We start from the raw sequence: 121,845 nt of genomic DNA, 5'->3' as shown, positions 1-121,845 counted from the left end.
TCTCAGGCCAGGGCTGCCCCGATTGCCTCAGGAGGGAGGGTCAGCCCTCCACCTCATATTCATCCTGAATTGAGTAACTAACTGGCGGGCTCAGGATCAGCCAATATCCAGAGGCCAAGGTACATTCAGTCCCATGGAAGAAAATATCCAGGACGGCAGATGGTAGGAGAGAAACTGAGCTGAGCTGTTCATTGCCTGAGATTGAGCCACAGCCACCAGGACCACTCGGGACCCTGGCACCTTAGCAAGAGTTGAGGCGAACATATTTCTGGAATGCAAGGGTGCCTGTCCTTTAGCTTACCCAAGGCATAGGGTTTGAATACAGAAGGGTAAATCACCCAATAAAGTTGCTTCCTACCCATGAAAGTGACTCTTTCTTACCCACCAAAGCCCCCAAAAGGTCCGCTGAGGAGGAGAAGCACACCGTGCCGTGTAAGCTGCTTCTTACAGGCTTCAAAGTGCCTTCAGACTGTTTTAGTCTCTTTTAAGCAATCTGGCCACCGGTTGGGGTGGCCTGACTGGATGACAAGTGAAGGGGAAGGCTCTGCCTTAGGCCTGGCTGCCACCGCACTGCCACAAACCTGAACTTCACTGTCTGCTCCAAGCTTGTCCTGGGGCCTTGGAGGCGGGCCACGGGCTGCTGAGAAGCAGCCTTCTGCCTCCACCTATCCCAGAGCTGTGCTGATGATTTCAAACCTATCTGTTCTCTCAGTGAATAAACAAGACACACGTCTCTGGTAAGGCAGCCTGGTGATGAGGCAGTCTTTGAGTTTCATGTCTCTAGACTTGCACAAATGTTGAGAAAAACAAGTTTATTTGCATGGTGGTTCAGGGTACCCAGAGAAAGCAGGGGAGTCGGGAGGGAGCAAAGGAAAGAGAAGGCAAGGATTACCCGGGCAAGAATGTGGACTGAGTACTGACAAGGCATCATTGTTCACTTAACACCAGGCCACGGGGTCTGAGGGTGTCACACAACAGTGCCCAGTGCGCTCCGAGGGAAGGCACACCGTGGTCCCCATCCCTTCCCCGAATTCACCACGGCGTCTTAGGCAGTTACCTTCACCGAGCCTCAGTTCTCTCATCTGTGAGAAAGGAAAAGAACTAGTTCATTGACTCAAAGCCAGCTTGCCCTGTTAGACCCAACCGGTCTGTCTGGGATTCAGCTCGCCCAAGAACCACCAAGAGCCGAGAGTCGTTGCAACACGCATGAGGTTTTTATTGAAAGCCGGTGCACCGGGGTCCCAAAAACCTCACACAGGAGGCAGTTTTTGGACCCCGAAAAGCAAAAGCTCATGCTATTTATAGGTTGATTCACTTACAGGGCGTAGGTTTTACAATGATTGGGCAAACAGGGCGATCTTTAAACTTACTGGTTCAGTCCTTTTGCCCCAGTTAGGCTTGTTTGTTCAACATTTTTGCAGTTTAACGGTTAGGACAAGCCGCCCATTTCTCAGAACGGTTCTTGCCTAAGGGCATATCGGCTTCATGCACCTGGAAAGTACCCGGATCTACAAGTTCCTTATCTGAACAGGAGAGAGTGGGGTCAGAAGTTGTTCTTGCAAGGACCATGGAGTAATGGAAAATCCCCAAAGGGCTTTTTGGGCCCCACATCCCCCCCTTTTTCTTTTTGTAACTAATTTCAATCATGGAATTTCAGTTTCTTTTTCTTGTAATTTCTGATATTGTTGTCTTAGCATCAGAATCTGTACTGTGCTGATGCGTTTCCTAATAAAAGCTATTAATCGATTTAAAATGCATGGTCCAAAGGTTAAAAGCAACAACAAAATAATGAGGGGTCCTAACAAGCTGGAAACCAAAGTAGTAAGCCAGGGAGATTTATCAAACCATGACTGGAACCACACTTTTTGATTCTCTCTTTCCTGTTGTCTTTTGTCCAGGCGTTCCCTGAGTTTGTTCATAGTTTTGGTAATAGCCCCAGAATGATCAATATAAAAACAGCATTCTTCTTTTAGTGCAGCACATAGTCCGCCCTCCTTAAGGAACAGCAGATCTAATCCCCTCCTGTTTTGTATTACTACTTCTGAAAGCGAGGTGAGAGATTCTTTTAACTGAGTTATGGAACTTTTTAATGCCCGGAGGTCAACATCTACAGCTTGTCTTAAGGCATCATAATAGTGGGGTTGTTGAATGAGGGCTGTTGTACCCGTTCCTACCCCGGCTGCCATTCCTAGTCCTAGGAGTACAGCCAGAGTGAGTGTTATAGGTTCTCTCTTAGACCTTCCTCTGCCCTTGTATTCATCTAGAAAGGATGAATCTGAATGATAAATAAGTCTGGGGACCAGCTGAACTAATACACAAAAATCAGTTGAAGCTTTAAGAACCTCTAAAGAAATGCAGGGGGTCAATCCTGTGTTACATGCCCACCATCCATCCGGAGGAGGGAGGAGATATCCTGAGCCCCGTGGGAGGCTTAAATTGGCACAAAGATGTCGGTGGGACGAGGGGGGCGTTCCTACACATGTACCGTTTCCTAATACTGAGGCCAGAGTCAATTTACTATTTCCTTCTTGTTTCCATCGACATTGATCTGAAGTGTTAACATTACTATAATTAGAACTGTATCCTATAGCATCATAATAAGGGGGAGGAGCAGCATAGCAAAGCCAACATGATTTAGTACCCTCCGGATTTGTGGCATTTAGAACCTCAAAAGCCGCCTGGATCAATGAGAGCATTCAGTCCCGGGGGGTCTTGGGTTTGATTGTCATTTCTTTTGGCTCAAAAGTTTGGTTTCTTATCTCTGGTAACGCTGTGGGAGGGGCCAAAGGTAGCAAAGAGTGCCCTATCTCAGGGTTGGGGCCTATAGGAACTGGAGTAGGGGTTTCAATTTTTAGTTTGATGGTCATTAGTAATCCATCATCATATCCTTCTTTATAAAACCTAATTCCCCATGAATGGCCATTTATCCAGTTTTTATCCTTTTTCCCTGGTTCACTAAAAGAGATCTTAAGGGGATGGCACCATTTAATACATTCAGGCCTATAAGTTAAGGGGTTGGTTGGGTGTGTATAATTGGCTGTCACCTTAATAAAGTCCCAGCCAGAGGTGGGCTTCCAATAGGTGTCTCCTGTGGTTTCACATCCCCAGCTTTTACAATAAAAATGTTCTTTCCCCCCACATTGATAATTTAGGGACCTATGGCGATGAAATCCCGGGCATACATAAAAGGTGGGGTTGCTAAGTTTCTGTCGCGTACCCGAGTTTTGGCAGCCGTATTGGCCGGCCCGACCGGGTATGGATGGGGCATTTTGACGATCATGGGAGTGTGCTGTGTCCCAATTGGGAGCTCCTATGGCTAATTTACAGACATCGGGGAAAAGGTCTGGCCACCAGGTCCAAGGAGCAGTAGTATGGCTAACAGACCATATTACATCTCCAGTTTGGGAAATTACCTGCCAGGTTAAACGCTGGGGCAGGTGAGGACTAAAATTACTCACAGTCAGTAGGGGTAACAAAGTTAAAGTTATAAGTCTGATGATCGCAGAAGCTTGAGCTTGAGCGGGTTGCTGGTCTTTTGGGCTCGCCATTCCGATGATGAAGATGCTGGTGCGGCCTTTACGTGTGAAGCGTGGATCCACGCAGCGATGCCGTCTACCTTTATAGCCGTGGGGGTGGTGAGCAGGACGATGTATGGTCCTTCCCACCGAGGCTCTAGTGTCTGGGTTCGGTGCCGACGGACGTACACGGAATCTCCGACTTGGAAGGGATGAGACTCCGCTGGTGTTCCTGGTCGGTAAGCCTCTGCCAGCTGGGACCACACCTCCTTTTGGACCAACTGGAGTCCCAACAGCCTAGCATATAAGTCAGTGTTATTCTGGCAGTCAGGACTTATTTTTTCCCTTAGCGTAAGAAGAGGAGGTGGGGCCCCGTATAGTATTTCAAATGGAGTAAGATGATAGCAGGAGGGGGTATTTCTAGCCCGGAACAGGGCTAAGGGAAGGAGCACCGTCCAATCTGTACTGCCAGTCTCTATGGACAATTTAGTTAGGGTTTCTTTTAGAGTTCTATTCATTTTTTCTACCTGTCCTGAACTCTGGGGTCTATAGGCACAATGTAATTTCCAATCAGTCCCCAGGTATTTGGCCACACCCTGACTTACCGGGGCGACGAAGGCGGGACCATTATCTGATCCTATTACCTTTGGTGCCCCGAACCGGGGGAAAATTTCTTCTAAGATCTTTTTGGCCACCACAGTAGCTGTCTCCTTTTTCGTCGGGAAAGCTTCTACCCATCCTGAGAAGGTATCTATAAAAACTAGAAGATACCTGTTACCGTACCTTCCAGGGCGTATTTCAGTGAAGTCGACCTCCCAATAGGTTCCTGGGCGGTCTCCTCTGAGTCTTTTTCCGACCTCAAGTTTTCCTTTATGGGAGTTTACCTGTTGGCATGGAATGCACTCCCGTGCAATCTGTTCAGCTAATTTGGTTAGTCCAGGGGTATCATAACCTGTCTTGTGTAGTAGGGACACCATCTTTTTGGTTCCCAAGTGCGTCCATCTGTGAATCTGTTGTAGCATGGATTTTGCTTGTTGAGGAGATAATATTCCTTTGGTTATGGCTGGGTAATTGTTCCCCTATCATTTGGTTTCCCAGGACTCTCATCTGATAGTTCTAGTATGATTTCCCGTAGAGCCACCTCTCGTGCTACCCTATCTGCCATGTTGTTGTCTCTTGTCACCGGGGTATTGTCCTTCTGGTGTCCGGGGCAATGAATGATGCTGACTTTAGTGGGGAGCATGAGGGCAGCTAGCAGTGCCACTATTTCTTCTTTGTTTTTAATTTCTTTGCCCGCCGAGGTGAGCAACCCTCTTTGTTGGTAAATGGCCCCATGGACATGGGCGGTAGCAAATGCGTACCTACTGTCCGTATAGATGTTTACCTTTTTGTTTTCTGCTAGTTCCAATGCTCTAGTCATGGCGATTAGTTCAGCCCGTTGGGCCAATGTCCCTTGCGGTAATGCGGCTGCCCAGATGACCTCTTTCCCGTCTACCACGGCTGCTCCCGCCCGACGCTTACCTTTCTCTAGGAAACTGCTTCCGTCAGTAAACCAGGTAACGTCGGCGTTGGGCAGGGGCTGATCCATCAAGTCTGGTCTGCTACCGTGTGCTGCAGCCAGTACTTCCTGACAATCATGGATGACGGTAGTGCTTTCCAGGTCAGGGTCGGGTAACAAGGTGGCCGGGTTGAGTCCTGTGGCTGATGTAAACTTAATACGATCTGAGTTTAACAGCAGGGCTTGGTAATGAGTCATTCTGGCATTTGTTAGCCATCTGTCGGGTGGCTGGCGAATCACACTTTCTAATGCATGGGGGGCTGTTATCGTTAGGTTCTGCCCCAAAGTCAGTTTGTCAGCATCTTTGACCAAAGCGGCCACCGCGGCGATTATTTTTAAGCAGGCGGGCCATCCTGCTGCCACAGGATCCAATTTCTTTGATAGGTACGCAACTGGGCGGTTCCAGGGGCCCAGTTTCTGAGTTAATACTCCCTTTGCAATACCTTTATTCTCGGCCACGTACAGATGAAAAGGCTTAGTGATATCTGGTAGCCCCAAAGCTGGGGCTGATAGCAGGGCTCGTTTAATTTGGTCAAAAGCCCGTTGTTTTTTATCCCCCCAAGCAAAAGGGATGCCAGTTTTGGTCAGAGGATATAGAGGGGCTGCTAATTCAGCAAACCCCTACAAAATCCGGCCGTCCCCAAAAATTCTCTAACTTGTTTGGGACTCTTGGGGGCCGGTATCCGGGCAACGGTGTCTTTCCTGCTTTCCGAAAGCCATCTCTGTCCTCCTTTTAACAAGTACCCCAGGTAACTAACCTGTCGTTGGCATATTTGTGCTTTCTTTGCAGAAGCCCGATATCCCAATGTTCCCAGTTCTGTTAACAGTCTCTCAGTTCCCTTGATGCAGTCCTCTTGGGTTTCAGTAGCTAAAAGAATATCATCAACATATTGAAGTAGAGTTACCTGGGGATTGGATTCTCTATAAGATGCCAAACCCTGGTGGAGAGCCTCGTCAAAAATGGTGGGGGAGTTCTTGAATCCTTGTGGCAGGCGAGTCCAAGTCAGCTGGCCTGACATCCCCGAGGCTGGATCCTTCCACTCGAAAGCAAAGTAGGGCTGACTGAGAGAGGAGAGTCTCAGGCAAAAAAAAGCATCTTTAAGATCCAAAACAGTGTACCAAGTGTGCTGAGGTGGAAGAGTACTTAAAAGATTATAGGGGTTGGGTACCGTGGGGTGGAGGTCCATTACCCGCTTATTTACCTCTCGTAGGTCTTGTACCGGTCGGTAATTATTAGTTCCTGGCTTTTTAACTGGCAAAAGAGGGGTATTCCATGCAGATTGGCACCTTACCAGGATCCCTAATTCCAGCAACCTTTGTATTTGAGGACGGATGCCATCTCGGGCTTCTTTACTCATGGGGTATTGGCGGACCGTCACTGGGGTGGCGGTTGTTTTAAGTTCTACCACCACGGGGGGCCGATATTTTGCCATTCCCATACCGGCAGTTTCTGCCCAAGCCTGTGGAAACCTAGTCATCCAATCCTGCATGTCAGCTTGTGGAGGCGAGGGTGTTTCATATATCCTGTGTTCATCTTCCAGTTTCATGGTCAAAATTTGGAGTAATCTCCCTTGGTTGTCAGTTATGGTGGGCCCTTCTGGTTGAAAGTGGATTTGGGCCCCCACCTTAGAGAGTAAGTCTCTACCTAGCAAAGGGTATGGGCACTCAGGTATGACCAAGAATGAGTGGGTTACTCGTCCCACCCCAAGATCTACTGTCCTTCGGGTGGTCCATGAGTACTGCTTATTTCCAGTGGCCCCCTGGACCCATGACCTTTTAGTTGAAAGGGGGCCCTTTGAATGGAGGAGGACTGAGTGCTGGGCTCCGGTGTCCACCAAAAACTGGACGGGTTCCCCCTCCACTTTAAGAGTTACCCTGGGCTCGGGGAGAGGGTCCGAGCCCTGACTTCCCTAATCTTCCTCTTCCAATGTTAAGATTTTATCTCTGGTTGGCCTTCTTCCGTTCCTTTTTTTAGGGCATTCTCTTGCCCAATGACCTTTTTCCTTACAGTAGGCACATTGGTCCTTGTCTCATGGCCGCCTTCTATCCGTTGTTCGCCCTTCCTGTCTATTTCTGTCTCTAATGTTTCCTCCTCTGACTACAGTGGCCAGTATCTTACTCAAATGTCTTTCTTGTCTCTTATCTCGTCTTATCTCACGAGCCTCTTGTTCCTTCTGTTTTCTTTCTTCCCTTTCTTTTTCCGTCTCCCTCTTATTATATACCTTATCTGCCTCTTTTACTAAGTCCTGAAGGGAGAAACCTTGTAGGCCATCCAGCCTCTGTAGTTTTTTTCTAATATCAGGGGCCGCCTGGTCAATAAAGGCCATTGCTATGGTGGCCTTATGTTCCTCAGAGGTTGAATCATAAGGAGTGAATCGTCTAAAAGCCTCCATTAAGCGTTCTAGGAACACGGTTGGCGATTCCTGGGGCCCCTGAATTACTTCTCTTACCTTAGCCAAATTCGTGGGGCGCCTGGCCGCTCCATGGAGACCCGCCACCAGAGCCTGGCGATACATTTTCAGGTGCTCCTTACCTTCCGGGGTATTAAAGTCCCAATTCGGCCTGACGAGTGGAAAACCGGCATCAATCTCGTTAGGCAACTGGGTAGGTTGTCCATTGGCGCCTAACACATTCTTTCTAGCTTCCAGGAGAACTCATTGCCTCTCCTCAGTTGTGAGGAGAGTCTGGAGGAGCTGTTGACAATCATCCCAGGTGGGTTGGTGGGAGAAGACAAGAGACTCTATTAAAGCAGTAAGAGCCTGTGGATTTTCAGAGAAAGTAGGGTTATGCATCTTCCAGTTATAAAGATCTGCAGAGGAAAAGGGCCAATATTGAAGGGGCCTATTCCTGTGGTTATCGGGGGGGCCATATTCTCTAAGGGATAAAGCAGTGGAATCCGGGGAAACAGCCCTCCGGCTTCTGGTGCCCGCCGAGGGACCCCCCCTTCCGCCATAACAGGTGGCCCTACTGGTGCGGAGGGTTGTGAAGCTGGGGGTCCTAGGGGCGGCATGGGATTTAGGGCCGGAGGATAAGGAGGTGGGGGATCTAGAAGAAGCAAATCAGACTGCAGGTCAGGATATATCGCCTTTGGCGGGTCCGGGGCAGCAGATGACTTTTCCGTGTCTGGGGTTTTCTTCAGGGCCAATATCTCCGATTGTGCTGGAGCGCATGCAGACGTGCCTGTTGAGGAAACAAAGGGCCGGACCCACGGAGGCGGGGAGAGAACTAGATCTTCCCAGACCAGGATATATGGTATCTGGTCTGGGTGTCCGTGGGGTCCTGTGTTAAAGACCGTAGACTTGACTAGCCCAACCTTATCTAACAAAAAAGATCCCTCGGGTGGCCACCCTGTCTGAAATGTAGGCCACTCAGAGGTACACAGCGTTTGCCATTTTCCTTTCCTTACTTCTACCGAAAGGTTGTGGGCCCTAGCCCTAACTTCGGTCCAGTGGCTTAGGGTAAGAGAAAGAGGAGTCATCATAGTTTGTCCCATTGTCGTCCGTCAAAAGAAAGATAATAGTACAGAAAAACAATAAAATTTCAAAAGACACACATTGATATTGCCGCCGCGAACTTAAAACTGAAACCAACTCAAATTCAGATGGCAGCTTATATAACCTGCCAGAACCAGATGAAGGGGAGACAAAATTTGTTTCTCCTTCCAGATGGACCACCAGGGCGTCCCCTGGGGCCCGTGGACACCAGCTATCGGCACGTCTGCCTAGCCAGGAGTCCAATACAGATTTCACAGCAAGCCGGTTCACACGGCTTTTTCCTAATGGCGGCTAGCAACAAACAAACGACAAACAAACAGACAATTAGGCTCAAGCCTACCTGATACCTCCGACTCCCGATATTCTTGTGGCACGGGGCGAGTGTGGATCCCGGACGAGCCCCCAAATGTTAGACCCAACCGGTCTGTCTGGGATTCAGCTCGCCCAAGAACCACCAAGAGCCGAGAGTCGTTGCAACACGCAAGAGGTTTTTATTGAAAGCCGGTGCACCGGCGTCCCACAAACCTCACACAGGAGGCAGTTTTCGGACCCCGAAAAGCAAAAGCTCATGCTATTTATAGGTTGATTCACTTACAGGGCGTAGGTTTTACAATGATTGGGCAAACAGGGCGATCTTTAAACTTATTGGTTCAGTCCTTTTGCCCCAGTTAGGCTTGTTTGTTCAACATTTTTGCGGTTTAACGGTTAGGACAAGCCGCCCATTTCTCAGAACGGTTCTTGCCTAAGGGCATATCGGCTTCATGCACCTGGAAAGTACCCGGATCTACAAGTTCCTTATCTGAACAGGAGGGAGTGGCGTCAGAAGTTGTTTTTGCAAGGACCATGGAGTAATGGAAAATCCTCAAAGGGCTTTTTGGGCCCCACAACCCCAGCTAAGTCGCTGGGCTTACAGATTCTTAGCCCCTGCCCCAGGTGGGGTCCGAGAACTGGAATTTTACCCGTGCCGCACTCCCCCACCCCACTCCATGCTTTGGGAGTATATCTGCTCTCTTTCAGCAATTCTGTGACTTAACCTCTTCTCAACTAGGTTTTAAACTGTCCTGCTCTTGTTCTTATCATAGTGTTGGAAGGCCCCGTAGAACATGCAAGGCAAAGCTCTAGAAAAGCCTTCTGAACAAAAGTACTTTAATGGCTCCCAGAAGAAAGATGGAATAAAAATTGAGAGTGAAGGGGAAGAAAAAAAGGAGGAAATGTATTTAGCCCTTAGTTCTAGAATGAAAGTCATCCCATGCAGTCCACATAAGTATGTAACAATTTTAAAAGATAAACTCACTTTTTTCCTTTGATCCAGATCCTGGTAGGCGAGAAACAAATTCAAACATCATAACCAGATCCTGGAGATCCCCAAGTCTGAACAGGATCAGATTCCCTCATCCTCTTCCACCTGTTTTGTCACTCTGGTTTACATCCATGGAGACCAACTCAAGCCTCAGGAAACCACAGAAAGACAAATGCAAATCTCAGGGGGAAAAAAAAAATATATATATATATATTAGCATAATACCGAATAGTAAAGACCCAAATTAAAATCCAAAAACTGTTACACTGTTTACCTCCCCCTTCCTCCCTTTGAATTATGCCCTGGAAAACTCCTCTTCAGCTGCCAAAGTCCTGGACAGCTGGCAGCAGAGGGAGTGAAAAGAAGTGTTTTCAAGGGACTGGGCTGGAGAACCCTCTTCACAGTTGAATCTTGCCTGCCCAGTTTCATGATTCAACGTGAAGTAAATTCTCAGATCATAGCCACCTCTTTCCAGATGAGAAGGTCAAGATGCGTTCCAAGGGCCGATGGAGATTATTCTGAATTACTTGATCCCCTTAACACCCCCCACCACCCCACATACACAACGCTGTGTTCTTTTTGTTTCTGGCCAGTCACTCCTCTGATGTCAAAAATAACATTACCTTCTCTGTTAGTTCCCAGAACCACAGGAAACCCCAGCTGCCTGAGGCCTAGCGAGGCCACACCAGTAGGTGTGGCCTTTTTTTTTTTTTTTTTTAATTTCATTATGAAGGTGAAGGACCTGCCAGGGTGGGTCATTAACACTAGTGCCAGTAACCTGGGAGAAAAATAAGAGGAAGAAAATAAAAGTGACTTCTTGAAAGTCACAGAGACAGCTGAAATTACAATAAAGGAAGTTGTTTAAATTCCCATCTCTTACATAATTCATCCAAAACCACTGTCTATAAACTTCAAATATTGTTTCTTTATTTTAGGGTTACTTGATACATACAACTTTAAAACACACAAAGGATAAAATAAGTATTATAAACAAAGCTTTATAGAGCTCGGGGCGGACCCAAGACTCCTAAATCCTAGATGTGCACATTGGCTTCAGATCACTCCACCCTCCTGCTCTTTATAAAATTCCCCAGGGGCTGACCTTTTTTTCAAGTATTCAAGGGGAAGGTCAAGGATGCTTGACTTGGGTTTTCTGGATATCCAGAAGGCCTCTCAGCTTCAGTTACAACTGAGAAGATAATACCTGTGTCAGATGCCCTCCCTCGCCTCTCCTCTCTACCTCACCACATCTTTTATCTCTTTTTCCCCACCCAGACCCCTTTCTGCACCTCAGAAGTTCACCAGGGACTTCCCTGGTGGTGCAGTGGTTAAGAATCCGCCAGCCACTGCAGGGGATACAGGTTCCATCCCTGGTCCGGGAAGATCCCACATGCCTCAGACCAACTAAGCCTGTGCGCCACAATTACCGAGCCTGCGCTCTAGAGCCCACGAGCCACAACTACTGAAGCCCCCGCGCCTAGAGCCCGTGCTCCGCAACAAGAGAAGCCACCGCCATGAGAAGCCTGCACACGGCAACGAAGAGTAGCCCCCGCTCGCTGCAACTGGAGAAAGCCTGTGTGCAGCAATGAAGACCCAACGCAGCCAAAAATTAATGAATTAATTAAGTGTTTTAAAAAGTTCACCAGATGGCAGCTGGGGAGCTCCTCCGTCCAAGCCGCTCCCACGCAGCACGGCCTCTGCTCCTCCAGGGCCTCCTCAGCTCACTCACCAGCTCTACAGTCTTCCGAGCTGCCTCGCCTTCCTCCCTCCTGCCCCCCATAGCTCCTGCCACTACACAGGTAGGTCCCTTCTCAAGTCTCCAGGCCTCAACTTTGCTGGACCCCACCACCTTCTCTGCTCCCCATTCTCCTTGGCCCTGCTCAAGACCCTTTTCTTCCTAAAACTCTCTCACCCTTGGCCTTGGGGGCTCCAATCCTACTAATTTCTTTTCTTTCCCCCACCCCACCAGCCACGCCAGGCCCACTTGCAAGATCTTAGTTCCCTGACCAGGGATCGAACCCGTGCCCCCTGCAGTGGAAGTGCGGAGTCTTAATCACTGGACCACCAGGGAAGTCCCAGATCCTAGTGATTTCTGACCACACTTCTCCTCTCTCGCCTGGTGGCTTCTGATTGAGGATGGCCCGTCTTTGATGCAGGCATTAATGTAGCTGTTTCTAAGTCTGTCAGAACGGCCAGGGCAACTGCTGGAGGATCCTTATTTCATCCCTGGCGTTTTCCCCCACCCCCATCCTCACTCTCACCTCATCTGTCTCTCACACTCCATTTCTCACCTTCACCCTGTCCCTTACCCTCACCCCAGTGCTCTGGCCCTGTGCTGACCAAATGTTTTATGTGCCCTGCAGTGCTCAGTTTGCACTCTTCTGCAAATTGTTTTGCATCCCTTTTTTCAGAGAGGCCATTATTTTCAACCAGTACTATTAACTCACAAATCGCTGTATCCCCCGCCTCACCTTGACTGCAGACTCACGTTCCCTGAGACGCTCCATCACCCTAAGCTTAGTGTGTAACACTGACATCATTTTTATTTATTCAGGACATTTATTTCACTTTTGAAAGGCATGAAGAAACTTCTTAAATATAATACGAAATAAGACAGTTCTCCATAGAAAAGAACCAGAAGTGATGGGTAGAAGTTACCCAAAACTCCTCAGCAGTGGAGTAAAACAGCTGGCACAGGAGTGAGCTGCTGGTCACTGGAGTCTCGGGCAGTGGTTACAGGGGGATCTGTGGGGGGGTGGAGTGGGGATTTGGACCCTGGGTGGTAAGTTGGAGCAGGTGACCTGGGAATCGCCCTAACTCTCAGGATTCTGTGATCCTCTGACAAAGGGATACAGAACCACAACAGAGCTCATCTAAAGGGAACAGGGAAATTCAAGGCTCTTGAACTCAATTCAAGTGGACCCTTGTCTGGGTTTGAGGTTGCAAAAAAATCGGAAGTAATTCTGGCTACTTAGGTAGAGAAGGAATCTACTGAAAGTGCCGTCAGGCAACTCACAGTTGTCAGGAAGACTGAAGGTCCATGGGAAATGGCCAGGAACCGAGGAAGGGCAGGCAGCATAGGAAAGCACTCCAGCACCAGCAGCACCCCCAGGAATGAGGCACTGGATGACGCAGACACCAGGACGGAGCCTAAACAGTTCCTGCTGGTTCATGTCTCTTGCTCCAGATTTAGAATCTGATAATGCCTGAGTTTATGTCACAAGCCCATGCCATACCTGACAAGGCCTTTAAATCATCTGGAGTGGGAAGCAGAACCTCACCTCCCACTGAAATTCATAGAATGTCAGATTTCCCCAAATGGGAAAGGAGTTCGGTGGCTGAGTAGCCAAAAACTGAGATACCCTCCACAGGCATGACCCCCCAACCCTCTTATTCCTATCAATGGACCACCACCTCTCTGGATACACAGTGTTAAAATTTAAATCATTGATTCCCCCTCTGCAAACCACGCTCGCTCCAGATTTAATCAGCCCCAAGGATTCTGATTAGCTCTCTTCAGAGTCTGTAACACTCATCCCTTCTTTCAACCCCACTGCCACCAATTCATTCAGACCCCCATCACCTTCTCACCACATTCATAAAACCAGTCCCTCCTGCAACTGCTATTTGTAGGGTGAAGCATTTGTGCCTCCTAGGACCTTCTCCCTGTCTCAACACCCAGGAGATGAGCAGGAGAAACAAGATTTACGTAAATAACTATGGTGAATCTGCATGCAACCAGCAAACATATACCAAGCAATACGCTATCAGCGTCACTCCCAATTGGGGTAATCAGGCAAGACTTCAGAAAGGCACAGCAATGGAGCCAGCCTTTGAAGGAGGGATTGGACTTAACATCTATGGATAAAAATAGAAGATCCCAGGCAGATGGAGCAGGATAGCAAAGGCAGAGACAAGAGTGCAGGGCTTGTCTGGGGGTTGCTGAGTCTGACTAGAAAGGAGGGCAGCAGGTCTCCCATTGTAGTGTACACTGTTAGATGTGCAGATCCCCGAGCTCCACTCCTGAGTCTGTAGGTGTGGGGTTGGGTTTAACAAGCATTCCAGATAACTTTAAGGCAACTGTTTCCCAGACCACACTTTAAGAAACACTGGTTGGAGAGTTTGGGTAGAGAACCTGAAGGAGATTCAGCTGGAAGGTAAGTTGGAATCAAATCAATGTCAGCACTGGAAACTTTATTCTGCTAGTGAATTGATTTTTTTCTTAGCAGGTAAGTAAGATCATAACTGTACTTTGAATCTGTTCGCAAAGGATCATGGGACACAAAGACCAGTAAGATGGCTTTTATAATGAATTAAATGAGAAAAAGAGGGTCTCAACTAGAATGGTGGCAGTCAGAATAAAAAGGCAAGTGAAGGCTGGGAGACAAATTCCAAAGAATCTTCAGAGTTCAGTGACTGTGACAGATGTTGGTGAATCCGGAAATGATAGAAGTTCTCAAGCTTATTCAAGGTGCCCAACTTGGGTAGTTGAAAAATGGTGGTAGCAACCACAGAAATAGAAAAATTCAGAGTAGCAATTCATTTGGGAAGGACTTGATGAACTTGTCCTATAGACACGCTGAGTTCCAAGTACCAGTGACACATGTGAGAATAAGCAACAGACAGTTGGGAAATGGAGGTCTTGTGTGGAGCAGTCTGGGCTAGAGATGTAGACAGAAATTCAGCATATAGTAGTAGGTGGCAAAGAGATACTCGACCAAGAAGAGAGCTGGGCCAGGAATACAGCCCCAGAAAAAGCACACGTGTTTAGGGAGCAGAATGAAGTGGGGTTAAAAAAAGAGAGATGGAGAAGAAACAATCAGAGAAATGGGTGAAACCAAGTGATACAAAGCCCCAGGGGGAAAAAAAATTACCAAGGAGGACGATGGTCAGTATGGTCAATCACTGAGAAGGATCATGGAAGTAAGGACTAAGAAAGAGATAGAGGTTCTCTTAAGAACAAGGAAATCATTAGTAACCTTCTTCAGAGAAGTTAATGGGAGTAGAACTCAAAATACTCGAGAAGAAGCCAGATTACAGAGAGGTGAGCGAGTAGGTGAAAGCCTTCAGGATAGAGCAGCAGTTCTCAAACTTTCAGTCTCAGGACACTTTTGTACTCTTAAAAATTATTAAAGGGACTTCCCTGGTGGTGCAGTTGTTCAGAATCCGCCTGCAAATGCAGGGGACACGGGTTCGAGCCCTGTTCCAGGAAGATCCCACATGCCGCGGAGCAGCTAGGCCCGTGTGCCACAACTTCTGAGGCTGTGCTCTAGAGCCCGTGAGCCACAACTACTGAGCCCACGTGCCACAACTACTGAAGCCTGCGCGCCTAGAGTCCGTGCTCTGCAACAAGAGAAGCCCGCAATGAGAAGCCCACGCACCGTAACGAAGAGTAGCCCCCGCTCGCTGCAACCAGAGAAAGCCCACACGCAGCAACGGAGACCCAACGCAACCAAAAATAAATAAATAAATTTATTTTTTAAAAAAATTATTGAAAACCCCCAAAAGTGTTTGTTTATGTGGGGGATATATATATATGTGTGTGTGTGTGTGTGTATATATATATATATGGTAATCACATATCTATGAAATTAAAATTTTAATATTAATTCTCTTTTAAATAACAACAGACCCATTAACATATTTTTATTTAAAAATAACTATATTTTCCAAAAGAAAAAATATGGTGAGAAGAGTGACACTGCTTTATAGTTTTGCAAATCTCTTCAATGTCTATCACAATAGAAGACAGTTGGATTCTCATATCTGCTTCTGCATTCAGCCCATTGTGCTATGTTGTTTTGGCTGAAGTACATGAAGAAAATCCAGTCTCACACAGAAATAAGGTTGGAAAAGGGACTGCAACTGGAGAACCACTGATATAGAGGCCTCTCCTGAGTTCTACTGTGGAAGGTAGGAAAACAAGAGTAGCATGTATGGAGGAGAAAGACAATTTCAATTTTTAGGATAAGGAGAGGTCTCTGTGATGACTGGTGATGACTGGTAAAAAGAGAAGGCTCCTGGGGAAGGTGGAAACCAGTGAATGAGAGGATAAAGAAATGACACAAACCTAACTCTTATTGAGCTCTTGTGTGCCAGGTGCTTTCACACATTAATGAAGGTCACTCAAACCTTAAAACAATTCTCTGAGTTAGTCATTGTTTTGTTTTTTTCTAATGAAATTGAGGCTGCAGAAAGATAAGCAGCTTTTCCAAGGCTATACAGAATGACCTTTTAAAATGTAAATTAGATCCTGTCACTCTCCTTTGATGGCCTATCGTTGCACTTCCAGTAACAGATGAGGAAACCTGAGGCACAAAGAGGATAATTAACTTGTCTAAAGTCACACAGTTAACAAGGGGCAGATTTAAACCCAGGCACAGCCTCCAGAGCCTGCACTCCTAATCCAGAAATCCAAACGCCTTACCTTGGCTTGCAAAATCCTAAATACCCTGGCTGTTGCTTTCCTCTCCGACTTCTTGTCACACTACTCTTCCCAGTCTTACTGGCCTTTCCGCTTTTCCAAATTGTCAAGCTCATTTGCACCAGGTCCTTTGCACAAACTGTTCCCTCTAACTGCAGTGCTCTTCTCCTAGCGTTCACAAGCTTGGCTTCGTGTAATTCATCTCAACTCAGATGTCAAATGTCACCTTCTCAGGACACCCCTGACCGTCCAATAAAGAGTCACCCAGTCACTATAACATCGACCCGTTTTAATTCTCTGAAGAAATTTTATCATAATTTTCTTTTTCTCATAGGCGACTCCCCCGCCTCCCCCCGCCCCAGTAGATTTAAGGGTCGGGTCATCAGATCACGGAGCTTGTCTCCTTGGTCACCCCTACGACCAGAGCCTGGGAAAGTGTCCGACACACGGTGAAGGTTCAATGAATACAGCTGGCCTTCCGTATCCGCGAATGCGGAACCCTCCTATACGACGCCACTTCATAGAAGGGACTTGAGCATCCCTGGTTTCGGTATTCACGGGGGTTCGGGAACTAACTGCGCCACGGAGGAGGGGCGACCGGATTCGCTGAACGGAAGAATGACTCCAAAATAGGAGAGAATCCAATGACGTAGGCCGCGGCTGCAGGAGCGCGAGTCACGCGCCCGCGAGGCCTTCTGGGGATTGTAGTTCCGGGCCCGCCGCGGGGTCGCGGGCCCTGCGCGCAGCCGCGCTCTCGATGCTCCGGGAGGGCAGAGCGGCCACTCGGTTGCCATGGCTTCTCAGTTCGGCCGCGGGAGAGGAGCAGCCAGGCTATGCGCTCGTTAGTTTCGGCGGCGACGCGCGGCGGGACAGCGGAAGGAACGCGCGCGGTGGGTCCGGGAGCCAGGGGCGGAACGCTAGGGAACCAGGAGCCGCGGAGGCGGCGGGAGCGGGGCCAGCGTTTTCCTCCCGGTTGCTGAGCGTAGCTCCTCACCCAAGCCCACTCCCACGCTCTGTGAGTAAAGGGTGATCACCATCCCCCTTTTAGGGATTGGCTAACAGGCTTGAAGAAGCCAAGTGGCTTGCTCGAGGTCGCCCTCCTAGGAAGTGGCCGAGCCCGTCCTGGAGACCAGACCTGCCTCTTTGCAGTCACTGTGCTGCCCCAAACCCTTGCTTGGACACGTACTCCTGGTGAAGCCTGGGTGGGGTCGTTAGAGTCGGCCGGCCCAGCTCCTAGCCTCTCGTCAGTGGTATGGGTAGCTTGCCACACTTAATGCCACCCTGCACAGCCCTTTCGGTACCCTGAGTGAGGTCTTAAGGAAAGAAAAGAAAGTTCCACCAACTTGCACTCAGGGTCTGAAAATGGAGGATAGATAAGACAAAGTTACATTAATACAGCATCAGGACATAATCGAAAGCAAAGGAAAATACATTCAGTGTGGTGAGAGCTTGTTAGCCTCATTTAGCCTATGGTTTAATAGACGTGGAAACAGGTTCAGAGACATTAAGTAACTGTCTTACGTTTACAGAGTGTGAGTGGAGTGGGGAGTCGAACCTCCACTTCTCTACCTTCAAAACGTATGTGCTGTATATGCTACCATTTCTTGTTTTCAATCAGTTATCTAAATTTCTGATTACATGGTGGCAGCATCCTGTAGACCAGTCGTTCTCAGTGCGCCCCGGGCCAGTAACATCAGCATCAACTGAGAATATTTTAGAAGTGCCCATTCTTGGGCCCCACCTCAGACCGACTGAGTCAGAAACTGAAAGGTGGGCCCAGCAATCTGTGTTTTTAACACGTTCTCCAGGTGATTCTGATGCAGGCGATTGTTTGAGAACTGGTGGTTCACCTAGGGGTCACGTTAAAATGCAGATTCTCTGCAAAGTAGGTCTGGGGAAAGCCTGGAGAGTCTGTATTTCTAACAAGTGCCTGGGTAGCAAGGGTGTAAACTACACTTGAGAGCAGTGGTTCTCAAACTCGGATGCACATTAGAATTACCTGGGGAGCCTTTAAAAAATAGGATACCTGGGACCCACCCCTGACCAAATGAATCAGAACCTCTGGGGTGTGGCAGCCAGGTAAAAACTCAGCGGATGATTCTAACATACGGTGAGGGTTCAGAACCACTGGTGTGGGGTTTAGAGTCAGGCAGAGATGAGTTTGAATCCCAGCACCTCCACTTATCACCTGTGTGACCTTGGGCAAGTGACTTAACCTCTCCCGGCCATATTTTCCCCATTTATAAAGTGAGTATAAGTGATCCTTGGCTTGCAAGGCGTTGTGAGGATTCTATGAGGTGCTCCATAGACACAGAAATTGGGGAGGTGGGCAGACTTGGGAATGTCTGGGCTGGGGATTTTGTGCTAAAACCTGGTGGAGGTGAGTTAGCACCTGCACCCGCTAGCCTGCCACAGCTCCCCTCTGTGTGCCCCTCCCAGAGCGAGCAGCCGCAGTGTGGAACAATGGCAGTGAGCCACTCAGTGAAGGAGCGGACCATCTCCGAGAACAGCCTGATCATCTTGCTGCAGGGCCTCCAGGGCCAGGTCACCACCGTGGACCTGCGGGATGAGAGCATGGCGCGCGGACGCATAGACAACGTTGATGCTTTCATGAACATCCGCCTGGCCCAGGTCACCTACACGGACCGTTGGGGGCATCAGGTCGAGCTGGATGACCTCTTTGTGACAGGCCGGAATGTCCGTTACGTCCACATCCCCGATGATGTGAACATCACCGCGACCATTGAGCAGCAGCTGCAGGTCATCCATCGGGTGCGCAACTTTGGCGGCAAGGGGAAAGGCCGGCGGGAATTTCCCTCCAAGAACTATAAGTGAGCCTGTCCCCTCAGCCAGCCCTGGTCCCCACTCAGGTTCCTCCAGAGTTCTACTGAGCCAAAGCCTGCTCTCCCTCCCCGCCCAGAACCTGGGAAGGGAGGAGGGCCAGTCCAGAAGCTGGTGTCTGGCAGACATCACCTGTCACAGCTGCCTTTCACAGGGTCCCACTCCCAGACTCACCCTGGGACCCAGAATTCTAGTTATCTGTCTGTGGCCTTGGGGTAGATGACAGTCCCCCCTTTGGATATTATTTATCTGAATCTCTGATTTACTGGTTTAGGGAATGTGTCAAATAGTTTTCAGCCCTCTCCCAGTGAGGATTATTAAATGTGCTCGTCCTGAGCATCCCCACTTCTCTTGTAATTGTGGTTTTTTCCTCACAAAACTAAATGGGATGCAAACAAGTCTCTGCCTCTTGCTTTTCCCTCTGCGCTGGGCTCCCTGTTGGTCCTGTGTCGTAGGGTGCTGGGTCGCAAGCACGACTGCACATTGGAATCACCTATCTCACCCTCACCTATTTGGATTTACTTGGTATGAGGTGTGGCCTGGGCAGTGGGATTTTTTTTAACTTTCCCAGGTGATACAGATATGCAGCAAAGCTTGAGAATGTAGGAGAGGCCTTCAGTCTGGTCGGGGGAAAGTGGCTCCTCTGTTCTGATTCCCTGTTGAAGAGGTTGTTAGTCTCACTGGTCTTTCCTGAGGTGGAGAGGCTGGAGTAATCCTGGGCCCTCCCCTCAAGTGTGGGAGCTCATCCCACAGCCAGAAATCAGGCTCCGATTCTGAGAGTCATTGGGTCTTCAGGGAAGAAGGCGTTCTCGGGGTTAGAACCCCAGCCTTTGTTGTAGCTGCCTTGCAGCCATACCAGCCCTGCCACCATCTCGGTAAAAGCGGCTCTGTCATCTGGAACCAGAGAGTTTGTCTTCATCAAACAAACGTCCACAGCAGCTGCCATGTGCCAGGCCTTCTGCTGAGCACACATTGTCCAATAAGCTTTGGTCCCTTCTGGAGAGGGGCTTAGAAGCTAGCAGAGGAGGTAATCATTTCCTGAGGGAGATTGGAGAGGAGTGTTCATTTGGGCGCTGGCAGCCCACGGTCACTGCATTCACATTCTAGCCCAGTCTGTCCAAGTGTTGTCCCTGGACCACCTCATTAGAACCAACTGAGATGTGTCTAGAAGAGCCGCCTTCCTGGCTCCCCAGATTTGAAACAGAACCTGGAACCCGAGAATCTGCATTATCCCACCCACCCACCATGAATCTTCTGCCTATTGTATTTACTTCATTTCCCAGAGGCCCCAGAAGGCACTTAGACTCTGCCCTTTGCCTTCCGGAGAGAACACTGGGTCCTAGCAGGGAGAAAACCACTTCTCTGAGTTTCCAGGCCCCTTTGACAGCTAGAGTTAAGGGGAGCAGCACAAGAAGAAGACTGCTGGTAAGAGAAACCAGAGGGCAGGCACAGAAAGGGGTTCCTCACTGTGGAAACGTCCATGTTCTCAAAGCCAGTGGGGAGAGAGGCACCCCTTCCGGTAAATGATGACCCGGAGGGAAGTCCACACACAGCCTCCCTTGCAGACATTTCCCACGTGTCTGCAGATGCCCCCAAACGAAGAGGTCTCATGCTGGGAGTTTGGCCTAAGGATGGAGGAGAGGTCTAGGTCTGAGGCTTTTAAATGGTGTGCTTTCACATCGGGAGCAGAGTAAGGAAGAGGCCCCAGGCCAGGGAGCAAAGTGGTAGGGCTAGCATGGGTTGCTGGGAAGAGGGGCTCTGGACATGTTCCACAAGCGTTGTGCACAGATGCCAGTGGGTCTGTATGGTTCTCAGGCAAGGCACTGGGAGGACAGGTGGGAGGGAGGGAGGGAACCAGGGTCCACTGAGACATACTCATGCCGAGTCCCTGGGGTAGAGCACAGCTAAGTGTTCAAGCCCCAAGGTTATGGGTCTTGGCATCTGGTCCTGGATTGCTGGGAAAGGCTGGCAGGGGCCCAGGTGTAGGGGTGGAGGGAGCTCAGTGCCCGCCAAGCTCTGGCAAGCCACGGGTCATTCATTCCACAAGTAATTTGAGTCACAGTGCTAGCTACTGAGGGAACATCAAGAGAGACAGAGGTCCTGCTCTCAGGGAGCTGATGTTCTGGAGGGGGAGACTAGCAAAAGTAAACATATAGGCATCATGAAGGAAATAAACAGGGCCCTTTGAGAGAAAATAGGTGGTTTTATTTCAGAAAGTATGGACTGAAGAAGTTAAACTGAGAAGGGGGGGTGGGATGAATTGGGAGATTGGGATTGACATATATACACTACTATGCATAAAATAGATAACTAATGAGAACCTACTGTGTAGCACAGGGAACTCTGCTCAGTGCTCTGTGGTGACCTAAATAGGAAGGAAATCCAAAAAAGAGGGGATATACGTATACATATAGCTGATTGACTTTGATATACAGCAGAAACTAACATAACATTGTAAAGCAACTATACTCTAATAAAAATTAATAAAAAGAGAAAGAAAGAAAGAAAAAGAAAGAAAAGAAAGAAAGAAAGAAAAAAAAAAAAACTGAGACGGAGCATACCATTTAAACAGCCAAGGGAAGGCAGAGGGAATCGCCAGTGCAAAGGTCCTGAGGTGAGAAAGCTTGGGGGTTGGGAGCAATAACAGAATACCCTTGTGACTGTTGACAGAGGGGAGGGAGGCAGGAGAAATGGGAAGGGGGTGAGGCAAATGATACAGGGCCTTGTGGTTAAGGAGTATAGGTGGTTCCAATTTCAGGTGTGTTAAGAAATATAAATTGGGCTTCCCTGGTGGCGCAGTGCTTGAGAGTCCGCCTGCCGATGCAGGGGACACGGGTTCGTGCCCCGGTCCGGGAGGATCCCACATGCCGCGCAGCGGCTGGGCCCGTGAGCCATGGCTGCTGAGCCTGCGCGTCCGGAGCCTGTGCTCCGCCACGGGAGAGGCCACAACAGTGAGAGGTCCGCGTACCGCGAAAAAAAAAAAAAAAAAAGAAATATAAATTGAATTTTCTCTAACTCAACTGAATTCATATTGGCTTCACTCAGCCAGAGTGACAGAAACTTAATTGCAGTCAATTCAGAGTTCCCCATCACTTTCCTCAGAATTGGTTGAATTCTAGGGCACTTCCTTTGAAGATGCCAAAGCTTGGGCAGGGTAGTCTGATCTGATGGCGTCTGGTCCAGTCACACTAGCATCCCCTGAGATGTCCTAGTTTTGTACTGGTTTTCTGTCTTCAGCCTGCTCAGGTTGCTGCTGAGTTGCTCCTTCCTGACCCATCCCACTCTCAGTATTCAGATTCTTACTCTACTTTTTCCAGGCCACTCAGGCCCAGGAAATTCCTAGGGTCTTGGGTTAGTTAGGCCCCGCCATTTGCCCCAGTGCAGCACACAGCTGTTTCTTCAGAGGGTTTTACTACTTCTTGGTGCTCCACCAAGAAAAGGAGCACAACTCTTCCTGCTTCCCGGGCCCTGATGCCCTCTAGCTCAGAGGCTGAGGAGAAGCTTCTCTATTCTCAGGGACCACCCCCTAAAGTCTCAGTCTCCCAGATCCCCCTTGTTACAGTTTTCTAAATTTGGATCTGCACAGATAATTCTTTCCGTTCCTCCCTGAAGGCAAGCCTCTTGGAATTCAGAAGCAAAAAATGAACTCTGCATTCTGTCGTATCATTTGTTTCCTGGCGTAATGTATGCAGAGTATCCTAACTACCTGCACAAGGGAAGGGTGGAGGGATACCAAGGAAAAGATGAAAAACATATTTCAAAATGTCATCATCCCATCGGAGTTTGGGTTTTATGCTCATTGCTGCAGCCTTTGTTCAAGCCCGCACATACACCGATATGGGGATCCCAGTTGCTGACTGAGCCCCCCGGAATTCTGAGTGCTCAGGTGGGATGGCATGCCCCCTCCTCTCCCTCCCCTCCAGGCCTTGGAGAGAAGAGTACAGGACGCTCTCTCATTTGGGAGGAGACTCCTGGGAGGAGACTCCCAGGGCTCTGAAGAAGGCTGGGTGGCCTATGGCTTGAAGTTCAGATCTCCTTGGGGGCCACACGAGTGATGTGACATCTCCAGCTCTCAGCTGGATGGGACTTGCAGGAGAGCAGCCGGTTCAGTGAGTTCCAGTCTGGCATCCCCAACTGAAGGGTCCCTGAGGGCAGCAGGAGTCCCTTGAGTTCTTATCAGTGTTCCAGAGGGACCCAGAGAAAACAGCACATAGTATGTGAAGGTTACCCAAGCTAGCTTGGTCTCCGCTTCGGGCTGGAGTTATACCAACTGCGTGGTGGTCACACTGGCTTGCTCCTCCTGACCACGAGCTCTTATGGCTGTAATGCGAGGCTGTAATGAATAAAAAGGAAGAAATGACTTGATGCAGGTGGTACGGGAGACAAAATCTTATCAGATACGAGGCTCATGTGGGTGGAAAATACTAAAAGAAGCTTTCAAGGTGAGAAGGTTGGGAATCACTGATCCAATCCAACTCTGTCATTTTACAGTTGAGGAAACTGAGGTCCACTTTCCTCAGGGGGAAGGTGGAGGCATCTGCCAGGTCCTGTGATTAAGGTAATGGCAGAATGCCAAGATGGTCATCACAGATAGCTACTGCTTGTTGAATCTCACTGTGTGCCAGGCCCTGTGCCAGGGGCTCTACGTGCTCCAGGAGGGCAGAACCGTGGTCTGTTTGGTCCCACCGGATCTCTAGCATCCAGCTCAGTGCTCTGCACATAGCAGGAACTCCATAAATCTTTGTGGAATGAATGAATCATCTCATTTCATCATTACAACAACCCTGGAGGTTTATATTAGTAGCCCCATTTTGCAGATAAACAAACAGGCCCAGAGAGGCGAGGTGACTTGCTCGAGGTCGAAGAGCCAGTGAAGAGGAGGGTGGGGATTTGAACTCAGGTCTGTATGCCTGAAACTCCATGATCTTTACTACCGCACTACAGTATTCTGCCTCCCAGCCCTCCCGATGCTGGCAACCGGGTAAGATAAGCGGTGCCTCTGCTCACAGCGGTGGTACCCAGCCTCCAGGTGTGGGCCTGGCACTCGGAACTTGCCATACGTTGGGTCTACGGGCTTGGCCACAAAGAGGAGTCAGAAGTCAGCCAGTAGGAAGGGTTCGCTGGGTTCCAGGAGCCTGAGGAAGCTCCCCAGGGTTGAAGGTCTCCTCCTCTCCTTCTGTAATAGGCAGATCTGCTGGTACATCCTCAAGCAACCATCTCATGCTGTTGTGGCAGGTGTCACTTTGTTATGGCAGCGCCGTCTGCCAGCATGCCCAGAGTTGGAGAGCCAGCAGGAGAGTATGTCACCGTGTGTGTGTGTGTGTGTGCACGCATGTGCACACACACACGTGTGTGATGCAGCGGTCTCCTCCTGTTGGTGTCCTGGTGACCGTTTTTCATTTCCTCTGGCTGGCACCTTTCCTTTCTATTCATTACCTCTCCTACTCCTCTCTTTCTCTTCCTCCTCCTCCTCTTTGTTAAAATTCTGTATTTTGAATTGGCTGAGAGCCTCCTGAGGGTGGGGATGGTGGTGTCAGCTCTAAGTGATTCATCTAGCTGATAATTAGAGCTCTGGAAAACCCAACACTCATTCCTGTCAGTCAGGGCTTCCGGAATCCCTAGGCTTTTCACTTTGTCAGAGAGAGGAGCTTGGGGGGCTGGGCCCCGCTTCTTTGTGCCTGACTTTCTGTCCCCCGCTGCACTGAAGCTCGGTGACCGAGAGAAGTATGAGCACTCTTATTCGCCGGGTCCCGTGAAAAGCCCTTTCCACACTCACTGGATCCTCACAGTGATCCCACAAAGTGTTATCCCTATGTTGACAGATGGGGATAACTTGCACATAGTCACTCAGCTTGTAAGGGACACAGCAAGTACTCAAATCCAGCCTTTTTGGAATCTGCCAGACTTGGTTCAAATCACAGCCCTGCCATTATTAGCTGTATGTGTCTTTGGACAGTATACTTCCCCTCTCAGAGCTCTAGCTGCTTCATCTGTGAACAGACTCCTTAACGTTGATGTCTCTAAAGTGCCTAACACGGTGTGTAACATAATACTGGGGCTGTTTCGATTACTACTGTTATTCAGTCCCTTCAGCTCAGTGTGCACTAGACGTTCAGAGACAAAGAGATGGACACAGGAGGAAGCAGCAAGACTCACGCCAACTCTCACGTCCTGGCACTGCCTGTGCGGAGAGGACAAATGCGTGCATACACGTAAGTGCCTGGCCACACACCCTAGGAAATCCAGCAGTGTGCACACAGGCTTGGACACATGTACCCACATGGATACAGAATGACACAGCTGGAAAGACACCCGGGGGTTAGACAGTCATATGCAGCAAGCACCCTGGCTCACACCTGGGAGACAAAGGAGTGGGTCCATGGTGGCTGGTGCTGCCACCACGGAGCCCTTCTAGCTGCTTCTGCATGCCAGCGGAGGGAAGCCAGGCTCTCAGAGGGCCCCAGTGAGTCACCAGCCTGATGCAATCCCTTTAAAGGGCTCATCTGCTGGTGCAAGAAGCTGATTCATGGAGGGCGTGGTTGCTGGAGGAGGAGGAGAAAGGGACCGAAACTGCAGCAGGAGGGGCTGAGGTTAGGTGGCTGGCTGGAATCGCTAACAGGAACTCTTCACTGTTAACCTCCCTGGTCGAGACTCTAGGGATCTTCAGACTGAAGCGTGGTTTCTACAAAAGCGAGGGACCCAGAGGGAAATGAATTGTGAGGGCTATGACAGGAATTCCTATCATTGATTGAGCCTCACGGCAGCGCTCGCCGCACAAAACTCCAGAAAGAGAGAAATGGGGGTCAAGGAAGAGCCACTTTTCTGAGAAATATACTACAACTGGCCGACCTTTCAACTGCTGCAGACGTCTCCAGACCCGGGAGGGCGAGGGTAGGGCACGCGAGGCTCAGTGGAGTAGGGGCGGGGGCGGTGCCTCCGGCCCCACCTCACCGCAGACATAGCTAAGCAGTAAGTACCGCCCCTTAAGTTCTCTGTGTCCAATAGTTTCCCAGATATCGGCTCGGACCCTACCCTGAACCAATCCTCAATCGGATTCTGGCCTCTTGCCTGAAGGCTTCCGCCCATTGTCAAGATGGCTCCCAATCCCTGCGCCGTGGGCTGTAGATACGAGCAAGGGGCGGGGATGCAGCTCGTCCGGGAGGAGGGGGCGGTGCGTCACTTCCGTTGTCAGGTGGCGGCGCCGCAGCCATGGAGGGAGGCGGCGGCAGCGGCGGCGGAGGTTCGGGCGGCTGCACCGGGAGGCGACGGTGAGCGGCTCCCACGCCCCTGGACCGGCCCCGGCCCCCCGGGACGGAGCGCTGAGCAGCCCCGGCTCCGGGCTACGGACTATGGGCGAGCAGCGCTGAGCACCGGGGGAAGGTGAGGGCAGGGGTCCGGGAGCGGGGAACCGGGCCGGGGGTGCGGGTTGGTGGGGCGGGCCTCAGCGGCTGTAGCGCGGGGACCGGGGTGACAGCCTGAGGCCGTCCGGCTGCGACAGAAATGGCAACAGCGACTGTGCCGTTCTCCGCTGTGGTCTGCCCTTCTCGGGCGGCGGGGGCGGGGGCTCCTGCGCGCCGGGTACCCGGTGGCTGCGGGAGTCTCGGTCCCGCCGCAGCCCTGGGAGGTGGCACTGCCAGCCTTGCCAGGAGTCACTCGGCCAAGTCAGTGAAGGCGCCAGATTTGAACCAGCCAGGTTTTTCCCAAGAGACACCCTCTGCCTCTCCACGCTGCCCTCCTGATCCCGAGAGTGACATGAAAGTTGAAACGAGTCCCCAGATAGGACCAGCCCGGGCTTCCTCCAGGAGCCCTCACCCGTTGGCACGGGCACCATCGCTGCTGGGGAATTTTCGAATCCCGGGAGGTGTTCAGGTGCGGGTCAGAGCTCTCTGCTTGCCGGTGCTACGTTTGGCCGGCCTTTTCCAAGGAGAGAGCCTGCTGCTATGGTCACCGTTTCACCTGCTGTGCCCTCTCAGGCACGCCCATTCCCACGCCGCTTGGCACCACCTTCCAGCCAGTAGATGGGGGCATCGGGATTCCCGACGCCGAGTACTCAGCCACCCCCGCTTCCTAGGTTTGATCCCCGTTTGTTGGCGGAAGGAAGAGATGACAGCCGCCTTCGCTGTCAAGATAGACTTTGCTCTGTATTCAGTCACTGGAGGAAACCGGTTGGCTTTGCTTGGTTTTGAGAGCAGTGAAGAAGAGGGTAGTCACTCTGGGCTGGGCGCCTTCCCTCTTGGCTTAGCTTTGCATGAGATAAGGCTTAAGAGCAGGATATGTAATCGTCAGGCCCAAAGAACCCCTGTTTGTAAACAGTGCTTGTGAGCTGGGCCAGTGCTTGGTGGCCCTGTTGTGCCAGTTGTTTGTCCCTTAGATCTAGACAGTGTGGAGATAGCCCTCGTTCGTTCATTCATTCATTCATTCATTCCCCACGTGACAGCAGCAATGTCCTTGCCTGGAGAGGCAAGTACCCTATATTATAGAGATTAAGAGTGGGCTTTGGAGCCAGAATTCCTGAGTTCAAATTCTAGCTCTGCAGCTTTGTAACCTTGGGCACACTGTTTAACCTCTCTGTGCCTCAGTGTTCTCAGCTATAAAACAGGGCTGATAACATAGAGTTGTGAAGATTTAAAAAGTTAACACATGTAAAACACATAGAACCATGTCTGCCACGTAATAAGAGTTCAATAAATGTTAGCTATTCTTATTCTTATTTCAAGGAACTCACAGTCTGGTTAAGGGAGACTGACCTGTAAATGAATAGTTGAAACGTAGTCTTGAAAAACTAGTAACAGCAAGAACAGAGGGCTGTGGGAGCCCAGGGAAGGAAGCTTCTAGCTCAGCCTGAGTTGGGCGGGGTGGGGGGAGGTTTTGGGGAGGCTTGGAAGAAGTGATGATGCTGGAGCTGCATCTAGAAGGATAGGAAGGCTCAGCCAGGTGAGAACAAAGGAGCAAGGTACTCCACTTAGACATGTCAACTCACAGTTTTTCCAGAAACCTCAGACTGTTCACTGTGGTGGTATGAAAGGCAACCTGGTGCCAGGTAAAGCAGTACAGGTTGACAGGGGAATGCCACATTAACAATTTGGGACTTTGTACCAAGGGCAGTGGGGAGCAAGTGAAGAGGTTTTAAGCAGAGGAGTGTCGTGATTAGACTTGTGTTTTAGAATGCTCTCTCTGGAGCCTAGCAGGAGGGATGGGAGAGCTCGAGAGGAGAGATTAAAGCACTGGAGACCTCTTCAGAGGCTACTGCAGGCCTCTGAGAGAAGAGAGGTGGCGCGGGGTGGGGGATCCTTGCCGAGACAGCACTGCATGCAACTGGTGGCAGGTGACAAGCTCCCTGCATTGCCCTGGGCAGCTCTGCCTGCCCCAGAAGTGCCTGGCACATGTGCCCCTCTCTTCCTGAGATTGCAGGTCACTCGAGCCGCTGGGCTGGTGAGGCTGTCCTCTCTGGTCAGTTGTAAGGTCAGGTGCTCCCTGGGGCTTTTAATTTGGCCTTTCGGGAAGGCAGCAGATTGTGGTGGCTAAGAGCCTATTTGTCTCTGCTGTCAGACAGAATCTCAGTTCAGATCCCAGCCCTGCCAGGCAGTAGAGGTTACTTATTCTTCGGTTGCCAGCTTCCTCATCTGAGGGCAGTTGTGAGGATTCAGTAAGATGTTGCAGGTTGGGCATTTAGCACACACTGAGTAAGAAGTGCTTGGTAAATGTTAGCAGCTGTTGCAGGCTGCAGGAAAGGACTTCTAAGAATTAGTTGAAGCGGTTAATGGCAACTAAAACTGTGTCCCATTGAGCTGTCAGAAATGTCCTGAGGGATCACGAGACCACAGAATTTTATTGTATTCTCTCCAAAAAAGAAATCTGTGGGGAATTCACCAAGTCTGTATGGGAGCCATGCAGATGATTCAGCTCAGCTCTTTAAAAGAACCATTTTTTAAAATAGAAGTAGGACTGCTGAGGAAAAAAAAAAAAATCATGTTTTAAAGTATACTAGGAGAAAAAGTATTTTGAGTTTGTTCCATGTGTGTCCCTGTTAGTGACCCTAGTCTGTTATTTGAATTAGTACCATCAGGAAGCACACATTGATGTGTGTGGTGACTTAAAATCCGGAACCCCTGTTCCGCACACATGAGCTCCCAAGCGTGGCTGAGGATGTGCTGGGTGCCAGGTGCAGAATGAGAATGGCGAGGCACGCCCTGCCCTGGCGGAGCTTATGGTCTAACAGGGACCAGGCAGGCTTCTAACCAACTGACATTTGCATAGAGTTTGGTGAATGTCTCATAGGAGTCTGTGCAGCATGTGGTGGGAGTGAGATGAAGGAGTAATTCTCCTGGGGGATGGGGAGGTGACTGGGGAGAACTTTGGAGAGCCCTTAGAACCTGAGCTGGATCTTAATGAAAATTGAATCTTGAAGGATGAATAGAGCTTTCTGAGGGTTCATGAAGCACTCCAGGCAGGGGAGCAGCAAGGCACAGGCATGGATGCAGGCTGGTGTGTGTACACACTGTAGGAGCCACAAGAGGTTCTGGCACAGGGCGTGAAGGGACCTGGCTTTAGGACATGCTGGAGAGGTAAGCATCAGTGCTAAGATGCTTGAACTTCTTATTCTGTTGGTGATGGGATGCTTTGGTTTAAGGGAGGAAACACCGTTAGACCTGCATCTTGCCAGGAGCCCTCTGGCTGGCGGTGGGGGATGGACTGGGGATAGAACAAGTCTGGAGTCTCTGTAGGAGGCTTTTGCAGTAATCACAGTAAGGGCTGGTGGGGGCCTGGATCAGGGTAGAGGCAGTTGGGATGCAGAGGAAGGGCATAGATCAGAGCTGTTTTGGGGGAAGTCAACTGGACTCCGGGAGTGTTTGGCAGTGATGATTGAGGGAGGAACAGTGATGGCGGGTGACCTCGAGCTTCGCGATTTGGCTGACAGAGTGAATGATAGCGCAGATGTAGAGACGGCAGGAGATAATGGCCAGTGAAATCCGCCAGCTCCATTCAGTAAGCCCTCTCACGGGAGAGGGTCAGTTGCAAAGTCTGTGGCACTCTGTCCAGCTTCGGGCCAGGCTTCTCTCTGGTTTTGCCTGCGTCAGCGCCTGGGAAAAGGGCAGCTTCCCTTCCTTCATCTTCCCCCTGCCCAGATTTGCCCAGGAAGGTGAACTTCTTCAGTATTTCAGAAACTCAAGTGGCTGAGTCTGCAAAACTTCTGTGACTTCCGCAGCCCTCAGATGGCCCTAAAGGGCAGCCCTTCAGTCAGGTGCCATCCACACTGATTAAGCAAGTGATGGGTCCTGGACAGCAGCATGCCCTCAGGGGAGAGATGGCCATTCCCAGTGCTCCTGGGGAGATCTTATCTAGAAAGAGACCTTGAGGTTGGATTTACTCCAGAGGCTGGGTCAGCCAACTCAGTCCCTCTTCTCCGGAAGGAGAGATGTCTGCCCCAGGCCACCTGGGACTGACTCAGAACCATCAGGGAAGTGAGAGGGAGCTGCCTTTGTGCCCTTATCCCCCTGAGCTCTACGGGAGTACAGAGCTAGGCCTGAATCAGACTGGGCTGCAGAGAGGGATGTGCTGGTAGATGGGGCTTCAAACAGGCCCCTTGGAATTGGGGAGATTTTTGCAGGATTTGTCCCTGCATTTGTCGTGTATAGAAGGTAGGAGAGAAAGTGGCCTGAGACAAGGGCATTTCTTCCTCCTCCACCTGCTCAGGTGAGACTGTGGCCTTGAAGGTGGCCCTGGGCCCATAGCAGCCCTGCGTCTCCTCTCGGGATCTGTAATCAAGATCCGAGAAGGGAAAGGATGGTGTTGCTTGCTTTGATTTACTTACTGTCTTAGAGATGTTTCCGCTTTGCCTCATGCACGTCTGGGTCATTTTTGGCAATATTGTGTCATTGTGTAATTTATTCAGCACACTCTCTGCTGATGGACTTAGGTTATTTTCGGCCTTTGCTCTCCAAACGAAGCTGAAGTGACTATCTGCATGTGTGTGGTTTTTCCCACCTTAGGTATCTGCAGGATAAATTCCAAGAGGAGGTGCTGCTTCAAAGAGTATCCTTCATGTTCATTATTTATTTATTTTTTTTTTTTCATGTTCATTATTTTTAAAGTAATTTCTTGGCCCCCTTTTAAGGAACTGGAGAGGCCTGATTTTCCCTCAGCAAGCAAAGATACACTTTTGGGTTGACATCCCTCTTCCCAAGAGTTACTGAGAACCCCAGTGGCGGTCACCCTTTTCTGGCTCTTGGCAGTCTGTCTTGGTGTGAGTTGGGGTTCCCTAGAGCTTACACAGTCCAGCAGTCTACAGGTCTGATGGTTTCAAAGAAACTCTAGTTGTTGGAAAGCACCAGAGAAACTGAGAAGGGCTCTTGTCATTTAGGATGAAGCTGTCCCCTCTACATCTGTTTACAGACCATCACCTACTTGGCAAAAGAGACCAAGGATCTTGTGGCTTTAGGGAGTCCGTGACCCAAGGGTCCAGACGGAAGAGAAAGTAGCCTGGACATGGCAGAGGGAACCGGCAAGAGCAGGACTGGTGTGCCTGGCGCCTGTCTTTGGGTTTAGGGCAGAGCTGGTTTGAGGTGTGATCAGGGGATAGCAGGTGCCTCTAGGGAGAGGCTTGGTTAAGCCTCTTGGGAGACCTTGGGACTGGCATAGCCCAAAACCCTGTGGGACTTTTGGAGCCCCACTGCTGGCATTGCCACCTTTGGAAGAGCAGGAATCCTGCCCCTTTTTGTAGTAGACATGGAGCCCCTGGCATTACCACGTTTGTGTGACTTCCATGGCTGTGTTCTCCTCCAACTCCGCTCCCAAGGTGGTCCCTCCTGAAGGAACAGGAAGGAAACCAGCCACAAAAGAAGGATCCCCACCACCTCCCAGGTCCTTTGCTAAGTACTCTGCAATATATATTGAGGCCTTCTCACAATCTAAGGAAGGAGGGCTTGACTGTGTTTTACAAAGAGCCGTCAGACACTGAGGGGTTAAGGAACCCTCAGCCAGCAAGGGCAGAGCTGGATTTCCAGCCCACACTCGCGTGACCCTAGAGCCCATGCCATCCCATTCCCCCATCCTGGCCAGGCTCTGGCCCCAGGAAGCCCAGGCCACATGGAATAAAGCTGTAGAGCTGGAAGGGACCTTGACAAAGCTGAAGCAGTCCCTTCTTTTTTCCTAGAAGAATGGAAACTGCCACTGCCTGGAGACAAGTCCTTCCCCTCCTGCCCTGTGAGTAGTAGGTAAGGAGACCTTCAGCCATGTCACCCAGCACTTAAGGCTCAGATCAGACCTGGCTTCAGAAGCCAGTTCTGCCACTTGCTAGCTGAGTGACCTTGAAGAAATCACTTCCTATCTCCAAACCCAGTTTCCTCCAAAGTAGTAATGAGGGTTAAACACAAGGTGTTATTGTCTGTGGCAGGTTCGGCCTGGTGCCTGGCCCGCAGTCAGGACCCAGGGGCTGGCTCCGGTGAGGCCTAGGTGAGCTCTTTGCTGGTGGCCCTGAGTGTCCCGGAAGAGGTGTTATGAACCAGCTTCCAGGTCTCCAGTTTGAACGGTGTGATGGTCTTCCCAGCCTTTATAGAAACCGGGTGGTGAACAGGAAGTTCCTTACAGGCAAGTTTACAAGTTACCTGAGAGAGTTTCAGTGTACCTGGAGTGGTGGTTTGTCCCTTCTGTCCCCCACTCTCCTGATGCAGCCTTGCATCAACATGCAGGCCCACACGTTCGGGGCATTCGCATGCCATACTCCCTCAAGTGTGCCTTCCCTAAGACCGGCCTCCCCTGATTCCATTACCACTCTTAATAATTCTAATGGGCTCAGAAACTTTTTTAGATTTTTCAAAATTATTATAGTAGCCTACAATGAAACAGGTAAACAATATAGAAGAATATAAAATAAAACTCTCCATCTCCTTCGGGCCCCTAGTTCTATTACCTGGAGGTATCCACTGTTAAGTTTCTTCTAGAAATTTCCTATGCATATTCAAGGGTGTGTATAATCATCTTTTTTTTTTTTTACCCAAATGGGATCATCTTATACAAATAGTACTGCAGTTTGCTTTTGCTTTTTCATAAATTTATTTATTTATTTTTGGCTGCGTTGGGTCTTCATTGCTGCGCGCAGGCTTTCTCTAGTTGCAGCGAGCGGGGGCCACTCTTCATTGCAGTGCATGGGCTTCTCATTGTGGTGGCTTCTCTTGTGGAGCACGGGCTCTAGGAGCACGGGCTTTAGTCGTTGTAGCACGTGGGCCCAGTGGTGGTCTTGGCTCGCGGGCTCTAGAGCACAGGCTCAGTAGTTGTGGTGCACGGGCTCAGTTGCTCTGCGGCTTGTGGGATCTTCCCAGACCAGGGCTCGAACCCGTGTCCCCACATTGGCAGCCGGTTTCTTAACGACTGCGCCACCAGGGAAGTCCCCTGCAGTTTGCTTTTTTTAATGTAACGTATCCTAGACATCTTCATCTACCAGCAGGTGTGGGCCTAGTCTTAAAGGCTGCGTAGTATTCCCCTGTCTGGACGTACCATGATGGAGTGAACCAGTCCTTTCTTGGCGGACATTTAGATTGTTTCCTGTCGGGGGGAGATGTGTGTGCGTTTTGATATTTGTGGTTTTGTCTTTGTGTTTTTTCCTGCTACCCAGGGCTCTCCAGGGACCCTTGTTGAGCACATTCATCTTGGTGAACTTGTGTGAGTGAACCTGGAGGATAAATCCCCAGAATTGGATGTGCTGGGCCCGGGGCAAAGGCATTTTCTTCTGCTTTGCTGGCTGTGGTTTCCCCTTGTCTTCTGCACACCTGTGGGGCCTGGGCAGGGGATTCTGAAGCGGTCAAGGCCCCAGGCCCTGCCCCCAGGAGCTCACCCTCTGGAGAGACACAGGCAAGCATGCTCTCACCCACCCCTGAGCAGAGTATGTGTCAGGGGTGGCTCGTGGCTGGCCTCAGCAGCTCGGAGCAGGTGAGGCCCTCGTGTGGGTCCACTTGTCAGTGGGCCACTCTGGTGGCAAAGCCTGCTGTCTGCCTCTGTAATCTTGCCCACCAAGCAGCCACAGCCCGCAGCGTTCAGTAAAAGTGCAGAAAGTGAATTGTACTGTTCACTCGCAAGGCTGTGAAATTTAACTGAATTTCATTTTTGATAGAGGCAGTTAAAGAAAGGCAGTTTGCTGGCCCCAATCCAAATTACCTTTCTCACGGGATGATTGTAGTGACTTCGGCTGTTAAAAACCATATAAAGAAGGAGAATCACATGAACCTGGCCCTGGCCCAGGCTTTCCCCTCTGTCGCTCTGGAAATCTGAGGCGGAAGGAAGGAAACGTAACATTTCCCTAGTGCCTCCCACACGCCGGCTCCCCGCAGTCCTCAGGGAACCCTGGGCAGGTACAACACTGTCCCTCTCCTCTGGGTGAGGACCCCGTGGAGCAGAGAGACACATGTGTAGGACACAAAGGTGCTCTCAGACTCAGCCAGCCCTTCTTTAGTCACTTGCTGCTTTCTCCTTGCCTGACTTGGGCCATCTTGGGTGTCAAGAACCTGAATTCGGGACTTCCCTGGTGGTCCAGTGGCTAACGCTCCATGCTCCCAATGCAGGGGGCCCAGCTTCGATCCCTGGTCAGGGAACTAGATCCCACAAGCCACAACTAAAGTTCTCGCATACCACAACTTAAAAAAAAAAAAAAAAAGATACTGAGTGCCGCAACTAAGACCCGGTGCGGCCAAATAAATAAGTAAATGTTAAAAACAAAAAGAACCTGAATTCCACGAGGCACCTGTGGCGGGCCTTGTTCCCACTGAGCAAAGCAATAGCAGAGCAATAACTGATGGTTTGAGCTGAGGAGGGGTCCCCTTTGTTGCAGGGCAGGCTGGCATGACAGGGGAGGGCTGTCAGTGACTCAGTCTCCCATCACTGCACATGGCAGGAGGCCCCCCCCCCCACAGAGCTGAGGGACCACCGGGAAGGTCTCCCAGCCAGGGTATTGGCCGCTTCCCCTGGCTACTTCTCTAAATAGGAGATACCAGGGCCGCACGGCCTGAGAAAGAGCTATTAAGTCTGTCCCTTCCTCTTCCAACACCCACACACAGTGACGGATTATTTGTTGTCACATCAGCTGCTTCCGGAGGCCCTTGGGAGGGGCGAGCTAGTGGCAGGGCTGGCGATGCTGCCCTGGATTCTCTCTGCTGGCTCTCAGAAAAGCTGCTGCTGAAGCCCTTTACCCCGTCCCAGGGACTGGTTTCTTACTCTGTTTATCTTTTCCCCAGAGGGGCCTCCAGGTCCACCTCTGTGTGCACAGCCCTGGAGCCTCTTCTCCCAGGATCACTCCGGGATACATCCTCCCAGCCCGGGGTCTTCAGGCCCACTCCCCTCCCCGTCTCTCCCCTCAGCCTTCATGGAGGCCATGAAGGAGCCCAGTGGGGCTTGCTCAGGGCAGGGGGTGAAGAGGGACGTCACTGATTGTGTAATCTCCTTGTGTGTGAATCTTGCCTTCTGGAGGAGACTAGAGTTGGACCTCCGAGCTCTAGATGGGTCTGGTGCGGATGTGCTGAGGGGACAGGCTGGCCACTGGGCCCTCAGTCTGGCCGCCCCTCCCACTTCCCACTGGGTTGAGTCACTTCCTCTCTGGCGCTGCAGGTACTCTCCCACACACCCGGCACAGCAGCCTTCCGGGGGTGAGGTTCATCCCGGGCAAGAGAGGAGCTCCGGTTAGTAGCAGCCAGTTCACCTGTCACCCCCAAGGCAAGCGTTTAGAGAAGGATGTGATGGTATGTATTCCTGACAGATTGGAGCTATACATATCCTGCATTTTAAAATGAACAAAATCATCACTCTGTTTTGGAACAGTGGAGATGACAGCACATGCATGAATCTTTGTCATCAGGGAGTCCTGGCTAAAGCTGAGGGTTTACTAATCCACCTCCCCATCCCCCCAGCATCTATCCTGAGCACGGAAGCATATGGCTTCCAGTGGGTTCCTAGGGAGATTGCTTGCGGCCTTCAGGCTCCCAGGGAGAGGGTCCATGCCTGCTTCAGGGATGGCTGTCATTCAAACTCAAAGGAAAAGCCCTTAAACAGAGCCGCCTTCTAACCAGCCAGCAGGAGTAGAAGAGAACAGGCCACAGGCAGCCTCCTCTGGCCCAGTCAGCTGGGCCGGGGCCTCTAGGCTTTGGTTTGTCAGCAAACCAAAAGAGGGGGGAAATCTTTACTTTATAAAGTTGTGAGAATTAAAGAAAATCTAGGAAACACTAAGAATGAACGGTTCCTGGCAAGCAGTAGGTGTCCATCAAATGCTAGTTTAAAAGGTATGCACCTGGAGAGACTTGTCACCAGGGAGGTTACCTCAGCAAGGAGTGGGGAACGCTCACCTTTCATCTAGCAGAGACCTTGAGACACCCCTCTTTTACAGATGATGAAACTGAGGCCCACAGAGAGTAAATGACTCTCACAGAGGGTAGGTGACCAGTTCTGGGTCGTAAAGCTAGTGAGTGATGGAAGCTGACGTTTGAACCCAGGCCTACCTGACCCCAGAATCCATCTTGCGCTCCCAACTGGCATTTGGGTAGCTGGTCCATGGTTGGAAACACCTGGTTCCATGGGCTGCGAATTTCTCTTGGTTCCCTGGGTTGACTTTGTGGATGAAGAGCAAGCCTGTAGGGAAGCTGAGCCACTAGTAGCAGCACATACATGAGAGTATTGAGGTGCAGTGAGGGTGGCTCCCCGAGTGCTTGGGTCAGGGAGGGGTGGGGTACACTGCCATGTGGTCTGGTGGGAGGGGGTCTCAACGCAGCCTCTGCGGCACCACAGATCGTCTTGGCTGCATCGTGTGTTGAGATTTCACACCCCCAGTCCCGTTGTTTCTTTCCAGGTGTAGTCAGCTAAATGCATAGCTGGGCCAGAAGGTCTGAGGGAAACGAGTGGCAGGAATTTTTCTGACCAGCAGAAGGACCTTCACACTACAAACCTAGAGTGGCCCAGAGGACCTGTCCCTGGTGTGAGGGGCAGGCCAGGCTGTCACTCCCACACTCCCACACTTTGCTGCAGGAAAGCAGATTTTTTTGCTGGACTCAGCAGAAAGGGGGCTGGTCTGTCCCTTCGCCAGTGAGGGAGGGGTTGGTCCGAGGCTGTAGGCATGCTGCGAATGGGTTTCATTCCTCGGGGAGGTTGCCCTCCAGCAGCCAACACTGTCTAAGCACAACCCCTGGCTATCAGCCCAGAACCGCCCCGCCCCGGGCATCCAGGCATTTCTGACCTGGGACTTTTCCTGGACAGACTATTCCCAGCACCACTGCAGCCCAGTTACCTACAGCTGTGACCCCCTGTCTCTCTGGTCTTGGAGTCTGGCTCCTGTCACAGGCTGGTGGACCATCCGTACTTTCTTCTGGGTCCCGATCCAGCGCCTGGCTTCTCGTTGGGTCCTCTGTGTCCCCTGCCCCAATGTGGGCTTTAGTGCCTTCTGGGTGCAGAACAGACGGTTCTACACTCTCTGTTTTCTCATTCAGCAGTTTGCCAGGCACTGGGTGGGTGCAGGGAAGCAGAGATGAACTGGGGTTGCTCAGCCTGGAGAGTGGTGGGGACAGGGGAGTCAGACAATGGCTACGGCACGGTAGGAGTGGACAGAATGTGCTCTGGGAGCCAGAGGAGAAAAGGACCTGCTGCAGAAGGTGACACCAGTGAGGACTGAGGGAGAAGGACCAGCCAACCAGGGAGAGGAGGTCAGGGCAAGCGTGTTTATGGCACACTCAGGGAACTGTGAGTCATTTGGTGTGGCTGGATTTATGGGGCATATAAGGGTAGTGAAGCTGGATAGGTAGCCTGGGTCTGGCCAGGCTCACTGAGGAGTTTGGGTTTCTTCTTAAAGACCACAGGAAGCAGTGGAGGACCCCCACAGCAGAGACAGATGGAGATACTGCAGGCCCAGGTCCCCGAGCAGAGGAGAGAGTAGCCTGCTGGCATGTTTGTCCAGCCCCAGTTCCACAGGCAGCTGAGGTGGGGGTCTTCTGATGCAGTTGCTCCTGCATCCTTCCTGACCAGCCTGGTGAAGAGCAGTGCCCCACCATCTTGCAGCGCGTGCAGAGAGAAACCCTGTGAAGAAGATGCGCTATAGAAAGACGCCACCAGGTGGCAGACCTGGAGATTGCACAGAGACCTCGTTTCTTTTCCCCCCCCCATTCCTTTAGCCCAGTGTTCGGCCTGGAGAAAGGGGGGCGTTCAAAACTGAGCTCCTGTTCGCGCCAGGCTGGCTCCGCCCAACAAGTATGAGATTCCAGATTTTGCCACTGTGAGCTGTGTACCCATGAGAAATCCCTATGAACCTGTAAATCCGGACAACAGATTCCTCCAGGGTCTTGGGAGCGGTTCCAGCAGGTTGCACTTTCTCTTCTGTCTCCAGGCACCTGAGAGTAAGTTGCAAACATCATGACCCTTCACCTCTAAGCACTTCAGCATCTGTCACCTAAGAACAAGGACATTCTTCTGTATAACCACAGTGCAGTTTTCAAATTCAGGAAATTTAACATCATGTTATCTAATATACAGTCCATATTCAGATTCTGCCAATTATCCAGGCGTGTTCTGTATAACGTCTTCCTCCCAGGATCACCCATTTCATTTACTCGTCCCGTCTTCAATCTCCGTTAAGTGAGACTAGTTCTTCAGCCTTTCTTTAACTATCTGACGTTGATGTTTTTGAAGCATACAGGCCTGTTCTGTTGAATGTCCCTCAATTTTAGTTTGTCTCATGATCAGATTGAGGTTATGCGTTTTTGGCAAAAAACAAATAACTGAGGTTGCATCATATCAGGAGTAACATGATGTCAGTTTGTTCTGTTATTAGTGATATAACTTTGATTATTTGGTTAAGGTTGCAGCTTGTTGTTTTTTTAATTGAGGTATATTTACACATGGTGAATTTCACAGGTCCTTTAACAGTTCAGTCATTTTGACAAATGCACATACCCAGAGTTGTATCCTTTGATAGTAGAAGTTTTACAGCCCGGTATGTGTGCTCTGTCCCCCTCCCACAGTCCTCTGCAAGAGATCCTGGACTAGAGGCACTAGGTCTTAGTTGCAGACTCCTCGCTGCCCCCCAACTTGATCACGATGAAGGACCCTTTTGGTCTGGCCCCATCATCCTGGACCGTCCCTTACTGCGCCTTGAGTTGACAGTTGCCAGCTGGTGCTCCAGCCTCTGCTCCCGCATACACCAGGGAACAGAACAAGAGGATGAGATGCTGTGTGCCTCTGCCTGAAAGAACAGGCCCTCCCCTTGACCCGCAAAACAATTGTACTCTACCCTCCACTACAGATTATACCTGGCACTGCCCAGCACCCCGCTTCCTCCTCCGCAGCTCAGCCCACCCCCAGGCCTCCTGTCCTCCCCGCACCCAGTTGAGCATGTTACTCAGGCTGGCCATCAGGCCACCCACCCCCGCCCCCACCCCGCCTGTAGTCTCAGGCCAGCAGACAGATGGCAGGTTCAAGGTCTCTTAAGCCTTTAGTCTGGTTACCGCCCTTCTTCCGCCCCCCACCCCGAGTCAGTGCCTAGCTATCCCTTTCTCCTTGGGCAGGAAGAAAAATTCAAAGCTGCTGTGTTTAGGCTCATAAAAGCACAATTTATCAAATGCTTATGGTATGCCAGTAGGTACTCTTGCTAACTCTTTTGCATGGGTTATCTCACTTAATCCTTAGACCAACCTTGTAAGGTGGATGCTGCACTCTGGGTTGTGTAGGTACAGCATAAGTATCTCATCTGAGATCTCATCATTGTTAAGTAATGGTATGGTGCTGGGCTTGCAACCAGGTCTGGCTTACTCCAGAGCCCTTGCTCTGACTCCAAGCTTCCCAGCCAGTATGGGTTATGCAGGTCAAGATGGTGATCCCTTTAGCCCAAGAATGACTGGGCTAAGCAGAGGACAGCTGCTGTCCCCAGGCCTTTCACCCCCAAGTGCTGTACAGATGTTTCTGTCTGTACTGTGGCATGGGAAAGACCGAGATGCATTGCTCTGACCACATTGTCCTGCTGCGTGAGTGTCCTGTGGACAGAGACCGCTTTCTACCTCCCTCTTGGGGCCTGGTGCGGGTCTGGCCACACAGACCCTTAACTCCTGTGTGGCAGATAGGACTGAGGCCAGGGATGGATGGGAGCATCTGTGCTCATTTCCGTGTGCCAGATGGGCTGGACAGAGGGGCGAGGTCCCTGCCTTCGGTAGACATTACCAGAGATAAAGTCCAGAAGACAGAGGCCTACACAGCTCAGGACCTTTTTTACTTGTTTTGTTTACACAGAGCCAGGAAACATGGGGATGGGGACAGGGACAGCTTGAATCCTGACACCATCGGCTCAGCCTGACCCTGCAGTGTAGACAAGTCCTTAGGCTCCTAGCAGGCATTAGAAGCTGCTGACAAATCGTGGCTACCAGCTGTGGTGTCATCACACACATACACAGAAGTAGCGCACCGGGCCAGGGTCTGCTGCTTGCTCCTTGCGGGGACCGCCCTTGCACTCTGCCTGCACTTGTTCGGTTTGCAAGGTCACCCATCTCTCCAGGAACCCCCAGGTTGCAGCAAGAAGCCTACAGCGAGAATGAGTGCAGAACTCTCTGCGCGTGTGTGCAGACCCCATGCTGCCCCTCGTGTTTGGGGGCTGGGGGCTCACGCTGGCTCTGCGCTTGTGAGTGTCCGCCGCCTGGGCCCGCGCGTCTCCTCCTGTGTGGAGGCCTGTGGGCATGCTTCTGGGTGCGAGTAGTGGGCCCCTCCTTGCCTTGACCAGGCTTCAGACTGAGCCTTCAGTCAGGCTACAGCCAGGCTTTCAGACTGAGCCGGGGACGCCTCAGTACCCTCTCTCTTTGCAGCCCACCTCCTTTGGGGGTTGGTGGTATGTCTACCATATTGAACCATGCCCTGCTATAGGGTGCCCTGCCTGGCTCTGCCCTGCCCAACTGTCCTGTACCCTGTCACACTACAGCACTGGACGGGGCACGATGGGCCGTAGAACCTTATGTGGTGCTGATGGCCCCGCCTTCGTTTCCCTCTGGGAGAGCTGGGCTCACATCGCCCAGCCGCTTTGGGCAGGATGACCTTAACAGCAAACTGACAGGGTAGGGCCGGCATCCTCTCCTCTGGGCATGCTGTGATGGTGGACACAGAGCAGAGGCCCACAACTTGCTCCCCAGGTTGGGCCCAGCAAAGGGAATCTCCTGCTTGCAGGGTGGAGGAGCGCAGCCTGCGGGCGGGCATGCCTCCCTCCTGGCCTCACCCCTCACACCCATTGTTGCCTCACTGAGCCTCTTGTTGAATCCAGGTTCTAAAGAAACTGGCGTTGACTTGGGAGGACAGCACGTGGACTAGTAGCCAGATTTAAAGTTCCAGAGACTTCTAAACCAGGCTTGCTGAGTTCCTGGCAAGCTGAGCTGTAGGCCCAGGAGGCACCAGGCAGATGGCTCCCCCTTAGCCAGGCTGGGCCAGGGCCCTTCACCCCAGCCTGAGGACCAGCATCTCTGGAGGGGCCTGGCCCCAAGCCCTTCTGAAACCAGGGTAGCCAGAGCTTCCGCATCACAGATCTCACTGGGAAGCCAGGATCCCTCAGAGCAGCCTCCCCGTGGGAGCATCTGGGGGCCATTTGAAGGTGTGTCTCTGGAGAGGGACACATCAGGATGATTTGGGGGGACAGGAGGGGCTTGTCTTTGCTCACCCCACCCGCGAGCCCGCAGCAGCTTCCAGTTGCCCAGAACTGCCTCCTCACACTGCTTGCATCGCCTTCACCAGCTCTGGCGGCGTGAAGGGATGTTCAGGAAGGGAAACAGCCTTGCTGCCACTTCGCCTGCCAGCATCTTTTCCCTCTCCCTGCCCATCTGCTCTCATCCTTCTGTCTGCCTACATTTTGGAGCAACTCCCATGCCATTTGCTTGAGTTGAATCCTTAGTGGGGTGGGTGGGGTCAGGCTGAGCCCCCTCACTGTCTGTGCTGCAGCTGCTCCCGGCAAACTGCTGTCTAGACCATGCCTGTGCGTGGGCACCTAGGCAGCGTCTACACAGGTACGGTGACACCACGTGGTGCTGTCCTAGGAACCGGGAAGAGAGAGGAGTCTTAGCGCTCCAGGGAAGGCAGAGAACAGCACCAGAATGGTAATGAAATCAACTCATCTACCAGGGCAGGGCAGCCGCAGCACAGGGCTGCTGACCCAATAGGAACCATCAGCAACTGGAGGGAAGGTGTCCAGCCATTCATAGAGTATCTGCTGGGCCAGGCACTGGGGGTAATGGTTTTATGTAATTTTTTTCCTTTTTTTCTAGTTCTGAGGGATTTTAAGTCTACTAGTGGGGAAAGGACACTAAGCATATAAGCACACAAATAAATACATAATCACAAAATATGGAAAGTGCTGTGAATGAAAATTACAGGGCACCGAGCGGGACTGTGACGCGTTGGTGTGGGAATGTCAAGAAGGCTTCTCTGAGGAAGTGACATTCACATTGAGAAGGATGCGTAGAAGTTAGCCAGGCAAAGAGTGGAAACACTGTTCTAGACACAATACTGCTGAGCTTTTTAGGATTTTTCTAGAAACAGTTGTGTTCTTCCCTGCTTTTGTGTGAATGACTGAATCTACTTCCAGCATGAGCCTCTTCGGCAGAAGTCACAGCTGAGCCTAACCATGGCTTCTGCTCTGTCTGGGGACTGTCAGGGCCTACTGAGTTACCTGATCCTAGTTAACTCTCAGGATGAAATCATGGGTCTGCTCCTCGGTGGCACAGCTCTGAAGACAAATTAGGGCTTGATGGGAGTCAAACCTGGTAGATTGGACTAGAAGGGCATCAGGCCATCTCTCCTACTTTCCAGTTCACTGCATGGAGTCAGTCTCCTGGGGTTTAGAATAAGGGCCAGAATGGCAGCATATGAAGTTACAAGCTAACTAGTGAATACGCACCTGTTATCAGAGTAGGGGCACCTTCTAGGCATAAGAGCAAAAACAAACTAAAGGAAAAGAAGATTATTTGACTACATAGACATTTAGTCTTTTTTAATTAAAAAAAAGTTAAAAGATTAAGAAAAGCTACATCCTATGTCAGTTATAGCCTTAATATATAAAGAGCTCCTAAAAAATCACTAAGACTAATACACACAAAGCAGTAAAAAAAATAGAAAAAGAATGTGAACTGGAAATTCATAAAAGTAATACATATACCTAGTAAGCATGTAAAACAAGTCCAACTTCATGAATAATTAAGGAATTATGAAATTAAACAATGATATACTTTTTATTACTCATCAAATCAGCAGCTTTTAAAAATACTCATTCCTGGTGCAGGTTCTGGGACTTACTCTCCCACACTGCTGATGGCATCAATATATAAATTGGCACAGCCTTCCTGAGAGCAACCTGGCAGTGTATGTCACACACCTTTAAAAATGTGTGCCCCATTTGACCCTGTAGTTCCATTTCTTGGAGTTTATCCTGAGGGAGAGAGGCAAGTGTGCCAAGATGTGTGTGCATGACTGCTAATAAAAAATACAAAAAGTGGGAAGAATCTCGATGTCCATGAATAAGGGTGTGGTCTGATAAATCATGCTAGATTCTTACCAAGGAGACTAGCTATTTCAAGTGACGCTACAAAAGAATATTGTCGTGCAAGGACGTTAATAATGTTTTTTGTTTTCTTTTGTTTTTTTACGGCTTTATTGAGATATGTTTCACATACCATAAAATTCACCCTCATAATATATTTTAGGTGGGAGAAAAGGAGGCTTGGAAATGGTATCATAGCGTGGTCTGAATTTTTGTAACAACGAGAACTAAGCATACACACACATACACACACACACAAACAGACACACAGGAAAGTCTGCTTGAATATTAAGATTATGGGTACCTTATTTGCTTACTTTTGCATGTCTGTATTTTCTAATGTTTCTGCAGGAAATGCCAATTACTTTTATAAAAAGAAAAAATTATAGAAGCTTAGGGTTCAGTGTTCCCAAGCCCCCTGTGCAAGGGTAAAGTCTACACTCCTAACATGGCCATCAGGTCCCCTAGATCTGGCGTTTGCTCCCCTCTGTGGGTCACCTATCACCACTCCCTGTACACTCCAGCGACACAGACTACTTGGAGTTAGTTGCTTACGTGCCGTTCCTTACTACGTACGTTTGCTCACCCAGGCCTCTCTGCCTGGAATGACCTTGCCTGTTGCCTGGCCCACTCCAGGCAACCTCCTCAGGGAAGTTTTCCCTGAGCCCCTGCACCCACTGTGGGCCAGAGGCCTTGGGATTGAGCAGCTGGCCTTCCCCGGGCATCCCTATGACCCTCTGCCCTCCGTGTGTGGAGCTCCTCTGTGTACGTGTCTTTCCTCGCCCCACCTCCAGCACACTGCCTTCCCGAGGTGTGAACTGTGGAGAGCTGAAAGGAGCAGCTCCTTTTTGTTTTGTTTAAATCCAGGTCTAGAGGTTAACGTCTTCTAGAATCTGGCTCCTGTGTCCCCTTTCCTTTTAGGGGAAAGGGGTATTTGGGGAGAAGGCCTCACTTTGGGAACAGTCGCTCCAGGGCCAGCTGTCTGTCTCAGGGGACCCCAGTTGGCACCTGCACAAAACTGTGTCCTTCTGTCTGCATTTGACTGGTCCCTTTGAGGTGGGCCAGCTGCCCACCTCTGTAGCCAGTGCATCCAGCTTGAGCCCCTAATTAATCCGCAGTAAAGGAGCCGTGGTCCTTTGCTATCGAGAACCTTCCACGCTCCTCTGGGAGGGGGAGGAGGTGGCAGCGGCAGCTGTGTGATGCGTCCTCAAGTCAGACTCGCAGGCTGGGTTAGCGTAAGGAAACTCGCTGACTTGCTCAGTGAGAAGGCTCTTTTCTGTCTTGTCTAGAGCTGAGAATGAAGCGGAGAGCATCAGACAGAGGAGCTGGGGAAACGTCGGCCAGGGCGAAGGCTCTAGGAAGTGGGATTTCTGGAAATAATGCAAAGAGAGCTGGACCGTTCATCCTGGGTAAGCCTCTGACGGCCGGGTGAGTGGGGTGCCGGGGCAGTACAGTGTGACCTGCAGACACGCAGGGTGCAGCGCCTCGAACACCCCAGCGTGGGAGCCTGACCAGCCCTCGGCCACTTTAAATGGAGTCTGTTGATGAGAGGGGAAGGTCACTCTGCACCAAGAGTTGTTGTTTCTGTTGTAGCCGCCCCAGCCTTAGATTAGTGTCAGCTGAGAGATAGACTGCCTCTTCCCCCAGAGGATCCTATGCGTGGCCCCAGGACATCACCCACAGGAAGCAGACAAGCTGCCTTAGAACCCAAGGTACATCATCCAAGGCACTTCTTTGACCATTCTTGGAGGGCACAACTAAGTTCACAAAGTGTTTGGTACAGCTGCAAACTTCTTACAGATTTGGCCCCGAAATCCTGTAGAACTGGGTGTTCCCAGTGGTCTGGACGAGCAGCGGGGCCTTTCTGCATGAAGTTCGAAGCCCAGCAAGTCTAGACTGCCTGTGTAGGGTTGCAGGTGATTTGGGCTCTGAGGACCCCAGCTCTCCTAGCAGCCAGAGACTGGGTGTGACCTTTGCTTTGGGACAGCATCTTGGACTTACGAGTACAGGATAGTTCCAGTTCCAGTCACTCAGCAAACAGTTCATGGAGCCTGCTACCTGCTGGGCCTGTGCTATTTGTCAGGGACGCAGCAGTGATTAAGACAGACAAGTTCCTGGGGAGTTTCCTGGCGGTCCAGTGGTTGGGGCTCCATGCTTCCACTTCAGGGGGCGCGGGTTTGATCCCTGGTTGGGGAACTAAAATCCTGCATGCTGCAGGGTGCGGCCAAAAAGAAGAATTGGGCATTGGGCGGGACAGTTGGTTGGAGACACAGAGAGACACACTCTAAAGCTAAAAATAAAGACCATTAAGTTAAAAAAAAAAAAAAATGACAAGTTCCTGCCCTCACGGAACTTAACATTCTAGTTAGAAAAAGAAACCGGGAGTAAACAACACAGGAGATCATCATGGGGGGAGGGGGGAGGGGTAAGGGCCTTGCAGGAAGTAAACAAGATGGTGTGAGAGGAAGAAGGGTCTAGAGAGAGTGTAGACAAGGAAGGTTCTGTATGAGGAAGTGACAGTTGCTCTGACAGCCAAGGATAAGAAGGAGCAGCCATGTGAAAAGCAGGGGAAAAGCATTCCAGACAGAAGGAACAGCAGGTGCAAAGGCCCAGAAGCAGGGAAGGGCTTAACATCTCAGGGATGAAGAGTCCAGCATAGCTGGAGTATGGTGAGGAGTGGTGGGGAAACGTGATCAGTTGAAAGCTGGACAGGAACCAAATCATGCAAGAGCTTGGAGGCCAAAAAAAGGAATTTTGATTGCATATTAAAAGCAGTGGAGTGCTGTTAAGGTTTTTTAGCAGTGCATTGACACTGTGACGTTACCTGATTTATGCCCTGAAAGCTCCGGGTGCTGTCACAGGACATCAAGCCGTGCACATCTCTAAAAGTACAGAAGTTCCCCAAAGCTGATACGTGGCCATATCAGACCGCCAGGGGAACCTGTTAAAGGGACAGTTTCCTGGCTCCTCACCCTGGAGGTGCTGATTCAGAGGGCCCAGGTTGCAGCTGGGATCTCTGCTTTAACACATACTCCTCGGAGATTCCAGCATGCACCCCGTGTTGAGAGCCCCTCTTGAGAAATGTGCCTGTAAAAGCCAGGTGTACTCAGGCAGACGCACACATACTGCTCCAGTTTTGGAGGGGAGACCGTGAGTTCAGTGGATGTGAACGTGGTGCCCTCCAGGAGAGAAGATCCAGCCAAAAGCCCACGTGGTGGCACAGTGCCCCACGGTGCCATGGTAGACAAGGCTACTGAGAAGTAAGCCAGCGGCTGTCTGTGCCATAGGTCCCCGTCTGGGCAACTCACCAGTGCCAAGCATCGTGCAGTGTTTGGCGAGGAAAGATGGCACGGATGACTTCTATCAGCTGAAGGTAAGTGAGGCACCAGGCGTGAGGGGCTGGGGACCCCCGGGACATTCTACCAGCCCGGCTTCTCCCTCCTCCCACCTTCTTCTGCACCACTTGTGAACAAGAGCAGTGCACTTCTTCCCGGGGAGCTCTGTCTGTGCTTATGTCATTTTGCTGTCACATTGGGAAAGACCGTTTCACTTCGTCCACGCACGTGTGGGTGTGCGTGTGCCAGGGTTGCGTGGGAGGATGTGAAACCCTGCTCCTCCTGTTCTAGTCACTCCGCTTGGAAAAGTAAGGGTTGTGGGGTTTTGTTTTTGTGTGTGTGCCTTCCTGAAGATCCTTACACTTGAGGAGAGGGGCGACCAAGGAATAGAAAGCCAAGAGGAGAGGCAAGGCAAGATGCTGTTGCACACCGAGTACTCCCTGCTCTCCCTCCTCCACGCGCAGGATGGGGTGGTTCACCACCACGGGCTCTTCCAGGTGAGTGGCACCTCTCCCGTCCCCACCCCGGCTGGCACTGCTGGGGCCACATCACAGGACCCCCCAGTCTTCCTGCATGCGGAGCAGCGGGACTTCCTGGCAGGTGGCCTGGAGGTCGGGCTGGGCCAGCGAGCTCCTGCTCTGATGGTGGCAGCCTAGCGGGAATGCACCCGGTTTGCAGCCTGCAGGCTTGCTTTGAAGAGCCGCTTTTCCAAGAAAAGAGGAAAGTATGAAGTTATTTAAAGACACGGGCTCTTTCTAGCTGTGTTGTCAGGAATCAGCCAGGCCAGGGTGGAAGGGAGGGCAATGAGGAAGGATGGGCGCCGGGGCACTGTGGATCTCCACAGTTGCCTTTGGTACCAGTCCTTCTGCCTGCCCAGGCATTTCAGCTTCTCTGGCAAGGGTCCCTGAACCCCATACTCAGATGTTCCAGGTCCGTTAGGAAAGGTGCTGATTGGCGACTGGTACTCTGAAAAGAGCTCTCTCCAGGGCAGAACTGAAATTGCGTCTCCAGAAATGAAGAACCAGGTTCAGAATGCTGGAGGGTGGGGGAGGGTTCCTGCTGAGGCCCCGGTGGAGCTTCTGCACCGCCCTCAGCCAGATGCGCTGGCCAGGCCCACTCACGCTTGGATGGATCTGGTACGCTAGAGGCAGCCTGGTGTCAGGGAGAGCACACAGGTTTTGGAGCGGGCTGTCCTGGATTCAGGTGGTGTGACCTCGAACAAGTCACTTCCTAAGCCTCAGATTCCTCATGTGCAAAATGAGAACAATGATGACCGTGCCTACCACGTATGGTGGTGGGAAGATGAATGAGAGGGTATAAAGCACCGAGCTGTCCCGGGACATACGTGCTCATCACCGCTGTTATATCAGGCAATAAGAACTCCTTGTCAGCTTGGTTTCTTGAGGGAAAATAAGGGGAAAATGCCTCCCAGTCCCACACATAGATCCCACTGAGGTCTTTATTCTTAGATGTGCAATGAGAGGCACCTCTGAAATTTAGAGTGTCCCTTAAACATGAAATCCGATCTGGGGTGATTATGATTTCTTAGTATTTCATCTCTGGTAGCTTCCAGAGCTTGGCCCTGGTGTATATCATTTTGGATAAGAGAACCGGAGCGCTTAGAGGTGTTTCTAGAGTCCTCTGTGTGCCAGACACTGTGCTGGGCCTCTGGGGAAGAGAGGATGAGAGGTATGACCCTGCTCTTGAGGAGAAATGCGGCGTTCAGTCCCCAGGAGTCCCCCAGTCTGCTGGGGCTGGCACCAAGGGCCTCCTCAAGCTGGGAGGATCAAAGTCCTCCTTTTGCACCTGTGTTTTCTCTTACTCGAAATAAATACCTTTTCAGCAAGGAAAATGGGTCCAGAACTGCCAACCTTGGGGTTGGTAGTGGTGCCCGCTTACCGAGCCCTGGCTTGCCGATACCGAGTCCAGGTGCTTACGAAGCACTTGTCATGGTTGTCTTTTCTCTCAGCAACCTGTGACGTAGGGGTTGCTGGCTCCCTTTCACACACAAGGAACCCGGGTTGGAGAGCTTAGGTGAGCCGCCCCAGGTCCCGCAGCTAGGACAAGGTGGAGCCAGGGCCTGAACTCAGCCGTCAGGGGCCAGAGCCGTACTCTTAACCACCATTACACAGCTGCCCAGAAGTCCTGCGTGCCCGTGACGCAGCAGTTGTCTTGGACGCGCACAACACTTAGCTTCCCCCGCCTTGGACACTGGAAGGACGTTTACATCGGTCATTGCCAGAATCCCTGGGAGTGCCAGGAGGGGAGGATGCCCCGGAGCCCTGAGTGTGCTGCCTGCACACTGGGCTCAGAGGGCCCTTTGGCTTTCAGTGCCCAGCCCTGATCCGAACGCTTTGCAGTAGGATCAAAGCATGAAGTCTGAACCTGAGCTGCTTCAGCCTGAGCCACTGGCTGGGCCTGGCACGGGGGAAGCAGGGCAGTGCTGAGCGGCCCATGGGCCATGCTCCCCAGATCTCAGGCCTCTGCCGCTCTCACACATGCAGTCTAGTTCCAGGCTCCAGAAGAGAGCCCCAAGCCCCTGGCCCTGGCGGGCCCCCAGCCAAGCCCTGGTCTGCCCCCTTCCTCCCAGGACCGCACCTGTGAAATTGTTGAGGACGCAGAATCCAGCCGAATGGTTAAGAAAATGAAGAAGCGCATCTGCCTCGTCCTCGACTGCCTCTGCGCACACGACTTCAGCGACAAGACCGCCGACCTGATCAACCTGCAGCACTACGTCATCAAGGAGAAGAGGCTCAGCGAGCGGGAGACCGTGGTCATCTTCTACGACGTGGTGCGCGTGGTGGAGGCCCTGCACCAGGTGAGGCTCCGCCCCTGCGGCTCCCACCTTCTCCATGGAAAGCCGCCCTTCTTGCTGCTGCTCAGCGGAAGCAGCTCTGTCCCACCCTCACCCAGGTGTGCTTTGCAGCTGGGAACATCCAGAAGGAAAGTGGCCGGATGACACGCACACCTGAGGACACGGTGCTACAGACCTCAGCCCACGGCCCTGGGGAGGTGCGGGCAGCCCAGCAGAGCCCCGCGCAGAAATGCCCCAGCAGTCGAGAGGCTAAGTGGGAGCTACCCACTGGGTGCAGCCACAGCCTGTCTCTGAGCTCTTCCTAGCGCTGGGGGTGTCGGGAACCCCGAGGCACAGGTTAGGAGAGCCTGGGCCTCCTCCAGACACACAGCTTCTGTGGGCCGAGCCTGCAGTACTTGGTCATCAGAACCATGAGAATTCATCTCTGACCTCAGATCTAGGCAGGTGCTTGGGATTTTTTGGTTGCTTTTTTGGTTCTTGGTTTTTTTGTGGGATGTTTGGTAGAGGCAGAGAGAAGAGTGGTTTTCTCCATTGGCTGCTGCCCTAAGGGGAGAAAGAGCTGGGGTAAACACCCTGTGCGGGGCAGAGACTGCCTGGGCTCGCACGTTACCCAGTTCGTCCGCGTGGTTAACGAGGCCCTAAGTGGTCAACGAGGCCCTAAGTGGTCCGGATCTGTCTGTGGCTTGCAAGTCAAGGCCCAAGCCTAAAGAGACATGTCTTCCCCAACACCTGGAGAGCCCACCTCTTACAGGCTGGGCCGACCCTGGCTCTCATCTTCACAGTGCAGACCATGTGCCTGTTGTTTTCCAGAAAAACATTGTACACAGAGACCTGAAGCTTGGGAACATGGTGCTCAATAAGAGGTAAGCTTCGCTTTTCTTCTTTCATGATGTAGCCTCGGGGTCGGGACAGGCTACGTGCTGCAACTACCCAGAGCCCTGCAGCGTCCCCATGGGGATTCTAACTCATGGGGCCGGGGCATGGGATGCTTGCTTCTCTCTTTTGCCAGATGGGAATATGGTGATTGCTAAGAAGGGGAGCCTTAAAGGCCACAGAAAGGGAGCTCTGGGAAGGACTTCAGCAGTCCCCCTGGCCCATTCATTTGTCATACCCAGTGGGTGCACAGTAAATGACTGTAAAAAATAGACCAATAGGTGACAGAATGCCAGATGAGCAAAACAGGCTTTGTTGTGGGTCAGGTTCCCAGGAAATGGACTCTGAGATGTACGTGCAGGAAGTTTACTGAGGTGCGCTCTCAGGGAGAAGGGGGCAGGACTGGGCTGAGGGAGAAGCTAAACTCTGGGCAGTCACGACGGGGCCTCAGCCTGGAAAGTCAGGTGGCCCTTCAGATGCCCCAAATCAAGTCCGTGTGGCCCTGTATCCCGACTGTGACCAGCCACTGAATGCAGGCTGCTCCCGGGGGCATAGCTTTGGGCAAGGCAGCTTCCTTTGGCTGAGAGGACTTCCTGGAAAAGGACACAGCTGTGAGTGGTCAGAAGCCAACATTCCCAGCAGCAGGGAGAGAGCACCTCGATATTGGAGGGGATCTGGGCGCCTCACCCCAGCATCCTCGGTGAGCCAGTGGCAGAGGGAGATCACATGAGGCTCCTGCCTCAGGCTGTCACCCCACTCAGGCAGAGGGTCTGGGCCCCTTCTGAGTGATCTGGGGCAGTGGTAGAGGGACACCAACCATGCAGGGTCCCAGGACCGATGGGAGGAGAGCCCACCCTGCGTGTCACCAAGATCCTAGCAGTGCAGGGCCGGGAAGGGCACACCTCCCACCTGCTCTCCCTGGGCCTCTCGCCCTCACCTCTCTCTCACCTCCCGGTGTGAAAGTGGGTCGGAGGGCTTGCAAATGGCAGGCAGCACACGCCTCATGGCAGAAGTGGTGTGGTGGGGGATTTGTTCCATAACATGGTTGCCCGCCCCGGAGGGGCCTGGGCCCACTATCCCTGAGAAGTGGCCAGAGCCACACTGGTCACAGGAAAAGGAGCTCTGGGGAGGGGCGTGGGGCACCCGACCCTGCAGTGCCAGCCCAGGATGCCATTGGGAAGATGCTGCTGCCCCTCAGCACTCGGCACGTCCCCAGCCCCACCCAGCACTGGTGCTGCAGACAGTCTCCCAGAGCTTGCCACCTGGGGGCGACTGGAGGGCAGCTATCACTGTATGAGGGCCAATGTGCAGAGGACGGAGCGGGCAGAGACTCTGGCCATCTCGGTCAGTTCGTGAAGGATGAGTAAAGATTTGCCTGCTTGGGGCTTCCCTGGTGGTGCAGTGGTTGGGAGTCCGCCTGCCGATGCGGGGGACGTGGGTTGGTGCCCCGGTCCAGGAGGATCCCACGTGCCGCGGAGCTGCTGGGCCCGTGAGCCGTGGCCGCTGGGCCTGCGCGTCCGGAGCCTGTGCTCCGCGGCAGGAGGGGCCGCAGCGGTGAGAGGCCCACGTACCGCAAAAAAAAAAAGAAAAAAAAAAAAAGATTTGCCTGCTTGAGAAAAGTGAAGTGGTTAAAACCTGGTCCTGTCGTGCTGCATGGGGAGGAGGGAAAGAAACAGGAGTTCCAGGGCTGCTTGAACCCCTGACCAGCCGAGAGAGAGTTAAGAAAGCCAGGGAAGAGTGGGCCCTGGGGGTCAGACCTGGCTCACAGCACAGCACTGCCTCTTAATTACCCTTGAGACCGTGAGCGTTTCTTTGATTGTTCACCTGTTGATTAAGCCATTCATGTGTTGAGAAGCTGCTGTGGTACCAAGCACTCCTCTGAGCTTCCGTGTCCTCATCTGAAAGCAGAGATGATTATGCCTTCCTGCAGAGACTGCCCCTCATAAGCGCACCCTGTGCTAGCCAGCCGGGCCTGCAGGGCCTGTATGCTCGCTCCCTCGGGAGATGAGGCCTGCTGTGTGGTGAGTGGCCGACGAGGATGCCAGTGGCCGGGTCCCGAGGCACCCCGGCCCCAGCTCTGAAGTGCACAAGGAGAGGAGGTGTCGGAAAGTGCAGAGCATCCTGGCCCTGAGAGCGTATTGTCTTCATGTCGGGAGACTCAGGTCCTGGCCTTCCGTGGGATGTTGGGCCAGTCACCATCCCACTCTGGGCTGCAGGCTCACTGCTCACAGAGTCCGTCTGGCTGCAGAGCCCGTGGTCTCCCAGGCTTCCATGCAGCCATTCATTGGCTCTGAGCGAGCATCCCAAGGGTGCTTACGGGCATGCACCATCAGGGGCTCCTGCGCTGCGAACCAGGCCAGCACCCCAGGCCTCTTTGTCTCCGTGGTGGCTTAGCTTCTGGCTCCCACTTCTCCAGGCCCCCCTAGGTTCTGGGAATGTAGTCCGAAGGTGACACGTCTTTTGAGTAACGCCAGCGTAGCTATAGCAGCTCTTCCGTGAGTGTCCATGCGTGTGTGTGTGTGTGTGTCTGTGTCTGTGGGCATGCATGTGCACACGTGGGTGTGTTTCCCTGGGGTTGCAGAGCACCCACACCTCATTCAGACCCTGGGTCTTGGCTGCAAACCCTTTAACCATATAATCCCCTGTCTGTCTTGGGCAGACAGAGGTTCTGGCTGCCTCTCACTTGAGTCACGGGTGCTAGGAAGGCGCCGGGTGTGCTGCAGGGACCCACGCTGGCCGCCCAGTGCCTGCTCCCATGTGTCCACGCGCGCACCACTCCCCTCTTGGGGCCTCGCTTTCATCCTTGCGAAGTCAAGGTGGACCTGGAGGAGATCCAGCCCCTTCCTGCCCATCAGGCCAGGCCCTAAGTCCAGCTGGAGAGGCAGCAGATGAGCTGGAGGCTCCCAGCAGGACAGAGCGCTCCCAGGGAGGGAAACAGGGAGAAGGGTTTGCAAGGCAGCTGCTATAGCAAGTTCCCCTGCTGTGGATAAAGGCAAGGGTTGCCATCTGAAATCCCCTTTTGAGGCTGGCTATGGGTTCTTTCTCCGTCCTCCTTTCTTTCCGCGTGGGCACGTTGCATGCCCAGTTCCTAGAAAAGCAGACACACTGTGGTAGCCCAGAGGGCCATAGCTGAAGAGTGACTCACTGAGCGGGCCCTCCTGACGCGGAGCTCTCTCCTTGCACCCCTGCTGCCCTTGCCCCTCCTGCCAGGACCAGCTTGGGGGGTCTGGACTCCCGGGGATCTGTGCGCCACGCCGACTGGGGCAATGGTGGTGGGCAGGGAGCATCGCCAGGCTTCGGGAGGGCTGGGAGCTGACCGTGCGGTTTCCTGTGGGAGAGGCTCCAACCCGGTCCTGCCGCCCACCCTGCAGAGTCTCGGCCGAGCTTTTCTCGAGCCCCACGGGCAGAGGGCTGGCAGGTCCTGCTGGCAGGGTGGAGTGGAAGGCCAGCGCACGGGCACGTGTGCTCCAGGGCCTGTCGTCACAGGGTGGCTCCTCTCACCCGCAACCTCAGCACACTGTCTTCCCTGGGGTGTCCACTGGTAACCCCCACCAGCTGTGCCCACCATCTGAGGAGGAGATATAATCCGAGCTGGCCCGTAGTAATCAGTCACTGCTTGCCAAGCCCTGGATTCAGTGCTTTCCCTGGGATTACCTTCTTATCTTGTTAAATCCTAAAACAGCCCTGGGAGTTAGGTGCTAATGTTTTCCGTTTTACAGATGAGGAAATTGAGGTTTAACAGAGATTAAATAACATGACCAAGATCACACACACAGCCAGGAAGTGACAGAGCCAGGACTAGAACCCGGGGATCTGACTCCCAAGCCCACCAGACTCCCCTGAGCAGTCCTCCTCCCAGCGTCTCAGGCCTCCAGCTGCCGTGGCCAGCTCTGACCAGGCGAGAAAATGCAGTGCGTCTGCTCTGTGGGGCCCTCGTGGACAGGAGGCCTGAGCAGGCCGTATTCAGTGACATGGGCGGTTCTGAGTGGGAGCAGCCCACTTCTTGACGTGATCCTTGCCCGAGACCCTTCACCTGCCCTCTCAGACTCTAACTGCCCTGGGGGCCACCAGGCAGGTTTCCGTGGCATCTGCCAGGGCAGGCCCGTACGGAAGGCCAGGGCCAGCGTTTCCATTTGGAACGCCGGGGACAGACTGGCCTTTGTTTTGCACCAAGCCCTTGCCCGCAGAATTCCCCAAGAAAGCTGAAGGGCTCTTGGAGCCTTGTGAGCGCAGCCGCACACACCTGTGCCTCTGAGCCAACCTCTTCTCCCCCTGGAGGCTCTTCTACGGAGAGGCCGCCCGAGGCCCCTGGTGGCGCTTCCCTTCCTGCCGTCCTCCCAGGCTTCTCCGCCCAGCCAGCCGGCTGACACGGCAGAGGGGCCCTTCCTCCCTGTGCCCCCCAACACAGGCCGAGGAGGCTCTGCACCCTCACCCCACGTCCCCAGGGGTGGCATACGGCGTCCTCTCTGGGCCGGCTTTTGTTCTCATTGTGAGCCTCCTAGAAAGGACTGGAGCCCAAAGCTGCTCTCACCACGGCTCTCTCAGATGGGGGAATCTGTGGTTTTCTAGCCAGTGCAGAGTCTGCTGTACAAGACAAGGGGGGAGTCAGCTTGGATGGAACGGAAGGGAAAGCCAGGTGCTGGGCATTGTCCCGGGACCCAGTGGGCACCCCACTGGTGTCACTCAGAGTGCGGAGTCCGAGGTCAGACAGACCTGGGTGGGATCCTGCTCCACTCCTCACTAGCTGTGTGACCCTGGGCAAGTCTCTCCACTTCTCTGTGTCCTAATTGCATCATCTGTGAAGTGGGCCATGAGAAAGTCTCCCTTGTAGGCCGTTGTGAGGGGTGAATGAAAACAGTCCCCGTCGGGCACTTAAGCCAGGGTCTGCACTTACTAAGCATTAGGTTTTTCGGGTTTTGTTTTTTTTTTGCGGTACGCGGGCCTCTCACTACCGTGGCCTCTCCCGTTGCGGAGCACAGGCTCCGGATGCACAGGCCCAGCCACTCCGCGGCATGTGGGATCTTCCCGGACCGTGGCACGAACCCGTGCCCCCTGCATCGGCAGGCGGACTCTCAACCACTGCGCCACCAGGGAAGCCCCTCGGGGTGATTTTAAACTTTCTTTCCTTTTCCTTTTTTTTTTTTTTTAATTTATTTTTATTTTATTTATTTTTTTGGCTTCATTGGGTCTTCGTTGCTGCACGTGGGCTTTCTCTAGTTGCGGCGAGTGGGGACTACTCTTTGCTGTGGTGCACGGGTTTCTCACTGCGGTGGCTTCTCTTGGTGCGGAGCATGGGCTCTAAGCACGTGGGCTTCAGTAGTGGTGGCTCGTGGGCTCCATAGTTGTGGTTCGCGGGCTCTAGAGTTCAGGCTCAGTAGTTGTGGTGCACGGGCTTAGTTGCCCCACGGCATGTGGGATCTTCCCAGACCAGGGCTCGAACCCGTGTCCCCTGCATTGGCAGGTGGATTCTCAACCACTGCGCCACCAGGGGAAGACCCAGCATTAGTTTTTAGTACTGTTGGTGCTGCTGCGATAGTAATAAAAGTGATGACCAAAGGCATCAGCACCGGGGGACTGAAGGGAGGCACTCAAGGAAGGCCTCCAAGACTCTGCTGGGCTTCCTCTTCCTCCTGTGTAAATGAGGGAACCAGACTTGGTCTCCAGTTCCTTCCAGTCTACTGGCAGATACTATGTGTGTGGAGATTGAGGAAATCTCTGCAGTTCTTCCAAGCCCTAAGCTGTAGCCCCGAGACTCAGCCAGGGCACAGGTTCAGGGGAGCACCCTGAAGCTCCCCTGGTCGGAGTGACTCAGATCCCTGCGGGGACGGCTCAGCAGGTGGCAACCAAGGGTGGCTGGCCCGTGTCAGCACCCCCAGTGGCACTCCCCACGCAGCTATGGGGAGGCCGGGAGGGCCAATGGAGAAGACGTGGGTGTGATTCCTCTGCTCCTTGGACGAGAGGTGGGAACAGCTGGGGCGCCCGTGGGTACAGACACCGAGGTTTGTTCGCTCTCTGCCCCCCGCCCCCAGAACTCATCGGATAACCATTACCAACTTCTGCCTCGGGAAGCATCTCGTGAGCGAGGGGGACCTGCTGAAGGACCAGAGGGGGAGCCCCGCCTACATCAGTCCAGACGTGCTCAGCGGTATGTGCAGGCTGCCAGGCAGCAGGCCCTGGGGCCTCACACAGCCGGGCTCTGCAGCCGTTCATTCAGTCAACAAACTGTCTATGGGTGTGCCCCGGGCTAGGTGCTGGGGCTTCAGTGGTGGCCCAAACCAGTACTGTCCCTCCAGGTACAAAATGTGGGGTCCCATGGAGGAAGAAGATGGTAATCATTACACTAGTTACTCTCTGAGATTAGTGCTTGGAAGGAAAGAAACGTGATTTTTGTGAGCATGAAGAATGGACGCTTGAAGCCCCTCCCCAGGGAAGTGGCGTTTGAACTGAGGTTGTGAGAATAAATAGGAGCCCACGAGGGGTGTGACTGGGCGAAGGTGGCGCCACATAGTTGAGGAACCACAGAAGGCCCCTGAGGCTGCCGCTCAGAAAGTTCAGGGGGAGGCCAGAGAGGTGGACGGGGGTCCAGCCGCGCAAGGCCTAATGGAGGCCCTGCTGAGAAACGCCATCCTTTAATTCAAGTGCGAGAGGACGCCGCTGAAAAGGTCTTCGCTGAGGCTACCGTGATGAGACTTGCATTTCAAAGATATCACTCCCTTTGTTTGTTCATTCACTCATTCATCCTGCTGCTATTTACCGAGGGCCTGCCACGTCCGGGGCTCTGTTCTAGACACTTTGGATGCAGCAGTGAACAGTCAGACAAACATCCTGCCTCCATGGATGGTGAGCTGACTTTCTAGTGGGGCTGAGACCGGTAATACACAAATAAGTCGATTATGTAGCTCTCACCTTCTGATACACTGTTAGCGCCGGCTGCTGTGCTGAGCATATGACAGGCAGCACCTGTATAAAAGCACACAGCTACGCTGTGAGGTAAAATGTTTACAGATGGGAAGATTGAGGCTCAGAGAGATCAGACCTCTTGTTCAAAGTCACAGCTAATAGTAAACCAGAAAACCAGGAGGCTCGATCCCAGGGCTGCCTCCTGCCCAAGCCCACGCTTCTGTTTCACCGTAGGCTTTCTTTCCTTTCTTGCTTGTCCTTTGCCACATTGGGGTCCGTCTCTCTGTCCTGATCCCTCCAGGGACCAAGGGCTCCCATCCGCTCCCAGCCCTGTGATGCGAAGGTTTCAGGGTTGTCTACAGGGCCCATTATCCCCAGCACTCACACATGTGCCGCCCTCCTCACAGTGGCAGAAGCAGCCGCTTCCCGAGCTGTCACGTGTCTTCCTGTGGAGCAGGCTGCTCTAACTTGCCACGAGCATTTGCGATCTCCTTGGAGGCCTTCTCCCAGCTGAGGGTTCTGCGGGAGCATCAGGCCTCTCCCAGGGCTACCTCTGCAGAGGGCAGTGGTGCCACTCTCCAGGCCTGGGGATTTTGGGTGGAGTCCCTGTGGCCTCTGCTAGAAGGATCTGGGTGCCAGGGGTGCATCCCAACTCCCTGAGTAGCCTGGATACCCTCCCTGAGAGTCCCGAAAGCATCCCTGTAGTTGACAGAGCCAGAGAGGTGCGGTCTGTGACTGTATGCAGGCCTGGGGGTGGATGGGCTGCCTCTGGTTAAGCCTCCTCAGCAGTGCCAGGCTGGGGTGGCCTCCACATGCAGTCACTCCCACCTGCTGCCCTCGGCCTCTCTCTCTGGCTCGTCCAGACTCATGCCAGTCTTGAAGGATGAAACAGAGGAACTCCCTGCATCAGGAAGACCTGGACTGGGAGAGCAGAGACCCGGGCTCTGGGACTGGCCTTGTTAATACCCAGCTGTGTGACTTTGGCCCTCAACCCCCCTCTCTGAGCCTCAGTCTCCTTGTGGGTTAAAAGCTGAAAACAGTCCTGCCTCCCTACATTGTTAAGAGGATGAAGTGGGGTGGCTCAAGTGGGTTTTGATCCCAGGTCTGCCTTTCATTGACTCTGTGCCAAGCACAGGCCTCAGCACCGGGCATGGAGCTGTGAAATGGCAGCCATGGCCTTGCCCTCACAGTTCATAGTCTGGTTAATACCTGTGTGACCTCGGGAAAGGCACTGACCTCTCTGGGCCTCTATCTTCTCATCTATAAAATCGGGATGATAATAGCCCCTACTTCATTAGGTCCCTGTGGGATTAAATAAGGCCATAACCCAGTGTCTGGCTCAATAAACCATAGCTGGCATTGTCATTACCAAAAGGAAAGCTTGAAGTTCACTGTTCCCTCAAAAGTCAAAGCTCAGGGAAAGCTCCTGGGAGAGTTAGAGCTCCTGGGAGAGCTCGTCTGCTGCAGAGGCCGGACCAGCGCCCGAGAGCTGGCAGTCAGCAGAGCGGGGCTGGTGCTGTGAGGAGGAGGCGTGAAATGTGCCCAGGAGGGTGGGCTGCACAAGGCCAGGTGTGACCCCTTCCCCTCAGGGGTCGCGCCAAGGCGGGGCATCCCCCTGTGGAGCCAGGTCTCCAGAGCACGAGCGGGAACCAGCCTGAGGAGCGGAGGAGGAACGAGCGTGGCGGAAGCTCAAGGACTGGGCCCGTGCGGCTTGCTGTGGGAGGAAGCGTGGGGCGGGGGTTGACTGGAAGTGAGGGTGCCAAGGTGGAGGGGTCCTGTGGGGAGGACTTCAGGCGCGAAGCCAGTAAGCCGAGGGAGTGCCAGGGCCATTCTCCACCAGCCCTGGGCTGAGTGTGCGTGTCCGTGTGCCCTGCAGGCCGGCCGTACCGGGGCAAGCCGAGCGACATGTGGGCCCTGGGCGTGGTGCTCTTCACCATGCTCTACGGCCAGTTCCCCTTCTACGACAGCATCCCGCAGGAGCTCTTCCGCAAGATCAAGGCCGCCGAGTACACCATCCCCGAGTGAGTCCTCCCTCCCTGGAGTCCAGCCCTTCAGGCTTGAGGGCTGGAAACAACACAGTGAGGCTTAGAGTCCTGGGTCCAAGACCCAGCACCAGCCCACCCCGCCTGAGCCTCTCCCTCTTTCTCTCCTGCATCAGGGATGGACGGGTTTCTGAGAACACCGTGTGTCTCATCCGGAAACTGCTGGTCCTCGACCCCCAGCAGCGCCTGGCTGCTGCCGACGTCCTGGAGGCCCTTAGTGCCATCATTGCGTCGTGGTGAGTGGGCAGGAGCAAGGCCGGGTTCTGCCCACCTGTAGGCACTGTCCTGCCCCCACAGAAAAGTAGCCTGAGGTTGGGCCCGTTTCTCCTCCAGTCAGAGTCAGATCTCCAGATTCTCCTGATAGGCAGGGTTGGGAGGGTGCAGGCCGAACTCAGCGTTGAGCATCTCCTGCGTGCCAGTCCATGCCAACTATGGGATGGGTGTTATCTCACTGAGTTCTCACCACAGCCTGCGAGGTGGAAATTGTCCCCCGTTTATTGGGTGAGGGAATTCCCAGGCAGTCCACTGGTTAGGACTCTGCGCTTTCACTGCCAAGGGCCTGGGTTCAATCCCTCGTCAGGGAACTAAGATCCCACAAGCCCCGTGGCCAATGTGTGTGTGTGTGTGTGTGTGTGTGTGTGTGTGTGTGTGTGTGTGTATCTATATACCTGGAGCCAGCCTGACTTACCTGCCTCCCCTGCAGGCAGTCCCTGTCCTCTCTGAGCGGGCCTTTGCAGGTGGTTCCTGACATCGATGACCAAATGAGCAACGCAGACAGCTCCCAGGAGGTGAGTTGGGTAGGGCAGGGCTGCAGGACCCCCTCGGCCCCTTTCCCAGCCAGGGCCTCCTCGGCCTCTCCCCGGCCCTTGGAGCTGGGAAAGACCTAAGTCCCCAGCCTGAGCTGCCTGGGGCCTGCCTTGGGTCTGGCTCAGCTGGCAGTTCCGTGGCCGGAGAGAAGGGCTGTGAGGCGGTCGAGGAGGAGGCCCCACGGTGGGGAGGCCCCACGGTGGGGAGGCCTCACGGCAGCTCAGCCTGGCCCTCCCTCGGCTTCCTCTTCCTGCCCAGGCCCTGGCTCTGCCATGTGCCGGCCCTTTAAACGGTCACACTGGTCTGCCCATCTGACTCACGGGGTTCTCTCTTGCCCTTCCTGCTTTTAGTTTTTCAGATGATTCATTTTCTCCCAGTTTTCTCTCCTCCCCTGTTGCCTGCACTGGAGAAAGTGCTGGGTCCGGGGTCGGGGCGGAGACCAGGGCGCAAGGCAGCAGCTAGCGGGTGATCTTAGGGTGCGTCCTGGAGGGCAGGGCTTGGCCGAGCCTGGGGAGGGCAGCTGTAAGGACCCTCCCTCTCTGGGCCACCCTGGAGTCCCACAGCAAGCACTGGGCAGGGAGGACCGGACGGAGCCAGCCTGGGACTACAGCAGAGCCTCTTGGCCCTCGAAGAGAGAGTTCCAGGCCCTGCCCCCCAGCTCCCACCCCCTCCCACGGCTGTGCAGCTGCTAAAAATAATCATCACTAGCATGTAGTGAGTGCCCCCCAGTACGCCTCATTCAATCCACACTACAGGCCTATGTGTCCTGTGTTCTTACCTCATTTCACTAAAGAGGAAATGGGTTCAGAGGTAATTTTCCCCAAGTCGCACAGCTTGGAAGTAGTGGCTGAGCCTTGAACCCAAGTCTGATTCCACAGCCCTGCTCTCCCCGCCTGATGATTAGCACAGGGACCGCCCACTTCAGTTTGTGACTGTGCCTGGGCTGTCCCAGGGAGCTCAGCCTGGGACAAGACGGAGAAACAGGGCTGCCCAGGTGCTAGCACCCCAGCCCCAGGCCGCTCTCTTAACACTATACCTGCCCCGGTCCCTTGAGAGCCTCTGTGAGGGGAGATTACTGCCCCATTTCACGGAGGTGGGTGGGACACTAAGCCTTCTGAGGGACCTCTTCCAAGGTCAGTGAGTTACGGGAGATCACAGGTCTGAGTGACACCCAGGGTGGCCAGCAAGGCGAGGTCCAGGTTGGCTGGAGGGCTTCCGGGACCCACACTCTGGGGCCACTAGATCCGGCCCAAGGGTGTGGTGCCTAGGGAGGGAGGCCCTTGAGGCGGCCGGCTGACACTGCCGCGCTCTTCCCTCTCGCATTTCCGCCTCTCTCTCTGCCGGGCCCTGTGGGTCTCTGCCGCGCAGGCGAAGGTGACAGAGGAGTGCTCCCAGTACGAGTTTGAGACCTACATGCGGCAGCAGCTGCTGCTGGCCGAGGAGAAGAGCTCCGTGCACGAGGCCCGCGGCTGGGGGCCCAGGCGGCAGCTGGGCAGCGTGCCGCCCGTGCGACGGCTGGGCCACGACGCGCAGCCCGTGAACCCCTTGGACGCAGCCATCCTGGCGCAGCGCTACCTGCGGAAATAGCAGCCTCGGGCAGGGGCACCGGCACCACCCACCACCTCTTCCCAGCCCCCAGCGGACAGCCTGGCTGCCCTGCTGGGCCCCGTAGTGCTGAACTCTCTCCTGGACCGCACCGGGGACGGGGCAGGGACAGCCCAGGTCACACGTGGGGTCAGCAGAGGTACCACGGAGCTACCTTTTGGAATGATTGCTTGATTGTTTGGTTTTTTAATCTGAGAAGCCTAGATAACTAATCTGCTTTTAATCATGACGTTTTAATCTACCTCTGTCTCTTTAACCATGCTGTCTCTGGACTGAGTGAGAGGGAGGAGGAGGGAGCCCGCCCGCCTGGGGCCCGACCGACCCACTGACCCCCGGGGGCAGCTGCCCCCCACAGTCCACATAAGCTGAAAGTGCAGCTTGCTGCTGGCTCCCAACATGAGTGCCCGCTCCCCACTGCCCTCCCAGGCCCCTCGCAGTCTGTTTTCCTCCCTCCCCTTCTGACCCCAGGCCCCTCGGTCCAAGTTTTGGAAAACTGTCACCTCATCTTAAGCGGAATTCAAATGTATTTATTTTTGTACTGAAACCAACTTCTCTCCCATCTCTAGGTGGCTCGGCCCATGCCACTCCCTGCCCCCAGCCTGGCTGGACAGCAGGGAGTCCACAGCCCCCGGTGGGCCCCCTCCTCGCCCCCAGGCTCAGAAGCCCCTTCTGGCCGGTCCCCTTCCACCTCCAGCCCACCAGTCCCTCCTTGTTTCTGGTGATGCGGAGGCCTTTCTCCACTTGGTTCTTTCTCTCCCCTCTCAGCTTCTCTGAGGTGCTGTACACCCGCATCAGCCCCGGTTTCCTCTTCCACCCCTCACCGTGGTACTGAGGTGATGCCGACATGGATGGGAAGGGTGCCTGGTTGGGGGGCTGGTGAGGGGTGCTCTGGTCCAGCTGTGAACAGGCGGCCCTGTTTGCACGCCGTCTCGCTCCCCTCACTCCTCTGTGTTCAGAGAACCGTGGGGGCATCTCCTCTCCCGCCCCTGCCTCGTAACAGAGGTGGTGTCTCTCCCAGCAGACCACCAGGGGCGCCAGGGTCCTTCCTGGGGGCTACAGGGCTCGTGGGGAGAATCGTAGGGACTGGGGGGGCCCAGCCTGGCTTGAGAACAGCCCTGCTGCCCTTTTTGAGCCGAGATTTTGAAGTGGATGCCCGTCTTGCCAGAAACGCTGTTCTCACCAGAATGCCCGCTCTCCCACACTGGACTTGGCCCTGCCCAGTACCAAGCAAAGACCTTCCCCTGGCCTACCCTCCCCAGACCCCTCAGAGCAGCTGCGCGTTCCCCTTCAGGCAGCCCTGGGCCCTCGGGCCCTTCCTGCCTGCCTTCTCCCCAGTGGGGAGGTGACAGAGGCCTGTGTGACCTTGTTTCCCAGGGTGTGAGCTGCCCCCTCCCCAAAAGCTGACTCACTGTGAGTGACTTGGGCAAGGTCCCAAACCTCCTTGTGCCTCAGTTTCCCCATCTGGAAAAAATGGGGCCACCTCTTGCCAGCAGTAGCAGGGCCGCCCACGCCCCTTCCTCCCCATGCCCCCATCCCAGCACGTGGGCGCCTCGTGCCTCTGCCTCAGTGGGTCTGTGGGAGCCCGCCTGAGCCCAGCACTTACTCCCCTGAGCACCGGCTCCGCCTGCCTCAGCCTTCCAGCTGCTGAGAGCCAGGGTCTCGTGCTGGGGTGGGGGGGGGGTGGGGGCGGGGGGCGGGATGCCCTCTTTTCTATATTTATTTCAAAAAGAAGTCTCCTGAAGGAGTAGAAATGCAGTCCGGCCCAGGGCTCCCAGACCCTGTGACTGTCCTCCCGTGAGGGCCTCACCCGAGCCCTTTGTCCGGCAGCCTGCCCAGACCCTCCGGGCCTGCTTGCCTGGTGGTCTTTCTCCTCCTTTTCAAAGCAATATCCTCCAGGTCTGCAAAGCCTGTCAGACAGACTGGTCCCTTCCAAGGTCAGCCCACGTGTCTGGTTAATTTCTGGCAAAGCAAATGAGAGGAGTTTGGGTCTGCCCTCACTGGGTGTCACACGCTGAGAGAAGTCCTATTGTAAAAAAGCAAAACGGGAAAAGTCACAAAAAAGTTTGTATAAAGTCATATTTTTGTACTACATGGGGACTCTTCCTGCATGTCAGCAATAAAACTTCCTGATCTGGAGCCAGCGTGGCCTGTGTCGTCTCTTAGCCTCCTCGCCGCGTCTCCATCTCTCCCACCCAGCCAGGCCGTGCAGGATTCCTGTAGCTCTTGGCTCTGCCACCAGCTGCCCTGGACGGGCGCTCCCTCACCCTGGCAGCCGTCACTGTCTTGAATGGGGGAGGGGGCCAGAACCTCCCAGCAGTCTCCCGGCCCCATTGGTTCAGCCTCCCGCCAAGTGCCCAAGGGGGAACTCCCCCCTTGGCTTGGCTTGGCTCAGCCCAGACCTGCAGACCTGCGCAGGAAGGAGGCGTCCCAGAGCAGCTGCCACTATCAGGGTATGGGTCGTCTCTCCCCTCCAAACAGCCATCTGGGATGGGGGAACCCTAGCCAGACAGACTGCCCGTGTGCCCATGTGCCCATCCAGGGCAGCTGGGGTAAGAAGCGCCAGCCCAGGCCTTTTCCTGCACCACCCTCCTCTCCATAGGAAACCAAGGGGGCTTCCTTCCTTCCTTCCTTCTTTCCTTCCTTCCTTCGCCTAAATTTAGACTTTGCAGATTGAGCACTGGAGCACTGAAGCTAGAGGTGGGCTGGCCCTGTCCCCAGCACACCACAGCACACAGGCAGACCCACTTTTGTGCCGGAACCCACACAGGCCCAGGTCACGAAAGGAGCAGAGATCCGTGCCAGAGACCCCCCTTCCCTGGCAGGTGTCCACACAGCAAGAGGGGGGTGGCGCCTCCCCAAGGTGTGGGAAGGCCCTGATTCTTTGCAAATTCTTCAGAGCGGGCCCCGGGGCCACCATCCCTCCCTGTTCCCACAGCTACCCCAGCAGCCAGGTGGCCCCTATCTTCCTGGCCACTCCCGAGCCTGTACAAATTGCCTGTTACCTTATCTGTGGCACTGCCCCACTCCCAGCCCACCCGGGCCACACTCTGCTCCACCAGCCACGCCCCCTGGGCCTCATCTCCATTTCGGCCTCCCTCTTGTGCCCCCGACCCGATCAGCCTCTGTTCTGCACACAGGTATCACCTGGGCACCTACGTGTCGGGCTTAACTTCAGCAACACCCAAGACAGCAAGTCACATGCGGCCAGGGACTTTGTTTTGCTCACTGTGTCCTCAGCACCTAGAACTGGCTGGATGCGCAGCTGTCACGCCAGAACTGTTGCTTCATTGATCTAAACTTCTTAGATTGCCCTTTACCAGTTTTTCTTGTGAGCCCTGGAAGCAAAGCAGGGGGAAAGTACCAGAAAGGCGGGTGTGATCAACAGCCTCCTATGTTCCTGAGGAGTCAGACAAGAACGGAGATGTTTCCACCGGTGTTAGCCACCGCCTGGTCCCCAGTGTCCTCAGGCAGAAGAGCTTCAGAGAGAAGCCAGCCTGGAGCTGTGGCGCTGTCTCACTGGGAAAGGAAGTGAGGAGACAGAGGCTTGGAGGCTGAGCTGTGCAACCCCCAAAGCCAGGTTAGCCTTGACTTCTTGCCTCTTTCCCTCTCGTACCCCATGTCCAACCCTCTGTTGAGCCTGCTGGCCAGCCAGGCAAAACCTGACCACTCCTCACAGCTCCTGTGACCACCCTGTCTGAGCCCCCTCTTCTCCCTGCTCCCACTCTTCCCCTGCAGCAGCCCAGGGGCCACAGGTCAGCCAGAGCGAGCCTTTTAAAAGTCCAGTGTTGTCCCTCTCCTGCTTATCACGCCGCCCCCCCCCCCACGGCTTCTGTACACACAGCGTAACAGCCAGAGGCCTGTGTGTGGCTTAGAAGGCACTCTCCACCAGGCCCCGTCTGACCTCCCAGCCCTCCCCTCCCTCACTGTCCCCAGCCACGCAGCCTCCTTGCTGACCCCAAAGGAGCCAAGCAGCTTCTACCTCAAAGCCTTCGCATTAGCTTTTCCTTCTGGGAGGCTCTTCCCCCAGATACGTGCATGGCTCACTTCCCTCGGCTCAAACTCTCACCTCCTCGGAGAGGCTGTCCCTGGCCACGTCCACTGGGTCTTCCCTAGCCCCTTCCCCTGCTTTATTTCCCTTCATTGTGCCTATCACAGCCTGACACTACAAGGTATGTGTGATTATCGATTGTATCCGTCTCCCCTACTCGGATGTTGAGCTCCACGAGGGCAGGAGGATTTTCTGTGTGTCCATGGTGGGGTGGGGTGGGGGGGAATTGGGGGCTGGTCGTCACAATGACAGAGGTTGGGGGGTGCTGCTGGCATTTGGGGGGTGCGGGCCAAGGCTCCAGACAACCCCAGGAGGAGGACAGATTCTACATCCTGCTCGACATGAGTGAAAAACGTGTTTATAATTACCAGAGCCAAGACTCTAACTCCATTTTATACATAAACACAGAGGACTTGTGTATACACTTGTGTATACACATAACATACACTGAATTTTCTGGGAAGGCAACTACTGTGTAAAGTGAAGGAAATTTGTACTTTGTTTTGTTCAGAACTTTACCAAGAGTTCACAGTTTCAGACGCTGACATAATATATCCCAGCATCGGTCTGCACTCGTAGCTGTCACCTTCCTGACAATTAATGACTTCACAAATACACAGCATTGCCCTGTATTTCTTTTATATTACAGGACAAAAAGATATGTACATTTAAAAATATTATCTATATTAATTCAATTATATAATTATTCGATTTAATTATATATTAATTTTAATTAGAGGTGGGTCTATTAGCCATAAATTTCATTTCAGGAGCATACAAGAAGCAATTAGAAAATATCATGAAGGGAATTCCCTGGCAGTCCAGTGGTTAGGACTCCGCGCTTCCACTTCCGGGGGGCACAGGTTCAACCCCTGGTCAGGGAACTAAGATACTGCATGCCTCACGGCGCAGCCAAAAATAAAAAAGGAAAGAAAGAAAATATCGTGAAAATGCAGCTTTGGGTCTGACAGGATGGAGAACCATGGCCTAGAGCTGCCCAGTGGAAGACTGTTAGGGAACATGGCTCTGAAGTTCAAATCCAGGCCCTCCCATTTACATCCATGTGACTGCACACAGGCTACTTGACCTCTCTGAGCCTCACTCTCCTCCTCTGTGAAACGGGAGTCATGCTACAAACTACACAGGGTTAGTGGGAGGATTTGAAGTGTTGAGACGAGCACGGCGTTTAGCAAAGTGCCAGGTACCTAGAGGATACTCAGTACCCATAACCGTTATTTACTCGTTTCGCAGACTTTCACAGTGCCTCTTCCCAGCAGCTGTCCCAGGTGCTAAGGGGGCATTCAGAGGACTTCGCAGGTCTTAGGAGACCTTGAGTCCCCTTCCTCCTCCACCCAAGATCTAGGCAGCCCCTGACCTCCAGGTGGGGTGAGGCCCCAGTGTCAGGAGCAGAGCAGCCAGGGCCAGCCCCAACCTGGGCCACTGGGGAAGGGGGCAGAGTGAGGCTTTGCCTTGAGCCCTGAATGTGCCAGGCCTCCCGAGGGCCCCCCCAGAGGCTCTGGATCTCTCAGCCTTCTGACCACCCATTAATACCTGTCTTTCCTGTATGTCATCTTAGGAACACTCTGCACCTCCCAAGGTGACAAATCTTTAGTCACACAGGCAGACAGGAAGACAGAAAGGCAACCAACAAATGGGCAGGTGGGCAGGCAGCAGGTCAGCCACAGGCCGACAGACAAGAAGGAAGTCAGCAGGTGGACAGGTGGGACGCAAGCCAGGCAGGCAGGTGACATATATGCAGAGAGATCCCAGCCAGCATGACCAGAAAGCAGGTGGCTCGGCAGACCTACAGACAGGCTGGTGGGCAGGCAGAGGCAGACAGAAAAGCAGATAGGCAGGTGGCCAGGAGGGCATGGGGATGGGGGCGGTGAGGGGGGATGGCCCACATGGACCAAAGGCTTCAGGCCCTCTCCCAGGGCCTCGAGGAGCAGCCCCCAGCTTCTTTGAACCCTCCAGGGCAAGGCTGCCACTTCTCCCACCTGGCCTGGCTTGGCCACGTGCATCCCCCTGGAGAAGGCAGCCCTCTGGGTAGCTCTCTCTGAGGGACCAGCAACCATCTCAAGCCCCACCCTGCTCCAACACAGCCATCTGCTTCACCAGGGTTGAGTCACACCTGACCCACTCCAAACACACGAGTCACACGCCAACCCAAACACAGGCACACCCTTGTCCATAGGTAGCGATACCCAGAGGTCTGCATAGCACAGATGCGAGGAAACAGCTTAACACAAACACATCCAATATCTTAGAGCCCCTACTCAGAGAGGCATGCACGTGGACCCACACGGAGACACAGGTACGTGCCATACAAACCGACGCACAGCACCCTCACACTCAGGGTCAGTTATACACGCATGGCCGCAGCACACACTGATATCCATGTGGACGGGCAGGCATCCAACATGTCAGCGCAACCCATGGAAACCCACAGCCAGTGGTCAGATTCCAGCCTCAGCTTCCCCTTGCAGTCCTGGCCAGGTCTTCCTCTCACCTCCCCGGTCTCTCCCGGCTGACGCCTCCTGCAGGAGACCTGCAGTACAGCATCCAGAACTCTCTTCTCTCCTGTCCCCTGGGTGACCTCAGCCACTCCCCGGTGTTCAATCCACCTTGTGTTGAGGACTGGCAAACACACTCCCAAGGCCAGACTCCTCCGGACTGCGCCTGCGTGTCTGACGGCTCCACCCAGATACTTATGGACCTCTCAGATCTAACCACCTGAAGTGAAACTTGGATCCCTAAATCCTGCTCCCCACCTGAGTTTTCCTCAGGTGCTCAGGCCCAATACCAAGCAGCTGTCCTACATTCCTGCTTCCCTCACATCCTCATGCAATCCAGAGAGTCCTGCTGCCACTCCCTTCAGAATCGCAGCCTGGCTCACCTCTTCCACTGGCCATCCTGGTCCAAGCCCTCCGCCACTGCTGGCCTGGATGGCTGCCAGCCTGCTCACTGTTCTCCCCGCTTCCATTCTTCCCCTGCGGCCCCATCCTACCCTGAGCCCCCAGGGGGACCTCTCCAAAGTGCATCACAGAACCATGACGCTGTCCTGATGGAAACTCTCCAGGGGCCCCAAGCACACTTGCGATAACATCCAAGCTCCTCCGCAGGCCCACCGGCCCCTTCGCAATCACCCCATCACCCGTCCCCGCGCCTCGCTGCCCCTGGGAGAGGTGCCCCCAGACGCTCCTACCTCAGGGCCCTTGGCCTCCTTCCTGCCCTGACGCTCTCCTCCAGATCCTGGCACAGCTGCCCGCTCTTCTGGATTCAAGCCTCTGCCCCGTGTCACCTGTGAGAGCTGCCCCAGGTGTTCCTCATCACCCTTCCCCACTCCATCACCCTCTGAGCACTTAGGAGCACCCAAGACCATCTTCCCGTACTGTCTCTCCGCCTTAGCGTCAGTTCCAAGAGGGCAAACATTTGTGTCTGTTCTGTTTATTGCTGAACCCCATTACCAGGAAGTGCTAGGCAGACCAGTTAGCAGTTGTTGACTAGTGGCTGAACGGATTTATACACAGACATACCCACCCCACAAAAATGCTCAAGCAGATACAACACGAAGATAGACACACAAACATACGAATATGGGCAGAAACACCTCCACGCATGCTCACAAAACAGACTAAACAGTCACAGAGACATCAAGAGTCCCTTCCCCTCCCCGTGGGAGTCATCCTAGTCGCTTCCCTAACCAGATCTGCCCTCTGCTTGAACCCAGTCTCAGGACTGGGAGTGGGGGCTTTCCAGCCTGGACAGAGAAGGGGGTCACTGGCCCACAGGCCTCAGGCTGTGCCTTCAGCTATGTCTGCAATTTCCTCTCCCCCTTCCTTCCCTCCTCCTCTCTAAGGCTCCTGCCAAGAAGGCCTCCCCCTCACCCCATCCCAGCACAGGAAGGGGGGCCCAAAAGCGGGGGCCTGGGAGTCTGGGCAGGAAGAAGACCCGGCTGGATGCTGATCACACACACACCGCAGGCACAAGCCCTGAGGCTGCGTGGAAATGCGTGCACGTGCACCAGCAGGTTTAGCCCAGAACCAAACACACCTCTGCCCCGGTGCAGAAGAGCACAGGGGCCAGCGGAGGCCCCGGGCTCGGTTCTGCAAGGCTGGCCTGGGCCTGGCTTGAAGCCAGAGTCCAACATTCATTAACCCTGCGTGACCAGAGCTGGGCCAGCTGGCCACACTCACTGCCTGGGCTCTGGGAGGAGGGGAGGAGAGCCCCGGCCCTGGATTGTGGCTGAGGGTCTGGGGGAGGGTTGGTATCTGAGCTAGGGAAAGGGGCAGTCTTCCCTGGGTGAGGGGGCCTCCTGGGAGGAAGAGCAAGGTTTAGGGAAGGGATTAAGAGCCCATGGTCAGAGAACAGTGGATTCAAATCCTGACCGTCTGGGTTAAGTTATTCAGTCCCTCTGTGACTCGGTTGACTCATCTGTCAAGTGGGGATTATGGTCCCCACGTTATAGGGTGGTTAGGATTAAATGAAAAAATATTGTAAAGGATTTAACGCTGCCTGGCACCTAGGGAGAACTCCATCCTTATTATTGTTATTAGCAGCCTGGGGGCGGGTTCCTGCAACCGGCCTCCCCAGCGGTTTCCTGTCGGGGAGCAGACGGCCCCTCAGGCCTCGGCCCCACCCCACCCCTCCTCCCTGCAGCCCTCCTCTCCCCTTCCTCTCCCGGCCCTTTTCCTCCCCGCCTCCCCCGCCCCGCCCCGCCCAGTCCCTCCTCTTTCCTCGGAGGAAACTTTCCGCCGGCTGGTCCATCGGCCCTTGTCCGGCCCGCGCTGCCGCGGCCTGGGATCCGAGCCGGGCGGGCAGGTGACCGGGACCGGACGGGGCGGGAGCGGCCGGGCCCCGGGTGTCTGCGGCCGCCGGACGCGCCGGGGCCGGGCAGCGGGGAAGCGGGGCGCTGACGGTGAGTGAGCCCGGGCCTCCGGGCCCGGGGGTCCCCGCCGGGCGGGCGGGATGGGAGCGGGAGGCGGCTTCCCTTCCCGGAGCCCGCCCAGGGAGTAAGGAAGGCGCCCGCGTCTCTCTCCTCCATCCCGATTCCCGGACGGCGAAAGCGGGCCTCGTTTGGGGAACCCACCAGGGGACGGAGCCTCCTGCGGCTCACTCCCCCGACCCTCAGGTGTCGGGGCGTCTGCGCCCAGGGGAAGGGTCCCCCAGCCAGGGCCCAGGTCGGCAACGAAGTTAGGAAGCCGCTCTCCCCAGGGTGGATGGAGCCTGGCTGGGGCTGCCCTTTCAGAGAGCAGAGCTGCCCCGAGGAGAAAGCGGGGTCAGGGTCGGCTCCAGAGGGGGAGAAGGGTCTGACCTTGCTGACCTCGCAGGCTGACAGGGGAGCTGTCCCCCCAGAGAAGCATGGATGCCCCCCGAAGGGACATGGAGTTGCTCAGCAACAGCCTGGCGGCCTACGCACACATCCGCGGTGAGGGCAGACCCCGGGACCTGGACCCCTCCCTGCCTCCTCAGGCCCCACTCCACCCCTTCCCTCCCCTCCTCCACGCCCCTGCCACTGTAACCACCCTTAGCCAGTCACTTACTCCCAAACCGCCCCCCACTCCCCCGACTTCACGATGGCGGCTACCTAAGGTCCCTCAAATAGAGGGTACTGTCCTTGCCCCCCAAACTTAGAACCTGGAGTCTTTTAGAGATGGGATGACTCCCACGCGCCAGGCCCCCTCCGTGACTTCTGCCCTCTGACCCCCAGCTAACCCCGAGAGCTTCGGCCTCTACTTCGTGCTGGGTGTCTGCTTTGGCCTGCTGCTCACCCTGTGCCTACTAGTCATCAGCATCTCCTGTGCACCCCGCCCGCGGCCCCGAGGCCCCACTCCGCGCCGGGACCCCCGCAGCAGCACCCTGGAGGCCGAGGACGACGACGACGATGACGATGAGGATACGGTGACTCGGCCGGGCCCCGAGGTGTCCGCGGAGCCCGACGGGCCCCTGAGCGTCAACGTCTTCACTTCGGCCGAGGAGCTGGAGCGGGCGCAGCGGCTAGAGGAGCGGGAACGGATCCTGCGGGAGATCTGGCGCACTGGACAGCCAGACCTGCTGGGCACCGGCACGCTGGGGCCCAGCCCCACGGGCACGGGCACCCTGGGCCGCATGCACTATTACTGACCGGCCCCCAGAGCGTACTGGATATGCACAGGGGCTTCGAGCTGCCCCAGGACCTTTGGACTGCCCCTGCCCACGGTGCTATGGAGGCCCCGCCCCCACGGCTCCCCTGGTGCTGTTGGGCCTGGATTCCCGTCCCCTGGGAGACACCCTTCCCCCGTCCAGCCAGAAGGCCCTGGGGGTAGGGCAGGACACAGGGTCCCCATCCCCTCTCTGGGGGACGGTTAAGAGGTGACGTGACCAATGAAAGCTGCATTCTCAGTGACTCAGTCTCCCTCTGTTATCCTTCCCCCTAATGACTCCCAAGCTCTTGCCATGCAGGGGGCCCCAGGGCTGAGACCCCTTTACCAGGCTGACCACCTCCTTCCACCCACCCGACGCCTCAGCACACATGCTTGCGTTCAATTCACACATGGCAAAAACACACTCCTGCACCCACACTCCACCGCCTCACCACAGACGCACACACAAAAATCAACCGCATTCCTTACAAATGCATTCCGTACCGGCAAACGCCCGGGTACACGTTGCCCCTGTCCCTACAAATGCCCTAGGTTTAGGCGTCATTGCAATCACACACACGCGCGCGCGCACGCACACAAGGCCTCGGAACCCTAACCTTGACGCTAAGGCGCTATTAGCCCCAATGTAACCTGGGGTGCCTGAGCTGGCCTGTGGAGTTCGTGTGTCACTGCGTTCCAGAGCGGACAGTGAAGGCAACTGGGAGGGTTCCGGGCTGGAGAGCCGGCCCGCCCGGCCCCTCCCCTGGTGCACAGCTGGATTCTGGAATCCGGCCCCCGGGCAGAGGCCCGACCCCTCCTGGGCCCCTCCTGCCGGCCATTTCTCCAGCGCAGGGACTAGCGTCCGAAGGAGACACCCTCCCCCTTCGCCATCCGGTGGATAAAAATAGCCATGCGCAGGCCTTGGGAACGGTAATGGAAGCCACATGTTGGCCAGATGTGCCCAGGAGCGGCTGCCAGGAAAGCGGAGGGACGGGAGCGCGGAACGCCAGCCCCGCCCCGCCGCGCAGACCCCGCCCTGCAGGGACCAGGGAGGCGTGGCGCGCGTACACGGCAGAGTTTACTTTCTTGCGTTTCCCAAAATCGTGTGCAAGGACGTGGGTGGCCGGAGCCCGACTTCGCTCCAGGTCCCGCCGTAGTCCATCCCGGGCCCACCCTCAGTGCGTCTGCGCCTGCGCCTGCGCGTGGATGGAGCCCAGGTCCCGGGACTCCTGGGTCCTCCGTGTCATCTGAACCTAGTGGAGAGAGGGCGTCTGGGGAGTGCCAGCCGCCCACCCCCACCCCACCCCCGCCCCGCAGGGGACCCGCACCCCGCCCACCTCCAGCAACACGCGCTTCTCTCTCTCGCTCTTCAGCTCCTCCCAGATGTCAGTCAGCTTCTTTCTGCGGACGCCAGACCGAGGGGAAGGGGTGGGCCGGGCAGGCCTAGGGCCCGCACCCCTCTCCTCCCCTCCCCGCACCCTTCCCCACTTACTCCAGCTGCACCCCCATCAGCTCCAGCGACCTCCTTAAAGCCTCCACCTCGTCCTTTATCCTCATCGTGTCGTCTCTGTCACTTTTGCTATCTGTGAGATTTTGCGGGGCCGAGGGGTGGAGGGTGGGAGTCATTTGGGGCTCTGGAGTCAGCACGATAGGATGTGGATTCTTCTGAGCAGGGGATACCTCTTCGGGGGACACCTCCTCTTTGGGGGTAGCCTCATCCTTCGCTGGTGCCTCCTCCAGGAGAGTGGTAGCCTCTTCCTGGAGGTAGGCCTTCTCAAGGGCAGGCATAGACCCTGACTTGGACTTGGACTCGGACTGGAGAGGGGAGCTGTCCGTCTTATCCGGGGGACGTTTCACCGTGCAGAGGGGATGCTCCTCTGGCATGTGAACCTCCTCTTGGGATTGAGCCTCACTGGCCCCAAGAGACCTGGCGTTTAGCAGGGCTTCCTCCGGAGAGAAGTGATGGAACTGAGTGTCGTCTCGGGTGGAGGTCTCTTCAGAGAGCACCTGTTTGGTGGTCAAGACCTTTCCTAGGGTGTGGGCCTCGTCCCCAGGAGGGGCCATCTTTGGACCAGGTGGGACTTCTGGGACCGGGACCTCATGCACAGAAAAGACCCTGTCTGGTCTGGGGGCTTTGTCCTCCAGAGTTGGGGTCTCCTCTAGGATAGGGCCCTTATCTGAAGTTAGGGATTCCTCTGGAGTGGGGGCCTTATCTGGAGACAAGGTCTTCTCCGGGCTGCGGGCATTGTCCAGAGATGAGGTCTTCTCTGGGCTGCCGGCCTTATCCGGAGATGGGGTCTTCTCTAGGCTGGGGGTCTTGTCCAGAGTTGGGGTTTTATTCACACAAGGGGCCTTTGTAAGGCTGCTCTGCTCTTCGCCCTGTGGGGATGGGGGTGAGGTCTCAGCTGAGGGCTGGGTACCTTGACAGTTTGAGTCTGGTTCCCCTTGGCCTGGGATCCTTCACACCACACCCCTGAGAACCGGACTCTGCCCAAGATCCCCACTGTCCCACGTCTTAGGCCTCTCACCTGACCAGCTGCAGTGTTGCTGTGAAGCCTGGGTTTGGGCTCGCTTTCTGCCACTCTGGCCTGGACACCCACTGAGGAAACTGCTGCTGGAGCCTGTGAGAGCAGACCCTCAGGGGCCCGGGCCTACTTGGACCCCAAGCCTCTCCCCATCTCTGTCCCTCAGCACAACAGCCCAGGCCTCACCCCACTTACTGCAGTTTCGGGAAGGGCGCTTCTGACTGTCTCCGCTGGGTGTCCAAGATGGCCTGAAACATTTCTCCATCAGAACCAGGGATGGGGGCAGGGAGCAGCATTTCTTCTGTACCCTCCTCTTTCCCCCTCCGCCACCCTGCTCCTTACTTGGCTTTGCTTGGCCCAGTTGGGGCTGTCACCAGCTTCTTGACCGTAGGGAGGGCTGTTCTGGGCATCATCTTTTTGGGTTCCTTAATAGGAGCTGGGAGGGGAGAGGGGAGTGGGGCATTTGTTCACTCATCCATTCATCTAAGAGTCGCTGTGCTGTGCACAGGGGACTAGTGACAGGAGATGAATTACATTTGACCCTGCCTCCCGGGAGCTCTGGGGACATTGACCATGGGAGCAGCCCAAAGAGGCGTCAGGGAAGGCTTCGTGGGGAGATGGCTCCAAATCCTGCCAGTTTTTAATCCATGCTTTTCAAAGACTTGTACTCGGCTTAGTGCCCATGGCTGGTTCAGACTCTTCTCCTTCCTGGACCAAGGCAACATCCTTCCCCCTTCCAGTCCACACTCCCTTCTCTGTCTTCTCTATCACATCTACTCCCTAAGAGATCTCACCCAGTCTTACGGGTTTTATTATCATCAATAAGCCAACAACTGCTAAATTTTCATCTCTAGCCCCTTCCTCTTCTCTGGACTCCAGGCTCATACCCGACAGCCCTCTCAATATTTCCACTTACACACTTACCATCGCCAGAACTAAACTCTTGCTTCCCAAACTCCTTGCCCTCAGAATCTGCCCCTCTCCCACTGCTCCCCATCTCGCCCACTCACTCAGACGACAAAGTGAGGAGTCCTCCCTGACGCCTTTATTTCCATATGCTGCACAGGCAAACCATCCGTAAGTCCTGTCTGCTCTAAACACGTCCTGAATCCAGCCACTCATCCCCACCTCCAGCACTAAGCACTCTAGATTGGGTCACACCGTCTTCACCAGGACTGTCGCAGCAGCCTCCAGCCTGGGCTTGGGCTGCACCCACCCTGCTTATGGGGTGCTCTCCCCACAGCAGCCAGAATGAGCTCATGCTCTACGGGGGAAGCAGACATAAACAAAAGGAGTAAACTGTGTAGTGTGTTAGGGATTCATTGGTAGTACAGAGGACGAACAAGCAGGGGAATGTATGATTTTCAATGAGATGGTCCTGAGAAGGCGACATCAGAGTGAGCATCTGAAGGCAGTCACACAAGGGACGTTCGTATCCACGGACACAGGAGCAGCTACTCTGGCACACGCACACATGCTGAAATGGACTTGCACACACAATACCACACACAGATACAAACAAAATCCCCTGACCGTGGGCCGCAGTGGGCGAGAGCATGGATCCTATAGCCAGACAGCAGACTTGGAATTCCTGCTCTATTACTCACCAGTTGTGTGAGAACTTGGTTGGTAATTTAACCTTTCTGTGCCCTCATGTCCTCATCCATCAAACATGGATAACAAGAATACACATCCTGTAGGGTTGTTGTGAGGTTTGAGTGACTTAATCCACGTGAGGTGCTTAGTGTCTGCCATATAGTCAAAGCTCAGTAAATGTTAACTTTGACTCCTGCTTCTTGTAGTGTGGCTGATCAGGTGCTCTGTGGGGGCCTCCCACTAGAGAGCAATTATATCCTGCTTAGAATACAATTTTAAGTTACTGTTGGACATAAAAGAGGTAGGAGAAGCCCACAAAAAGGGAGGAACTGGGGCCAGAAAGGAAGTGAGAGGGCAGCACGACTTTGTGGCTACAGAGCCTGGGGCCAGTGATGAGGAGCAGGTGCCCCATGTTCTGCTCCTTTGGCTCATCACAGGCCCAGAGCTCGGTAGCCAGACAGCAGCGAGAGCCTTGCACCACCTTCTTCCAGACGGCGGAAGTGGTCTCCAGTGGTTGCTGCCCTCTGGCTACTAGCAGAAGTAAAAGCGAGTCCTCGCTGGAAGAAGTTTTCCCCTACAGAGGTGTACAGAACTCCCCCACACTGAGATCATACACAAAGATCCTAAAACACACGAGAGGGCAGGCCACTGAGAGCAGGAATCAGCAGACGCAACACACAGCAGATACTGGAAGTGTCAGGAAAAGAACACAGCATAGCTACATATAGTGTATTTGAAGAAATAAAGGATGAGCGTGCAACAAAAGGACCGTTAGGAATAAACAGGAAGATTTTGCAGGGAAAAAAAAAAAAGAATTCTGTACTACTAGAGATGATAAATAGCATATATGAAATAAAATGCAATGTGTAGGTTAAACAGCAGATTAAACCTAGATAAAAATCTAGAGAATTAGTAAACTAGAAGTAGAATGAGACAAGGAGTGAAAATTTGAAAGCAATGTTCAAAGGAAGAGGTAATAGAAGCAGGGTTTGACTATGGCCGAGTGAGGTAGGTGGTGGTTAAATACTCTCTCCACACAGCAACTATAAAGCTGGATAAAAATGGCAAAACAACCAGTTCAGTGCTTGGATACTGACCAAAGACATAAAATAATTGGAGAAGCACTTGTGCTTGACAGTGTTCTTGCCTGCTCCCATCCCTCCCCCACCCCCTACTGCCTTGGTCCATGTGGATGTTCTGCAGGGTGGGATAGGTGGAGGATGAACAGCTTTACTGCCACGGTTGAAGAGAACTCAATCAATATGGGGTGCAACCTTGGATTTGGCATTGGTTTCATTGATATGACACCACAAGCAAAGAAAAAATAGGTCAGTGGGACTTCATCAAAATTTTAAACTTTTGCGCACAAAGGACACCATCAAGAAAGTGAAAAGACAACCCAAAGAACGGGGAAAAATATTAGCAAATCATACATATGATAAGGGCCTTTTATCTAGAAAATATAAAGAACTCCAACAACTCAACAGTAAAAAGTCAACCCAATTAAAAAATGGGCAAAGGACTCAGATAGATTTTTTCAACATCATTAGCTATCAAAGAAATGCAAAGCAAAACCACAATGAGATAGCATTTCATACCCACTAGGATGGTTACAATCAAAAGACAGATAGTAACAAGTACTGGTGTGAATGCGGAGAAACTGGAGCCCTCGTACACTGGTGGTGGGAATATAAAATGGTGCAACCACTTTGGAAAACAGTCTGCCAGTCCTTCCCAAAGTTAAACCAGAGTTATCATATCACCTAGCAATTCCTTTCATAGGTATATACCCAAGAGAAATGGAAACACGTCCACATAAGATCTTGTACACTAATAAAGTTTATAGCCAAAAAGTAGAAACAATCCAAATATCCATCAACAAATGAATGGAAAAAGTGATACAATAGAATATTACTGGGCAATAAAAAGGAATGAAGTACAACACATACTACAAAATGGATAAACCCTGAAAACATTATTTGACGTGAAAAAAGCCCATTAAGACCATATATTGACAAATATACATGTGCCTAACAACAAAGCCTCAAAATATATAAAGCAAACACTGACAGAACTGGAAGGAGAAATAATTCAAAAATAATAGTTGGAGATTTTGTTCAGGAGAAAGGTTAAGACTTTGAATTTAGACTTGTTAAGTTAAATATACATGGTAAATTTCAAGAGCAACCACTAAAATAATAACAATAAAGTGTACTAATTCTAAATTAATGAAAAAAGTGAAATAAGAAAAAAAGGAGAAAATAAACATTTAAAAATATTGTAAAATAATTATGATTAATATAGTCTAAACTCATCAACTTATCACCAAAGAAAACGACTGACAAACTAGAGTAAAAAAACAAAGATGAGAGGGCAGACAGCAGAAGCAAGAAGAACTACAATCCTGCAGCCTGTGGAACAAAAACCACACTCACAGAAAGACAGACAAGGTGAAAAGGCAGAGGGCTATGTACCAGATGAAGGAACAGGATAAAACCCCAGAAAAACAACTAAATGAAGTGGAGATAGGCAACCTTCCAGAAAAAGAATTCGGAATAATGACAGTGAAGATGATCCAGGACCTCGGAAAAAGAATGGAGGCAAAGATTGAGAAGATGCAAGAAACGTTTAACAAAGACCTAGAAGAATTAAAGAACAAACAAACAGAGATGAACAATACAATAACTGAAATGAAAACCACACTAGAAGGAATCAATAGCAGAATAACTGAGGCAGAAGAACGGATAAGTGACCTGGAAGAAAGAATGGTGGAATTCACTGCTGTGGAACAGAATAAAGAAAAAAGAATGAAAAGAAATGAAGACAGCCTAAGAGACCTCTGGGACAACATTAAATGCAACAACATTCACATTATAGGGGTCCCAGAAGGAGAAGAGACAGAGAAAGGACCCAAGAAAATATTTGAAGAGATTACAGTTGAAAACTTCCCTAACGTGGGAAAGGAAATAGCCACCCAAGTCCAGGAAGCACAGCAAGTCCCAAGCACAGGAGAAATCCAAGGAGAAACACACCAAGACACATAGTAATCAAATTGGCAAAAATTAAAGACAAAGAAAAATTATTGAAAGCAGCAAGGGAAAAACGACAAATAACATACATATGGGAACTCCCATAAGGTTAACAGCTGATTTCTCAGCAGAAACTCTACAAGCCAGAAGGGAGTGGCATGATATACTTAAAGTGATGAAAGGGAAGAACTTAGAACCAAGATTACTCTACCTGGCAAGGATCTCATTCAGATTCGATGGAGAAATCAAAAGCTTTACAGACAAGCAAAGGCTAAGAGAATTCAGCACCACCAAACCAGCTCTACAGCAAATGCTAAAGGAATTTCTCTAAGTGGGAAACACAAGAGAAGAAAAGGACCTACAAAAACAAACCCAAAATAATTAAGAAAATGGTCATAGGAACATACATATCAATAATTACCTTAAACGTGAATAGATTAAATGCTCCAACCAAAAGACAAAGGCTCACTGAATGGATACAAAAACAAGACCCATATATATGCTGTCTACAAGAGACCCACTTCAGACCTAGGGACACATACAGAATGAAAGTGAGGGGATGTAAAAAGATATTCCATGCAAATGGAAAACAAAAGAAAGCTGGAGTAGCAATCCTCATATCAGATAAAATAGACTTTAAAATAAAGAATGTTACAAGAGACAAGGAAGGACACTACATAATGATCAAGGGATCAATCCAAAAAGAAGATATAACAATTATAAATATATATGCACCCAACATAGGAGCACCTCAATACATAAGGCAACTGCTAACAGCTATAAAAGAGGAAATCGACAGTACACAATAATAGTGGGGGACTTTTTTTTTTTTTCAATAGTGGGGGACTTTAACACCTCACTTACACCAATGGACAGACCATCCAAAATGAAAATAAATAAGGAAACAGAAGCTTTAAATGACACAATAGACCAGATAGATTTAATTGATATTTATAGGACATTCCATCCAAAAACAGCAGATTACACTTTCTTCTCAAGTGCGCACGGAACATTCTCCAGGATAGATCACATCTTGGGTCACAAATCAAGCCTCAGTAAATTTAAGAAAATTGAAATCATGTCAAGCATCTTTTCTGACCACAACGCTATGAGATTAGAAATGAATTACAGGAAAAAAAACATAGGGCTTCCCTGGTGGCTCAGTGGTTGAGAATCCACCTGCCAATGCAGGGGACACGGGTTCAAGCCCTGGTCCGGGAAGATCTCACATGCCACGGAGCAACTAAGCCCAAGCACCACAACTACTGAGCCCGCACACCGCAACTAGTGAAGACTGTGCACCTAGAGCCCGTGCTCCACAACAAGAGAAGCCACCACAATGGGAAACCCGCTCTCCACAACTAGAGAAAGCCTGTGTGCAGCAATAAAGACCTGATGCAGCCATAAATAAAATAAATAAATTTTAAAAACACACAAAAAACACAAACACATGGAGGCTAAACAATACATTACTAAATAACCAAGAGATCACTGAAGAAATCAAAGAGGAAATCAAAAAATACCTAGAGATAAATGACAATGAAAACATGATGATCCAAAACCTATGGGATGCAGCAAAAGCAGTTCTAAGAGGGAAGTTTATAGCAATACAAGCCTACCTCGAGAAACAAGAAAAATCTCAAGTAAACAACCTAACCTTATACCTAAAGGAACTAGAGAAAGAAGAACAAACAAAACCCAAAGTTAGCAGAAGGAAAGAAATCATAAAGATCAGAGCAGAAAGAAATGAAATAGAAACAAAGAAAACAATAGCAAAGATCAATAAAACTAAAAGCTGCTTCTTTGAGAAGATAAACAAAATTGATAAACCATTAGCCAGACTCATCAAGAAAAAGAGGGAGAGGACTCAAATCAATAAAATTAGAAATGAAGAAGGAGAAGTTACAACAGACACCGCAGAAATACAAAGCATCCTAAGAGACTACTACAAGCAACTCTATGCCAATAAAATGGACAACCTGGAAGAAATGGACAAATTCTTAGAAAGGTATAACCTTCCAAGACTGAACCAGGAAGAAATAGAAAATATGAACAGACCAATCACAAGTAATGAGATTGAAACTGTGAACAAAAATCTTCCAACAAACAAAAGTCCAGGACTAGATGGCTTCACAGGCAAATTCTATCAAACATTTAGAGAAGAGCTAACACCCATCCTTCTCAAACTCTTCCAAAAAATTGCAGAGGAAGGAACACTCCCAAACACATTCTACGAGGCCACCATCACCCTGATACCAAAACCAGACAAAGATACTACAAAAAAAGAAAATTACAGGGCTTCCCTGGTGGCGCAGTGGTTGAGAGTCCGCCTGCCGATGCAGGGGACACGGGTTCGTGCCCTGGTCCTGGAAGATCCCACATGCCGCAGAGCAGCTGGGCCCGTGAGCCATGGCTGCTGAGCCTGCGCGTCTGGAGCCTGTGCTCGGCAACGGGAGAGGCCACAGCAGTGAGACGCCCGTGTACCGCAAAAAAAAAAAAAAAAAAAGGAAAAGAAAATTACAGACCAATATCACCGATGAATATAGATGCAAAAATCCTCAACAAAATACTAGCAAACAGAATCCAACAACACATTAAAAGGATCATACACCATGATCAAGTGGGATTTATCCCAGGGATGCAAGAATTCTTCAATGTACACAAATCAATGTGATACACCATATTAACAAATTGAAGAATAAAAACCATATGATCATCTCAATAGATGCAGAAAAAGCTTTTGGCAAAATTCAACACCCATTTATGATAAAAACTCTCCAGAAAGTGGGCATAGAGGGAACCTACCTCAACATAATAAAGGCCATATATGACAAACCCACAGCAAACATTTCTCAATGGTGAAAAACTGAAAGCATTTCCTCTAAGACCAGGAACAAGACAAAGATGTCCATTCTCACCACTATTATTCAACATAGTTTTGGAAGTCCTAGCCACGGCAATCAGAGAAGAAAAAGAAATAAAATGAATACAAATTGGAAAAGAAGAAGTAAAACTGGCATTGTTTGCAGGTGACATGATACTGTACATAGAGAATCCTAAAAATGCCACCAGAAAACTACTAGAGCTCATCAATGAATTTGGTAAAGTTGCAGGATACAAAATTAATGCACAGAAATCTCTTGCATTCCTATACACTAATGATGAAAAATCTGAACGAGAAATTAAGGAAACACTCTCATTTACCATTGCAACAAAAAGAATAAAATACCTAGGAATAAACCTACCTAGGGAGACAAAAGACCTGTATGCAGAAAACTATAAGACACTGATGAAAGAAATTAAAGATGATACCAACAGATGGAGAGATATACCATGTTCTTGGATTGGAAGAATCGACATTGTGAAAATGCCTATACTACCCAAAGCAATCTACAGATTCAATGCAATCCCTATCAAATTACCAACGGCATTTTTTATGGAACTAGAACAAAAAGTCTTAAAATTTGTATGGAGACACAAAAGACCCGAATAGCCAAAGCAGTCTTGAGGGGAAAAAATGGAGCTGGAGCAATCAGACTCCCTGACTTCAGACTGTACTGCAGAGCTACAGTAATCAAGACAATATGGTACTGGCACAAAAACAGAGATATAGATCAATGGAACAGGATAGAAAGCCCAGAGATAAACCCACGCACCTATGGTCAAGTAATCTATGACAAAGGAGGCAAGGATATACAGTGGAGAAAAGACAGTCTCTTCAATAAGTGGTGCTGGGAAAACTGGACAGTTACATGTAAAAGAAGGAAATTACAACACCCCCTAACACCATACACAAAAATAAACTCAAAATGGATTAGAGACCTAAATGTAAGACCGGACACTATAAAACTCTTAGAGGAAAACATAGGAACAACATTCTTTGACATAAATCGCAGCAAGATCTTTTTTGATCCACCTCCTAGAGTAATGGAAATAAAAACAAAAATAAACAAATGGGGCCTAATGAAACTTCAAAGCTTTTGCACAGCAAAGGAAATGAAAAACAAGACGAAAAGACAACCCTCAGAATGGGAGAAAATATTTGCAAACGGATCAACGGAAAAAGGATTATCTCCAAAATATATAAACAACTCATGCAGCTCAATATTAAAGAAACAAACAACCCAATCCAAAAATGAGCAGAAGACCTAAATAGACATTTCTCCAAAGAAGACATACAGATGGCCAAGAAGCACATGAAAAGCTGCTCAACATCACTAATTATTAGAGAAATGCAAATCAAAACTACAATGAGGTAACACCTCACACCAGTTACAATGGGAATCATCAGAAAATCCACAAACAATAAATGCTGGAGAGAGTGTGGAGAAAAGGGAACCCTCTTGCACTGTTGGTGGGAATGTAAATTGATACAGCCACTATGGAGAACAGTATGGAGGTTCCTTAAAAAAACTAAAAATAGAATTACCATATGATCCAGCAATCCCACTACTGGGCATATACCCAGAGAAAACCATAATTCAAAAAGACACATGCACCCCAATGTTCACTGCAGCACTATTTACAAGAGCCAGATCATGGAAGCAACCTAAATGCCCATCGACAGACGAATGGATAAAGATGTGGCACATATATACAACGGAATATTACTCAGCCATAAAAAGGAACGAAACTGGGTCATTTGTTGAGATGTGGATGGATCTAGAGACTGTCATACAGAGTGAAGTAAGTCAGAGAGAGAAAAACAAATATCATATATTAACGCATATTTGTGGAATCTAGAAAAATGGTACAGATGAACCCATTTGCAAGGCAGAGAAAGAGATACAGATGTAGAAAACAAACGTATGGACACCAAGGGGGGAAAGGAGGGGGTGGGATGAATTGGGAGAATGGGATTAACATATATACACTAATATGTATAAAATAGAGAACTAATGAGAACCTTCTGTATAGCACAGGGAACTCTAGTTCACTTCGCTGTACAGTAGAAACTAACACAACATTGTAAAACAACTATACCCCAATTAAAAAATATATATATATATTAAAAACACTATGCACTTTAAAAAAAAAAGAAAGAGAGAGAGAGAAAGAGAGAGGGAAAGAGAGAGAGAGAGGGAGAGAGGGAGGGGAGGGAGGGAGGGAGGGAGGGAGGGAGGGAGGAAGGAAGAAAGAAAGAATTTTAGCCAGAAGCCAGACTTGCTTATAACTATAGAGAAATTGAAGTAGTTTAAAATCTTCCCATAATGGAAGAAAAGAGGACCAGATGAATGTACAAGTAAGTTTTACCAGCTTTCAAGGAAAGATGATTCCCATCTTATGTAAGACCTAAAAGATATTTTAAAAACAAAAAAACATATTCCTTAACTCATTCATGGGGCCAGTATAATACTGATAATCAGATGAGGACAACATCTGATTAAACATCTGAGTAAAAACAACATCTGATTAAACATCTGAGTAAAAACAACATCTGATTAAACATCTGAGTAAAAACAAATGCAAAAATCTGAAGGAAAAGAAAAAAACTAGGAAGGTATCCCAATAGTATATGAAAAAATAATAAACCATGACCAATTTGAATTTATCCCAGGAATACAAGGGTGGCTTAATATTAGAAAATTCTACAAATATCTTTATTACATTGACAGAGTAAAGAAGAAAACCTATATGATAATTTCAAAAGATTCATATAAACAATTTGAGAAAATTCAACATCCATTCTTTTTTTTTGTGGTACGCGGCCCTCTCACTGTTGTGGCCTCTCCCATTGCGGAGCACAGGCTCTGGACGCGCAGGCTCAACGGCCATGGCTCACGGGCCCAGCCGCTCCACAGCATGTGGGAACTTCCCGGACCGGGGCACGAACCTGTGTCCCCTGCATTGACAGGCGGACTCTCAACCACTGCGCCACCAGGGAAGCCCTTGACACCCCTTCTTGATAAAATTTCTAAGCAAAAGAAACAGAAAGACCTTCCTTAACCAGACAAAAATATACCTACAAAAGATCTAAGCAAACATCATTGTTAAAGGGAAAAAGTTTGAAGCATTCCATTTAAAATCAGGAGCATGGTAATGATGTTCAGCATCACTATTTCTATTCAATATTGTATTGCGATCCTAGCCACTAGAGTAAAACAAGAAAATGAAATTAAAAGATATAAGATGTGGAAAGGAGAGAGCCAAACTGTCATTACTCACAGATTAAATGACTGTCTTCATAGAAAACCTGTTAAGGATTTACAGATAAATTACTGAAATTATCAGCACCATGGCTGGCTATCAAATCAATATACAAAAATCAGTGCATTTTATAGTCCTGTAAAAATAATAAAAAGGGTATCTAATTTTTAAAATGACACAATAAAACTACATGCAGAAATAATAAATGGTGCTAGAACAAGTGACTGTCCATATGGAAAAAAGTATAATTAGATCACTCATTAAAATCAATGCTGCATAGATAAAAGCATTTAAAAATGAAAAGCAACACTTTAAAAGTTTTAAAGAAAATATAAATGGACTGTTTTTCTGAATTTGGGGCAGGAAGGATTACTTAAACAAGAAAAAACCTGCTAACTATTAAAGATAAGATTGATATGTTTGCATTAAAATTAACTCCTAGATAAATATTGTATGTTATCACTTATATGTGCTTATCACTTATATGTAGGATCTAAAAAACAAAACAAACAAATGAATATAACAAAATAGAAACAGACTCATAGACATAGAGAACAAACTAGTGGTTACCTGTGGGGAGAGGGAAGCGGGTGGGGCAAGATAGGGGTAGGGTATTAAAAGGTACAAACTACTCTGTGTAAAATAATTAATGGGAATTCCCTGGCAGTCCAGTGGTTAGGACTTGGTGCTTTCACTGCCGTGGTCCTGGGTTCAATCCCTGGTCAGGGATCCCACATAAAAATAAATTAAAAAAAATAAACAAACAAATAAATAAGCTGGGAAATAAATAAACAAATAAATAAGGTGGGAATATAAGTTGGTACAACCACTATGGAGGACAGTATGGAGGTTCCTTAAAAAACTAAAAATAGAACTACCATATATTCCACCAATCCCACTCCTGGGCATATATCTGGAGAAAACCATAATTCAAAAAGATACCTGCACCCCAATGTTCACTGCAGCACTATTTACAATAGCCAGGACATGGAGACAACCTAAATGTCCATCGACAGAGGAACAGATAGAGAAGATGTGGTACATATATACAATGGAATATTACTCAGCCATAAAAAAGAATGAAATAATGCCATTTGCAGCAACATGGGTGGACCTAGAGATTATCACACTAAATGAAGTAAGTCAAACAGAGAAAGACAAATGTCATATGGTATCACTAATATGTGGAATCTAATTTTTTTAAATGATATATAAATAAGCTACAAGGATTTATTGTACAGCACAGGGAATATAGCCAATATTTTGCAATAACTTTAAATGGAGTATAAGCTGTAAAAATTTTGAATCACTATGTTGTACACCTGAAACTAATATCATATTGTAAATCAACTATACTTCAAAAAAATTTTTTTAATTTAGAACTCCTATTCATCAAAAACCTCATTAAAAAAAAGAAGAAAAGCCACAAACTGAAAGTATCTATAACATGTATAACACATAATTCAGAATATATAAAGAACTTCAACAATTATTACTAACCAGGGAAATACAAATGAAGTCCGCAATGAGATGCTATTTTGTGCTAGATTCACGAAAATAATGAAATCTGGTAATACCAAGTGTTGAAGAGGATTTGGATCAGTTTGGTCTCTTATACACCAATGGTGTAGTGGTAAAAGTGTACAATCCCTTTGGAAACCAATGTGACTTGACCTCATAAAAGCTGAACATTTACATACCCTACACTCTAGCAGTGCCACTCCTAGGACTATATCCTAGAGAAACATTATACCTGCACACCGGAAGATAGGCACATGATAGTGTTTATGGCAGCACTATTTGTAATAGTAAATACTACAGCCCTGCTGCTTCTGGTTCCAGCCTTGCAACCTCATCACAGCCCTCCTAGCCCCTCTTGTCTTTACTACTCAGCTCCTGCAACAGGAGTCCTGCTGCCAGAGGCTGGGCAAGTCCCTGAAAACACACACCATATCCAGAGAGCAGCTCCCAGGGGACTGAAGGCTTGAGGCAGACCTGGGGCCAGCAGTGGCTACTGGTTTATATTGGAAAGATAAAGGAGATTTTCTGTTTCCTGTTTTATAAATGTACATTTTTCACTTGGTATCTTATCAAATGTTTGTGTTTAAAACATATTAAACATCTAGTATTGCCGTTTTCTACTTGGCTTTAGCAAACAACAATAAATGAATTAAAAAATAAAATGAAATAAAAATAAAAACTAGAAACAATGAAAATGTCCAACATCAGGAATAGACCAGATACATAATTTGCGTTCAGTCCCACAAGGAATAGTATACAGCAGAGAAAAAGAAATGAACTGCATCTACACACAACATGGATGAATCTCAGAAACATAATGTTGATTGGAAACAGCGAGTCCCAGAAGACCATAAACATATGATGCCATTTTTATAGACCTCAAAAACAAACAAAAATAAATTAGGCACATACCAAAGTGAGTACCTTTAAAAACTCAAGGGAATTATTCAAAATTCAGGGTAGTAGTTAGGGTTACCTTTGATGTGGGGGAAGTAGCAGAAGGGAAAGAGAGGAGCACACAAACCACTAGCAATTTCTAGTTCTTGGGTTTGGGTGACAGACCATGGGCACTCATTATTAAGTTTGAAAACATATATTATGTATAGTTTTTGATTACGTGAAATATTACATTAAAACATAAATTAAAGACACATCCCACGAATATAGTGATACATAGACAGAACTATTCACTGACACACTTAATAGATACATGAACACACAGTCTCAAAGACCCAGATACACTGATCCATACATTTCCTTACAAAATGAAACAAACCTAAACACATTCATTCATGAGAATGACAGCCACATTCTCTGGAAAGAAGAACAGGAACATACTAACACACACAAAGTGACACATTCCTAACACTGACCAAATACATTCCTACCAGTCCCATGGGGAGGTACCTCCTAAGAGGGTGTACTGGACCACTGGGAAACTATGGGTGCTTATGAGCAACTGGACTGGTGGATCGTCTCCCAGAGATCACCCCCCCAATCCCAGGCGCCCCAGGCACCCACCTGATTCCCGGGATACCACTTTCCGTGGGACCAGCTTCTTGATCTATGCAGAAAAGAAGTGTCAGAATCTGAAGAGGAGCCCTCACATTTCTAGGTCCACCCTCATTTGTGGGTGGCCCTCCAGCTGTGTCCCGTGAGAGCCACAACCCCCAACTTTGTCCAGAGTAGCCTGCGCCTTGCCACCTGAGTGCCTGGCTTCATACTCACCGGGGGTGGTGGGAGCACAAATTTACCTGGGAAAAGTCCTCTTCTGCCTTGAGACTCTCCTTCCCACCAGCCCTTATCCTCTGTGGTTTGGGAGAGCAAGATGCCGTGGGGAGGTAAGCCAGATCCCCACGCTCCTTCCTTCCCCAAGCCCACCCTTCTCAACACCCCCGTCCCCGTGCCCTCCCCTGCCCTGTGCCTTTCACACCTTCCTCAGTACTTTCACCTCGTCCCTCCTCCGCAGCGCCAACTCGTCTGGGGCCTCGGGATGGTAGTCAAACAGGACCCTGTAGGTCTCAGGGTGGGAGACTGAAGGGAGGTCAGTTCACTGAAGCCAAACCCCCTCCCCAAACCATTCATCGGCTCCCTCCTCCATCAGTCTAGCTGGGTCCCCCCTCCCCCCAAGTCAGAGTGGCTTGGGGAGGAGGATTTGAAGGACCCTTTGGCTGGGTGCTCACCTGTCCGCAGGTAGTCTGGAGGGCTGTCATAGGTCAGGCTGCTCAGCTAGTGGGGGAAGGGTGAGGAACAAGCTGAGCCCCCCAACACCCCCGTCCCTCCCAGCCAAGATGAACTCACCACCTCTTTGCCCACTCCACCCAATTTACCTTGGGAGCCCGCTGGGGACCAAAGCTGATTGAAGGCATGTCTGGGTTACCAAGGCCTGGTGGGGGGATAGTGAGGTTAGCGGCTGGTGCTAATTCAGTTTAGGTCATGGGAGAGGTCAAAGGGGTGATGGGGCAAGATGTGTGGATCACACGTTCAGGCCACTGGGGAGGGTCACTGAAGATTGTAGAGTCTGGTCACAGGGGTTCACGGGGTCACAGGGTCCAGGTCTCACTTGGGGGCCCACTGTCCAGCAACTCCACAAAGTTGGATGGGAAGGCTCCCAGCTGCCCGTTCTTCTTCCCCAGCCACCAGCCGTCCTCAATCTGGGGAGGGGGGAGGACGAAGGGACATCTGGTTCTGCCCCAAGGGGCTCCCTAGGCATCTTAAACCCTGGTTCACCCCCCCTCCCGATTCTGCCCGATGACCCCTCTCCTCTCTTGCTCCCCCACTTTCCCATTTCTGTGCCCCTCATCAGTCCCATCATCCACACCCTCACTGCACCCATTTCCCCTCATCCGGAGACATACTCCATCATCTCCCCACAAACCCTCTCATCATCTCATCCCCTCACTTCCTTTATCACTTCCACAATCTCCCCAGCTTGCAGCTTCAGCTCGTCAGCCTGCTCCGGGCTGTAGCTGAAGTTCACTTTGCACTATCTTTCGTGGCCCGGAGATTCGACCTGGGTGACCTGGGGTCTGACGAGAATGAGGTCTCTGGAGCCTCGAGCCCCAGTCCTCTGAGGGGGGCAGGGGCGGGCCGCGAGCGCCCCCTTGTACCTCCAGGCCCCGCCCCAGGGCGGAGCATTGTACTCGAGAACCAATCACGGGACGCACAGAGGCCACGCAGTCCCGCCCAGAGCCGCGCCCGTCTCGGCGAGCTGGGAAGACCTGGGGTGGGGGTGGGGTGGGGTGGGGAGCTGCGCGCGCTCGCCCACCGCCCTGGCTCTCACCTCCGCGGCGCACACAGCGCGGTCTCGGCGCCTCCCCCGAGCCGCGGAGAGTCTCAGGGATCTCCTACGAATGAGCGCACGGGCAGGGGGGCTCTCAGCTCCCGGGGGCGCGCGCTGAGAGCCACCCCACCCCCCCGCCCGACCTCCGGCCCGGCCTCACCTGCACCAGGCACTCGGGAAAGAGGCCACAACGGCCCCCCAGCTCTCCACGCAGCCAGCCCCGTGCGGGCCCATTGCACACCTGCCGGACCACGTCCCCGTGCGCCAGGCTCAGCTCGTCCTTTTTCTGCGCGCTGTATCCGGCCAGGACCAGCACCTCTGCGGGCGGAGGATGGCGCTGGCACGCGGCTCAGAAGAGCCCATTCAGGGCCGACTGGCCATGGCGCGAGTCCCAGGCCCCGTGTGGACAGCGGGAGAGCGGGGTGGTGGTGTAGGTTTTTATCGCTATTTCCACGCAGTTGAATAGAAGATCTACCCCAAACCCTCTGCACATACCTATGGCTTCCGGGGCGCCTTCCGGAGCCGAGCAAGAAGGATGGTGCAGTCGCGTTCGCAGCCGATACTGGGTCCAGGTAGGGTGGGACAAGCAGCGAGATTGTGAAGCCAAGGAGGCGGAGACGCGAGCCGATAGGTCGGGCTCCAGGTGCAAGGAGTGCGTATGGGAGAGGGGGCGGCCCAGTTCGGCAGGTTCGGTCCCCAGACCAGGAGTGAGGACTCCGGGATCTCTGGCCAGTGCTGGGGTCACAGCTCCCCGACATGATCTTGTCTGCCTAGCCACCTAAGTTTCAGTCTAGCCACCTTCCCTCCTTCTCCCAGCCTTGGCCCTGAGGCTCCCACCCACCATTACTGGCTTACCCTCTCCGGGCTGACAAGCTTTTAGCTGCAGGGGAAGTGGGAAGAGGCACATACCAGCAGGCAGCAAACGCTCTCGGGCGGGTCCTGGGTGGACGGGGTGGTTGCTCTGTGCGCACAAACCTATTGCTGCTTTCCCTGGGAGGTATATTCCTCCCTGGACCCCCTTCAAGGGAAGAGGAAGAGCACAAAAACCCTTTCTTCAGGCCAAGGGGCCCTCATTTGGTTTCAGAAAACATGCCCGGATTTTCCCAGGGAGAAGGCAGGAAGAAGGGAACTTCAGGAGCTTACAAGGCTCCTGCTCTCCTGCAGCCAAGGCCAATGCTGGCAAAGGCTGAAGGTTAGTGCCAGTCCCACGTGGGCTAGGTTAACTTTCAGGTCATCTTCCTGCTTAGTGGCGAACGTAGAAAGCCGAACCCGAGCCCTGCAACCACTTCATCTGTTGCTACCCCGGGTTAATGGAGACTCTTCACTGCAGCATGGAGCCCACTTTTGTGCTGCACTGAACAGCAGCTGGAGTGACTCAAGTAGCTTTATGAAAAGATATTTTCAAAAAATCTGTGAGCCTCAAGAAAAAAAGAAAGCCGAGCCTGTTACCCACACCCCTTGACCCCTGCCCCACCACTTTGGAAGCCAAAGTTCTTGCTTATGACACCAGAGTGAAAAAATCTGGTTCTCCTAGGGTGTCCAAGGTACAGGATATGAAGCAAAATCACTGGAAAGGGAAAGAGGAGCTATAACCCAAAGCAGGATTGGCTGAGGTCCTCCTAGAACCACCAAATGCGGAGCTGGAGAGGATGGAGCTGAGCAACAGTCTGGGCCCAGCCCCCCCCAGACACCTGGTTTTTCAGGTTCCCTGAAGCTGCTATGGGAGACACCCCCCGCCCCAACACACACACTCAGGGTGACAATGACCAGAGCCCATTTACATCTGCCACTTCATTTATTTTTTTATTTGCAGGAGGAGTTGAAACAAATTTTAAGGGTATTTTCATTTTTTTTTTCCCTAAACATGAATCATTCAAGTAAAACCAACTTAACTATAGAAACGTAGCAAAGTAAGGGGAAAGTAGCATAACCCAAGAGGCAAAGGTTGGAGGGGGGAAGAGGTGGGTGCAGTCCGCATATAACATATGCATAAATGCCATATGATTCACCTGCTCAGGACCGCCTCCCCAGAAGGCAAGCACAAGGACCCATTTTAAGAGGATGTTTTCCCCCCAAACATCTGAGAATGTTTCAACTTAAAGCTTAAGGTTAAAAAAAGGAAAAGAAAAAAAACAAAAAACCCCCACAAACCACCCAGCCATAACCACCTTCCTTAATCGATCATAGGAGTTTCTTTTCATTTTATAAAAAGATTAATAAAAAATATTGAAAAAATTATTTTCTCATCTTATATTTGTAAAGATAATAGAAGTCAGAAGTTTCTTAGAAAACAGACCAGAAACTGCCACATCCAGTTTCCACCCCTGTTGCTGAGAGGATCAGCAGGACTAGAAAGTTTGGGATACTGGAGCTGCTGGTGGAGAAGGGGAAGCCCAGCCCAGAAGAAATCAGAAAATATTGGGGGGGAGGGGAGATGCACACATGGGGTGTGGTTAGGAACACCACCATGTGATACATGGCTGCGCAGAAAAGGGGAACACAAGGTGGTCAGAAAGGCCTTGAACTCCTCCTCGACATACAAAACCAACTTTTACAAAGATCCAAGCAGTTTGGTCCCAAACTGAGGTGAACACTTCAATGTTTATTCACATGCTTTGTTTTCTCTTTTAAGAATCAAAGTTGCCCAAATTAAATCTTTCCGCTAATGTTACTATATATGCCTAAAAAAGGGGGGGGGGGCTTTTAAAATCAGGATAAGGGAGAAGAGATTGAAAATCATCAAATTAGTCCTCTTAGCTCCAAATGAAATGAAATGAAGAATAAAACTGTTGGTTTCTAATAGGGAACAAACCAAAATCCAAGTATCGCTCTGCCCTCCCTACCCCAGCCCCACCCCACACAGCAACAAATGAGAACCACACAGCTAAAGCCCAACATGGTGTGTTCTGCTCAAGAGCTGGGCCTGACCCCAGGCCCCACAGCCGGCTGCCTCTGGCGGGACACAGCGCCAGGGATGCTTTCGGCTGTAGTAGGAGTTCTGCATGGCTGGTGGGGGGTAGGGGTGGGATTTTCAGAATCTTCTCGAGGCTCCTCTGTTTAGCTCACCAGCCATCTTCCCAGCGCCTCTCTCCCTTGGGCAGGGGCTCCCATCAAGGTGGCCTCTACTCAGCTGTAGGCTGTAAATTGTCCTTTTCTTCTCGGTTCTCTGTCCCACTCTCGTCGTCTTCGATCTCCCCTTCCTCCCCACTGAACTTGTCGTGGGCCCATTTGGGGCTGGTGCTGGATTTCCGGAACATGAACCGGCCCCGACCCCGAGGAAAGGCTCCTCGGCCCCGGCCCCGGCTCACCCACTTCTCACTGCCTTCACCTTCACGGTCATCATGCTGAAAGGAAAGAAGACTGCCATCAATGCCAGAGTGAACAAGAGTAGCCAGAACCCTCTCCTCTGAACCCACCCAAATATGACTTTCTCAAGTGAACCTATGCCCTGTTCCCCAATTAGATCTGATTCAGATCTAAGAGAATATTCAGTTGGGTTCCTTGAATTCTAAGGCAGTAGTTTAGGCATTATAATAATGATGATGATGATAAAATCTTCACTCAAAGATCTTTTCCTGCATTATCTCATTTAATCCTCACATCTACCCTACCCTATCATTATCACCCTCCACTACACAGATGAGAAAACAGGCAGAGGAACTTTAAGTAACTCCATATTATTTAGAACACTGTCTCTCAAAGAGTGGGTTTGAGAAAGCAAATCACCCCTAAACGTGAAACTATGATCTGAGTTGTCAGGATGGTAAGAGATGAAGCAACACAGAACACACACATAGTTGGGACTCTAGCTCTCCCCAACCCTCCCCCTCAGCCAAGAACAGGCTGTGAGACCAAGGGAAAATGATCTGCTCATGGTCTCAGACCAGTTATTGGCAAAGGCAGGACCAGAACCCAGCCTCCCGTCTTGTATCCCTCCCCTCTTTAGTTTTATGCAAGGAGGCAGTGTGGCAGAGTAGAAAAAACAAAACCTACAACTCAAACAATCCCTGGTCTGATGATCACATGAGAAGAGAAGAAGGGATCCAGTGAAAAAGAATGAAATGACAAAGCATTTTGAAAAGTCACTGTTACCTATCAGCCCCATGGCTTCAAAGAGTCTAAATCCTCCACCCACACAAGTAGTGCCTTAGGCCCCTGAGGGGTTAGCTCTGCTAAAGGGCCAGCTGCTTATTCACTAGCCTAAATGAATCAGGCTGGCAATGCTCCTTCAGGGGACAGATGGGGCAGGGAAAGGGGCTTTGTGTGGCCTTTAATCCTTCCCTTAAGCAGCCCCACTCCAGTACCTATCCTGGGCCCAGGCAACATTTCCCTAGATATAGGTTCAAGGGTCCTCTAGGAGTCCCAAAGGAGCTACCAGCAGCCCTAGAAAAGTGAAGTTGGCTATACACAGTGATTTACACAGCAACCTGTTTCCTAGCTTCCTGTTTCCATGCCAGTCCTCAGGGGTGATGAGGAGACTCAGCTGCAAGCTGACCTTGGTTACAATACTCAAGAGTCACATCTGCTTGGATCTGAGCCTGCTGCTGAGCAAAGCCGGAAGAGCTCTCACTGGCCAGGTAATTCAGCTTAGAAGAGCCCTAACCTGAGAGGCAGAGAGGCTCAGATGGTGCCTGGTACCTGACAATGACCAACAGCTTAGAAGAGAGAAGCCCCAGTGGTGTTTCATTTTGGAGGCAGGTCCCCTTCCTCAAAAAGAGATCCTGAGCTGTCTTTCCTGTCAATCTTGTGCTGGGGAGCGACAGGGTGGAACTGCAGCCTCAGGGGAAGGTTATGGTTCTATCCCTCGAATAAAGGCTGGAGGGAGGCTTAGGTTAGGGTGGGTGAGCAGTAAAACAATGTCACCGACTAAAAAGGCAAGAGGAACCTTTCCCCTCTTACCCTGGGATCCATAAATGTCTTAGATAGCGCTCTCAAGGTCAGGACTGCCTCTCTAGAGAACTCACCTTGCCAGCACTATGCCATCCCACAAGCACGCACGTACCCAGTGCAGCGCCTGCACACATATTTAATCACAGTTCCGGAAAGACCGATTAAGGCCTCTGTATCAGCTACTGTGTGTGCCAAAGGCCCCCTGGCCCTTCCTGGTTGTCCCCAGACACATACCAAGTAATATTTCTTGCTTTTGGGTGTGTACTCGGGGTCCCATTCCTCCTCACGGTTTCTCTTTTGAAAATCGTTGTTGCTGCTGCTGCTGTTGTTACCAGAGTAGTTGCCTCTGCCCCAGCCTCTTCCTCTGGCTCGAAATTGCTGTGGCAATAAACAGGGGAAAGGAACAAAGGGACCATGTAAGGAATGGAGAAAAATAATTCCTTGCCTTCTATTCAAACACTTTTCTGGCACAAAACAGATAACTGTCCTCCAGTCAATATGCTGGTCAACTGGTTTCTAGTCATTCCCTTTCCATTCATCTCAAGTCTACAGCCCAGACAGAGGACAAAATGGCATAAGGGCCTCCCTACACACAACAGGAGTCAAGACAAGTGAGGAAGTTCGGAAGAGAAGCCCTAAGAGACTTTCTGGCTAAGTGATTATGAACAGGAAAAAAACAAACAAAAACACTAAAAATGGAAAGCCTGGGGATTGGGAAACCACAGATTCTAGGGTCTTTAGACTGAATTACTTGTATCAAGGGCAACAAAATTAGTATTCTGATAAGAACATAATTAGAATTGGTGGGAGTAAGGGCTTAGAGAAAGGGAGAGGGGGCAGGGTCTTACAAAGGTCCCTCGAGCTCTGCCTCCTCTGTCACTTGGACCCACAAAGTCTTTGGTCCCCAGTCTTGATTTGTCAAAGCCCGTGGTACTCTCCTCTCTCTCCTCTGTCTCTTCAGTGTACTCTTCCGCTTTGTAGGAGTGAGATGACTGGGAGGAAGAGGATGATGACCTGGACCGGTCTCGTGCTCTCCGGTGCTTCCTTTGAAAATAGAAGAGGCAGGGAGATCAGTAAGCCTCTAGGGTACAGCCTTTGGCTGGGGGCTCATGGATAAGCAGCACAGGGCAATCAGGAGTGTGTCTGTGATGAAAACACTGAAGGCTAGTAACCTGAAAAACGAACTCACCCCCAACATACACACCCAGGGAACCTGGGGAGCTTCCTCCCAATTCTGTCAGTCATGCTGAGTGACACATCTATGTCCGAGCCTGTGATGAACATGGGACATACACAGAAGGAGCAACAAAACATAGTCTGTGGCCTCTGGCAGCTCAGTCTAATACATGTGCACGAATCAGAAAAGCAGAAGGAAACTAACATTGTATTGAAAGTCACAGAGTATCTGGTACCAGGACAGGCTTTATATATTACCATCTGTTTCGGCTTTACATTAGGTCTATTTCTCATAAGAAGAACACTACCTGTCTTGGGACAGTGCTCTAAAGACTGAAAAAACAATGTGCTTAATTAAAAACTCTACACTGACACAGCAGGCATGTAGTAAATGGCAATTATGATCATTCAGTATTATTTCCCTCATTTTATAGATAGGAAGTTCAGGTGACAGAGCTGAGTAGGCCTGGATTCAAACCTGGCTCCGACTAATTATACCACTACTCCACAAACCACCTCCCCACTTTCCAGTGAGCTCAAACAGCTTTTGTCATTAAGCACAGGATTTGTCGAACCTCTTCTCAGAGTTATTTCCCATCCTTCCCTTCATCTGGGGGAAATTACAGACTAGGGTAAATCAGACTAATATGATGAGTCACGGTCTGTGTAGTAGAGGTCGGGGCCAGTCCGCCATGTGGTGCTGGAGAAGGGCACCAACCACGTCTAAGGCGGCAGAAAGGCTGGCTCCCAGGAGTAGAGGAGGACTTACAGGGAGAAGCCAGCCTGTGTCAGTAACCGATCACTGCCCTCCTCCACTACGGAGGAAAGTACCTTGCAACCCCCCAGCCCACCCCCAAACATTCGAGAAGATCAAAGACTTACATGTTTGAATCCTACTGGTGCCTTCTAGCATTTACTCTTAAAAAGGGGGAAATCTAAGTTATTGTCACAGGATTCTTATAACTCAAATGTTTGACTCCTAGAAATCAGTGTCATTTCAAGAGGTTTTCAAACCTAAGACTCCAGAAAGCCCCATATTTGAGTCCCAACACTGCCTTTTATTAGTTGTGTGATCTTGGGTGAGCCACTCTTCAGTCATATGAGAAAAAGTTCTTCTAAACTGAAGTGTGATATACAATGAAAAGTGACATAATTATCATTTTTCTTCTTGCCCCAGTCACAAAATACTACGGTTGCAAGAGACTTGGTCAAGGTTACACAACAAGTCAGAGGTAGAGGCATGTGTCCCAGGGAAAGAAATGAGGATCAGTCATCCAAGTCCAACCCTGAAATGCTTGAGGGGTTCTGCTCCCTTTCCACCAGTGACAGTGTTGAAGACTACTATACCCCCACCTCCATTCCCTGGTGAGGATTATCAGATTTTTATCTGTGGGCAGCCCTGAAAGCTGCTAAGGCTCATAATGTGTAAGTAACTGAGTGGAAGAGTAGACAAAGTGGAACAGAAGATCTGAGTTTTGATGTCAGTTGTTACTGTGTGATCTTAAGACAAATCGTTCTGAGCTTACTTCTTTATCTTTCAAATGGGCAAAACAGGTAGCTACTAACTATCCAACTTATCTCAAAGGACTGTTACCAGAAAATGGATATGAAAGTGCTTGCTAGATAAAGTTCAGAAACACAGAAGTGGTGTAGCTTCTTACAGGAAGGTGTGGGGTTTCAATTGTGCTACCTTTAATGAGACATGATTGAAAAGTCATGGAACATTCAAAAATGTAAATAGAGATAAGACCTTGGCATAAATACTGCCTTATGAAGTTCAACAATGCTACCTTTGTTTAAAGAATATTTGTAACACCTCTCTTGGAAGTGTCTGTGAAACCAGTTTAAAAGGCGATCAACAATCTTGTCCTATCTAGTTCCACCCTGTTTCTCTGACCAAACAGTATTATTACCTGAAAACAACTTTGAGCCATTTCTAAAACATTGAGCCATTTCTAAAACATAACCTTCCCAAGAAGATTTGTGATGAGAAAGGACATGTCAAAGAACATGGCCAAAACAAATGCAAAAGGAATTCCCCTATGATTTTCCACACTGTCCCTAGAGCCAAATTAACTGCCCATCTCGCAGGAGGCCTCCTTTAGACAAGGATCATGCCTACTTTCATGCTAAAGTTCTATTTTCAATCTAGGGACCTTAACTGACAGTTAAAAAAAAGACACTGTACAAGTGGCCATCGTTCCTAACCCCAAGCTCTCTGGCTTGGAGGGTCTGCCATATAGCCTAATGGTGGGCAGACAAAGAAATCCACTCAGGAGTCTGAATGAGGTGACAGACAGGGGCTTACGTACTTCTGCTTCTTTGATCCTTTATGAGTTTTCTCTGTTTTCTCAGCTGATCTTTCCCTCGAGTGGCTTGAGTCTCGGGAATCCACTGATTCTCTTGATTTACCTCGTTTAAGATCTCTCTCTTTATGTTTTTTACGACGTTCGATATCAAGGCGGAGATCAACAGGATCATCTTTGTATTTTCCCTCAGCCTGCCAAAAGAGAAATCAAAATTTAGGTTTTGGGGATTCAGGGCTACCACCTCAACCACCCCACGAACCGTGGCTTCTACTCCACTGGAGTGGTGCAGAGGAAGCACTGGGAATGGGAGGCACCTCGCCCAAGCTCAGGAGGGATGCAGGATGGTCCACAGAAGTCGCTTCATGAGGATCCTACAGAGCCCAAACCAGTTCTCTCAAATAATGATGAAGACCTTCTGCATATGCTACACACACACGTACACGCACCTCACTTTGCTGTTTCCCTCTGTGGCCCAGTAAAGACGGGCTAGCCAACAAGTTGAGACGGCCAAAATCAACTCTGGAAGGTGTTGGTTAGGCTGGCTCAGGCTTAGTCACCACGAAGAATGGAAATGCTGTTATCTTCCCCTACCTACACTGTGGCAGCTGCCCTGGGCCTATCCTCTACTTGGAATTCTCTCTCAGTATTGAGTCCAATGACAGACAATGGGAGACTCAATCAGCCTTCCAAAATGTTTAATTGTATTAAATTTCTCTAGAAAAGGCATATCAAAAAGCATAATGAATTCATAATGTGGCAATACCAAGTCAAAGTTTATTTTAAAAAAAGGAAGGGAGGGAGGGAGGAAGGAAGGAAGAAAAGAGAAGAAGAAAACCTTTTTTTGCTAACTTTCTAGGAAGTGTAACCTATCAGGGTATGTATGTTGCAGATACAGCATGAGCCCAGCAACAACAGCGGCCTTCTACCCCAAACTATCATGCCAAGGGCTTTCGACAGCTCTTTAGAATCTCAGTGAGCAGAGGTGCAATGTGGTTTCAGGCACATTATACACTAAGATTTGTCTCATGGAAGTAAAACCTCCTTAGGGACTTCCCTGGAGGTCCAGTGGTTAAGACTCCATGCTTTCACTGCTGAGGGCCCAGGTTCAATCCCTGGGTCCAGGAACTACGATCCCCCAAGCCGCACCGTACAGCCAAAAACAAAAAAACACAACCAAAAACTCCCCTAAAAAGAGGAAGCGATGAGTAGTTCACTTAGCATTAACGTTTCACTTATACAAACAACTAAGCTTTTTGTTGAAATAATTTAATTAACAGGAGTGGTAGGTAGTAAGTTGGTTTATTTTATCACATGGTTTTCTTCTGACAGAGGGAATGGGGCCTCTGTACCCTCCAAAGACAAAAAAAGAGAGAAGAAAACTGCAGCTGCAGCTCCCTTAGGCAGTGCCCACAGCACCTCTAATGAGTAGGCTACGTGGGGCAGAGAGGACGGAATCTCTTCTGATGTTTCAAAACCTTGCCCATTTCACATGGTTAAAGCCGGTGGGTACTTGGAGAAAAAGAAAAGGGGGATGGGAGAGAAGAGAGATTGTACAAGAGTGCCTCTCATTACATTCAACCAATAAGACAAATTTACTTGGAAAACTTAAAAATTACTATTTTTAGAAAAGGTTTCAGCAGCATCGGAAGAGCCATCTCTAATTTTAAATTACAACTCTATATGGGAATGGTGGTCAAGAAATACTAAGATTTTTAAGAACCCAAATCTAGTACCTCATAGTAAAAGACTGCACACAAGCTTTAACCTCTTAATAACAGTGTTTACGTGCACATCATTACAAATGTAGCTGGGCTATCAAAGCAATGTTTAGCTTTAAAGTAACAGTAATCGACATGATAGATATGGTACAATGTTAGAAAAAAATCTGGACTAGCTACTTAAAACAGTCTACTAAGTTAAGATATGAATATTTCACTCTTCTCTGACATGCATGTCTTTTTGAAATCATGGTTGGAAATAGTGCATGTATATAGTTGATTTGATAATACTTACAAGCAGAAAAATATCACAAAAAGTTTCTTCTCTCATCATGGGCACTTGTTCCAAAACTCCTCTCTTTTTTTTCTCAAGCTCACCTCAATAGACTTTGGGGTCATTTACCATATTCTAACCACTTCACAAAGGTTGTTGATACATTTAATAAAAATTAACCCTTTGTAGTTCATTTTTAGAATTATGCCCATCCTTAAAAGAAAAACACAAACTTAAGTAGAGAGTAATTTAAACAAACACATTTCTGTCAAGTTCATGCCCAACGCACTCATTTTGTTGGAATTACTGATCAAAGCAACAGTTCACCTTGTAGCCAGGTTCCCGGGGACTTTTCATTTCGTCATGAGCCAAACCATGTTTTCTGAATGTACTGGGGGAAATGTCTATCCTCCTAAAATTGAAAACACAAAAATTGTTTAACATTCCATAGTGTGAATATAGCACCTCAGTTCGTAAGTAGAGTGGTGCAAATCAGAGGCATTCCTTTTTATTACACTTATGTTGTTTGCTTATATACTTACACTCTCCCATAGATGTCCATGCGAGTGTATGCATGCACAACACATACACACACACACTCTCTCTCTCTCTCCCAACTTTCCAAACTCAAACAGAAAAAACATCTTATTCCACCCAGTACCATTACAGCCAGGAAAACAGACTCACCTACAGCCGTGCCTATAATTTCAAATTCACATCAAGATTATCTATGCCCTGCTAACTTCAAAAAGCAGTTTTCATCTTGGAAATTAAAATATAATGGCCCTTGGGACTACCCTGGTGGTGCAGTGGAAAAGAATCAACCTGCCAACGCAGGGGACACGGGTTCAATCCCTGGTCCGGGAAAATCCCACATGCCATGAAGCAACTAAGCCCATGCACCACAACTACTGAGCCTGCACTCTAGAGGCCATGAGCCACAACGACTGAAGCCCGCGTGCTTAGAGCCCATGAGCTACAACTACTGAAGCCCGCGTGCTTAGAGCCCGTGTTCCGCAACAAGAGAAACCACTGCTCAAGGAGAAGCCTGTGCACTGAAGAGTAGCCCCCACTCGCCACAAGTAGAGAAAGCCCGCCACATAGCAATGAAGACCCAATGCAGCCAAAAAAATAAAATTTAGTATTTTTAAAAATACAATAAAAATAAATAAAATAAAATATAATGGCCCATTATTCACCAACAGGATGAGGTCGAAGTGAGAAACAACTGCCTGGCATGACATAAATCCCAAAAGACCCTAAATCCAAGACTGCTGTGCAAACATGGTCCTCCTACCTCCTGCAAAGGTTCAAGAGCTGACTATTATATAATTAAAGACCAACTTTGTTTCTAGACAAAGTCCCTATTTGCTGAATGAATAGTCTCTAACAACCGAATGTTTAAACCTCTGGGCTTTTAAACCCTTTGACATAATCCGATAAGCACTCCCATCTCCAGCCCCCACCTGCTGCAAATTCTTCCAAAGGAAGGACTAATATATGAAATACATGGGTCGCTTAAAGAAACAACATCTATGGCTTCCCTGGTGGCGCAGTGGTTGAGAGTCCGCCTGCCAATGCAGGGGACACAGGTTCGTGCCCCAGTCCGGGAGGATCCCACATGCTGCGGAGTAGCTGGGCCCGTGAGCCATGGCCACTGAGCCTGTGCTCCGCAACAGGAGAGGCCACAGCAGTGAGAGGCCTGTGTACCGCAAAAAAAAAAAAAAAAAAAAAAAAAAAAGAAACAACATCTACTCTATATAAAGAAAGCTCACAGTGATCTTGGGTTACTGTCTGCCAGCTCCCAAGAATACAAGGGTTCATTTATACCAAAAGGGCTGTTTTCCTCCGGCCCAAAGTGAGAAACTTATAGTCATCAAAGCATACCCTTTCCACTACAAACAACCACTATCCTAGAGCCTGGAGGGCACTACCTTAAATTCTGCTGATAATGTAACTAACAAATTGCAAAAACAAGACGAGTTTATTATCTGATGAACAGACTTTTATGACCACCTCTACTGTAAGGCTGAGGTCCTCACCTGTGAATCTCTGGGCTTTTCTTGTTTTTAGCTGCCTCCTGCTCGGTTCCTCTCTTTAGGTATTTAGTAAAGCGTTCATGCAATGTCATTCCCGAGGACCCAAAGTGATGCTCTGTGGGGAGTCAAAGAAAAACATATCAGGCTATCAAAGGCACACCCAACATTCAACTCGTGTGCATGGACCTATAACCACAGAGATGTGACTAAAATAGTCAAGTCCATATAAAAAACATTAGGAAGAAGAAGGAAAAATGGCTGGTTCAGACAAAATCCAATGTCTGATTTCCACTGTAGGACATGGATACAAAGAGAGAAACTAGAGCTTACTATCCTTTGATTCAGAGCACCAGCTCCTGCTTGAGTTCCAATTTCAGATGGAACCCATAACTGGCCCAAACCCAGATTCTACATGACATTGCCCAGCCTGTCCACCTCCATTTGCCCAGGAGATGGCAAAATAATGTGGGGAAGATATCCATACCCCAAGATCTACAAGAAGCCTCTAGAGGATTCTAGCTACTAGACAGGAAAAGACAGAGGGGCTGAGAAAGTCACCTTCATACCTCCTTTTCAAGCAATTTAAACCTTCACATGAATTTTACTTATTCTCATGATCACAGGTTACCACTAGCATTTCATAATGTTCAGCTCTGTAATTAAAAAATGGAAACTTCTCCCTGGAAGAAATTTCCTTCAAGCTAGCCCGTAGCTTCAAAGGCCCCTATCAATGAGATAAAGATCCCTGATAGACTCCCTCATTCCCCCACTCATCCTTCTGCTTGTTAGAGAGGAAGCTAAGCACGTGGAAAGGGAGCTTGAGCAGGCTGGGGTCTGGACTCACCTTTAACATGGTGAACGATGGTCACTATATGCTGGGCAAACAGTTCTGAAGGGCTCCGCTGAGACTGAGCTGACTGTATGTGCTGGAAAATGGATCGAAATTCCTGTTCCTTTTTGTTGCTATGAACTAGATCCCGACAAAGCTTTCGTTCCTGAGCCAATAAGCCACTGGGTCTGAAAAAGAAACACAGGGAGGCCCAATGTAACAAGATACACAGAAAGTCAGAACGTTTAAATCCTAAAAATGAAGAGCGTGCTTTAAAAGAGTTAATTTATCTGTAAAGTTCCTTTTTTAATTCCTACCAAAGTAAAAAGTAACTTCAATGCACCATAACTATGGGAAAAGGCATCCAAGATCTCTCTCTTCCCTTTTCCCCGTTGGAATTTAATAGGAACAAATGGGGAGGATGAAGCATTAAACCTCAGTGATTCTGTTCTGGGGGGGTCTCTGCTGGTTTTAACAGATGACAAACAGGAAGGTGTTTTAAAAGACCAACTAGTTTGGCCATCCAGGGCCACTCAGTGAAGTGACACAATGCAGCAAGAGTGGGATGTGGCTAGAATGCTGTTCAGGAGACTTCCAACTGGCTTTGCAGTTTTTACACCAGGTAAAAAGCAGCCTGGGCTTCATCACTCTTTCCTGAAGTTCTCCTGCCCCCAGCCCCAACTTTAAAACTGTTACATTATTTCATGAAGACCTGTAAAAACAGATATTGTGACTTAGCTAAGAATGGAAAAATGGACCCTGCATGGCTCCACAGGCAAAAGACACCTCAAGCACATTTAGGAAGGCAACTGGACGGGGGTGGAATGGGGCCGGCAGCGGAGCTTACAATGTGGTGAACAGAGTGCAAGAGAGAAGCAGAGGGGACCCAGCGTCAAAAAAGCCAGTCACTACAGGGTAAAAAGACGCTTCACCACTGCTATGATCCTGTCCTCAACATATAACTGCTCAGTGATGCACACATCTGCACTGAAAACAGAGACACGAGGGTATCCACAGTGAAAATGAGACAGCGGGGAAATACATGAGGGGCCTGTCCTCGTTCCAGAATGACCTCAAGGAGAGAGGTTAGGCTACTAAAGCCCTGAGGGTCAAGATGGACTACAGCTCACCTGGCAAGGTCCTCATCAAAAGAGTCCATCCGGACATTGACCTGGGCCTCTCGAGTAATGGAAAAGGAAGACTTCCCCGTGGAAAAGTCTCCTTTGGCTCCTAGCTTCTCTCGGCTCTCAGAGGTCTTTCTCGGGGGAGGTGATGAGCTTTTCTCCTGGACTGCTTTGTAAGCAGTCACTCGGAAATTTTTTTCAGGCACAAATCCCCTGTGCCCACTTTCGGTTCTCTTGGGTCCTCCCCGATCCTCCTTTTTGGATCTCTCTGAGAAAGACTCTTCCTCCAACTCCTCCGTTTTTCTTTGCTTTTCCTTCCCTGGCGGTGCGTACATCAGGCCCTCCCATTTGCCTGACTTTTCCTCCTCCTGGTTTTTGTTTGCACCTGCTACAACTTTTGACATGAATTTGGGTTCATCATCAAACTCAGATTCCTTCCTTCCTTTACCCTTGTCTTTATCTTGATCATCCATCTCCTCCTTGTGGAAGTCAGCCATCTTCTTCTCAAAGTCATCTCGGAGCTTATACCTTTTAGGAGACTGGCTACCCCGGAAAGGCTTCTCAGTATCAGTTTTGGGAGCAAATGCATCAGATTTCATTTTTGTATCACCCAAGCCCGCATCAGAGAAGCTCCCTTTCTCTTTCATTTTCTCTTTATCCGTATTTGTTTGTTTCTGTTCCTTATCCTTTCCATTCTCTGTCTTCTGCTCATCTAGATACCTAGTTATGAAAACACAAGGGAGACACACACAAGAGGCTTCTTAAGCAACTTGATCTAAAATAAACTAGCACCATGTGCGTACGGTCTTAGGATTCTGCTTCTCTAATAAGCATGTCTTGTGGATTCCAGTGTTACGAAAGGAGTCTTGGTTACCTTCTATTAATTTCTAAAAAACTGCTCTTCACAGATCTATGAACTTGGCATTTAAGAGAAAACTATATGGTCTATGGAGTTGTATATTATAAAAACAAACAAAAAGAAAATAGCAAAGGCAATTTTTAGGATACTGAAAAACAAAAACCTACTTACCTGTAAGTGGTCTAGGAAAAAAAAAACTTAAGGTCTTATCCAACCTTCACTCAGTCACTTAAAATCTGCTTTCAGCAAAGTTAACATAGAATGTTCAACCTTGGACTGTTTTGCTTTTATACAACTCACATTTGGAAATACAAGTCTCAAAAGAGACTTCAAATTTGCTTCAAGTCACCTAGAAGATCTAAGTATGAAATATACTGCAAACACAAATAAAAACAGAATACATGTTAATTGGGGGAGGGGGCAAAAATCATCCTACTCATTCTTATGGAAAAGCAGAGCTCATGCCCAAGTGTTCTAATGAGATTCATAGTCCTGGCAAGGAACAAAACTTGTATTTCAAAGCAGACTTACTGAAAGCTGCAAAGTACAGATTCTGAACATCTCATTTGTACCATGAATGGAAAAAGTCTGATCATGCTATAGTTGCATTAATATGACAAAAAAGAACCAAAGGACAGCAGGGTAGCAAAGAATATGCTAATAAAAGGAAAAGGTGGGGGCAGGAGGGGAACCACCTGCTCTGTAAAGCCCTCTTAACAACCTGGTCCCAGTACAAATTCCCTGTTATGTCTCTGCCACCCCAATCCATCCAACCACATAAAAAAGATTCAAGTTCCAACTCAGTGTGTCCCCCAGGGTAGAAAGACAGAGACACTGTTATGTCCTCTCCTAACACACAGCCTGGTTGGCTTCTACTGGGACATACAGCCACTTTGTGATTTTAAAACAAGGTCTTCCTGGACTAAGCCTTGGACTTTCCCATTCTGCCCAGTCTCCTCAACTGGAGGGTGTGAGGGTGCAGCTCTTCACCATGACGGACTGACGCAGATCGACCACAGGAGATGGTAGGTCCTAGAGGGTCTAACAGCTCCAACTGCCATTCATTTTGGTAAAGACCACATTTCTTGATGGCTGACCCACAAATCTCTACTGTTCTCTGGCTTATACTGGGAGAATCCAAGGTAAACTTTAAATGTGAAAACCTCATTGCAGAGTAGCCTCAAGAAACTGTATGCTGCAAGACAAATTCAGGAAGGTAGGAGAACTAGAGTTAAGCTGAAGGTCTCCTGGGTGATGCTTTAAAGTTTGCTAAATGAAAAGCTGAGGAAATGGGATTACCTTATTACCATTAATCAGAGCTCTACAGATCACATTGCAACTAAACTGCCGGCTGGTGAGATAAAAACAACCAGACAGGGGAAACAAGATACTTGCCTCTTTGTATAGGCTGCTCCGCCTGGAGCAGCAGCCTCCTCTTTCTGAGATGAGCCATATGTGGAGCCAGTGGCTGGTGGACTCTTACCCATGGGGCTCTTTTTGGATGGACTCAAGGACCCCGAGCCATGGTCAAACTGACCTTGGTGTGTCCCAGCCTGGTACCCAGCACCACTCTGCAGAGCTGAGCCCATCTGGGATGTGCTGGAAAGCGGAGGGCTAGGTTTGGGCACAGGGCTAGGACGAGGTGACCGCCTCCTCACCACCACAGACTGGAGGGGGCTTTTGAGAGCCGGGCTTCGCTCCCGAGGACTCAGCTCAGACACGGCTGAGGCCCGTGATGCAGAACCAGCACTGTATGTGGTGGCATCTGGCCATGGCTTTGAGCTCTCAGACGCTTTTGTGTCTTGAGAGGTGCCTCCAGAGAACGGCTGCTCCTTGGCCTCATCTCCCTGGTTATCCCCGGCAGCCTGAGACGGCCGGCTATCCTTGGAAGAAGACTTTTTCTCCTTTGCAGACTTGCGCTTAGAAGATTCAACTCGGCTGTGGTTGGAGGAAGAACGAGAGGATGAGGAACGCCTTGACCTGTCAGAGGAAGACTTATCGGAGTTTCTAGAATGGCTCCTGGACCTTGGTGAAGGGGACCTTCTCTTTGGGGACCGGGATCGGGAACGGCCCCGACGAGGACTGTATGCCTGCCGGTAATTCTGCCAATTTGAGCGGTAGTTTCCATAGCCTCCTCGGTTATACTGGCCCCATGGATAAAAGCCTCTGTTGCGCCCACGGAAATAATAGGGCCTTCTATAGCCTCTGTTGTGACCTCGGAAATCCCGATTCTGATATACTCTTGGGTGATTTCTCTCTCTGTTATGAGCTGGAGAATATGATCTGGAACGAGACCTAGAACTGAAAGAGGGGCAGAGGAGGGAAGAAATCTTTGAATTTTTGACATAAGCATTTTTACTCAAGAAAAACCTGCCAACAAAGAGGTAAATCCCTCTTCTTATGTATCATTTAACTTCAGTGTTTTCAAACGAAAGGTACAAACTTAAATAATTAATTCTACTCTTATGGCCACATTAAGTACAAAAATAAAGAAGCACTTTAACAAATGAGACACTGAGATGCTTCATTAATACTGTAGCACATTCTAAATGGAGATGTATTTCTATAGTGACTGAGAGAATATAAAAATGTTTCTAATGTGGTAAACTAAACAAACACCATTTTAATATAGTATACCACTTGCTAAGAGTTTCACAGGCACAGAGGATTGTACAGGTAGGTCCCTGGGTCATTGGAAGTGATCCCTGCATGCTGTGGTACCCAGACAGGTAACTATTCAGATCCTCTGGCCCCACACTGCTTACTCCCCATCCTATCCACCTCTCTCTGTCTGTGCAGGGTTAATTTCTTAGCTTCCACTAAGACTTGAGGTTGTATAAAAAAAAGTTACAACAGGTCTAAACCAAAGAATGCTTAAATAGGGACTTAGAGAACTCATCTGTTCAAAGCTTAAAAGAATTTTAACTGAAATCAGATCAGCAAAGCATACAAATATTGTTTTTTTTTAAACTGGGAATCTGGAAATGGTCTCATTATCTAGAAGATCAAGTTTCTGTGGCTGAACTACAAGGTCTTATCCAGGTGCCACAAGAGGGCACCATCTGACCATAAGACATCAAAACACACAAGAGGGTAGCAAAGAGGAACTACAAAAACAGCCCCACACTTGCACATCTTTAAGGTCAACCTAAAGCCTAGTGGTGTTCTTCTTCATTTAACAATACAGAACTCTAATTTAGCAAAGGTACATTTCCAGACCGGTGGGGATTCAACAGTAACCTAACTGTAAAAATTACATGTTCACAAATGCCAGGCTTGTCAATGACAAGGAGCTGTTTCCATCAAAAAGCCAAAAACTGTATTTGTTGGTGTGGAAAATCCAGTGGCGTTCTTTGATACCACTTGTCATGTCAACTATGATATAGAGCATTAATTAGTCACTACTCCTAAGTAGTTAACTAGAAATATGTAAAATTACTAGAAAACTCCAAAAATATTTTCTTTACATATAGAATAAAAACCCTTCAGTTCATAAGCAGGGCTTCTCATATCAGACCTAACTGGAAACAGATGCAAATGTGACAGGTTTTAACAACTAAACAGAATGTTATTTTTAGAAAGAAACTTACACTTAGAAGATAAAGTGGGATTGGTTTCCCACTACTTACTACCCACCATGCTCAGGTTCTTTATCTACTCCAAGAACAACAGGAACTAGTGAAGATGTAGCATAGTGATGGTTGTTAATGGTTGCTATTTAAGTACAATTTAAAAAAACAAACTTACCTTTCACACTTTTCATTCGAAAATAGAACAATGTAAGAAAGAAGGGAGAGGCAGATGCAGCTATGAAACTGAATATGACCCAATTTAATGGCTGTACTTGAGGGAGGTGATGCACCACCAGCACTAAGGAGGGTTTTATTCATGTTCCCATCCTCAGAGGCTACTGCTGCTCCTGTCACCAATTACTAGTGAGGGCCCTGCGGCATACTGCATCCAAAACCCGCAGTCACTGCACGGATGCAGGAATATGAGTCTCTGCAGATTGCAAATTAATTTATTTATGAGAAGTCATTTAAAAGGATACAACAGTCTGTGAAATACAAGGAAACAACCAATTTTCTCCAATTCTGTAGAACTCAGCAGTTAAGTTAATTTAAAGGTATGGTTTCTCAAACTCTCTGGACAGTATACTTTCCTTGTAGGAGAGGGAAAACAAAAGAAAAAAATCATGAAACAGATAAGCCAGAATTAAAAATTGAACATCCAGTGGCAAATTTTTCTGTTTCTAAAAAGCAGAGAAGTCAGACTAGAATCAAATATAAAAACTTGTTTTCTAGTGGAGATAATTCCTCCAAAATAATCTTACAGGTATTAGGACAGCACATGGAGTGGCTCTAGACCTACCCCGGCACATATTGCCTGCATAAGGTATCTTTCCCTCATTTGCCAAGTTGATGACCATGCCAAATGACCTGTAGAATAAGGAGAAGCAATCTGTCCAGAGAGATCCGCCCAGAACTCTAGCTATCACAAATACTTCAGAACTGGTAAACATTTTTCAATTTGGGTTATGTCAGTTCAATTTTCTCTCTCAGTTTTGGTTGTACAGCCTCTTCTTTTTGAACCAATTATTTAGTTTCCATTTACTAGATTAAGTTGTAAAGAACCAAATGAGCTGAAACTGAGATTTAAGCAAACCAGATCGAAAGACTCTGGGCGCAAGGTAGGAGTTTACTAAGAGTCTCTGCTCAGTCCTATGGCCTTGATAGCAAATTCCTGGGGTAGATATATTTAGTGGGCTTTCCCTCATTTTTGGGGGGTGGGGGTGGGGTTTGAGAAGATAAAAGAGAATTTTACTTACATACAGACTCTGACACAATTGGGCGACACAGAGACTCTATCTAGCACAGGCCTCAAACAAAGCTTGGTATAAAAATGTGTGCCCAAAAAAAAAAAAAAAAAAAAAAAAAAAAAAAAAAAAATGTGTGCCCAAGAAACATGGGAGAGAAAAATAAAGTTAGGATTGGTTATCCTCAAGGTGTAATGTTATCTTAAAAAAAAAAAAAGTGTTTTTGAGTGAGAGACTCAAAGTTTATAACTACCTGTTCTACACTATATGGAAGTCATTAACATTTATGCACACCTATTTTTTGTTCAATCTCTGCTCTGAAATTAATTTTCAGACAGGCTTCTCACAGATTCCATTTAAGAATTAACTTATTCTTGGGCCTCCCTGGTGGTGCAGTGGTTAAGAATCCACCTGCCAATGCAGGGGACACGGGTTCCAGCCCTGGTCCAGGAAGATCCCACATGTCGTGGAGCAACGAAGCCCGTGCGCCACAACTACTGAGCCTGTGCTCTAGAGCCCACGAACCACAACTACTGAACCCACGTGCCACAACTACTGAAGCCCGCATGCCTAGAGCCTGTGGTCCGCAACAGGAGAAGCCACCACAATGAGAAGCCCACACACCGAAACGAAGAATAGCCCCTGCTCGCTGCAACTAGAGAAAGCCCACACACAGCAACGAAGACCCAACACAGCCAAAAATAAATAGAAATAAATAAATGTATTTAAAAAAAAGAATTAACTTATTCTTGTTGGGAGGGTGGGGGGGAGCCTACCAACTATTTGTTTATAGACTCTTTTAGGAGTAGGACTATGGAAACCATCAATAAAGATTAATAACAACTCTTCCTGAGTTTATTTTAAACTGCGTAATTCATTTCAGAGAAGGGCTCTAGATACTCATCTAAAATAATCAGCAGGGGCGCCAAGTGGTAAAACTGAGAAATTGTCTCCTTGCCTACTGCAGCTCTGACAAAAAGAATGAAATTGTACAAAAATCCCCTTTTGGTATTTAAACATTTAGATACATCAGTATTTCTCTAACACACATATAGAAACTTATATTTACTAACAGGTTCTTACCTACTCACAAAAGAAAGTTTTAAAGAATGAAAAACCGAACTCATAACACAACAAAAGAGGAAAGATGCTGGAAGTTTGGCATTATATTCCAAGACAGCTGAAATAGGAAATAATCCAACTAAAGGTGTAGAAACTGACTAAATTAAAGAATACTGGCAATAAATTCAAAAGAGTTATTTGCATATTTACTAAGGCAAAGTGATGTCTACAATAGTGATTTTTTTAAGCAGTTGCAAGATGTGTTTTACTAAATAGATGCAGCTTGTTAGTAGCTGGCGTATCAGGTATATATATACAAAGGACTCCTGATTAAGTTTTTTTTTTTGTTTGTTTGTTTTTGTTTTTTGTTTTTTGTTTTTGTGGTACGTGGGCCTCTCACCGTTGTGGCCTCTCCCGTTGCGGAGCACAGGCTCCGGATGCGCAGGCTCAGCAGCCATGGCTCACGGGCCCAGCCGCTCCGCGGCATGTGGGATCTTCCCATACCAGGGCACGAACCCGTGTCCCCTGCATCTGCAGGTGGACTCTCAACCACTGCACCACCAGGGAAGCCCCTGATTAAGTTTTTTAAGGTTTAATTATTTTAGTGAGTTAAGGTTTCTTTTCCTTGCAATGTTGATCATACTATTAATCCTCTTAGCTATCCTTTCTCTGCTGATGATGCAAATAAACCTTGGTCCAAGCCTCCAAAAATACTTCAGTGAACAATAATCAGGTGTAGAGATTTGAAGCAAGTAGCTTAAATAAAAATAAAATGCTCTTTCTTCCACAGTGGATGAAAAACAGTATGTGCTGGCAGGAAAGAAAAGGAATTAGGCCAACAGCATGGCAATCAAAGACGATTTGGATTTGAAGAGACCTGGAATATCTTACCGCCCAACACTCCACCTCAAGCCAACCCCGCACCTCCATTTGACACTCACAGAAAGGGTCTAACAAAAGATCTTCAGAGACCTATACTGACTGATCAATGATCATCTCATTATACAATCACACCCCCTTACCTCAGCCTGCGTTTCCTTGAACGAGAGACAGACCGACTTCTGGACCGAGACTTCGAAAACGAACGAGAACGAGATCTTGATGCAGATCTTGATCGAGAAGAGCGAGATCCAGACTTAGATTTGTTTGTTTTTGACATCTCTAAAGAGAGGATCGCTTTTCAATTACACCTAATGTAAAAAAACAGAATCAAACAAATGAGTGAGTCCCTTGAACTTCTATGGACACTTAGAAACAAACAAAAAAGATGAAATTACTGCTAAAACCAAACCAGACCAAACACTCTTTGCCCTTTTACCAAGGGGGATTTCTAAGCAGTACAATTCCCAACGTACCAACCCACAGCAGCAAATGGAAAACCTGACCTGTAACTCTAACTGGGGGACACCATGAAACACAGACAAAAATGAGGAGAGCTATTGATAACCTGGGGCACACAGTCTTTTCTCAATAAGCAGACAAGTTTTGCAAACTAAGTTAACTGTTAATAAAAGTACTGAGATGACCTGAGACAGGCTTCCCAGTCCTCACAGAAGAAACGCTATGCAATGACATCTTGGTTATAGAGTTTGTGGCACATCTTACCATTTCCCTACTTCCTGGACCCTGAATCCATGAGGCATACCCTTAATATTTACTTCAAAGGAAAAGGTTTAAAGTGTGAGAGATTCTGTAATCTCCTTTACACCTACAATTATGTATTACACCTATAATTATAATCATACATCCGCTCATTACATCTATAGTTATATCTTTCCATTTTGTATTTTTCTAACTTTTATCTTCTTTTTTATCAGTATTACCAAGTACCTATGTATATTATTTATCTTATCAAAGAATTAAAATCTGTTTATTTGTGCTCAAAAAAAAAAGTGTGACAGAATATTCTCAAACATTGTGATACCACGAAAGGATGTACTACATCCTGTAAAATATAGGATTTTTTTTTTTTTGGCTGCGTTGGGTCTTCGTTGCTGCGCACTGGCTTTCTCTAGTTGTGGCGAGCAGGGGCTACTCTTTGTTGCAGTGTGCGGGCTTCTCATTGCGGTGGCTTCTCTTGTTGCAGAGCACGGGCTCTAGGCGCACGTGCTTCAGTACTTGTGGTTCGCGGGCTCTAGAGCGCAGGCTCAGTAGTTGTGGCGCACGGGCTTAGCAGCTCTGCGGCATGTGGGATCTTCCTGGACCAGGGCTCGAACCCACGTCCCCTGTATTGGCAGGCAGATTGTTAACCACTGCGCCACCGGAGAAGTCCCAAAATACAGGATATTAATCCATAAACATAGGACTAAAGTAATGTATAAGGAGAAGAACCTCTACTTTCTTCTAGCCCATCACTAGCTTCAAGAGTCAACCTTCTTTCAGGGTCATTTTCCCATGAAAAAAACAAAATTGTTCTTTCCTTTTTTTTTCCAAAGATCAGAAAGCTAGTTAATACCTAAACCAGACCAGAACTCCAGGACTTATCCTATCACACCTCACTGCTTAACAAAAGATTCTTTTATGTAATGTTGTGCCTGACTTGTGAAGGGAAAACAATAATCAATGAACATTTCACCCTCCCCTACCTCTCAGATTTTCTTGTTATTCAGATCCCAACTCAAAGGCGATCTCCCCAGAGGTTTGCCCTGGCCACCCAATCAAAAGCAGCCACGCAGTCATTCTCCAAGTTCTAGTCCAGTACCTTGTTTTCTTCTTCCCAGCACTAAATCCAGTACTTGAAACTTGTTTACTTTTTACTTGTTTACTTTGTTTTTCCTCCTCTACCCAAGTAGGATGTAAGCTCCCACCAGCAGAAATCTCATCTTTCTTATTTACTGTTGTATCCTCAATGCCCAGAACAGCAAACACTTAAACAGTATTTTTATTAACTTATCCTCAAGGAGGGTATTATTACATCCCTTTTTACAGATGCGGATACTGAGACATAAAAAAGGTAACTAACTTGCCCAAGGGCACACTGCTTTAAGTGGCAGGGCTGGGATTTGAACCCAGGTGACCTGGCTCTAAACCAGTGCTCTTAACTACCATTATACAGCCTCACCAGAGCAGTGTCTGGCACACAGAAGGCATGCAGAGACCTGTGGGATGAATAAATGAATTCAAGTCTCCACTCCTATTGAGTTTAGGATCTGGTAAAGAGGGCAAGACAGAGACAAACTGAAAGATGGTATCTGTTTATAATTACTATATTCAAGTTTTAGACTTGAATTTTAAGAACTTTTGGAAAGGCAAAGAAATCCAAGAAGCTGCTATAGCTCCAGCTCATAAGGGAAATAACCATAATCTCAGAGACATAAATTTAGAAGAAGACTGAGAAACTGCTAGGAAGCCAGAGACAAACAGTGATGAGTAAGAGATTGCTAAATGAGGATACCAAAGACCTACAGTCTAGATCCTGCCAAAAGGATCAAACTGTTACATGCTTTAGCAAGGTCAAAGATGTTTCAGTTTGGAACTGATTTTTAGAAGTAGTGTCATTATACAAAGCCAGGGTAGAGGAATAAGTTATTTGGAGATATAAGGTGGAGGTGTAAATAAGCAATTTACAGAAACTGAATATTGAAAATACATTGTTTTTCTGGTTGGCCTTCAGCATATTTGGGGATTCTCTAGGTTCATTCTTGCTAAATGGCTTTTTTCTGTCACAAGTCTAGGGGTATCTTTGCCTAGCAACTTCTCTGTCCAGTCTTCAATTTAGCTTAGGCTAGAAATAAATACCCTTTTAGATCAGTTACACAATGGGGGGACAATATCAGACTTTAAAAAGGGGAGGGAATTCCCTGGCGGCCCCGTGGTTAGGGAGTCCTCACTTTCACTCCTGGGGGCACAAGTTCAATCTCGGGAAACTAAGATCCTGCAAGCCTGCGCAGCCCGGCAGGAAAAAGGGGAAAAAAAAAAAAAAAAAGGAGAAGGGGGAACAAGTCAGTAGAAAAAGAAATACTCATTTCAACTCCAAGTCACTGGAAAATTAAGAACCTAATTTTCATGAAAAGGAAGAAAAAGTCGTCATCTAAATACAGATAGAGAGACTTCCCTGGTGGTCCAGTGGCTAAGACTCCGCACTCCCAATGGAGGAGGCCCGGGTTCAATCCCTGGTCAGGGAACTAGATCCCACATGCAGGCCGCAACTAAGAGTTCGCATGCCACAACTAAGGAGTCTGCAAGCCACAACTAAGGAGCACACGTGCCACAACTAAGGAGCCCACTGGTAGCAACTAAGACCCGACACAACCAAATGAACAAATAGAAAGAAGGCAAAGTATTTTTTAAAAATACAAATAGTGGGCTTCCCTGGTGGTGCAGTGGTTGAGAGTCCGCCTGCCAATGCAGGGGACACGGGTTCGTGCCCTGGTCCGGGAAGATCCCACATGCCGCGAAGCAGCTAGGCCCGTGAGCCATGGCCGCTGAGCCTGAGCGTCCGGAGCCTGTGCTCCACAACAGGAGAGGCCCGCATACCAAAAAAAAAAAAAAAACAGCCAAATTTAACACTTCTACCTATATTAAATTTACTAGAATTGACAAATGTACTCAAGAGTCACAATATTGTGACACCACCCTCACTCCTAGAATTTCTTTAATGTGAACTGAAACTAATTTTAAAACATCACTATTCCCTGAGAGTTAAGAGGAATAACTTTGGATGATACAAAACCAGAGCTGGAAATAAATCAATGAATATCTTAACTCATTCAAGAGAACTCTAGAGAGTGGACAAACAATGGTAAATTAAAGTAGACTTGGTCTTTGCCTCCATGGAGCTTACAATCTAGAATTACAGACAGATCATAACCAAGCAAGCAAGCAAAAATGTAATTTCAAATTCTGGTAAGTACTAGGAAGAAGGCAAAGAGCGCATAATGTTGGCAAATTTATGAAGTGTGGTAGTGAGTTATTTAGATAGGATGGTCCAGAGGTGGCATTTAAGCTGTCACCTGAAGACTATGATATAGCAAGTCACACAAGAAAGGAAAAGGGGGCTTCCCTGGTGGCGCAGTGGTTGAGGGTCCGCCTGCCGATGTACGGGACACGGGTTCGTTCCCCGGTCCGGGAAGATCCCACATGCCACGGAGCGGCTGGTCCCGTGGGCCATGGCCGCTGAGCCTGTGCGTCCGGAGCCTGTGCTCCGCAACAGGAGAGGCCACAACAGTGAGAGGCCCGCGTATCAAAAAAAAAAAAAAAAAAGGAAAAGGTCCAAAAGACCAAGAAGTGTCTTCTCCTGATATACATAAATAGATTTCATGTATATAAACATTTTATACAAACATTTTCGTGTAAGGTAGGGACAACCATAACTAAAGCTATCTGATTAAATTACCAAAATTCATTCAAAACAACTCACAGTTCTACTTTGAAGACCTTTAAAACTTCATTGTGTTTACACATAGCTTTTCCCATTTCTAACACTTCTTCCATGTCCATGCTCTAAAAATAGTATGGAAAGTACGACAGACAAACATCACCTTGAAAATCAACTTAGCACGTTTTACATGTTACAAGTATTGGGTTGGCCAAAAAGTTCGTTCCAGCTTTTCTTTAAGAAGTTTGGTTTCTGTTCAAATTAAAATTTCCCCCAAAGGAAGTTTTGCTTCTTCAGCAGTACTTCAGCCTACTCTTCCTGGACATGCTGTTTCATTCAGAATAAAACAGCGATGTTCCTACACCAGCAATATAAAAGAATCCACCTATTGAACAAGTAGTACTCAGCATGTTAGCAGGCAGAAATATAGGATCCAGTTCCTAAACTTCTAGTTAAGGGCTGGTATGATCCAAATACCCTCAACTTTCCAACATCCTTCAGATGACACGGTTTCATATCCCCATTATCACCCTGTTTGCCACTGAATCAATTCCAGTTTGTCCTCCTTCACTGGGATACTCAGAACTAAATGTAATTCACCAAATTTGGCCTATTATAAAACTATTTAGACACTACTAATGCATCCTAAGATTTCTCTTTCTGGCAGCCACACCACATGTTGATTCAGAGTGAGATGAGTCACTAGGCCCTCAAATCCTTTCTCATAAACCCTTCTTCAGCTGCAAGATATCCTCCTCCTCCATCTTGTATTTATACTACTGTTGTTCTACTCTCCCCCCTTTTTATTTAAAACCCAAGTGTAGAATTTCAAACAGCCTTCTGAAATGATTTCAGATATAACTCTGTCACTTGGAGGAAGGGTTCATCTTTAAACTCTTCTGCAGAGCCACGTTGAGAGGGTAATTTCCAGACCCACCACCCTTTTTAAAGCCCAAGCCTTCTCCACCAAGCCACTCATCCTTGCAAAAGCAGATACATTTTAACGTAAAACAAAACAAAGGCCTTAAGGTATATAATTACATGGCTTTTATGTCATTAAAAATACAGATCTTATTTTTCAACTCCAAGCAACAAGAATAATATTGGCAGCGAGGGCCAAAGCAAGCTTCTCTAAATCAAAGACTCTCAAAGATAAGAAAGAATTCAATTACTCCTCTCCCCTTCTCACTCCAGATTGTTAAGTTTCTTCTTAGTGTCCCTAGTGACTATGCCAGCATTGTGCTTGGCACATGGTAGGTGTCTTGCTGAATTCACCAGAAGAAACACTTCGGTAGTTAAATTTAATACTGTTTGCCCCATGTTTGGAACACTGTGGATAGGTTACATTTGGCAGGAGACTGAGCTCCTAAAACTAAGTAGTGCCAAATACAGCTTCTCAATGGGCTGCCCTGGGGCTCCAACCTTGGCAGCCCTAAATGGTCAAGCTACTGGGTTGGCCAAAAAGTTTGTTCGGATCTTCCGTTAAGCTGTTACTGTTGGGTCATATGGTAGTTCTATTTGTAGTTTTTTAAGGAACCTCCATACTGTTCTCCATAGTGGCTGAACCAATTCACATTCCCACCAGCAGTGCCAGAGTTCCCTTTTCTCCAGAGTGAAGTCAGTCAGAAAGAAAAAGACAAATACCATATGCTAACACATATATATGGAATTTAAGAAGAAAAAAAAATGTCATGAAGAACCTAGGGGTAAGACAGGAATAAAGACACAGACCTACTGGAGAACGGACTTGAGGATACGGGGAGGGGGAAGGGTGAGCTGTGACAGGGCGAGAGAGAGTCACACTAACAAACGTAAGGTAGATAGCTAGTCGGAAGCAGACCCATGGCACAGGGATTTCGGCTCTGTGCTTTGTGACCGTCTGGAGGGGTGGGATAGGGAGGGTGGGAGGGAGGGAGACGCAAGAGAGAAGAGATATGGGAACATATGTATATGTATAACTGATTCACTTTGTTATAAAGCAGAAACTAACACACCATTGTAAAGCAATTATACCCCAATAAAGATGTTAAAAAAAATTAATAAAGAGAGAAATTAAAAAAAAAAGATGTTACTGTTTATTTTCTTTCATAGAAAGAGGACTTACTACTAATCAAGCAAATAAAACTTTAAGGCAAACATACTATAACCTGAAAACAAAACAACATAAAATACACCCACAAAACACACACACACACACAAAACACACCCACAGCCTTCCTAATACGTAAAACCAATTCAAAACTAAGTCCTTTAAAGCTCTCTGAACCCATGAAAGGACACAGGAATTGAGTTGGGCCAGGGAACTATTGCATATGGTGAACAGTCTGACCTCTGGATATCTACACCTAACTGTTTTGAATGACTCCACTGCTGTAACTTAATATCTGTACAGGGTTTTGCTGAGCAAACCATTTTTTTTTCCTTTTCTCATTTCCATTAATATCAAACTTACTATCTCACAGGATATTCAATTTTCTCAAGAATCTTATGCACCTTAAAGAGCATAATCACAGCATTTCTCATGGTTTTAACTCTCACTTCAATATCCACATTACAACCAATTTAAAAACCAAACAAAGTACTAGGCATTCTTTTAAGCACCAACCTCTTTCTCTAGCACCACCTGTTTCCCTGCAGCAATGAAGCATACAGTTACCTCTTTTTTTTAAAAAAAATAGATCTTTATTGGAGTATAATTGCTTCACGATACTGTGTTAGTTTCTGTTGTACACCAAAATGAATCAGCCACATGAATATATATATCCCCATATCCCCTCCCCTCTGAGCCTCCCTCTGACCCTCCCTATCCCACCCCATAGGTCATCACAAAGCACTGAGCTGATCTCCCTGTGCTATGCTGCTGCTTCCCACTAGCTAACTATTTTACATTCAGTAGTGTATATAAGAGTTGCCTCTATCTTATTTTCTTACATTATTAGAATATATTAACATCATGAAACTTTCATCACTAATTCTTACTCCAAGGACTCATGACTAATTCAAGGAAGAAGGAGTGTTACAAAGGAACAACAGTTATTTTAATCTGTTTAATTTGGGTTACAGGACCCAAATAAGATCTAAGCCTAGAGAATTTCAGGACAGGATCACTGAACACCACCCTCTAAAGGTTAACTAAATGGGAAGGAAATCTAAAAAAGAGTGGACATATGTATACGTATAACTGATTCAGTACGCTGCACAGCAGAAACTAACACAACAGTGTAAAGCAACTACAATAAAATTTAATTTAAAAAAATGAAAAATAAAAAAAAATAGTCAAAACAATGGATAAGAACAATCAACTATGGAAATCTTCCCAAGAAATACCTTCCAAAAAAAATGCAAAAAACTCACCATAAGACTTAGAATCCTTTTAGGCAAGTCCCTAATTTAAGATGTAAAATTCCATAAGATACACTGACATACTGAAATGTATAACATCTATGACATGATTTTATAAACACACAAATTTTAGTAATGAATGAATACTGATGGGGAAAATGAAGCATGGGAATTTGCATCTTCTTGTAGTTCAGAGGAAAAAAAGGCTATGATTTAATGACTATAACATACATACATACATATATTTATTTATTTAGGCCATACCTCGCAGCTCATGGGACCTTAGTTCCCTGACCAGGGACTGAATCCGGGCCCTCGGCAGTGAAAGCATGGAGTCCTAACCACTGGACCACCAAAGAATTCCCCGAAACAATTATTTAAAGAAAAAATATCCATCTAGAAGTAGGGGGACCAGAGAGTTCAAATCTAAAAGCTAACATAGGGCTTCCCTGGTGGCACAGTGGTTGAGAGTCTGCCTGCCGATGCAGGGGACACGGGTTCGTGCCCCGGTCCGGGAGGATCCCACATGCCGCGGAGTGGTTGGGTCCGTGAGCCATGGCTGCTGAGCCTGCGCGTCTGGAACCTGTGCTCCGCAATGGGAGAGGCCACAACAGTGAGACGCCCGCATAACGCAAAAAAAAAAAATAATGAAAATAAAACAAAATAAAAGTTAACATGCAGTGTATATAGTCCAATAAAAGATTACTGCCCTGCTCTGGCTGAGACAGGCCAGGGGTGGGGTGTGACATTTGTATCTAGCAATTTAAGGTTTCCAGGATATTTGGGTTGACAATGGGGAACAGGACTTTATCAATAAATTGGGACTATCCTGAAAAACCAGGACTCATCATTTCTTCAAGGAGGACAACTCAGCTACCCTGATTTGATGATCTTACTATTTAAGAATGTCTAGCCTGGGCTTCCCTGGTGGTGCAGTGGTTGAGAGTCCACCTGCCGATGCAGGGGACATGGGTTCGTGCCCCGGTCCAGGAAGATCCCACATGCCATGGAGCGGCTAGGCCCGTGAGCCATGGCCGCTGAGCCTGCGTGTCCGGAGCCTGTGCTCCGCAACGGAGAGGCCACAACAGTGAGAGGCCCGCGTACCCCAAAAAACAAAAAAAGAAAAAAAAGAATGCCTGGCTTCTCTTGCTCTGTATTTTAGAATACGTTCATCAAAGATCCTTCTATTGGGTTAGCCAAAAAGTTCGTTCGGTTTTTTCCGAAAGATGGCTCTAGTATCACGTAGTTGTCTAACTTCATTCAGGACAATCCTGTTAGACTGCATGTGACAGCTGTCATATCAGTGTGCATTAAAAAAATAAAAAATTATCAAAATTGGTGAACTTTTGTGTAGCCATTTTAATATTGAAGATGGAAGAAAAAAAGCAATATTTTCAGCATCTTATGCTTTATTATTTCAAGAAAGGTAAAAACATAACTGAAACGCAAAAAAGATTTGCACAGTGTATGGAAAGGGTGCTGTGACTAATCGAACATGTCAAAAGTGGTTTGCGAAGTTTAGTGCTGGAGATTTCCTGCTGGACGATGCTCCACAGTTGGGAAGACCAGTTGAAGTGCAAAGCAATCAAATCGAGACATTAACTGAGAACAATCAACGTTATACCACGAGGGAGACAGCCGACATACTCAAAATATCCAAATCAAGTGCTGAAAATCATCTGCACCGGCTTGGTTACGTTAATCGCTTTGATGTTTGGGTTCCACGTAAGTTAAGCGAAAAAAACCTTCTTAACCGTATTTCCTCATGCAATTCTCTACTTAAACATAAC

At 49.7% G+C, this 121,845-nt stretch overlaps 5 protein-coding genes across 7 annotated transcripts; 3 read left to right on the top strand and 2 right to left on the bottom strand.

Moving 5' to 3' along the window:
- The first annotated feature begins 17,030 nt into the window (after positions 1-17,030).
- LSM10 (LSM10, U7 small nuclear RNA associated) lies at positions 17,031-19,486 on the top strand. The gene is made up of 2 exons (XM_065893465.1): positions 17,031-17,306; positions 18,731-19,486. The coding sequence occupies exons 1-2, from the start codon at positions 17,049-17,051 to the stop codon at positions 19,124-19,126; spliced, it is 654 nt and encodes a 217-aa protein (XP_065749537.1). The 5' UTR covers positions 17,031-17,048; the 3' UTR covers positions 19,127-19,486.
- Positions 19,487-26,331: 6,845 nt separating this feature from the next.
- STK40 (serine/threonine kinase 40) lies at positions 26,332-62,241 on the top strand. 2 transcript variants are annotated; one of them, XM_065880755.1, is made up of 11 exons: positions 26,332-26,512; positions 44,942-45,061; positions 46,940-47,025; positions 47,341-47,484; positions 49,578-49,805; positions 50,613-50,665; positions 56,705-56,820; positions 59,452-59,596; positions 59,734-59,853; positions 60,321-60,405; positions 61,793-62,241. In XM_065880755.1, exons 2-11 carry the CDS (start codon positions 44,950-44,952, stop codon positions 62,009-62,011), a joined length of 1,308 nt encoding a protein of 435 aa, XP_065736827.1. In that variant the 5' UTR covers positions 26,332-26,512; positions 44,942-44,949; the 3' UTR covers positions 62,012-62,241. The 2 variants fall into 2 exon arrangements, with proteins under 2 accessions (XP_065736827.1, XP_065736818.1); XM_065880746.1 differs by lacking the exon at positions 26,332-26,512 and having other exon boundaries at positions 44,950-45,061; positions 46,922-47,025; positions 61,793-62,011.
- An 8,575-nt stretch (positions 62,242-70,816) lies between these two features.
- On the top strand, positions 70,817-72,462 carry EVA1B (eva-1 homolog B). Of its 2 annotated transcripts, none has more exons than XM_065892137.1 (3): positions 70,817-70,995; positions 71,408-71,505; positions 71,788-72,462. In XM_065892137.1, the coding sequence occupies exons 2-3, from the start codon at positions 71,439-71,441 to the stop codon at positions 72,198-72,200; spliced, it is 480 nt and encodes a 159-aa protein (XP_065748209.1). In that variant the 5' UTR covers positions 70,817-70,995; positions 71,408-71,438; the 3' UTR covers positions 72,201-72,462. The 2 variants fall into 2 exon arrangements, with proteins under 2 accessions (XP_065748209.1, XP_065748217.1); XM_065892145.1 differs by having other exon boundaries at positions 70,843-70,995; positions 71,326-71,505.
- A 912-nt stretch (positions 72,463-73,374) lies between these two features.
- On the bottom strand, positions 73,375-93,304 carry SH3D21 (SH3 domain containing 21). The gene is given in 16 exon segments (XM_065878983.1): positions 73,375-73,452; positions 73,537-73,600; positions 73,692-74,604; positions 74,728-74,820; positions 74,920-74,972; positions 75,067-75,160; positions 88,539-88,581; positions 88,746-88,823; positions 88,942-89,051; positions 89,201-89,246; positions 89,348-89,403; positions 89,581-89,671; positions 89,920-90,030; positions 90,293-90,364; positions 90,461-90,618; positions 93,229-93,304. Coding segments are annotated over 16 exon segments (2,136 nt in total).
- A 118-nt stretch (positions 93,305-93,422) lies between these two features.
- Positions 93,423-112,555, bottom strand: THRAP3 (thyroid hormone receptor associated protein 3). Its single transcript, XM_065886096.1, has 10 exons — positions 112,419-112,555; positions 106,914-107,819; positions 104,666-105,379; positions 103,551-103,723; positions 102,710-102,821; positions 100,995-101,079; positions 98,679-98,866; positions 96,039-96,234; positions 95,425-95,568; positions 93,423-93,644 (listed from the first exon to the last, which is right to left on the bottom strand). Exons 1-10 carry the CDS (start codon positions 112,553-112,555, stop codon positions 93,423-93,425), a joined length of 2,877 nt encoding a protein of 958 aa, XP_065742168.1.
- Between the last annotated feature and the right edge of the window lie 9,290 nt (positions 112,556-121,845).

This window comes from Phocoena phocoena, chromosome 1 (assembly GCF_963924675.1).
Source record: "Phocoena phocoena chromosome 1, mPhoPho1.1, whole genome shotgun sequence".
Classification (NCBI taxonomy): Eukaryota; Metazoa; Chordata; class Mammalia; order Artiodactyla; family Phocoenidae; genus Phocoena; species Phocoena phocoena.
The sequence above is the reverse complement of the archived record's forward strand: the minus strand, read 5'-3'. Positions and strand labels throughout refer to the sequence as shown.

Excerpts from the sequence above, each read along its gene's own strand:
- STK40 (XM_065880746.1), top strand. The coding sequence starts at position 44,950 with ATGAAGCGGAGAGCATCAGACAGAGGAGCTGGGGAAACGTCGGCCAGG. Across the intron at positions 49,806-50,612 it reads TGGTGGAGGCCCTGCACCAG|AAAAACATTGTACACAGAGA; the intron begins GTGAGGCTCCGC and ends GTTGTTTTCCAG. Across the intron at positions 59,854-60,320 it reads AGTGCCATCATTGCGTCGTG|GCAGTCCCTGTCCTCTCTGA; the intron begins GTGAGTGGGCAG and ends CCTCCCCTGCAG.
- EVA1B (XM_065892137.1), top strand. The coding sequence starts at position 71,439 with ATGGATGCCCCCCGAAGGGACATGGAGTTGCTCAGCAACAGCCTGGCG. Across the intron at positions 71,506-71,787 it reads GGCCTACGCACACATCCGCG|CTAACCCCGAGAGCTTCGGC; the intron begins GTGAGGGCAGAC and ends TCTGACCCCCAG.
- LSM10 (XM_065893465.1), top strand. The coding sequence starts at position 17,049 with ATGCTCCGGGAGGGCAGAGCGGCCACTCGGTTGCCATGGCTTCTCAGT. Across the intron at positions 17,307-18,730 it reads CAAGCCCACTCCCACGCTCT|AGCGAGCAGCCGCAGTGTGG; the intron begins GTGAGTAAAGGG and ends TGCCCCTCCCAG.
- THRAP3 (XM_065886096.1), bottom strand. The coding sequence starts at position 112,555 with ATGTCAAAAACAAACAAATCTAAGTCTGGATCTCGCTCTTCTCGATCA. Across the intron at positions 105,380-106,913 it reads GGAGCAGCCTATACAAAGAG|GTATCTAGATGAGCAGAAGA; the intron begins GCAAGTATCTTG and ends TTTCATAACTAG. Across the intron at positions 93,645-95,424 it reads AAAGCAAGAAATATTACTTG|CATGATGACCGTGAAGGTGA; the intron begins GTATGTGTCTGG and ends CTTTCCTTTCAG.